Source organism: Syngnathoides biaculeatus, chromosome 12 (genome assembly GCF_019802595.1).
Source record: "Syngnathoides biaculeatus isolate LvHL_M chromosome 12, ASM1980259v1, whole genome shotgun sequence".
In the NCBI taxonomy this organism is placed as follows: Eukaryota; Metazoa; Chordata; class Actinopteri; order Syngnathiformes; family Syngnathidae; genus Syngnathoides; species Syngnathoides biaculeatus.
The window spans coordinates 18,230,182-18,362,168 of NC_084651.1; the positions used below are offsets into that span (position 1 = coordinate 18,230,182).

The 131,987-nt window shown below is 40.6% G+C and overlaps 1 protein-coding gene and 2 pseudogenes across 2 annotated transcripts; all 3 read left to right on the plus strand.

Annotated features, from left to right (window-relative positions):
- The first annotated feature begins 280 nt into the window (after nucleotides 1-280).
- Nucleotides 281-71,300, plus strand: wdr11 (WD repeat domain 11). 2 transcript variants are annotated; one of them, XM_061837124.1, is made up of 30 exons: nucleotides 281-478; nucleotides 4,426-4,537; nucleotides 19,300-19,453; nucleotides 19,742-19,915; nucleotides 20,035-20,236; nucleotides 26,641-26,806; nucleotides 29,322-29,433; nucleotides 30,030-30,228; nucleotides 31,099-31,199; nucleotides 31,317-31,367; nucleotides 31,782-31,958; nucleotides 37,485-37,569; nucleotides 41,353-41,459; nucleotides 42,411-42,486; nucleotides 49,591-49,699; nucleotides 52,444-52,565; nucleotides 52,675-52,822; nucleotides 54,877-54,983; nucleotides 55,491-55,605; nucleotides 56,557-56,728; nucleotides 56,869-56,977; nucleotides 57,830-57,892; nucleotides 58,053-58,118; nucleotides 59,886-60,075; nucleotides 62,776-62,871; nucleotides 65,093-65,258; nucleotides 65,632-65,729; nucleotides 67,726-67,871; nucleotides 68,134-68,213; nucleotides 68,671-71,300. In XM_061837124.1, the coding sequence occupies exons 1-30, from the start codon at nucleotides 393-395 to the stop codon at nucleotides 68,865-68,867; spliced, it is 3,786 nt and encodes a 1,261-aa protein (XP_061693108.1). In that variant the 5' UTR covers nucleotides 281-392; the 3' UTR covers nucleotides 68,868-71,300. The 2 variants fall into 2 exon arrangements, with proteins under 2 accessions (XP_061693108.1, XP_061693109.1); XM_061837125.1 differs by lacking the exon at nucleotides 31,317-31,367 and having other exon boundaries at nucleotides 282-478; nucleotides 68,671-71,299.
- LOC133510315 (5S ribosomal RNA) lies at nucleotides 20,946-21,064 on the plus strand (annotated as a pseudogene).
- A 1,623-nt stretch (nucleotides 71,301-72,923) lies between the features above and the next one.
- On the plus strand, nucleotides 72,924-73,042 carry LOC133510323 (5S ribosomal RNA; annotated as a pseudogene).
- The last annotated feature ends 58,945 nt before the right edge of the window (nucleotides 73,043-131,987 follow it).

Here is a 131,987-nt window from a genome sequence, read left to right on the forward strand (position 1 = left end):
GGGAAGTCTGGGTATCCCTTATGAAGCTACTTCCCCCGGGACCCGACCTGGAAAAGTGGTAGATAATGGATGGATGCATGGATATATGTTCCAAGCTATCCGCTGGCTATAAACCATTCATTGATGTATTACGCTGCAAAATTCTCATGAATTCATTGCTATTATTTTCCCCTTGAAACAGCATTTTTTTTAATATTCAAAAATCCAATTTAGTTTGTAGTTTCACTAGGAACCTTAGCCAAAGTGGGATTTGTTCCCGCACGACGCTGTTTTCAACAACACCCTTTCACTTCCTGTTATCGTCCAAAATAATAACTCAGGCAGGAAGCTCATTTATTGTCACAGCTTTCGACCAACAAGCTTGAATGAAGCGCAAGCAGTGATCTGTAATTATGATTCCATACACTGTCAATATCAAACTCGCGGCTCGGACGTTGACAGGCACTCTCAATTTGCAGAACAAAACGGCAGTAGATTGGTGAGTATTGAAGCTGTTTCATTAGCATGCACATAGTAACCGACAGTGTTTCCAGTTTTCTCCACGTCGCATTGCTTTTAGGAATCGGTACATTTTATTCTTTATTAGCTGGGGTAGGCTCCAGCACTCCTTCGACCATACGTGCACTAGTGCGTCTGTTATTAGTTGTTGAGATATAGGTATTATGTCAAGGATGTTGGCTAAAATGTGTAAGACATCTCGTGTCATATGATAAGCAATTTGCTGGGCCTGTTGGATTTATGAAGCCTTGTCCATGTTTAGAAATGTAACTAGAGACGTGAGGGTAGGAAACCAGACGTTATTGCGCGAATAGTGTCTTCGTTATAAAACATGTGCATATAGGTAAATTACATCAATGACATCATGTCAGTGGTTCTACTGATCCAAATTCATAAATACGTGGTACCTGATATATTGACATATGTGGTAGTATATGAATTAAAACTCCTTGGTTGTTTCTCTAATAGAAGAAAATTTGGGGAAAATAGTTACAATTCAATAGAGAATCACACAGACATTATATAATTAACAGGTTCTTTGAGTGCACATTCCCTTAGTTGATGTGTGGTTGTGATAAGTAGGCCTTTGTTCTCAGTGTTACAGGCAAAACAGTATGAGCATTTTATGTCATGATTAAAGTGACCAGAATGATCCCGGTTGTCAGCCTTATTACAGTGTCGCTTTAAAAAATGCACTTAAAAATGACATGCACCTAAAGCATTTTAACACATTTCTTTTAGGGGAAAACAAGTATAAAATCAGCAAACCGAGCCAATTTTTACACATTAGAAATTCTAATCCAGCTGAACGGACAAGTGAATGATCCGCAAATAGGCATGCAAACTAGTGTGTTGATCAATGTTCAGGCTGTCCTGGTCACATTTTTTTTACACCCAAATTCGAGTCACAGCAAATTGATTCTGAGTATATGCCGATACAGAGTCGTGATCATGAAGAAGAAGAAGAAGAAGAAGAAAAAAAAAGAGTGCATCGAATGCTTCTCATTTGTCTTGATTATTATTAGTATTAATAATAAATTTATCCCAACATGATGGATTTTTATTTTATGCCTTTTGCAGCAGTTGTCTGGCATGGTGGACAACTGTTTTTTGCCCCCCCCCCACCCCCGTTAAGTTATGAATTATGGTTCATCATAGAGCTCAGATTTTTCACATAATCTGTAAAAATGTCAATGTTACTTATTTTTGTCCAATTTCGACGTATGGGTTCAGCCTCCATCCTTACAGACAGGCAGATGGTCAATTAGAAAATAGACAAGTTGAACCACCAAATAATGCTCCACTGCTGCTTGTTCTGGATGTATATCTTGTCAGTTACCTTTATGATATTTAGTTTAATTTAAATGATACAACAGTTAAAGATATTTGGGTTTCTGAATGTCAGCCTTTATTTGATGGTATTTACCTCGTACATCTAAATATGTTAGAAATCTTAGTACATAGCATCTTATATTTGAACCCACCTTGTTTTCAAATGAGCAAATGTGTTGGAACAGACATTATTATGTGATCGTGAGTGCGAATGGTTTCTTTTTTTATGTGCCCTGTGATTGGCTGGCAACCTGTTCTGGGTGTACCACCCCTTCTGCCCAAAGATAGTTGGTATAGGCTCGGGTACTCCCGCGGCCCTTGAGGATAAGCAGTTCAGATGATGGATAGTTGGAGGAATGAATAACGTCTGTTCCAATATCTTTGCTCACTTGAAAAGTGGGTGGTTTCAAACAAAAGGTGCTCTGTCCTGAGTTGTTTAACACATCTAGATGTAAATACCATGGAATAAAACCTGGAATTCTTCAGTTTTGTCTCACATCTCTCTTTTGATATGAAACCCAAATGTCTTCAGGATACAACAAAGACAAAGCAATTGACCTTGCTGCTACAATATTTTTGGAGGGGACTATATGGTCAGTGATACCATAGAATTTGTTATGGCCGGTCCCCACACTTCTTTGCTATTGCATTATATTGTACAATGGGTACAGAAAGTATTTAAATACCCTTATAGTTTGCACTTTAGTTTAAATTTTGCCTAAATCCTCAACCGTAATTTCTCGAGTATAATGCATCCTGAACTATAATCGCGCCCCCAAAGTTGACCTAAAAAAAAAATCAGGAAAACCCTTCTACCAATGTACAATGCGCACCACCAATTTGCTGCTATCCATATGCTCAAAACATTAGGAATTATCTGTATTTCTATTATGCTAGGTTTGTACTTCTATTGTTTGTAATTGTATTGTTTTCAAAAAAATGTCTGTACAACAACCATTAATATAATCTTTTTGCATGTACTAATGCAGCGGTAATATATCTCTTGGGACAGGTCACAGGACACGCTTGTCCTGGTCCCTGCAATTGTCAGAACAAAATCCCTCTACCCACTCAAATATATGCTCAATGATGGCATAACATTTTATTAATACACACTTTATAGTCTTAAATAAATAAACTATTTACCTCTGATTAACGTAAACATTTTTTGCATTAAATATTTGTGCATGAAACGTTTGTGCATTGTGCAGTTTATCCACTACATTAGACATCGTTGGCCAAGACGTCAAAAGAAGCATCTGATTTAGCTCCAATCTGAAAAATATCCATTGTAGCTACCTTCGGTGCATCACTGTCAAACTCATCATTGATGAATTGGTTAAATTTTGGTGCCTCCTGCATTCATGAACAGTGATCCCATCTTGCTCCCACAGCATGTCATCCTCTGTGCCATCCATGGCGTTTATGAGGAAACATTTTTTTAATCCCAAGAGTCTTGGTTCCCTTTTTTTTGTCATTATTGTCAGCGCTTTGAGGGGAAGGTCCAACGTGCTAATATCGCAGGATCTTGACCCCGTTCAGCTACAATGTGTAGCAGCTCTTCATAGAGTCAGCTCGCGACCAAAACGAAAGCTCAAACTCTGCAGAAATCAGCGTAATGGGCACTTTAAAAAAAAAAGCGAGCATTTCAATTGTATCCACTACGATCGAACCAAAAAGTTCTATCCTGGTTTCACCAGACCAGAGAATCTTATTTGTAGTCCTGTAGGTGTTATTTATTTATTTATTTTAGCAAACTCCATGCGAGCTTTCATATTTCTTGCTTTGAGGAGAGGCTTCCATCTGGCCGCTCTGCCATAAAGCCCTAAGTGATATAGGGCTGCAGCGATGATTGACTTTCTAGAACGTTTGCTCATCTCCTGATTGGATCTCTGGAGCTCAGCTACAGTGATCTTTGGGTTCTTATTTAACTCTTTCACAAAGGCTCTTCTCCCCTAATTGCCCAGTTTGACCATACCGCCAACTCTAGAAAGGGTTCTGATCGTCCCAAACGTCTTACATTTAAGGGTTATGGAGGACACTCTACTTTTACATTTTCTTTTTGGAATCTGGCCCAGATATGTGTCATGCCACAATTCTGCCTCTGATTTCTTCAGGCAGTGCAATTGACCTCATGATTCTCATTTGCTCTGACATGCACCGTGAGCGAGAAGGTTTTATATAGACAGGGGTGTGATTTTCATAATCTCATCCAATCAGTATAATCAAACACAGCTAGACTCTAATAGAGGTGTAGAACCTTCTCAAGGATGATCAAAAGATATAGACAGCACCCGAGTTGAATATATGTGTGTCACAGCAAAGGTTCTGGATACTTAGGGCTGTGTGATATTTCAGTTTTTCTCTTTTTAATAAATTAGAAAAAAAACTTTTTTTTCTGTCAGTATGGGGAGCTGTGTGTACACTAATGAGGAAAAATGGACTTAAATGATTTTAATAAATGTCTGGATTATAGCGAAATGAAAAATTTAAGGGCCTTTGAAAACTTTCCCTACCCACTGGATATCTCAGCTTTTTCCTCAACATGTTATTCCTTACAAACATCCTCTCCATTCTCCATTTTTGTTTTTGTAGGGGCTGGCAGGGGCTGATAGCTCAGGGATGCCACTCTAGCATTCTCATTATCGATCCAAAGACATCACAGACGATCCAAGTGCTGGAAAGACACAAAGCCAATGTGGTCAAGGTAAGCGGTTGCTCAATTACCTGGCTGCAAACATCCTCATACGCCTATTGTTATTTAAAGGAAGCATGACGTCGTATAATAGGTTCATTTACATTTAGCTGGATGTTTAATCAAGACATTATTGTTTTCTGCATTCATTCCCACGAGCATTCAAAGAAAAATACAAAATACTTTAAGTAGAGTACAGCTGTGTGATGTAACGATATATTGTAGTGCCATATAATTATGTCTGTTCTGTATCATTTTGTTATGTGGGGTATTGTATTTGGTCTGTTGCTACACTAATGTAGCGAAAGAGACTGTCATGCCACTAAAGTTGCCTTTCTATTGCGTCATTCTTGTGCATCACTCTTCAGGCATTGAAAATCATCCCATGATTAATCTAGCTGTATTCATATAATGTTTGGATTGAGCGTAAATCAGTTATTCATGCATGGAGACTGGGGTTAGTGTCGCTATTATTACTGTTATTTATATTATCATCTTCTTATTCTACTATTACTGACTATTTATTCCCACAACTGTATAATTTACTATTATATGTACAGTATTGTCACTCCTATGCTGACCACTTGTAAGATAAATTCAATAAATGGAGTCTATGCAGTGAAAATGTGTAATAGATAGCAGTTTATACTGTGCAAGATTACATTGGTAAAACTTCACTCCGGAAGAAATTTAAGAATGGCGCTGGCCACTGGGCTAGCAGCTGGACTCTCAATCTGGGGGATAATGATCGTGTAAGTTGTAGCCTGTGGCAGGACCGCACCAGATAACCACTGTCGCATATTGAGTCCAAATTAGAAGGCATTCGTGCACGTTTGTGTGACAAGAGTGACGTTGGACACCTTAAATCTTACATGCTACACTATTAGTTTACATTAAAAAATAAATTTATAATAAGTGTTGTATGAATGAAATGATATGCAAACCCAATTCCAATGAAGTTGGGATGTTGTGTTAAACATACATAAAAACAGAATACAATGATTTGCAAATCATGTTTGACCTATATTTAATTGAATAGACTGCAAAGACAAGATTGTAATAGTTAAACTGATAAACTTTGTTTTTAGCAAAAAATCATTGACTTAGAATTTTATGGCTGCAACACATTCCAAAAAAGCTGGGACAGGGTCATGTTAACCACTGTGCGACATCATCTTTTCTTTTAACAACATTCAATAAAATGTTTGGGAACTGAGGACACTAATTCCTGAAGCTTTGTAGGTGGAATTCTTTCCCATTCTTGATTGATATAGAGCTTCAGCTCTTCAACTGTCCGTGGTCTCTATTGTCATATTTTATGCTTCATAATGCGACACACATTTTCAATAGCAGACAGGGCTGGACTGCCGGCAGGCCAGTCTATTATCCGCATTCTTTTACTATGAACCCACACTGTTGTAACACGTGGACAATGTGGTTTGGCATTGGCCTGCTGAAATAAGCAGGAGCATCCATGAAAAAGACGTTGCTGAGAACGCAGCAAATGTTTCTTCAAAATCTTTATGTACCTTTCAGTATTAATGTTTCCCAATTAGCCTGTTCACATGTAGGATGTTCCAAGGTGTTTGATAAGCATTCCTAAACTTTCTCATTTTTTGCCACCTATCTCAGCTTTTTTGGAATTTGTTGCAGCCATGAAATTCCAAGTTAACGATTATTTGGTAAAAAATAAAAGTTTGAACATTAAATATCTTGTCTTTGTAATGTATTCAATTAAATACATACAGTTTGGACATGATTTGCAAATCATTTTATCTTTTTAGCTGTTTAACACAATGTCCCAACTTCATTGGAATTGGGTTTGTATTTTTAGAGGGAATTCTCATTATGTCATTGTAAGGAAAAATACTTTATCAGATTATCATCGGGATAAAACATTTTTTACAAATTTCTCAGCAGTAGGGTACTCATAATGGTGTTTGTAAAAAGAGCCCAAAGGGGGTTCATCAGGAGATTTCATTCACTGGTGCTTTTTGGGTTGTATATTTGTCAGATAAGATCCACTGTATACACAGCTGCTGGTAGTGAACCTTCTAAAAGTAAAGCATCATTTTACCATTGTTAGCTTTGTTTGACCTTGAGCTAAGTCGTTTTTGTCAGACACCTTTCATCCTGTGTAAGGATGCCTCTTTGCAGTGACTGTGTGTGTGTGTATGTGTGTGTGTGTGTGTGTGTGTGTGTGTGTGTTTTGAAGAAGACTAATAATAGGTTGTAAATTCAATAGTGGTTATCAGAGGCTAGACTCTGCCCAAGGGTTCCATTCTTTTCTCCAAGATGCACTCAATCTTGGACACACTGTAGCAATTGGCCATCTCTCACCCCATAGCCACAACAACAGGCATTTTGGTGGGTCATAAAAATAGTAGGTAGTAAAAGAAATAAGCACAATTGAGAAGGAAATAAATTAGACAAACCTGATTACTTAATGGTGTCCTTTGAGCAATTTTGCAAACGCAAAAGTTTTCTCGCAATGTCTTTATGTCTGAAAAGTATTCACAGATTGTCTGTTGTCCTACGAGAGCGGCTCCAACTACCCGAGGGAAATACCTTGTGTGGTGTTGATGTACATATTAAAAAAGATGATTCTGACTCTGATTTGTCTTTTACGTTCAACATGTTCTTTTTCAGAGGAACTCACTATATGTGAACCATTCAGGGCCAGGCTCCTTTCTAATTCAAGGGAAATAGGTGTTATTCTTTTGACAAAACCCGGTAATTAACAAATGCATTCTCAATTATGGTAATCTTTATTACTCTTGGAACAACTCTCTGGAATATGTGCTGATCATTTCAATAACAAATGTATGCACAAAGTAAATGCATAGAGCCCTTGTTAACCTGCCATTCAAAAATAAAATATACAGTATATGCAACAACTAATGAACTTTTATGTATGTCATGTCAACTCACAACTGCACATTAGCACACCACAAACCTCAGCATGGAGTTGTTCCACAGTACTAAAACATTCAATGTGTACGCTTGAACACTTGCAGTAATCCTTCAAAAGAGACCTTTAGTGATTAATTCTATCTCGAGATCCTGACATTCTATTTTATTTAAAAGGTCAAGGTCATATGCTCACATTTAAGTGAGGTAGTTTAAGTTAACCCCCTACTAAATTGGTAGCTCAAAAATGACCTGTGTAGGTGAGGTGAAAGCTTGAGGGTGCATCTTTTTGAATTTAATTGGTAGGCGGTAACAGGTTCCCACAAAAAGGCTACAAGTTTAAGAACCACTAAAGCCAAAAATACAGAAATATAGAAAAGTGGTCACTTGTGGTGGTGGTGGTGGGGGGTTGATACAGTAGTTACAGAAATGTATGGTCTTCTGTTAGGTTGCAGTAAGTAAATACACCAAATTATCTACTTTTTGTGACATTTTTGTTTGTTGGTGTGCTGTGAGATTTTTTCATTGTATGTGCCTTTGCTCCAAAAATGTCATATAATGTGTTCAATAGAACAACGGCATCATGTTTACACAAAACTACCAATGTTGGATCTAGCTTGCTTGGCTACATAATGTTTTGTTGATTGGTTGCGGGCTGTATTGTATGAAAAGTACGTGAACACACTTCAAGGAATCCTAACATGAATGTCTTCCCTTGTCCTGAGCACTGGTAACCACCAACACACGTCAAGGACTGCAGCTGACAATATTTACTCTGGAAATGAAAATCCACCATATGGAAGTGTTATGTTTATGTAAAAGGACACCTGGGGAATAAAAGCACTCTACCAATGTCTCAAAATGGTGAGCAGAAGTGTGTGAACAGACAGCTACTTAGCTCAACAATGAGCTCAAATGTAGGCTGTGGAAACGGTCATGAATCATCCAGCAGTTCCCTCTGGAATTTACTGTGAGCAAACCAGTTCTCTTTGGAATTTACTGTGGGCAAAGCCCAAAGATATGGGACAACATCTATAAGGGAGGACACAATGCCAGCAGATTACAGAGGAATCTGGCCTGCGTTCTGTGCTGTATCCATCTCAGACTGAGCAGCAGGGAATGGTTGCTCCAATGGATGACAAGAAAAAGGGCTATTAGTCAATGCAAAACATTGACTTCAGACTAACAAATAGATTTGAACAACTTTTACAAGACCCTGGCCAAAAATTGAAATCCCCCCACCACCACTGAAAGATATTAATTAATTGTCAAGAATCAACAACAAGTGGGACATAATCGTGAAGTGGAATGAAATTTATTGGCTATTTTAAACCTTTTTTAACAAATAAAAACCTGGAAAGTGTGGCCCCCTTGCACTAGTCCTTTATAACGCCACCCTTTGCTGCAGTTTCGGCTGCAAGTCACTTGGGGTAAATCTCTATCAGTTTTGCATATTGAGAGACTGAAAATCTTGCCCAGTCATCCTTGCAAAACAGCTCAACCTCACTGAGGTTGGATGGAGAGTGTTTGTGAACAGCAGTCTTCAGCTCAGCCCACAGATTCTGGATTGGATTGGAGGTTTGGACTTTGACTTGGCCATTCTAACACCTAGATATGTTTATTTGTGAACCCTTCCATTGTAGATTTGGCTTTATATCTTTGATCATTGTCCTGTTGGAAGATAAATCTCTGTCCCAGTCTCAGGAATATTGCAGACGCCAATAGGTTTTCTTCCAGAATGGTCCTGTATTTGGCTCCTTTCATCTTCCCATCATCTTCCCAGTCCCTGCTAATGAAAACCATGCCCAAACCATAAGGCTGCCACAACCATTTGTGAACCATTCCATTGTAGATTTGGCTTTATGTTTTGGATCATTGACCTGTTGGAAGATAATTCTCCGTCCCAGTCTCAGGTCACTGACAGACTCCAACAGGTTTTCTTCAAGAATTATCCTGTATTTGGCTCCATTCATCTTCCCATCAATTTTAACCATCTTCCCTGTCCCTGCTGAAGAAGAGCAGGCCTAAACCATGAGGCTGCCACCACCATGTTTGACAGTGGAGATGGTGTGTTCAGGATAATGAGCTGTGTTGCTTTTACACTAAACATATTGTGTTGTTGTGGCCAAAAAGTTGGATTTTTGTTTCATCTGACCCAAGGACCTTCTTCCACATCTTTGATGTGTCTCCCAGGTGGCTTGTCGCAAACTTTAAACAAGACTTTTTATGAATATCTTTGAGAAATGGCTTTCTTCTTGCCACTCCTCCATAAGGGCCAGATTTGTGCAGTGTATGACTGATTGTTGTCCTGTGGACAAACTCTCCCACCTCAGCTGTAGATCTCTGCAGTTCATCCAGAGTGATCATGGGCCTCTTGGCTGCATCTCTGATCACTCCTCTCCTTGTTTGAGGTGAAAGTTTAGAGGGATGGCCGGGTCTTGTTAGATTTGCAGTGGTCTGGTACGCCTTCCATTTCCGTATGATTGCTTTCACAGTTCTCCTTGAGTTGTTTAAAGCTTGAGAAATCTTTTTATATCCAAATTCAGCTTTAAACTTCTCCACAACAGTATCTCGGACCTGACAACAATATCTCAGACCTACCTGGTATGTTCCTTGGTCTTCATGATGGTCTCTGCACTTTAAACAGAACCCTAAGACTATCACAGAGCAGGTGCATTTATACAGCGACTTGATTACACACAGGTGGATGCTCGTTATCATCATCAGTCAACATTGGATCATTCAGAGATACTCAATGAACTTCTGGAGTGAGTTTGCTGGACTGAAAGTAAAGGGGCCGAATAATATTTCAGGCCCCACTTTTCAGTTTTTTTATTTATCAAAAAAGTATAAAATATCCAATAAATTGTGTTCCACTTCACGATTGTGTCCCACTTGTTGTTTCTTGACCAAAAAAAAATATATCTTTATGTTTGAAGCCTGAAATAAGGCAAAAGATTGAAAAGTTCAAGGTGGCGGAATACTTTCACAAGGCACTGTAGATTAATACCTTTCAGTGGTGGTTGGGGGGACTTCCATTTTTGGCAAGGGTCTTATAAAAGTTGTTCAAATCTATTTGTAAGTCTGAAGTGAATGTTTTGCATTGACTCATAGCCCTTTTTCTTGTCATTCTTTGGAGCAACTATTCCCTGCCGCTCAGTCACTGTAAGTCATACAAGAAAAAAATGTGACCCCAATGTTAATTGTTGATGATGTAGCTGTCAAGAGTGTGTAACATTTTGGCAGTAAGAAGGGACACCTAAGTACTGTGTTTTACCTACCAATGACTTGGTGTCTGATATCTAAAGATCACTAATCAGCACCTAACTGTCAAATCTGTCATGAAACACACAGGGGCCCTGGATGTTGTCAAGCAGTAATAATAGATACTGAATGGAGATTTTATCTATCTCCTAATCAAATTGCAATGTTTGGGCGCTTAGGTTTTCATAAGTGGATCTGTCTCAACTTTACGAACTGGAGATGAATGTTTCAGTAGGTTCAGTCAGTTAACTAAGTGGCTCAAAGATGGATGTACTGTGAATTTCATTGACCACTTCGAGTTTTTTGGGGAGCGCAGACAGTTTCTGTCTTAATATACAATGGGTTAAGTTGTTAGATGCCAATTTTTTTTTTTTTTTTTTTTAAACTGTGTACGTCATCCAGCGGCCTACAAGGAAAATGTTGGCTTTGACACGCGGAAGGACAAAAAGATCCAGTTGTTCTCAATCAAATGAACAAGAGATAAGGCCACACAAGGCACAGATGGGTTTATAACCATCACTCAACCAGTTGGAAGAACGAAATGAAATGATGCAGCACTTTCAATCTCCCACCAACCTCCATGCCCCATTAGAGCAGAGCCCAATGCAAAACTCACTCTCTACTAGCCTAAATGCCATGTTAGGGCTGACTTTTTGACAGCTATTGTCAATATTGGAGCTAAGCCCACACCGTTCCAAGATCTTCCTCCAATCCCCCCTCGCCTGAAAACCACTGTCCACTAAGATGCGTTCAAATTAAGGTGCTGTGTCACTGTCGAAAAAAAAAAAAGTGAAATAACTGGATGACCCAACTTTTTCTTCAATGAAACCACAACACATCTGAGAATTGTTTTTGGCAATAAAGAAAAGAGGATTGTGGTTAGTAAATACCTGGAGTCTGAAACATTTCAACAGTCGTATCAAATGAATTACTGAAACTCCTACCATCTCAAGAACATATCCCAAGTGAAGGCTTGGATCTGTCAAGCAGACCAGGAGAAGCTTATCCATGCTTTTATCTCAAGTAGACTTGACTATTGTAATGGTCTTTTTTCTCAAAAGAGTATTGAACAGCTGTTGCTCATTCAGAATAATGCAGGTCAGGTTCTGACCAGAGCAAAGAGATCAGAGTATATTAAAGATTCTTCTTCTTCTTTTCCTTTCGGCTTGTCCCGTTAGGGGTCGCCACAGTGTGTCATCTTTTGCCATCTTAGCCTATCTTCTGCATCTTCCTCTCTAACCCCAACTGCCCTCATGTCTTCCCTCACCACATCCATAAACCTTCTCTATGGTCTTCCTCTCGCTCTTTTGCCTGGCAGCTCCATCCTCAGCACCCTTCCACCAATATACTCACCCTCTCTTCTCTGAACATGTCCAAACCATTGAAGTCTGCTCTCTCGAATCTTGTCTCCAAAACATCCAACTTTGGCTGTCTCTCTAATGAGCTCATTTCTAATCCTATCCAACCTGCTCACTCCGAGCGAGAACCTCAACATCTTCATTTCTGCTACCTCCAGTTCTTCTTCCTGTTGTTTCTTCAGTGCATGCACCATCTCTAATCCGTACATTATGGCTGGCCTCACCACTGTTTTGTAAACTTTAGCCTTCATCCTAGCTGAGACTCTTCTGTCACATAACACACGAGACACCTTTCGCCAGCTGTTCCAACCTGCTCAGACCCGTTTCTTCACTTCCTTACCACACCCACCATTGTTCTGGATTGTTGACCCTAAATATTTGAAGTCCTCCACCCTCGCTATCTCTTCTCCGTGTAGCCTCACTCTTCCCCCTCCACCTTTCTCATTCACGCACATATATTCTGTTTTACTTTGGCTAATCTTCATTCCTCTCCTTTCCAGTGCATGTCTCCATCTTTCTAATTGTTCCTCTGCATGCTCCCTGCTTTCATTGCATATCACAATATCATCTGCGAACATCATGGTCCAAGGGGATTCCAGTCTAACCTCATCTGTCAGCCTATCCATTACCACTGCAAACGGGAAGGGGCTCAGAGCTGATCCCTGATGCAGTCCCACCTCCACCTTAAATTTTTCTGTCACACCGAAGGCACACCTCACCATTGTTCTGCTGCCATCATACATGTCCTGTACTATTTTAACATACTTCTCTGCCACACCAGACTTACGCATGCAGTACCACAGTTACTCTCTTGGTACTCTGTCATAGGCTTTCTCTAGATCCACAAAGACACAATGTAGCTCCTTCTGACCTTCCACTAGCATCCTCAAGCCAAATAATGGATCTGTAGAACTCTTTCTAGGCATGAAACCATACTGTTGCTTGCAGATACTTACTTCTGTACTGAGTCTAGCCTCCACTACTCTTTCCCATAACTTCGTTGTGTGCCTCATCAACTTTATTCCTGTATCATTCCCACAGCTGTGAACATCGCCTTTGTTCTTAAAAATGGGAACTAGAACACTTTTCCTCCATTCTTCAGGCATCTTTTCGCCCGCTAGTATTCTGTTGAATAAGTTGGTCAAAAACTCCACAGCCATCTCTCCAAATTGCTTCCATACCTCTACCGGTATGTCATCAGGACCAACTGCCTTTCCATTTTTCATCCTTTGTAGTGCCTTTCTGACTAACTTTTACTAATCATTGCTACTTCCTGGTCCTTCACACTTGCCTCTTCAACTCTTCCTTCTCTCTCATTTTCTTCATTCATTAACTTCTCAAAGTATTCTTTCTATCTATTTACCACACTACTGGCACCAGTCAACACATTTCCATCTCTATCCTTAATCACCCTTCCCTGCTGCACATACTTCCCATCTCTATCCCTCTGTCTGGCCAACCTGTAGAGATCCTTTTCTCCTTCTTTCGTGTCCAACCTGGTGTACATGTCTTCATATACTTCTTGTTTAGCCTTTGCCACCTCTACCTTTGCCCTACGTCGCATCTTGGTGTATTCCTTTCGCCTCTCCTCAGTCCTCTCAGTGTCCCACTTCTTCTTCGCTAATCTCTTTCCTTGTATGTCTCCCTGTATTTTGGGGTTCCACACCAAGTCATCTTCTCCCCTTTCCTCCTAAAAGACACACCAAGTACTCTCCTCCCTGTCTCTCTGATTACCTTGGGTGTCGTAGTCCAGTCCTCCGGGAGATTTGGCTGTCCATCGAGAGCCTGTCTCACCTCTTTCCGAAAGGCCGCACAACTTTCTTCCTTTGTCAGCTCCACCACATGGTTCTCTGCTCTACCTTTGTCTTCTTAATCTTCCTACACACCACCATCTTATGCTGTCGAGCTGCACTCACCCCTACCACTGCTTTACAGTCAGTAATCTCCTTCAGATTACATCGTCTGCACAAAATATAATCCACCTGCATGCTTCGACCTCCGCTCTTGTAGGACATTACATGTTCCTCCCTCTTCTGGAAATAAGTGTTCACTACAGCCATCTCCATCCTTTTTGCAAAGTCCACCACCACCTGTCCCTCAAAGTTCCTTTCCTGGATGCCATACTTCACTTCTTCATCGCCCCTGTTTCCTTTACCAATATGTCCATTACAATCTGCACCAATCACAACTCTGTCTGGGATGCTCAGAACTACTTCATCTAGTTCCTTCCAGAATTTATCTTTCAACTCTAGTTCACATCCTACCTGTGGGGCATAGCCGCTAACCACATTATTATTATACAACACCCTCTATTTCAAATTTTAGTCTCATCACTCGATCTGATACTCTTTTCACCTCCAAGACATTCTTAGCCAGCTCTTCCTTTAAAATAACCCCTACTCCATTTCTCTTCCCATCTACTCCGTGGTAGAATAATTTAAACCCCGCTCCTAAACTTCTAGCCTTACTACCTTTCCACCTGCTCTCTTGGATGCACAGAATATCAACCTTTCTCCTAATCATCATGTCAACCAACTCCTGAGCTTTTCCTGTCATAGTCCCAACATTCAACGTCCCTACACTCAGTTGTTGGCTCTGTGCATTCCTCTTTTTCTTCTGACGATGGATCTGGTTTCCTCCTCTTCTTTGTCTTCGACCCACAGTTGCTGAATTTCCACCGACGCCCTGCAGGCTAGCAGTGCCGGGGGCGGGCGTTGTTAACCCGGGCCACGACCGATCCGGTATGGGATTCTTTAGATGAACGCTCATATTTGTTTGGCACAGGTTTTACGCCGGATGCCCTTCCTGAGGCAACCCTCTGCATTTATCCGGGCTTGGGACCGGCCTACAGATTGCACTGGTTTGTGCCCCCAAAGGGCTGCATTTATATATATATATATTACAGATTACTTATTTTAAAGTGGTGCTACTAGTCTATAAATCACTAATGGATGAGGTCCTTAATACATGAAATAAATGCTAAATGAAACCCATAAACCCAGAAGGGCTCTGTGATCGACAGACTCTGGTCAAATAATGGAGCACAGTGTCCAAAGCAAAGATGGTGAAGCAGCATTTAGTTGTTATGCTGCACACAATGGAATACATTACCAACAAAATTGACAACAGCCCAAAGTGTGAATAATGAAGTCCAGGTTAAAAACTCTTCCTTTTTTGCCATGCCTTTTAAAGCTTTTCCACTCTGAAATATTTCTTGCACTGTTCATTGTTTTAATTGGTCTTTTTTGAAATTTGAAATGTTTTTCTTTTTTTTTAAGTGGTTCTAATGATGTGAAGCCCATTTAATTGCCTTGTGTATGAAATGTGATATTTGAATAAATTTGCTTTGCTTTGTTAAAATGGTAACTGCCCACAGTTTATCACGTTGGCAAAGCCTCCTAACATTTGCATGTTGCATTCTCCGTGTAGGCCAATTAAGGGAGCAAATGTATTATTAGTTTACCTAGAGGAGACATATCACACACAGATTCACACATGAAACAGTTCCTAGGTGTCTTCATAACATGCCTGGAACATGTTTTCATCAAAATATCTAAGAATTATAGTACACTTTACAGACCCTATTTCTTGTTTGAATCAGATTAACCCATTTGGGAGGGCTACCTTGCTTGTTGCAAGTGACCGAGCTGTCATCCCGCCCCACATACTGCTTGGCTAATGATGACGAAAGGTCTCTTTGTACGCCTGCTTGGGCAACAACAGCCGTATTACATCACGTGACCGTCACATTGGGCTGTGCAGCCCCTACGGCTCAGTTGACATGCATACGACAAATTGTCGCTGCACGCAGAAAGCTGTGGATCCCGATCTCTTGTGATTTGTCTGCTTTAGTCATAGTTTGGTTCAGTTTGAATAGTTCATTAGTTTAGTTTGAATAAGATTAAGCCGTTCGAGTAGGGCTACCTTTCCTATTGCAAGGGACCTAGCTATCATCCTGCCCGACATACTGCTTCGCTAATAATGACTAAAGGCCTCTTTATACTCCCACGGGCAACAGAAGCCTTCTTCCATCACGTGATCGTCACATTGAGCCGTGCAGCCTCTGCGGGTCATTTGATGTGCACGTAACACAGACACAAATTGTCAGTGTGCACAGAATGCTGCGGAGATCAGCTCTTATGATTTGTCCGTTTTAGTCACATGCTGTGATTATGTACTTGGCTTTCCTCTTGGTTCCTCAATACTGCCATGCCGACTTTTATTTCAGGGTCAAACATTCCACCTATTCCACTGCCTTCTTGATCGATTTTTCAGTATAATGAAATGCATCATCTGGTCATCTAGGTCCATTTATTCTGGCTGGCACTATTCCATGGTCACCATTGTTGTTGCTTTGTTCCTTGTCCCAGAAACTAATATTTGGTGACGGAATTTGACATAAAATTCAAAGGAAGCTCCACCTTGTGGTGTTATGAACTTTTTTGCTGTGTCTCGTGACTTTTCCCACCAGTGTTGCAACTTTTTCAAACAAGCAATTAGCGACAATGCCAACAGTTGTCCTCATTTTAGGAGCATTCTTATTTTCGGTCCACCAGAAAGTAGAGCGAGATTTACCCTATTGATTTGGGAATCCCAGGAAGGAACAGCTAAAATGATTTGGTGGTTTGTGGTCATAATACAGTATCAATGCATTCAAAATAATGTAAAGCTAAAGATAACATTTACATGATGTCTTAGAATTTCTAACTAATATTTGTGTTTTCCAATCATAACAAGATATATCTAACTAAAATTTCTATATACCAATCATAAAATATACTATTTTCAAGAGAAGCATCTTATTGAAACAATATAACGGTAATTTATCTACCCTCCAAGTGCTTGCAAGCAGGAGAGTGGGTGTTTTGTCCAGAAAGCTAGGTTAGAGTAGACATGTATTTGATAGACAGCTGAAGTTTCCGCAAGGCTTGTTTTCAGCACTTTCAGTAAAGACACCCACTGTGTCTGAGAGCAAAGAGAGTCTCTTCCTTCTCCACCATTTTGAAGCCTAATTTCGTGTACCGTGGTGGCTCAAGATAACAGCGACATCACTTAGTTTTTTGAGATACAAGCTGTTGATTGGCTGAGTTTCTGCTTTGACCTGCACGCCCAAATTAGAGAAATGAGTGCTATAGCGCAACTATGGGATTCAACTTACTTGAGAACAGGCACGGTTTTGATTGATATAATTAGTAAAGATTATTTCAAAAGGAGGCTCCAAGCTGTACATTGTCACCACCAGTTGGAATTATTACGTAAAGAGAATAATGACAAGTTGTGTACATGATTTAACTATATGATGGAAAACACCAAAGCCACATTGGCTAACAGTTAACATAACACAAATACAAAATACAATATTGCCAGATGGGTTTTCAAAACAAATTGAAGGGACTTAAAGAAACATTAATTTCAAATAATACTGTGCCCTCCATAATTATTGGCACCCCTGGTTAAGATGTGTTTTTTAGTTTCTAATTTTTTTTCCTAAATAATATGGGACCTTAATGGAAAAAAAAGAGAAAAATCCAACCTTCAATACAAATGCAATTTATTCAGTGGGGAAAAGTCCCACATAAAGAAATAATTATTTGCCATCAAATAATGTGTGTCACAATTATTAGCACCCCTGGTGTTAATACTTTGTACAACCCCCTTTTGCCAACAAAACAGCACGTAATCTTATCCTATAATGTTTCACAAAATGGGAAAAGACAGAAAGAGGGATCTTCAGCCATTCCTCTTTGCAGAATCTCTCTAAATTATCCAGAGACCTGGGTCCTCTCCTCTGTACTCTCCTCTTCAGCTCACCCCACAGGTTTTCCATGGGGTTTAGGTCTGGGGACTGAGATGGCCATGGGAGGAGCTTAATTTAGTGTCTGGTGAACCATTTCTGTGTAGATTTGGCCATATGTTTAGGGTCATTGTCTTGCTGAAAGACCCAGTGACGACCCATCTTCAGCTTTCTGGCAGAGGGCAAGAGATTTTGATTTAAAATGTCCTGGTATTTCAAAGCATTCATGATGCCATGCACCCTAACAAGGTTCCCAGGGCCTTTGGAAGCGAAACAGCATCACTGACCCACCCCCATACTTCACAGTGGGTATGAGATGCTTTTCGGCATGCACATCTTTCGTGGCACGCCAGACCCACTTAGTGTTTGTTGCCAAAAAGCTCAATCTTGGTCTCATCTGACAAAAGCACTCAGTCCCAGTTGAAGCCCCAATACCGCTTGGCGAACTCCAGATGTTTGCGTTATGATTGTGAGCGAGGAAAGGTTTTCTCCGTGCATGCCTCCCAAACAGCTTGTTGGTGTGTAGACAGTGCCTGATGGTTGATTTGGAGACTTTGTGACCCCAGGATGTTACCATTTATTGTAATTCTGTAGCAGTGAGCTTTGGAGATTTTTTATTTCTCTTACCATCCTCCTTGCTGTGCGTGGTGGCAAAATAAAGGCTTCCGTCCAGGCTTGTTTACCACCGTTCCAGTTGTTTTGAACTTCTTAATTATTCCTCCCACAGTGGATATGGGCAGCTGCAGTTGAGTGACAATCTTCTTGTAGCCTCTGCCTGACCTGTGAAGGTCGATGCACATCTGCCTCACTTGTATGCTGTGTTCCTTTGTCTTTCCCATGTTTAAGAGTGAATAAGACAAATGGCCACTGTGTCACGTCATATTTGTACCCCAGGGGAACAGGAGGTGATGAATTATTAATTAAATGTGCCTACATACTCTGGTAAACGTTGTAAACTACTGTAGAAATGACAGAAATGCTTCAATTATATTTATTTCCTGGGAATTGTTAAGGGTGCCAATAATTGTGGAACAGGTGATTTAATGAAAAATAATTATTTTTTAGTCAGGGATTTTTTTCATTTCATTACAATTCATTTGAGTTGAAGGTTAGATTTTCCTAAAATTTTCAGTGTGACAGTATTATTCTGCAATAAACACTGAATTTATTGTAAGGCTTTTAACACATCTTAACCGGGGGTGCCAATAATTATGGAGGGCACTGTAGCTGTTAGTTTCTCCTGTTGAAATCTGTCCTGCAGATAACAAAATGTAATGTGTGTTTGCACCTGCTTTTTAAATAAAATATGAGATGGCAAAATCTTGCTCTACACAACAACGCATACTAGAAGAAGCGTTTTTTTGTGCCTGATAACTCACAACTAATTACACTCTCGTGTCTGGTACTTTAACTAATACAAATAATTGTATTGTTATGTCTTCCTCCAGGTGAAGTGGTCGAGAGAAAATTACTACCATAACTTGAGCTCGCCCTACTGTTTGCGACTGGCCTCCGGAGATGCTTCTGGAAAAATAATAGTGTGGGACGTCGTTAGTGGCACTGCGCATTGTGAGATCCAAGAGCACTCCAAACCCATCCAGGGTAAGAGATTATTGAGGACCCCCCCCTGACACCCCCCCCCCCACACACACACACGCACACGCACACACTTTTTTAAATAGGAGCCGAAATGGATTCTTTATCTTGGGGCAGGACATTACCCGAGCAAGACCTGCCAAGAAAACTATACTGTCAAGTAAATCTAAAAGTTGTGTGCGAGGTGTTTTCATTACAATGCTATTGCCATCACTCTATATGCCCTGCTGCAAACACCTTGCATTCATCTTCATTTCTGCCTGTTTTTTCTGGCTTCCTCTAACTTTCTAACAGATTTGGAGTGGCTGTGGAATCAAGATGTGTCCCGTGATCTGTTGTTAGCTGTGCATCCACCTAACTACATCGTTCTATGGAATGGAGACACAGGAACCAAGTTGTGGAAGAAAAGCTATGCTGAAAACATCCTCTCTTTTTCTTTTGACCCATTTGACCCATCTAACATGGCCTGTATGTACGAAATGTTTTATTGAAGCTGTTATTACTGTTAAAACTGTACTTGATTTTTTTATCATGAAAAAAAAAATCTAGGAATATACATCATATATTTTTAAAAACTTTCTTTACAGTGCTGACGAGCGAAGGAATTGTCTTCATCACAGACTTTTCCCACTCAAAAGCACCAGGAAGTGCAGGCAAAAAGGTTTACATTGCCAGCCCTCATGCAAGCCCTGCCCACACCAAGCCTGCCCCCACCGCTGCTCCGGCTTCTACTGGTGCCAAGAAGGCTCTGAACAAGGTCAAAGTGCTAATCACCAATGAAAAGCCTACGTAAGATCCACACATCCTTTCACTGAACTTCACAACTTTATTTGAAGATTAGATTAGATTAACCTATCTGATTTAACAAGCATTTAGAGAAGCACATTTTTGATGGCCACTCCACTAAAACAATTTAGTATATATTAGGGTTAGGCAATTAATTTTTACAAGGGGCCACGTGAGAAAAAGGAATTTTGTCAGAGGCCTGCACCATTGATAACTTGAATTTAATTCTCAATTTATTCCCATTGTAAAATCCATTTTATATTTTAAATACCTGGTACTAATAATAGGAAGAAAAGTATTCTGTAAATATTTATATAAGATTGAAGCAAGAGGTTTTCTTTGCTGAGTGCAGGGTTTTTTTTTTTTGTCTGGGAACCAACCCTCCCATCGATACCGCTTTTGGGAAGTATCTATCTTATGGTAGAATCATGAACAGGGACCTTAAAGGAAGCCGAGGCCTGCAGGTCTTTATATGTTGTTGGAGGTTCTTTTGTGACCTCCTGGATGAATTGTCACCTCTTTCTTGGAGTAACTTTGTTTGGTCATCCACTCCTGGGAAGGTTTGCCACTGTTCCCAGTTTGCTCCATTTGTGGATAATGGCTCTGATAGTAGTTCGCTGGAGCCTCAAAGCCTTAGAAATGGCTTTGTAACCTTTTCCAGACTGATGGATTTTAAACACTTTTTTTCTCTTTGGTTCTTTAATTTCTTTGGGTTTACGCCCATGCTACCCTGAGAACGCCCGATCTCATCAGATCTCGGAAGCTAAGCGGGTTTGGCCCTGGTTAGCACGTGGATGAGAGACCGCCTGAGAATACCAGGTGCTGTAAGCTTCTATCCCCGGCAAAATGCTGAGGGGTTGCGTTAGGAAGGGCATCTGGCGTAAAACTGCCAAACAAATATGCGTTCATCTAATATGACACATTGTGCCAACCCCTAACGGGACAAGCCGAAAGGGAAAAAAAGATGTTCTTGAATTTCTTTGGATCGTAGCATGTTGCATTGGTTCTTGAGCTGTAGTCTACTTCACGTTCTCTGACAGATTCTATATAAGTGAGTTCTTGATTCATCTATTATGGTGGTAATCAGGTTTGGGTGTTGATTGTGAAATTTCATTCACCTTTCCCAAATTTGTGGTTAGTCACAGTGACTTTGTGATTTAACAAGAGAAATAAAGAGGGAAGCAAATACTTCTTCACAGCACTGTAAGAGAAAATATAGTGTGGCCCATGCATTATTTTTCAACAGCCACTCTGCTTGAAACTTTATGCCTCTTACACTGGGTTATTCAAAACCTAGCTTTCTTTCTACACACCAAGCAGAAAGGTTTATAACACACACGCACATGCACGCTGCATCCGTTATGCGTCTTCCTTTCTATCATTTTGTCAATTTCATGTTTGTGTCATTTCAAAATCTATTGTCAAAAATGTTTCTTTGGCTTCTCTCACAGTTCTCTTCATATGTTTGAGATTTAAAGAGGAGTAAGACATTTTAGGCATGCTAACTTAATTACCATAAATATACACACGAATGTCTCATCAGGAAGCTATTAATCTGGCAGTTAACATGAAAACTTTTCTCAATCACAATTGCAGGATCAGAATCTCAGTTCCAAGCTCTCTCTACAATTATCACACATGGTCAAATGTTAAACACTATATTAATGTTTGCTATAATAATAGTTTTGTATCTGAGATATGAATAAGAAGAGCAAACGGTTTCCCTGACAACACAAAAATACCTTTTAGAAATTGGGGAAATGATTCCGAAAAACCAATCTGGATCAAGATATAATTAATAATCACCTGTCAATATAATGCTGCAGAGTTTTACAGTTTTGACAGCTCATCCATGATAATAACCATATTGTTAAATTAATGCTTCTTTGACAGTGCCTGATTCTAATATAGCCCTTGTTTCAGATCTCTTAAAACTGGGTATGAGTAACAAAGTAAATGTGAACAGTATGCGATATTATTGGAATTGGACAACTGAATATTTTGCCTGCATCTCCCTCTTTTCTTTTTTTCTTCTTAATACTGCCCTCTGAAAATCTGTTCCTTTCACTATTGTATCTAGGACGTAGAAGTCTTTAATAGTTTCTTTTTTTTGCTGACTTTGTTTACCTCGACATTTATGGTTTCATCAAATTTCTTGGTGCCTCATCATTGAGCTGCTAATCGTGTCGAGCTTATCAACTCCAAAAGCTTTCTTTTTTTTCCTGTAGTCATTTTTATCTTCCATGAATTAGCCATATGAATATGATCCTATTAGTATTTGTCTGGCGTTTCTATTGTATCTGATTCTACCTTAATTAGCTAATTGCTGATATTTTTTCCCCACTGAGTATTTATGCCTGCCTTTGATTTAGGAAATTTTGCTAACATCAATAGAATAGCCAATTGATCAAAAAAACACAAAGTAATAAATATTTTTTCTAGGAATCTGGAATGTGAATTTGGTATAGTGACAATACTTGCTTCATTCATAAATGCCCTATCATTGTTCCCAGTTTGCCAGGTGTTCCCTTTGTTAAGGAATATTTTAACGATCATTCACTCCATCCTCCTTAAAGACCAACGTAAATGAGGTCCAAGTTGCTCTCACATTTTAGTTCTGTTGTTACGAAAGGAATAATCTGATGATTTAGTCAATAACATTTCCAATTTTCACATTTATGTGCCCCCCTCCTCGAGCCGTCACCTTATCATGGGGGAGGGGTTTGTATGTCCCAATGATCCTAGGAGCTAAGTTGTCTGGGGCTTCATGCCCCTGGTCGGGTCACGCAAGGTAAGGGACCAGACAAAACCTCTATGATGACAACAAAAATTGGATCTTAGTTTCCCTTGCCCGGATCTCGGTCACTGGGTCCCCCTCTGGAACCAGGCCTGGAGGTGGGGCTCGAAGGCGAGCGCCTGGTGACCGGGCCTGCACCCATGGGGCTCGGCCGGGCACATTCCGAAAGAGTAATATGGGTCCCCCTTACCATGGGCTCACCTCCTGTGAGAGGGACCATAGGGGTCGGGTGCAATGTGAGCTGTGCGGTGGACAAAGGCGTGGACCTCGGCGATCCGATCCCCGGCTACAGAAACTTGCTCTAGGGACATGGAATGTTGCCTCTTTGGCAGGGAAGGAGCCCGAGTTGGTGTGTGAGGTCGAGAAGTTACGACTAGTTATAGTCAGACTCGCCTCTACACACCGCTTGGGCTATGGCACCAATCCTCTTGAGAGGGGTTGGACTCTGTTCCAGTCTGGAGTTGCCCACGGGGAGAGACCCCCGGGCAGGTGTGGGTATACTTATTGCCCCCGGCTCAGGGCCTGTATGTTGGGGTTTACCCTGGTGAATGAGAGGGTAGCCTCCCTCCGCCTGCAGGTAGGGGGACGGGTCCTGACTGATGTTTGTGCTTATGCACCAAACAGCAGTGCAGTGTACCTACCCTTTTTGGAGTCCTTAGAAGGGAGTGCTGTAGAGCGCCCCGTCTGGCGACTCCCATTCTGCTGGGGGACTTCAATGTCCACGTGGGCAATGACAATGAGACCTGGAAGGGCATGATTGGGAAGAATGGGCCCCCCCGATCAGAACTCGAGTGGTGTTCTGTTACTGGACTTCTGTGGTCACCACAGATTGTCCATAACAAACACAATGTCACGGGCCAGAACATGGGGTTGGACCCAAATGCACGACTTGGCAGAGGCAGTTCGGGAAAAGTGTTTATTTCGTCCAGTGTCGGGGATCGGACAGGCAGTCAACGGGAGCGGCAGTAACAAGAACGTCAGACCTAGGAGCCAGGTCAGTGGGCAGGCAGGAGTCGGTACACAGGAGATCAGGAACGGGATGATGAGAGTGCAGTAACGAGGCATGAAGTAGCGATCTGGCAAAGGCCAGGCCGTACGTGTGGTTCTATATAACTGGGACGTAATTACTAGAGACAAGGCGCAGGTGTGTGCTTCCGCCGATTGCGGCAGGTGCGTGCCGCCTCAGGGACCTGTACGGCCAGGACAGGGACCGGCAGGGCCATGACACACAATGTTCAGGCATAAGGGTGTTCACATGTCCACCTGGCACCAGGACACCATAGGTCGCAGTTCGACTTTGTGGTCGTGTCATCGGACTTGCGACCGCATGTCTTGGACACTCTGGTGAAGAGAGGGGCGGAGCTGTCAACTGATCACCACCTGGTGGTGAGTTGGCTCTGATGGTGGGGGAAGATGCCAGTCCGACGTGGCAGGCCCAAACATATTGTGAGGGTCTGCTGGGAAGAGCTGGCAGATTCCCCTGTCAGAAGGAATTTTAACTCCCATCTCCAAAAGAACTTGCCTTATGTCCTGGAGGAGGCGGGGACATTGAGTCCGAGTGGATGATGTTCCGTGCCTCCATTGCTGAGGCGGCTGACCAGAGCTGTGGCTGTAAAGTGGCTGGTGCCTGTCATGGCAGCAACCCACGAACACGTTGGTGGACACCAACAGTGAGGGATGCTGTCAAGATGAAGGAGTCCTATCCGATGAAGAAAATAAGTATTTGAACACCCTGCTATATTGCAAGTCCTCCCACTTAGAAATCATTGAGGGATCTGAAATTTTCATCGTAGGTGCATGTCCATTGTGAGAGATAATCTAAAAAGAAAAAGCTAGAAATCACAACGTATGATTTTTTTTTTTTTAACAATTTGTGTGAAACAGCTGCAAATAAGTATTTGAACGCCTGTCTATCAGATAGAATTCTGACCCTCAAAGACCTGTTAATCCGCCTTTAATCCTGAATCAGATGCACCTCAATAAGGTTGTGAGCTGCATAAAGACACCTGTCCACCCCATACAGTCAGTAAGACTCAAACTTGTAACATGGCCAAGACCAAAGAGCTGTCCCAAAGACACCAGAGACAAAATTGTACAATTCCACATGGCTGGAAAGGGCTACGGAGAAATTGCCAACCATCTTGGCGAAAGAAGGTACTCTTTGAGTTTGGGATTCAGGAGGAGCAATGTGGTTAGTGTAGATAATGGACCAGCTCTACACCCTCGGCAGGATCCTCGGGGGTGCGTGGGAGTTCGCCCAACCAGTCTACATGTGTTTTGTGGACTTGGAGAAGGCATTCGACTGTGTCCCTTGGGGAGTCCTGTGGGGGGTTCTTCGGGAGAATGGGGTTCCTACCACCTGATAGTAGTTGTTCGGTCCCTGTACGACCGCGGGCAGAGTTTGGCATGTTGCCGGCAATAAATTAGACTCATTTTCGGTGAGAGTTGGACTCCACCAAGGCTGCCCTTTGCCATTGATTTTGTTCATAACTTTTATGGAGAGAATTTGTAGCCGCAGCCGAGGCGTAGAGGGTGTTCGGTTTGGTGGCCTCAGCATCACATCTCTGCTCTTTGCAGATGGAGCGGTTCTGTTGGCTTCATCAAGCCGTGATCTCGATTCAGAGCTGAGTGTGAGTGAGTGTGAAGTGGCTGGGATGAGTATCACCACCTCCAAATCCGAGGCTATGGTCCTCATTCGGAAAAGCGTGGCGTGCCCTCGGGGATGAGATCCTTCCCCAAGTGGAGGAGTTGAAGTATCTTGGGGTCTTGCTCACCAGTGAGGGAAGAATGGAGCGGGAGATCGACAGATGGATCGGTGCAGTGTCTGCAGTGATCCGGACTTTGTATCGGTCCTTTGTGGTAAAGAGGAATCTAAGTCGAAAGGCGTAGCTCTCAACTTTGTTTCTACCCTCACCTATGGGCATAAGCTGTGGGTTGTGACCGAAAGAACAAGATTCCAGTTACAAGCGGCCGAAATGAGTTTCCTCCGCAAGGTGTCTGGGGTCTGCCTTAGAGAGAGGGTGAGAAGATCGGTCATTCGGGAGGGGCTCAGTGTCGAACCACTAATCCTCCACATTGAGAGGAGCCAGATGAGGTGGCTGGGGTATCTGATTCAGATGCCTCCCGGTCACCTCCCTGATGACGTGATCTGGACATGTCCCACCAGAAAGAGACCATGAGGACGACCCAGGACACGCTGGAGAGAATATATCTCTCGGCTGGTTTGGGAATGGCTCGGGATCCCTCCGGAAGAGCTGAAAGAAGTGGCTGGGGAAAAGGAAGTCTGGGTATCCCTGCTGAAGCTACTTCCCCCGCGACACGATCCGAAAAAGCAGGAGATAATGGATGGATGTACATTTATGTGCCTTTGGTAGTCTTAATTGCTCACAAAAATGAGTTTTGCAGCATCAGTGAGATCATTTCACACCATTTTGGGGTATTCTGTACCTTTCACCCTGAAGTTATCTTGGCTAGATCCAGCTCTACGTGCCCCTGAACAGAATATACAATCCAGGTATACTATAGGTATAGAATGTGAAAGAATGAGCTTTTGAGAAATTGCGTTCCTCACGCTTCTTCCTTTACCCTTTTTTGACTTTGTGATCCACAGCGCAGAGGTAGTGACGTTGAACGACTGCCTGCAGTTGTCTTACCTGCCATCCAAACGAAACCACATGTTGCTACTTTATCCCAGAGAGATCCTCATCCTGGACTTGGAGCTCAGTCAAACTGTGGGAGTTGTAGCCATTGAGCGTTCCGGAGTGCCCTTCATCCAGGTGATTCTCTCCAAACATACAGTAAACAGCTGTAAAACATGTATCAGTAAAGTTTTATGCATTTAAACCTCCAGGTAATTGTAAAAAATATTTAAATTACTAACTACTTTGATTATTCAAGGTCTACATTCTCTTAGCGCTCAACCTTTTTTAATTAACAAGAAACTTGTATGAATTTTTGAGTTTTGAAACCTGTTATTCCCCCTGATGGTTCAGTTTGCTAAGGTGTCCGTTGAGCTTTCTTTTACATACATCTTTCCCTGACCTCAATTCTTCCTCTTTAAGCATTTATTCAATTTATTATCAGGCCTCATAAAATTCATTTTATATAGTAGAAATTAATCTTACAAGAGGATGACACCTGCAGCACAAATGAGCATTTTTTTACTTTTCTTTCTCTATCTCAGTGCTAAACTCATCAGAGTGCATTGAGAAGCTAACAGAGCATAGCTGTACAGTTCACAGCAAAATAATCCTAACATCAGACTTGATGTCTGATGTGATGATTTTTTTTCTTTGTTTGATTCAGTAGCACCAGTGACCTTTGGGAACCAATTTTGTTTCAACTAGGGACCTCTTATTGAAAGTAGATTCAAACTAAGGTAGAAGTTTTTCATAATGTAGTAGAAACTGTTTTCAATCCCCACCAATCGGTGTAACGGAACAGACAATGTAGTTCATTCAATCGTTTTTTTTTTGTCTACTGTGTTTATTCCATATTTAACTTATCCACTTTACAGTTTGGAGGTATGGATTTGGAATCTGCGCTCTGGCCTTCTTGTGTTGAATTTGCATGTTCTCTCTGTGATTATGCTGGTTCTCTCGGAGTGCTCCGGTTTCCTATGACTGTCATTAGTCACGTGAGCATTGAAGTCCCCCAGGAGGACGATAGAGTCCCCAGCGGCAGCGCTCTCCAATATTCCTTCTAAGGACTTCATAAAGGTTGGGTACTCCAAACTGTTGCTTTTTGCGCAGGCACAAACAAAAGTCAGGACCCATCCCGTCACCCGAAGGCAGAGGGAGGCTACCCTCTTGTCCCCCGGGATGAACCCCAACATACAGGCACTGGGCCGCAGGGCAATAAGCCCTCACCGTGTTTATCTCCAGTGTGTAAGAGAATCCGACTACTCTCAAGAGGACTGGTACCAGAGCCTAAGCTGTCTGTGGAGCCCGACTATTTTTTTGTCGGAACTTCTCGAGCTCACACACCAGCTTGGGCTCCTTCCATGCCAGAGAGGTGATATTCCACATCCCTAGAGCCACTTTCTGTAACTGGGGATCAGATCACCAAGGTCCCTGCTTTTGACCACTACCCCACTCACATTTCACCTGACCCTTATGGCCCCACCCACAGGTGTCGTGCCCATGGGAAGAGGGATCCATGTTACCCTTTTGGACTGTGCCTGGCCGAGCCCCACTAGTGCAGGCCCAGCTATCAGTTGCTTGCCTTTGAGCCCCACCTCCAGGTCTGGCTCCAGAGAGGGGACCCAGTGACCCACGTTCACAAACCCTTGGAAATTGCTTTGTAACCCTTTCCAGGCTGATGGATTTCAATTCCTTTTTCCCACATTTTTCTTGAATGTCTTTGTATCGTGGCATGTTGCATTGGTCCTTGAGATCTTCTAGCCTACTTCCATATTCACTTACAAATTCTATTTAAGTATTTTCTTGATTCAGGTAGAATGGATTGGGTGTGGCTTGTGAAATTGAACTCACTTTTTCCAAATTTGTGGTTAGTTACAGTGAGTTTGTGATTTTTGTGATTCACAGAGGGTCAGTTTTTTGTGCCTTCATTCATTTGTCATTTGAAAACATCATTTGTAGTTCCTTGAGTTGTCTCAGAGTGATATTAAATTTGGTTTGATTTGAAACCTTTGTGTGTGATGGATATGGAACAAAATAGAACTCAGGAAAGCGAGAATACTTTTTCATGCCACTGTAACTTACATGACTGATGGTAAAACTGTGTGTGTGTTAATTTAGGGGGTAAAAGCTTTGAAAGAGAAAACACAAGAACTAGATAATTGAACACCATAGTTCCTTAAATTTCTCATATACAGATGGGGTATTGGGAACTTTTGTACTTAAGATTAAAAAAAATTTCCTGCTTTCATTGCCATTTTACATTTACTGTAACTTTTTGCCCTCCCTCCCCACAAGCTAATTAGACTTGATTCATTAGGTGATTTACATGCCCCCACACAATAGTGGTCATCAAACTCAGATCACGTCATGTCTCCCGTTTGATATTGGGCTTTTTTTCTTTTGTGCTTCATGTCACATTTTTGTATTGACTTTTCATTTTGAAATCTTGTTCTACTATGTGCCTATATCTTATTTTTTTACCATTATCAGAATCTCGCTATAGTGCAAAAGAACCAGTTGTGCTAAGAATTTGGCAACATTTGTAAAGTTGCTGAACCCGTGAACATGAGCACATTTATTTGAGATGAACTAGGTGACAGAATGATCATTCATCACATCCTTCATTCTTTTCCTCTACTTTGTGTCTCAGGTAATCCCTTGTGCCCAGAGGGATGCCCTGTTCTGCCTCCATGAAAACGGCTGCATCACTCTTCGCGTATGCCGTTCCACTCCAACTCTTGAAGAAGGATCTGGAGTGGCAGGTATGTATCATCTTGTATGTGCAGTAGGTGCCATTTGTACTATGCTCGCTGACAAACCTAACACGTTCCAATGCTGTCCTCCCCTCTTCATTTATTCAGCCGACCTATAATGCAGTCAGAGCTTGGAGCCTTTCTCCATGCTCCAGTGGGCATTTAGACTCTATCTCATTTATCTTTGGCTTAGTGTTACAGGGCAATGGGAGTCTATTGTCTCAGCAAATGTCTCTCTCTTCCTCATTTATTTCTTCCTTGCTGATCTGCTGAGCTTCTTTAGCTGCTTCCCTGACATTTTCTTTTATGAGTCGCTCACACCCTCATTTAAACACTTATTTCTGTTGCTGGTACTTATCTCTTTAAATCCTCTTGCTTTATTGTCCTACTCTCATTTCCCCTCACGCTTACCTTTTCTAAGATCTACTCCCATTTGTCTTCTCAACTTTTTTTTTTTTTTAATTTAAGAACTAATCCATGCCTTATCCCAGACTTGTGATTCACTTTATTCACATGCCCTGTCATTATGCTCCCTTTTCTCCCAGCCTTTTTCAGGCACTCTGTCCACATTTAAGTCACACTTACATCATTTTTTTTTTTCTCAGACCCAGAACAGAATGCCCAGGAGCTTGTGTATGACCTCCGCTCTCAGTGTGATGCTATCCGTGTTACCAAAACTGTCCGGCCATATCGCCTGGTTATCTGCCCTGTTAACGAAAACAATGCTGCTCTCATGGTCAGCGATGGTAGAGTCATGCTATGGGAGCTTAAAGCCTTAACAGGAAGAGCTTCTGTCAATCCAAGGTACACAAGGGCACACCCACATCACTATTTCTGGAGTACCACTCATTTGCAGACACGGGCTTGAAAAGAATAGTGAGTTAGCAGCAAGAGTCACACGACTTTTTTATTCACCTTAAATAAACTTTCATAAAATCTGCATAATACTCTGACCCAAATTTAGACTTCTTAGCAACTGTCGCAGGTAGGACATCCAGAGACTTAAGCTATCTCACTTTCCTTTGATAGGTGAATCCCAAGCTCCTCTTGGGAGACCTGACTGTATTTCTCATTTTTAGTGTGTTTCCTGTGTGCCTACTATCAAATTAATATAGGTAAATAAGTCCCAGCAGCAGCATTGAATAAAAATGTGTGACATTTTTGTCTCTAAGCTTCATTTTGTGATAGCGCATCCTGGTTTCAATAAATCTGCTTAAAATTTCTTGGGTTCAACGTACTGAAAATAGAGGCAGTTCATCTGAAACTAAATGATGGGCCAATTTTTGGTTTCCGTGTAATCCAGAACATTCTGGTGATTGGTTTACCCACCTGACAATCATACCTTATCCTAAAAGTGGTTTAGGCCATAACTTGACGATAATTAAGATGTTTTAGTGATTTAATACTAGACTGAAAATATTAAGTTGAGCTTTTACTTTGCCATACACTGTACAGGCTAAAGCCTGGTGTTATTTAAATACTTCAGATTGATGATTATTTGTTTTTATGAGCAATGTTAAATCAATACAAAACAAATGATCGGGTCCATTAAGAAAATACAATCATTCATCCTCGCAATTGAATTATCGGTAGCACTTTGGTTGAAGTAGTTAATGCATGCCATCCTTTCATGATATATTGGATTAATATTTTATCTCACCCATTCTGTTGCAGTTCAGGTCTGTCCCCGCTTTACTCCCTGATGTCTTTTTGTGGATCACCGCTGGCTCCAAACCAGAAACATATTCAGAATCTCTCTCTCAACAGCATGATAGGTACGACTGCATGCCATCAATCTACAACATTATTTCTCAACATAGTATATATCCATCCATCCATCCATCCATCCATCCATCCATCCATCCATTTTCTTTGTTGCTTATCCTCACAAGGGTTGCGGGAGTGCTGGAGCCTATCCCAGGTGTCAACAGGCAGGAGGCATGGTACACCCTGAACTGGTTGCCAGCCAATCGCAGGCCACATAGAGACAGACAACAGCCACACTCACAATCACACCTAGGGGCAATTTAGAATATCCAATTAATGTTGCATGTTTTTTGGATCTGGGAGGAAACCGGAGTACTCGGAGAAAACCCACGCAGGCATGGGGAGAACAATCAAACTTCACACAGGGAAGGCCAGGATTGAACCCAGGTCCTCAGAACTGTGAGGCCAACTCTTTCCCGCTGAAGCACTGTTCCGCCCTAGTACATATACATTTGTCTGTAACATATATTTATAAACACTTCAATTAGTGTAGCATAAGACTACAACATAAGAAGGAATATAAGAAAAAGATCAATGCAGTCTAAACATTATCATGGCAAATTTACAGTTAAGAATTATTTCATTTGCAGGTCAAACTTTGATAGCTGGTGAGGTGCCACTTCCATCCTTCAATCAGCAAGAAGTCCAGCTGAAGTTCCTATTGACTGGACTCCTCTCTGGTTTGCCACTGCCACCGTTTGCCATCCGCATGTGTCCACCTCTTACAACCAAAAATATCAACCACTACCACCCGATGCTGGCTGTTGGTAGGTTGTCTTGCAAACGCATACAAATCCATACAGACTTTTTTTCACACTGATGTTTTGCTCCCTCTGGTCTGAACCAACTGAATCATTTGGAAACTGGTTTTGCCTCCTTTTGGTTTGATTTCTTTTACTGTAAAAAAATAAATCCCAAGTAATAAACTACACAGTCATTTTCACCTTTATTTAGTTTCCATTGGCAGGAAGAATGTAAGTTTAAAAAGTGTTAAGCGATATAGTAAATTGTTAAATGGATAATAATTACATACTATAGATATTAAACTGAAAACTGCTAGTTAACTCTCATTTATTTATATGCAACGGTCACATCACCAATATTCTCTCTTGGGTATTTTCTACTTGGGTAAATTTTTTGTTGGATACAATCAATCAAAACCAATCAAAAGCCTTTAATGTCATTATATTCTGTGCACATAACGCAATGATGAGTGCTTCCCATAAGGTGCAAGGTGCAATAAAATAGAATAAAAATCCAATACCATCTTGGGTAAAAAAAACAATAGAAAAAACATCAAGGCACAGTTACTGCTAAAATAAATTAATAAATGCAATGATTGTCTCAAGGACAGAAAACATTATATATAACATTATACTGTATAGCATTTTCCCAGTTGTACTGTTGAGATTTATTTTCAAGCAATTTACTTACCGGTACTTTCACTAGATATGATGGCTTCAAAACCACAAATTCCCCAGAATGAGTGTTAAAGTTGCCATTCATTCCTAATGATGTTTAGGTTTTACCCTTTAATTGTTAGGTATGTATGATGGCATTGCAATCAAGCCTGCACTTCTATTACTAATGTACTCCAAAGTTAACATTGTTTTTTTTTTTTTTTCTAAAGATGTTGACAACCCATTGAGAGTACTTCACAAGTGCTTGTACTGGTGATTCATTCATCCAATAATTTTCCAACCAGTTTATCCACACAAGGTTCACGGGAGTGCTGAAGCCCATCTCAGTTTTCTTCGGGCAGGAGGCAGGGTACACCCTCAACTGGTTGCCAGCCAATCGCAGGGCACATAGAAACGAAGAACCATTTGCTCTCACAATCACAGCTAAGGGAAATTCAGAGTCTCTAATTAATGCATGTTTTTGGGATGTGGGAGGAAAGCAGAGTGCCTGGAGAAAACCCACGCAGGCACGGAGAAAACAGGCAAACTCCACACAGGCAGGGCCGGGCTTTGAACCCCGGTCTTCAAAACTGTGAGGCGAATGCCCTAACAAGACAAACTGACAATTCAATTCATTTTGAATCACAGACCAGTGAGTACACTGCGCGACAGTTAACTTGCTTTAAGTTGCATTGCATGGTATGTAGCGGACCTAAAGAAGAGCAGTTTAGTTGTTCTCCCCCTCCAAAAGTGTTTTAAGTGTGGACAATTTCTTTATTGTCACTTAAGATTGAAAATATTTAGATTTGAATATGAAACAAGAAATCAACTTTTTTTTGTAGTATAAACTGGATCTGGCACATAACAGAAAAGAGTACCTTTTTGTTTGAAGCTACCAATCTTTGTGAGCAAAAATATTAAAATATGTAACTGACAGGTGCTTCTCCCCACTACCATCACTTAACTAAATTATGTTGGCTACAAAAAATGAATAAACACATTAAGCCTACACCCACCTTCCGATGTGTTTGTTAAAACTGCAGTTATACTATTTAAACAGGTAATCCACAAAAAAGCAGAGGGCTGTCTCTATGATAAAGAAACAACTGTGAAGATGAGAGAATATTGAAAATCGGAGGTGGAGCGTTTGGTTTAGAGAAAATGCACTACTGTATCCTACTGCACTCATTGTCGAAATGCCTTAAATAACTTGAACCTTTTGAAGTCTATGAACAAACTTGCACCAGGGAAAAGCCTCACTTCTTTTGTGATGAGTGTGGGAGTAGTTTTCATCAAGGAACATATATTTTTATTTAATATCACTCATTCTATTTACACAGGGGGAAATTAATGGTACTAATTGTGGAGAAGCATGATAGTTTATTTTCTGACAATTATTAGCTTTATCCCATTATTAAATATAATTCTGTGACCATCCAACAGAGGTACTGTGTTCTTTCGCACTATTATGGTGCACCAATTGGAGATTCAGAGCATTGATGCATTTTTTTGTGTATTTACACTAAACTTAGTTGCCATATCGCGAGGTTCTGAGTGTACGCTGTCATTTTTGTGTGTAAAATAAATGCTTTACAGCCTAAAAAAATAAAACATTAAGAATATAGTCGTGGTTATCAGGAGTGTGAGGAAGATTATTAAGAATCTGAGGAGATTCATAGAGGCATAAAATATCTATAAATAATTTTTAAAAATATCTGTTTGCAGCTTTGCAGATTTCACAGATTGCAGGGGTGGTCCAAAACCTAACCTCTGCCATATACGGGGGTTTACTTTATTATACCTCATGCGTTTTATGAGACAAGTGAAGGTATTACGGGTTGTTTGTATGGATTATGTAACAAAATATACAGGACAGTGTAAACTGAACTTCCCCGTGAACAATATATTTAATTCCTGAACAGCAAAAAAACATATTGAAGTTCTATGTGTGATCGTGTAGTAAGCTGGTTGAAATTAGGTACTTTCATTTTCAAAATTCCTGTTCAAAATGTCAAAATCTAAGCGCTCACTATAAATGAAGGTCTGTGAAAAAAGTACTTCTTGATGCTGTATCATGTCGGTAATGTACAGTCATATTAAAAAACTGACAGTTACATGTTGCTGTTGCTTATTAGTATATGGCAACTATATTTAGTTAAATAGTTTCTTTCGGCTTGTCCCGTTAGGTAACTAATGTCTAATATTATGCTAGAGTACTATTTATACAGTTAGAAATTTTAGTTATAATCAGTGATGAAAGTCCTCGGGATTTTCCCGGAATTCCGGATTTTTAAATTTTCATGAAAATTGCTCTGTAAAATTGAGGAAAAATTGCCTCAAATTAATCCGGATATTAGTTGACAACATTGAACGAACATGCGTTTCAGTTTGTTGTTTTGCTTTCACGAGCGTAGCCATGTTGAGGCACTAACACTAGTAACAGTATCACCGCTCCCCTCGCATTCTCTCAAGACGTCGCATATTATGTGTGGTCTTGACATTAATTTCTGTGTTTATTTCATAAACGTTGTTAACTAAACAAGGCTGCTCCAAAACAACCGGTATTTACCCGGGAACATGCAAGTTAACCGTACTGAGCGGGCACGAAAGCGCATGTTCAGAACTAGTTCACGTAATACGAGCGCATTTATCTCAAAAGTCATTAACATCATGAGCCATGTCAAAGGAAATTCAGTTACACCAGGGGTGCTCATTGCGTCGATCGCGAGGCAGTGTGACGGCGTAAAAAAAAAAAAACATTAGACTGTCATCTACCTTGTCACTTGATTCAAGCCTGGCCAATACGTCGAGTCAAGTAGAGCAGCGGAAGTCAGGACGTCGGGCGTAGAGAGCAAGTCCGCGGGCAGGCAGTGGTCGGTACACGGGAGATCGATCAGAGAAGGCAGGAGTATAAAAAATGTCAAGCTTTCGGGGTTAGTCGGAGGACAGCCGGAGGTCGGTACACCAGGGTTCACAATCAAGAATACGGGAGTGCAGGAACGGGGCATGAGTTGCGACGATCTGGCAAAGACCAGTCGTCCCCTGCTTCCTATAAATACAGGGGTTAATCAATGAGGATGAGGCGCAGATGTGTGCCTCCTAATCAGCGCCAGTGTGCTTGGACCCGCCCAGCAAGGGCTGGACCGGCAGGAACATGACAATATGTGTGTGTGTGTGTGTGTGTGTGTGTGTATGTATATATATATATATATATATATATATATATATATTATATATATATATATATGTATATATCTCTAAATATTAAAGGCAACTCATTATACTATTCGTATTACTCGATCTATATGTAAGATAGTGAGCAATGTGGTCGAGTGTATCAGTACAACGTGACGTAACAAGTTTGAGACTTAAACGTTAATAGTCATTACTACAGATCAACTTCTTTAACATATTTTGCTGTACGGTGTAGAAATTCTAGGATATATTTTCTTTGATATTCTTTTATAATATGTATAATTTGGAGAAAAGGACAATTTTAGTTGTCTTTTTACTGAATAGTTCACTTAATTCGTTTGTCTTGAGATAAGATGGCATTTTTTAAGCATTTTTTAATGACAAATGTGATTTTGACCTATCCAGTGATAGGAGTATGGGGGGCAAAAAAATCTGGTCTTGGCCCTTGGGAAACTTTTGCCTAATTTTTTCTTGGTTCAGGATTTAGAAATTTTACTTTCAATTTTTGTCTGAATTTTGTTCACAGATATCGCCAGAATCCACCACAGCCATCCATTTTTTCAAAAATTTCCCGGGACCTGGACCCACCTAGTGCTCACATTTGTATTTTCAGGAATTTTCAAGAAAGTCCACTTTCACCTCTATATAATGTTGTAACATTGATATAATGATAGAATAGAGAGTGGGTGGAATAATTATTGGTGCCATGCTAACTTAATTTTCTAATTTCCAAAGAATGAAAATTCATTTTTTTTCTAGGGCCGTGAATTATCATCGTACACAGAATATCATTCATAAGGTATACACCAATTCCACTCAAGTTGGAAAGTTGTGTAAAACGAAAATAAAAATGGGACAATGGTTTGGAAAACCTTTTTAACTTATATTTAATTAATTTTGCCACAAAAAAAAGATAGGCGTCATGATGAAACACCTGGAAAGTGTTGGCCTCACAGTTCTGAGCTCCCAGGTTCAATCCCAGACTCTCCTGTGTGGAGTTTTCATGTTCTCCCAATGCCTGCGTGGGTTTCTCCGGGCACTCTGGTTTCTTCTGACATCTCATAAGCATGCAACATTAATTGGACACTCTAAATTACCCCGAGGTGTGATTGTGAGTGCGGCTCTTTGTCTCAATGTGGCCTGGGATTGGCTGGCAGCCAGTTCAGGGTGTACCCCGCCTCCTGCCCTTTGACAGCTGGGATAGGCTCCAGCAATTCCCGCGACCCTTGTGACGATAAGCAGCTAAGATAATGGATGGATGGGTGGAAAAAAAGATATTTGTTGAAACTGAGGAACATTAGTTTTTTTTCTTGCATTTTTTATGTAAACATCCCAACTTCATTTTAATTCGGGATTTTTTTTGTGCACCAAAACTTATTAAAGTTGTGAAACATTGTGCATTAGCAGAATTACCTTGGTTTTCGGTATTTATTTTTTGGGATGTTGTTAGTGTACGCAAAGTGGCACAACCCCTCCTGTTGTTAGTGCAAGAAGTCACTTGACAAAAAGTAAGCTCTTTTGGGAATTTTTCTGGGAATGCCTCTTAGTAGAACAAGTATAAGTATATGGATTCTACTGTACTAATTTTTACTTACAGAGATGCTGCTTAAATACCATTTTGGCAGAGAAGTGTTTCTTGTTCATATTTAGCCTGTTATGTATTCACCTTGCTTTGCTATTTCTTTTTTTAATTCTCAGGAACCAGTACTGGGTCTATACTGGTCTACAACCTTACCAGTGGACTTCTCCACAAGGAGCTCAGTGTCCATTCTTGTGAAGTCAGGTAAGATGTGGAGTCACTGTGAAAATTGGCATTAAGGGGGCATTGTATGATTGATGATTTGCAACTTTTCAACACAACAAAATTACTCAGTGCTGGCAGGTAATTATTAATTGATCTTTTTCTTATATTAAATAAACTACAAATGTGACTTTTGAAAGATTCATGCTCCCATGTCCAGAAGTGTCTATCTGAAATAAAAACATTGGGTGTTGGACAAGGGACAATATTTCACAGAAACAGCATCATGGCATGAAATGGGGGTTTAATATTGGAAGGACAGGTGGTTTCGCTGCATCCGTGTGTGAATGGACTTATTGAAATCGACCAAATTTGAAGTAATTCATATGAAGCCCAGCAGCAAATAGTTATCTCTCCTATGATGGTCCTGAGACCCCTTCAGCAATTTCCTTTAAACATCTCAAGGAGCACTCTGCAAGCAATCACATTGAAATGGAAGGAGTATCAGACCACTGCAGATCTACCAAGATTTGGTCTTCCCTCTGAACTTTCACCTTGAATATGGAAAAGAGTAATCAGAGATGCAGCCAAGAGGCCCATGATCAATGTTCCCTCAATTTTTTTGTGTGTCTGACCAAACACTGAGGCTGTGAGTGTTCCTTTTGACCAATGTGAGCAACATCAGACGTATGCACTGTGGTCAATCAGTGTCATCCATTGAAGTTACATGGCTCATTAAAAGCTTCAGATTACATTCCCATCATTTTTATGAACAATTTTGTTTTTGCTAACTCACACTGAAAATGTCAACAAACAAAAAAAACCCATTACAATCCAAATACATACCAATCCAACTATTAAATATAAATTTGAAATGTCGCTTCCAACTTTGTTTAATTTTTTTTTTTAACCCACAATGATATCCCCGTCTGTTTATCTTGGTGTAAAACTGAATTATTGCTTGCAGAATATCTTTCGCAATGCATATTGAAAGCTGAATGATGCTCCCGAACAGTTTTAGGGTAAATGTTATGTTGGCTCCTATATTTAAAATACAGAACTAGCTTTTTGTGCACTGTATCATCTGTGCTTTCATCCTTGAGCAGGCTGTGCCAAGGTGGAATTTTAACATTATACACCATCTCATCCTGTACTTTCTACTATGGCTTCAGACCAGACGTTTTTTACTCAAAAAAGAGAAAATCTCATCCAGTTTCACCACTTTTTCTTCTCTTATTCACATACCCCGGTGTTTGTAATTATGAATGTACCCCTTTAAAATGGAGGGGCGGTGTCAGGTAAAGAAGGAAGTAGCATGTGTGGCCAAGCAGCAGCTCTTTGTAAGAGGCAGTGTTCTGCTGTGTTTAAAAAAAAAAAAAAAAAAGCACGTCAGGGTGTAGTTCACTGCGCGGGATCTGTTTTCCTCTACGCTGAGAGTGTGCACAAATGTGCATTTGTGCAGCTTAGAGGGAACATTGGCCATGATCACTGAATGAACTGCAGAGATCTACAGCTGAGGTGGGAGAGTCTGTCCATAGGACAAAAATCAGTCGTACACTGCACAAATCTGGCCTTTATGGAAGAGTGGGAAGAAGAAAGCCAAGATATCCATTAAAAGTCTTGTTTAAAGTTTGTCACAAGCCAGCTGAAGACACACCAAACATGTGGAAGAAGGTGCTATGGTCAGATGAAACCAAAATCCAACTTTTGGCCACAATGCAAAACGATATGTTTGGCGTAAGAGCAACACATCTCATCACCCTGAACACACCATCCCCACTGTCAAACATGGTTGTGGCAGCCTTATGGTTTGGGCATGGTTTTCATTATCAGGGATTGGGAAGATGATGGGAAGATGAAAGGAGCCAAATACAGGACCATTCTGGAAGAAAACCTATTGGCGTCTGCAATATTCCTGAGACTGGGACAGAGATTTATCTTCCAACAGGACAATGATCAAAGATATAAAGCCAAATCTACAATGGAAGGGTTCACAAATAAACATATCCAGGTGTTAGAATGGTCAAGTCTAAATCAAGACCTGAATCCAATTGAGAATCGGTTGGCAGAGCTGCAGACTGCTGCTCACAAACTCTCCATCCAACCTCACTGAGCTCGAGCTGTTTTGCAAGGAAAAATGGGCAAGAATTTCAGTCTTGTCGATGTGCAAAACTGATAGAGACATACCCCAAGCGACTTGCAGCTGTATTTGCAACAAAAGGTGGCGCTACAAAGTATTAATGCAAGCGGACTGAATAATATTGCATGCCCCACTTTTCAGGTTTTTATTTGTTAAAAACATTTAAAATATCCAATAAATTTCGTTCCACTTCACAATTGTTGCTGATTCTTGGTAAAAAAAAAAAAGAATTTTATAATTTTATGTTTGAAGCCTGAAATGTGGCGATAGGTTGAAAAGTTTAAGGGGGCTGAATACTTTCACAATGCACTGTGTACATACATATATTAAAAAAATACTAATATATATATATATATAATATATATATATATATATATATAAACCAAGCTAATTTGAATGATGTGGCGCAATGGAAAAAATTCACCTAGGGAATTTTTACAGTTAAACTTGTCAACTGTCATTGGTTCATTTAGTTGGTCTTGATTTGACAGAACCATGAAGACAGCAGAGTAGAAATGTTCAGCTGTAAAAATTTTCTTTTATGAAAAAAGGCCAAAACCTGTTTTGAAATTCGCCAACAAATTTTATAAACTACAAGAAAATGATGAGGGTATAGCAAAAAAGAACTTAAGCGCCCACACATCTGAGAGCAATTTGTCACAAATTAATTGTAATTATAATTAAATCCCGTCACTTTTGTGTTTTGGTGTGTGTTCCTTTAATTCCCTTTCAGACACATTCAGAAAATGTACGAGGAATGAAATCAGTAAATACAACATTATTTTTCATTTTTCACTAATTTACAATATGTCCTTGTTAACTCTGTGCAGTATTAATAATGTAGAAACAAAATGAGTAGGTTGTTACTGAAATATTTTAATGACCTTTTACATCAGATTTCACCTTTTCTCAATCTTCTTTTAATTAACAACACAAGCGTGTAGTTGCAACAAAAGATTGAGCAGTCACTCTGATTACCAACCTGTTTTTTTTTGTTTTTTTTTTTTTCAAATTGAATTACTGAAATTAAAGACAGGATATTTTGATTTAGGAATGAAATTATCTTCAGGCTGATTGTGAACATGCATTGCCCATTCAAGCACACTGATGTTTCCATTGTGAAATGTTTTCTGATTTGCCATATGGAGTCAGATAGTACGTTACACATCAGCTTCTTCATTAAAATGTCCCAGGTTTAATACTTTAGCTAGGACGTGTTTTCTCTGTGCTTATGTTAGATGGATGGATTGATGGATGGAGGCAAAGCTTTCTTTGGACTAGCTAAACATATGTGCATCAACACATAAATGCACTTATTGTGATCTTAGCAGTTGAATGAATTTGTGTATGACATTGTTTTTCCGCAGAGCATTTTCCCTCATGTACATTATTGTTGCTGGTTCTCGTGTTATAACATGTGGCAGTTCAAAATTAGTGAGGGTAGGAAGATGCCTTTATGCAAATGAGCCGAGCAGCCGATGGCCCATCACAGACAAGGAGGCCAAACTATTTAGCATTCCATTTTTATTTCCAGGGAAAATTGACTAATTAATCATGTGGGTCCTTACCATCTCATTATGGTGCAGTTTCTTTTCCCAGAGTTCTTAAAAAAATATTCATTTTGCACACTTGGCTGATTTGATTTATTGAGCAATTTCGACACTGTATGTGTGTTCATTCCACAGGGGTATTGAGTGGGTGAGTCTCACCAGCTTTCTATCTTTTGCCACTTCTTCGCCAAACAACATGGGCCTGGTTCGAAATGAGCTGCAGCACGTCGACATGCCTACTGGTGAGAAACACACAAACCACACTGGGGGTTTAGATGTTCAGAAAAACAGCGCAAACTAGATTGCTCATACAAACATCTACTAATTGGCACAACCAGGATTGTGTAAGCAAAACGGTCTACATTGCCAGTCCGATCATTTTAAGCTTTATGGGGGGAGTATGTCTAAGTAAATGAATCCATCCCACATGCTGTGATTCACCATACCTAAGATGAATTGCCCTGCCTGATGTTGCATCTTTTGTCTGAAAGGTAAGTGCAAACTTGTATGTGTTGCGGTGTCAGCATAGGGAAATAGGGAATGAGTAAAAGCGAGGAGAACCTTTCCGCCTCTCTAAACATTTTTAAAATGCCAGAAACAAAAATGTTCATGACATATCGTCTATTAAACAATGGAATTTTGGACCTTCTGAAAGATCTTAGCACTCATATTGAGCCAGTCACACAACGAAGACATGCTATATCACACATGACAAAATTCCTTTAAACTCTGGATGTTCTTGCATCTAGGTCATTTAATTTTTCTGCTCATTGTGACAATAGGTGCTGACCTCTGATACTGAAAGAAAGCCTCAAGCCAAACCGCTCTGCACTGTTACTTTTTTTTCTAAACTAGTTGACTAAATGGCCTTCACCAAATCAGATCAACACCTCTTTTAGCATGCGCGATGTAGTACACCTAAAGGGCCTTCTTGTTTTGATGCCTCATCTTGGCACACTACATATCTCATTCAGTGGGTGCAGTTCTGACAAAAGTGTTATTATTATTATTATTATAGCACAGGTAAGATAGAGTTTTCAGTTGTTTCCTCCCCCATCTCACTAAAAAGTGGGTTAATAACCCGAGGAACCAGCACCACAATGAAATTGAAAGAATCAGTCTTTTCAAAATCGCATTGCAAATATCAACCTGATTCAAAATCACAACTTTTCTCATCCGTTTATATCTTTCAGGACGATGTTTTGCTTTCAGAGGTGAGCGAGGAAATGATGAGCCACCCATTGAGATGATTAAAGTTTCACATTTAAAGTGAGTTGCTTGTTTTTACCCACAGAAACGAAATCACATCATGCAATTGTTATCATTTTTTCCGGTGTGACACCTGTAAGCAAAAACGTTATACACTACTTGCTGTCCTTATTCAGTGCTTATACAGTGCTACATATAGTGGTAAAATAAAGTGTTTGACCTATTCCTGTTTTAGGTTTAATTGAATATTTGTCACATTTAAATATTCCAGATCATCACACTAATTTTATTGTATCACAAAGACAAAGTTAATGCAAGATGCAGTTTCTCAGTGATAATTTCTTTTATTCAGATGGAAAAGAGCATTTGACCCAACGTGAAAATTAATTGCTGTTTTTCAGTGCTCATTCGGCACCTCTCCACATTGGCTAATTGAAACAGGATTTGGAGAAGCGAATATTGCCCCCATTCACCCCATTGATGTATCAAAATTGTCTGCATCAAACTGCAAAAGCCCTTCCTGACAAAAATTAGAGTGAGCACGATCATTTTATCACGTGTGAACAGTGTCAGTGGTTTAGCTTTTTTTACCCCACTTCGTAAAATACTTTAATTCGCCATCCAGCTGCTGCAGGCTAAGGAGTAAGGACTTTTCCATCTTTGCACTGTGCATCGGGGAAGACGACTCATTGGTGCTTGGCGTCAATTTAAAGCGTACATATTTACTACTGCAACGTACATTTGAAGTGTTGATGGTCATTGTGCTATTCACAGTAGTTCATGCAGCGTGCTAGCTGGTGTCTTTATCAATGTACAGGTCACTAATCCTACTTTGGCTGTGAAGCTGAGTGTTGGCGTCGCTGGCTTGAAGCAGGGCCGTACATACCCAGATAGTCATTTCAGGGCCCAAGGCAAACAGTCATGCAGCGACCCCCCCCCCCCCCAAAAAAAAAATATGACTGCTAAATTTTGTCTATTAATATAGTATATACCAACACTATTGATGTTCAGATGTAAAAATTAGATTTGAGAAAATTATATGCAGTCTTTAAAATCTTTATCAAATAAGTGAATTGTCAACCCTTTTACAGAAATTTTATAGAACATGTATTAACATTTAATATGGTTTACTATTTGAATGACTTTTAAACACACATCTCAGTGATGAAAAGCATCACTTGTGTCTTCTTCTTCTTTTCTTTTCAGCTTGTCCCGTTAGGGGTCGCCACAGCGTGTCATCTTTTTTCATCTAAGCCTATCTCGTGCATCTTCCTCTCTAACACCCACTGTTCTCATGTCCTCCCTCACAACATCTATCAACCTTTTCTTTGGTCTTCCTCTCACTCTTCTTTCCTGGCAGCTCCATCCTCACACTCCTACTACCTATGTACTCACTTTTCTTGCCTCTGAACATGTCCAAACTATCTAAGTCTGCTCTCTCTAACCTTGTCTCCAAAACATCTAACTTTTGCTGTCCCTCTAATGAGCTCAATTCTAATCCTAGCCAACTTATTCACTCCAAGCGAGAACTTCAGCATCTTCATTCTTAAGGGATAGATATGGGAAGGATGTGCAGCAAGTATAGGTGATTAAGGATAGCGATGGAAATATGTTGACTGGTGCAGTAATGTGCTAAGTAGATGGAAAGAGTACTTTAAGAAGTTAACAAATGAATAAAATGGGAGAGAAGGTAGACTAGAAGAGGCAAGTGTGAAGACCAGGAAGTGGCAATGATTAGTAAGAAGGAAGTTAAAAAGGCAGTGAACAGAATGAAAAATGGAAAGACAGTTGGTCCTGATGACATACCAGTGGAGGTATGGAAGGAATTTGGAGAGGTGGTTGTGGAGTTTTTGACCAACTTATTCAATAGAATACTAGCGGGCGAGAAGAAGCCAGAAGAATGGAGGAAAGGTTTGCTAGTCCCCATTTTTAAGAACAAAGGAGATGTTCAGAGCTGTGGAAACTATAGAATAAAGATGATGAGCCACACAATGAAGTTTAGGGAAAGAGAGGCCAGACTCAGGACAGAAGTATCTGCGAGCAACAGTATGGTTTCATGCTTAGAAAGAGTACCACAGATGCATTATTTGCCTTGGGGAAGCTCGTGGAAAAGTACAGAGAAGGTCAGAAGGAGCTACATTGTGTCTTTGTAGACCTAGAGAAACCCCATCACAGAGTACCAAGGGAGGAACTGTGGTACTGCATGCACAAGTCTGTTGTGGTGGAGAAATATGTTAGAATAGTACAGGACATGTATGAGGGCAGCAAAACAGCGGTGAGTTGTGCCGTAGGTTTGTCAGAAGAATTTAAGGTGGAGGTGGGACTGCATCAGGGATCAGCGCCGAGCCCCTTCCTGTTTGCGGTAGTAATGGATAAGCTGACAGATGAGGTTAAACTGGAATTCCCTTGGACTATGATGTTAGCAGATGATATTCTAATCTGCAGTGAAAGCAAGGAGCAGGTGGAGGAACAATTAGAAACATTAGAAAGAAGAGGCACACACTGGAAAGGAGAGGAATGAAGATTAGCGAAGTAAAACCAAATATATGTGCTTGAATATGAGGGGCAGAGGAGGAAGAATGAAGCTCCAGGGAGATTAGTTAGCGAGGGTGGACGACTTCCAATACTTGGGGTCAACAATACAGAGCAATGGAGAGTGTGGTAAGGAAGTGTAGAAACGCGTCCAAGTGGGGTGGAACAGTTGGCGGAAGGAGTCTGGTGTTCTATCTGACAGAAGAGTCTCTACTAGGATGAAGAGCAAAGTTTACAAAACAGTGTTGAGGCTGGCCATGATTTACGGAGATATATATATAAAAGCATCACCCTTTCCATTTTATCTCTGCACTGACCGGAGTGATACTGCAATGGACTAGCGCATCATTATTCAAGGCATGAAGGGGCTAAAGAAAAGAGTTTGTTGGCTATATCCAATGTTCTACTGGTCATACGATATAATAATTAATTTCTTGTGAAGGGAACAATGCTGAAGAGAAACTTATTTGATGCTAAATTGCAGCTGCAATACTTGTTTAAAAAAAAAAAAGGCAATTCAAAGTAATTTTCCAAATCACTAAGACCTACTCCTGATTGATGACTATGGAATTTTAATTGGGCCCATATTTTAAAAGTTTAGCGACTTATTTCTCAGTGATGAGGACTGGCTAACTGTGGATAAAGTTACTTTTTCACATCAACCAAGATGAAATTTTTTCCCCCCCTAGTAAATAAAAAGGAAGGAGGCAGACACTTATTTACGATTAATAATTAAACGAAATGGTCCTCAAAAAAGGAACTAAATACAAACAAATTGAACAAGACATGAGTGGCTGGAGGGGCTATCTGGTTGACACAAGGTAGAGAATGAGGCAGGACCAGGTGAACACAATAATAAAATGAGCACACAAAACATGAACAACATGGTACACAGGAAAACATTAAACAAAGGTAGATCGAAGTGAACCGAAAACATAGACCAAGACACCCGGTAATCATTGATAGTGATTGATAGTCAATTTTGTGGTGGTTAGCCGTCTTAAAATGGTGAATGGAGTGCACTTATAAAACATGACCGTGTTTTCTATCACGGTGCCAAAAGCGCATTACAGAGGTTCACACACCTTTTCATAGACACCTTCATACACTAATGGGCAGATGCTGCCAAGCAAGGTTAAATGGAAGCAAATTAAAATGTCATCAAGACACATCAACAGCTGGATGACAGATCTGGGATTCGAACTGCCAACCCTTTGGTTACTGGACAATTGTCTTTACCAAATCACCAAAAACCATGTGTGTAGCTAATCACTTTGCATTTGTGGGTCTTCACTTAACGTAATCTCCATGCTTTTGGTCAGTAAGTGCAAAAATTCACATCGAATGCAAGGAAACTTGGAAACTGCCCTGGAATCGACAACATTTAGAAGTGTCAAAAAACGAAAACATTTTTTGATGCAAATGAACCCGTGAAATCAACTAAAATCCATCCAAAACCATGAAAGGTATTTAAAAGTCCTTTGTTTTTTTTTTTGTTTAAACATACATACAATGACTTTAACACCGACTTTGTATAAAAGTGTCAAGTTTGTTTTAAAAAAATAAAATAAAATCCTGCTTTTTGTCATACCAGTGTCAGGAAAGTCCCACTTCTGTTTGGCCCATTTGAAACTGCTTTGTGCAGGACCACTTCCTTTTCCTCTGATTGGTTGTCTGTCTAGAAAACCCAACCTTTACTATTTGTGAGAGCACACGTGTTTATTTTGACAATGCTGGCTCAAGAGCAGAGAAAAAGGCGATCTTCACTTTTGACATAGATAAGCTTGAGAATGACCTGAATTTGTTTGACCTGATTTCACGCCTCTTAGCGCAAAAACGTCTCGAACTCGGGAATGCGTGGGTGATTTTAATTAATATTTCACGTTTACGAGGCATCATATAGTCAATATAGTCCCCTCCAAAAGTATTGTAATAGCAAGGTACATTCCTTTAGTGAGACAGAAGTTCAAGACTCAGGCTTTTATTTGCTTTTATTAAGAACTAGACAATCAACATAGGACAGAGGACCTTTTGTTTGAAGCCATCCACTTTGATTGAACAAAAGTATTGGAACATGTGCCTGTTGGGTGTTTCTAGTTGCTCAGGTGGTGCATTTTTGATTGATTGCTTACACATGAGACAGTGCTTGTTTTTGGTGTCGCGTTTCACCAATGAAAACTCTTATTTGCTGTTAAGCAGACATGAATAAAAGAGCTTTCTATGATTGAAAACCAAATCAATTTGAAGAAGCTGAGATCACAAAGATCATCAGCATTTGATGACAAAAACATTGTAAGAGCTTTGAAGCACCACCCCAATACAACAGTTAGTGACATCACTGCCAACATCCACAGGGCTGCAGTGACGGTATCACAATCCACTGGTCGAAGAACATTTGAGAGAAGAAAATATACAGGCAATATGACAAGATGCAAACCGCTCATCTGAATGAAGAATCAGAAGGGCAGATTGGATTTTGCAAATGGGTACACAGATGAGCTGCAAAACCTTTCAAAGAAAGTTTTATGGACTGATGAAACCAAGCTTTACTTGTACCAAAGTGTGGAGAAAGAAAGGATCTGCTTATGATCCAAAACACAAGATTATCTGTGAAGCATGGAGGAGGTAATTTCATGTCTTGGCCTTGCATGACTGCTTCTAAAATGTGCTCATTTGTCTTTATTGATGATGTAACTCATGATGGTAGCAGCAGAATGAATTCTGAAGTTCATAAAACCATTTTGTCTGGCAATGTACATAAAAAGCCATCAAGACTAATCGTAAGAAGCTTCACCATGCATCACACAATGACCCAAAACACATTACCAACACAAAAAAGGAATCCATCAGGGAAAAAAGCAGAAAATCTTACACTGGCCATGTCAGTCACCAGACTTTAACCAAATAGAGCATCCATTGTACCTCCTGAAGAGAAGACTGAAGGAAGAAACCACCAAACTCAAACAACAACTGAAAGAGCCATGGACAAGCATTTCAAATGAAGAATTCTGGTGAAATCAATGGGTCGTAAGCTTGATCTTGTTCTTTTTCTTTCGCCTTGTCCCGTTAGGGGTCACCACAGCGTGTCATCTTTTTCCATTTAAGCCTATCTCGTTCATCTTCCTCTCTAACACCCACTGTCCTCATGTCCTCCCTCACAACATCCATCAACCTTTTATTTGGTCTTCCTCTCGCTCTTTTGCCTTTGGTCGTAGGCTTGATGTTATTGTTAATTATAGCAAGTAAGGTTTATGCCACAAAATATTACATGTAATTTAAGTTCATTTTATGTCTCTTCCAATCATTTTGCTCTCTTCAAAGTATGGCTTCAAATAAAAGGTGCTCAGTCCTCAGTTGTTTAACACATCTCGATCAGGGGTGCTCAATGCATCTAGTCGATCGCGAGGCTGTTTCGGTCGATCGCGAGGGTGTGCCAAGAAAAAAAAAAGACGTAAAGCTATATATTTTTTTTCAACTTTAGCTCACCACGCATGTGCAAACAAAGACACGACAGGAAAACACGCTGTCAGTGAGTTCGCACCTATTTTAAACTCTCGCTTAAGAAATCTTAACAAACATGAGTATGGATGCTGGAGTAAAGAAGACAAAACGTATCACTTTCATACGGAATGGGAGGCGGACTTTTTTTTCACAATTTCATTTTCGAAGTGTGTTTGCCTCATCTGCCAGTCTCGTGAAATGTGGAACGGCATTTTCAAACTGTTTATGGAAAATCCGACAGCGACATTCTGCTGAAAAGCAAGCTGAGAATGAGTGAAGTGAACAAAATAAATTCCGCGCACACACACACACACACAACACACATCTCAGATTGTGAGTGTTTCTCACTGCAGTTGGACGAATCCACTGACGTGAGTGACACAGCCCAGGTCTGCATTTTCATTCGTATGGTGTTAAGTGATCATCATCGTGAACTCAGATATTTACAAAAAATGTCAGTTAATCATGTTGTGTAATATTGGCTCTTGTGGTTATGCAAGGCACACAAACACACATTTACACGGAATCCTAAATATACTTTAAAATAAATATGTTTTGCATTTTGGTGGGTAGATCTTTGTGACATTCTAAAAAAAAAAAAAAAGACAACCCCCCCCACCCATCAATCACGAGAGTCTGGATGCTTGAGAAGTAGCGCTTTGGTTAAAAAAGGCTGGGCACCCCTGATCTAGATCTAAATACCTTCATTTGAAACCCAAATGTCTTAAGTATTCAACAAAAACAGGAATTTAATTTTCCATTCTAATACGTTTGGAGCGGACTGTATCCCAAGTACTAGAAAATATTGATTTGGTAAAATACAAGACTTGTAAAGCTAAAAAGCCAGACTAGAAACCCATTACTGACAAATGTCAGTGCTTATGAAAGTGAACGTCTGACATGAGATAAAGATTGTAACAGTGGCAAAATAACAGCAAAGAATGCACAAGCGTTTTGGCATTTTTATAAGACTGTGCAAATGTACTTTTCTGCTTGGACTCCTACAAGAAACATTGTTATGAGTTTATTTTGAAATGATGTTACACATGATCCCATTCACTGATGGAAACCAAAGTCAAAAATAAAAAGTTTTTTTATCATGTCTTTCTCCTTTACCACATTCATCCTCAGGCAGTACTTGGTGGTGGTGTTCAGAGACAAACCGCTGGAGTTGTGGGACATCAGGACAGGGACACTTCTTCGAGAGATGGCGAAGAACTTTCCGACTGTTACAGCTCTGGTACAAAGATAAACCACCTGTGAAAGTTTTGCTTTTTAATTGTACTGTTACAAATAATATGAATTGCCTCATCTACAGTCACTATAATGAAAGAGTACGTAAAGTTTGCAGTCTCTAGCTTTTGTATCTATGTTGTGTCCACAAAGATACTGTCAAGTGCCACAGGACTCTTTAAGAGTGTGATGAATTTTGTCACACATGCCCTAATTTCTCAAAGGTGTGCCTAGAAAAATGAGATTGCACTTGGATGTCTAGCCATTTGAGGAAGATAAATAAATATCTCTGATTTTGAAACCACACATACAGAGTGGCGGCAGAGGGGGAATTGTCACCCAAAAACTGCAAGTTCTCGCAATTAAAAAGAAGAGGTAATTTTCATCATTGGTATACTTCACCTGTGAGATACAAAAGGAGAAAAGGAAAATCACAGATTTTTTTTTAAAAAATGTATTAGCAACCTTTGGTGGAAAATACATATTTGGCCAATAACAAAAGTTTTTTCTCAGTATTTTGTTGTATACCCTGAGTTGGTAATGACAGGTCAAATGTTTTCTGTAAGTCCTCACAAGGTTTTGAAAACCTTTTGCTGGTATTTTGTCCCATTCCTCCATGTAGATCTCCACTCCATCATTCTGTAAATGTTTTAGGGGTGTCGCTAGAAAACACAGACTTTCAACTACCTCCAAAGATTTTCTATGGGGTTGAGATCTGGGGACTAGCTAGGCCACTCCAAGACCTCCTTGCGAACCCATTCCTTCGTTGTTTGGGATTCTTGTAATGCTGAAAGACCCAGCCATGTTTCATTTTCTTGTTGATGGAAGGAGGTCTTCATTCAAAATTTCACGATACATGGCCCAATTTATTCTTTCCTCTACGTGGATCAATGGTCTTGGACCCTTTGCTGAAAACCATTCCAAAAGCATGATGTTTCCATCCCCATGGCATTCTTTGGATGCAACTGTGCATTATTTCTCCTCCAAATATGACAAGTTGTGTTTTTGCCAAAAAGGTCTTTTTTGGTTTCATCTAACCGTATGACATTTCCCAAAAATCCCTTCTGGATCATTCAATTTCTCTCTAGTAAATTTCAGATGTTCCTGGAGATGCACTGGCTTGAGGAGGGGGACATATCTGCCACTACAGGATTTGAGTCCCTGGCGGCTTAGTGTTACGTTTTCCAGGGTTTGTGACTTTGGACCCAGCTCTCTCAATGTCATTCAGTAGGTACCCCTGTGTGGTTTGTGGACTTTTGCTGACCGTTCTTGTGATCATTTTGACCCCACAGGGTGAGATCTTGCAAATATTCCCAGATCGAGGGAAGTTTTCCGCGGTCATGTATCTCTTCCTTTTTTTTAATACTTGCTCTCACAGTTGGTTTCTTACCTACTGCATATTATCTTTTGAGCGTGGTGCAGGACTCTGATTTTTTTCCAGTGTCCTTTGACAGCTCTTTGCTCTTAACCGTAGTGGAGTTTAGAGTGTGACTGTTTGAGAATGTGGGCAGGTGTCTTTTATACAAATAGGTTCAAAGGGTGCCATTAAAACAGGTAACAAGTGGAGGGCCTCTTTAAGAAGAGGTTAGAGGTCTGTGAGAGCCGGAAATCTTGCTTATTTGTAGGTGATCAAATATTTTAGGGTTAACCCTAACCCTAGTAATTTACCAATTATGTCATTAAAAATCAATCTGACAATGTGATCTCAGTAGTGTTTTTCTAGTTTTGTCTCTCTTAGGTGAGGTATACCTATGATAATAATTACAGGTCTCTCACCTTGTTAAGGGGGAGAAATTGCAAAATTGGTGGGTAACTAAATACTTTTTCCCCCATAAATCCCATTGTGGTCAATTTCCTGTATATATCAAGCTCGAAAAACAATAACAATACTATCATTCTGGGAAAATATACCCTTCTAAACAGTGCATTATAGTGACAAACCTACCTGAGTGTCCTAGGAACCTCAGATTTAGAGTGAAATATCTGCAATGATAAAATGAAAGGAATGATTGACAACATTGTTTTAAAGAATTTGAGGCCTAATTCATCCAAAATTCCTAATCAGTGCTCTCAAATGGACCACTAAAAACACAGACACTTTTTCAGTCAGTTATGTCTTGTGGAATTGTGCTTCATATAAGGTACTTTTTTTTTTTATTTTACCAGATTTTTTGTTAATCCTTGGCCAAAAAGACAGGCAGCTATATATTTTGTTCAATTGAATCAGTAAAACTGTGGTTGCCAATGGAACAAGTGCAAGTCCAGACCCTGTGCCAACCTAAAACGTTGACGTACCCTTCCAGTAATTTTCTCTTACTTTTTGTCTTCTACACCTCTCTGAGCTCATGTGGCTAATTGGAATGATTTCTCTCACAAAATATTCATGCTCAGCAAGGCACTGTGGTGTCTTTAGGGCAGTTATGCTCATAAAAGAAGAATTATGTGGGACAAACTTTACAGTGGGGCTGTAAAATCCGCTACAGCGCGAATAAAACTGACAGCGGGCTTAATAATACATGCTGGCCTTCCTTAGTACCATATTGCTGTCTTTTTTTCCATATTGATTGCAAACCTGAGATCCAAGACCAACGCTACAGTGCTCCAGCAGTAACTTCTTGGGAATAAGGTTCGGGAGTAATGCTTGTGTGCTTTACTTTTATGTGTGCATCAAAATAAATCCATTTCTTTGGATGTGTTCTGGTTTTAACTGTTTCAGTTTTCTCCTCTAATCTTATTTTTGTATATGTTAAGGAGTGGTCCCCATCGCACAACTTGAAGAGTCTAAAGAAGAAGCAGATGGCAGCAAGGGAGGCCATGGCTCGGCAGACAGTGTCAGATGCTGAGCAAAATATTGTTGAATCCTCTGTTATCAGGTCAGCACTCTGAATCCTAAATTACAAGCTGTTATTTCAGACGAGCAGTATACAAGTATAAAAAGTTTATATCTGAGAAGATTGTGTATCTATTTGATTCCTGTACTAGTCTGCTTCAGGATGCAGAGAGCAAGTCACAGACCAACCAGCCCATATCTGCCAGGGAACATTTTGTGTTTACTGATACAGATGGGCAGGTCTACCATATCACTGTAGAGGGCAACACTGTTAAAGATGGTGCCCGTATCCCTCCTGATGTAAGTCCACACTATGATTCCTTGATTTGTTTTGTCATGTCGGAATTATGAAGAGTATGCATAACAGTAACAAGTAGTTGCCCAAGTGATAATTACAACACACTAGTGCATAATATTGACCCAAATTTAAATCCCAGTGTGCATGAAGCCATAACTCATTGGACAGTATAATAGGTTGATTTAAAAAAAAAAAAAAAAAAAGTACAAACCCCAATTTCAATGAAGTTGGGATGTACAAAGCATAAATGAAAAATCTATATTCAGTTGAACACTACCAAGACAAGATATTTGATGTTCAAACTGATAACCATTTTTGCAAATATTCACTCATTTTCAATTTGATGCCTCTAACATTTCCCCCCAAAAATGGGACAGGGCCTGTTATACAAAGTGTTGCATCCACTTTCCCTTAAAATAAAACTCAGTCCTTTTGGGGACTAAGAATAATACTTTTTAAAGCTTTCTAGGTGGACTTTACCATTCTTGCTTGATTAATAACTTAAAGCCCAAGTGTCATCCCTATAAACTTTGCCTATAAACAAGGCCGGCGGCCGGCTAGGCTTTGTCGACAAGGTCAGTGGCGATTCACAAGGCCGGCTCGCCCTTGTCGACAAGGCCAATGGGGATTCACAAGGCCTGCGGAGGCCGTCCTTCAGCGGCTGCTGCACGGAAGCCTTCCGATGTGCACATCGACACATTTTGCACCCCTGATTTACAGATTACGCCCCTGCACTCCCAACTATTGTTTTTTTTAGTAGCTGTATACACACCTACCTGTCATTTGGAACCCATGAAGTTCTCGTCCTTTGCACCAGTGTAATCCATTTTTCACAACAAACCGGATCTTTTGGAAAACTATGAAGAGCGAATCCATCCTCCCAAGTGTTCGAGCAATATCCAGCAATACAACAAGTCGGCATTTTGGCTAACAGGAGGGAACAACAAGCTACCTTCCAGCTGGTAAAACTAGTATAAACAGTCGAGACTGCTTGAGTGCACTACTGCCCTTTACGTCACAGCCATATACGTCAAAATCATTTTTTGTGAAAGAACGGCTGGGTCCATACCGGCTGACGTTTTTTCATTAATAACATACTAAAAATCATGCATTTCATGACAGTGGACCTTTACGTTGCTCAACAGTCGACGTTCTCCATTGTCACATTTTGCTCTTTATGATGTGATTACAGTTGAATTACACAAGCGGGTAGTATTTTACATTTTTGTCCATGAGTGACATTGATAAAGCAATAAAACTGTGGCGCTCCGGTATTTGCAGGCAATAAGGATTGGGCTGGAGGGAAAATTTGTGTACATTTGGCATTGACTTAATAGCCTAGAAAAAGAGAATGCGAATAATGTTTTGGGGGGTTGGCTTCCTTACCAAAAAAAGAAAAACTAAAAATTAAAAAAACATACAGGTAAAAAGGTAGATGGGTGAATCTGCGGGTGACAAACTATGCAGGATTCTCTAATTGTAACTGTCTCCTCATTTAACTGTTTAAGAGGAACTTCAGGCTTCTGTGTTGTTTGTCTTCTCTGCTCATTTTTTGTAATGGGAAGTCACGTATCCTATTATGTTTTTAAACAGCAAATTGGATTCTTAAGCAGTGTTTATTTTCCAAGTCTCTCAGTACCCTACCTGCATCTTTTCACAATACAGTTGTAGAGACCAGAGGGATGCGCAAGGATTTTAAGTCCTTCATAACTTCTTTATGACTGATGCAGATTCATTTCACCAAGATTTGCATACCCCACAGGCTTTGCAGACTTCATATCTGTGTCAGCACACTGATAGAAAGTCTCCCTAAAATTTTTTATCCTGTCAGCAACACCATATAAACTCAAGGTGATAGGAATGCAGCAACTCCACAACGCCACTCTCTCCAAGTGACAATCTAACTTAACTCATTCTTGTGTTTAGCACCTGGCTGTCATGAATATTAATCAACCCTCTCTGGTTATGATTTGCATCCCAAACACAAATGCCAGCGAAGGTGTTATGCAGGTTTTGTGCAGGTTACAGTTGTCATTTTCTCCCACTTGTTTTGCAGGGCAGTATGGGTAGTATTGCTTGCATTGCTTGGAAAGGTGACACCCTGGTGCTTGGTGATGTGGATGGAAATCTTAACTTCTGGGACCTTAAAGCACGTTTGTCCAGGCAATTTGTTTTTTCTTTTTACTCCTCTCCCATACTATTTTATGCTATATAACTACATTCATTTTTAAATCTCAGAAAGGCTTTGGCATTAGTTCTGAAGTCTACAATTTGAAATGAAAAATATAGTAATTAGTCTTAAATCCACTTCAGTTGCAGCCAATCGGCTTTAGACAAGTATAATCTTGTACTGGTAGTTCGATGTTAGACATAACCTGAATATGGCATTAAATTTTGATGCATTTGCCTTGCATTCTTTATTTTTGCCAAGAATATTTTTCTTAAATTTAATTCAAAAGGTTTTAAAAAGCGTTGGATTTGGTGAGCTCTGACAACACTTTGGGAACCTAACCATTATTTTTAGACAGAACTGCTTGTTACATGAGTCCGGTTTTTCTTCCACTCCAAAATGAATATGAAAAAAATATTTTAGAAATTTCAATTGCAGTTTCATCTGATGGGTGATAACGCATTAAGATAACTGATTCCCCCAATCCCATTGGTATTTAGAGGAATACCAACTCACCGTGGCTGGGTGAAGAAAATCCGTTTTGCACCAGGAAAAGGAAACCAGAAACTCCTGGTTATGTACACCGATGGCGCAGAGGTCTGGGACACAAAAGAGGTAGGGCTTAGTGTGAGCTTGTGTGACTAAATAATGAGAACTGAAAAATGTTTGTTGTTGTGCTTCCTAACCTTCTTGCAAAGATTGGTATATGTGTCATGGCTGTTTTTTACTGACTTACTGTTCTAAGACTACAAGCCCGTTTGCCATATAGCTGTTAGGACATTGTCTGTGGTCTTAAATATTAATGCTGAATGGAACATTGCGCTTTAAAATTACACAGTCAAGGTTTATAAACATAAGCTTTGCATTGATGACTAGAAGCTCAAACATAGCAATGTGGATTTTCCTTATTGCTTAAAGCCGCTTGAGTATCACCTTAGTCTTTAACATGTAGTTCTGTCTGGTTACTGTCTTATCAAAGAACTATTTTTAGCTCAACTTCATCCTTTCAAGTACTTTACAGACTTTGTCTTTGTATGTACACCACACTAGCTTCTAGCTTTTCCAGCAAGAATGAGTATATACACAGCAAAGGTGGACACAGCGTCCTTCTCTAGGGTATTTAGCAGTGTAAGCTGTTGGAAAAAGGGTGGATGCTTTATGGGAAACTAGAGAAGATGGATTACTCAGTCCCCAATCGTAAAAGGCAGACAGCAGATGGATCAAGTAGTACAGGGAAGTAGTCATAAAAGCAAGGGAGGAGCAAGAGAAATCTCCCAAATGCTTTCCCACTTTCCTGACAACTGGCTTATACACTCACTTCTGCGCATTCCTATAAAAAGCCAGAAAGCAGTTTGCACTCCTTGACAGGGCTGTTTGCTGCTAACTGTCTTCCCCTCGGTATCCTGGGTTTATTTATTCATCATTCATCAGTTTAAGGATTTTGTTGAAGCTAATTCTTATATATGACATCTGTTTTTCAGGTTGCTCTTTCTGCAGCATCCAAACGTTACTTTCCACTAACTGTAATAGTTTATGTTGATCTTCATTGTTTGCATCCTCTTGTAGGTCCAAATGGTTAGCAGCATGCGAATTGGTCGAAACGTAAACTACCGCGTCTTGGACATTGACTGGTGCACTTCGGACAAAGTCGTGCTGGCTTCAGACGACGGCTGTATTCGAGTGTTGGAGATGGCAATGAAGTCCGCGAGTTATCGTATGGATGAACAAGATCTCACGGGTAAGCCACAAACTGAAAAACAAGAATGAAAAAGACAGATGAAAATAAAATGCATGCTACTTTTCAATTTAAATTCACGAGTTGTAGATCTGCTCTGCCTAAACATTTCTTTGTCTGCTATATGTGACCAATATGTCCAGATTCAGTCTGGTGCCCCTATCTGCTGCTACCTCGAGCCGCCCTCACTCTTAAGGCTTTTCTCCTACTGCAGCCCTGGTCGGGGACCTTCACGATGGACATTACACAAGTGTAGGTTTAAGCAGGCCCAGTTTTTATTGCATACATATATCAAGCTTAATATTCCCCCGAATCTGACATTTGACTACTGTATATGTTTGAAGTGTGGCATCCAGAAGACACTCACAAATGATTAGTTTTAATAAAACTGGAATGTTCTTCAAAACAACTGTGAGGCAACTCTTCAAATCACATCTTATAACTTAGATTATGCGATGAAACAAATAACTATTTTCTGCTTTTGTGTCTGGCTTACTCTTGAGTCAGTATATCAAGTCAGTAATATCACTGCTAAGTGATGTGAAAATTCCATCTCAGGATGGAACAATATCATCACAACTTTCGGTATTTCCACAGTGTTATGAAAAGAAATGGGGGCAAAAATGACACCAAAAAACATTGCAACATTTTTTATATTTATTTAGAAAAAAATATAAAATGAGAAATGCATTGTACTTTTTGACTTTAGAAATTTGAAGCAGCAACACCAAAATGAATTACATTTTCACGTGTGGTGAAAGTGTAGGTGAGAGTAGGAGGAAATGGTGTTGGGGGGATGCTAACTTTATGAATTTTAATAGCAGCCTGCCAGACCAGGTTTTAATGTGATCTTCTTGATTGCCTGCTTCTAGCTAACATTAGTTAATCTTACCATAACGCAAAACCAAAAAGGCTGCAACAGTTTTCCATTGAAATAAATCTTATTTAAATACTTAGTTGCTGAAATGTTGTGTTTGTCTCCATTGATTTTGTCTATACTTGACTTTACAGTATCAGCAATAAACATTATGCACAAGAAATAATGTCATTTGCAAGGTCAAGTTGTGTTTTAGGTAAGTACCAAATTGATGTTTGTCTTTTCAGAGACTACAATGAGAAAGATGAGATAAAAGGTCTGATACAGGAGCAGCTAAATTCTTTGTCAAAGTAGGTTTTTACTTTTCTCTGTTTTTGAATATATAGATTGTATATGACTCTTATAATAAATTTGACAACAGTCATGTTGAAGATGCATGTGCATCCCGACGTGTACAAACGTGAGGTGACTGGCTGTGTTATTTATTTGTATCTTTGACTGACTCCTAAGTGACATGAAGAGTGTGCTGCAGGACCCAGAGCTCAGCCTGCTGCAGCGCTGCCTCTTGGTCTCACGGTGAGTTGCTAACAGTACACATCGTCCTCTCTTCTTGAGGCATTTCCAACTTTTTGTGCTCTCAAACAGTTCATAGCAGTATTTGCAGTTTTAGTAGACTTCATAAAACAACATAATAGTGTCACTCATTCCAATTATTTTGTTGTTTCTAATACTGTAAAGTATGTTGAACAGGGCATACTGCAAATTAACGTTACAGTAGCAGCAACAGCCAAGAGAGGGCTGAAATAGATTATTTCTATAAAGGGAAGTGTTACTAGAATATTTCTTAATCGTACATTTACAAAGACAAAATTGTTGCTACACTTCTGTTAATGAAAGAAAAACCTGCAGTAATCAAATATAACTTGAATCTGATGAAAGTAATGAATTAAATAAAATAATGCAAATGAACCAATGAAAGTCAGACATTCAGAATTTGAATTGTGGTTCTAAAGAATTATTGTTATTAAAAACAGCATCCTTAAAGGGTTGGACAAAAATTATGGTACATTTAATATTGTGTAACCTTTTGAGAAAATCACTGCTATTGAATGATTTCTGTATCTTTCAGTGAGACTCTCAGCGGGTATTTTGGCCCATTCTTCATAATTGAACTGCTTCAGTTATCTCAGATTTAAAGTCAAGGAGAGGTTTAGTCAGTTTTACTTCAGACTGTGAGATAAAAAAAAATGAAAAAATGAAACCTGTATTTTTGCACAGTGTATGTAAACTTCTGGCTTCAACACAATTAATTTAGCTCATTCAATGCAGCCAAGACCTCCCCCCACCCCCCCCCCACACACACACGGACATTTTGTTCAAATTAGTTGTTTTTTTTATCTTGAATACCTGCAACTGTATTTGTTGTAAAATTTACTCTTATGTCAAAATTATTGTTGTGAAAATAATCATGAAATCAACTAGGTGTTGGACAAGCATTTTGCGCAGTTCGATCAATTAATGACAAAATAGTCATGGAGCAAAAAAGTACATTTTTCCATGTACTGTGGCAATTCTCCTTTCCATTTTTTTCTTTACAATTGTAACTTGGTGTTACTTTGTAACAGTATTCTCTTCAGGCAACCCACTTGTTCACATAATCAGCAGCTGTTCTCCTGATTGCAGCCCAATACTACACTCCATTTTGCATGAACTGCTTCAAGAAACAATGAACAATTAATTACACAAAATCATTAGACTTCTAAACAATCATACATTTAACAAAATTATTATTGTGCCTCTCATGAGTCATCAGAGGATGACACTTATTCGTTGTAATACTCTAAAATGTATTTCATCAAGTTGCATAACATTGTATTGCAGCGTGCCAAAAAAAACGATGATAAGCATCTTCATTTTTGCTGTCATCTCTGCTCCAGTTCTTTTTTTTTCCTACACATCGAGAACAATCTGTCTTGAGTGCAATTTACTTGGCGCCTAAGAAGGAAACTTCTGGGTTGCAAATAAAGAGAATGCTTTCATAGATTTTATGAATCTCTAATGTCTCAACATTTGACCATTCTAAGTTATTGTGCCTTTGTTAATGTGGATTGGTAACCTAGCAACAGTGTGTGTAAGTGCAGAATGGCTAAAGGAGGCTGAGAGTGGTAAATGACAAGAAAAATAACCGTATGATGTGGTTGTGCAGGGTATTGGTGGGAGTGTGTGTGGAGGAGGGCGGGGTATGCTGCAAGAACCAGAAAATGTGATCATTACATGGTTGCAATTACAAAATGAGTCCTTATGATTTTAGCTGGACTAAAGTGATGTTGTGGTAAACCGTAGGCTCTTCGGGGATGAGTCTGACCTTCACTTTTGGACAGTGGCTTCACACTACCTCCAGTCATTTGCACAGGCTCGTCAGCTCAGTGTGGCCTCAGCAGACGGTCAGGTTCAAAGTGAATTAGCCCAGCAGTCTCCTCAGAATCACCTGGACATCTGCCATGACATGTTGTGTGAGAGCTCCTATTTTCAGGTCAGTGAAATGAGAGAAGAATCTCCTTTTATTAGACTACAGATTAATATCAGTGAGTAATATCAGCCGTCCCTTGTTCTGTGTCCTAATGTTGGATGTGAGCAACATTTGCTATGGCCACGTTTGGCAATACACTATTACGATCCAATATCTCATTGGTTTAGTCACAATGTTGTGAGATTATGTACACTGTGTGAGCATGGGTAAACTATTGACCACTTGTAAGCAAAATATGCTTTTGAATGCTGAAATTTTTTATTTATATTTTACCCTGAAAGAAGCGTGCATTTCCAATATTGTCCTCACCCACATTATGTACAGGTGCATAATCCAATGAAGTCTCCAGTAGGACTTTTGTATGAAGGCATTACTAAGTTAATATTGCTCAGCATTTATTTACCTAATTCATCTTCATGAAAGTATCAAAGCCCTGGGATATAATGTGATCAGGAATATCTACTTGTTCTGTAGTTTGACACACGTTAAGTCTCAAACCTAACTCCAGGTGGTCTTGGAACCTGATAGATCCTCACAGATGGCACCTTTTATGCATTAACAAACTTTCAGCTCCACTCAAATAGTAAGTAAGTTTCTTTCGGCTTGTCCTGTTAGGGGTCGCCACAGCGTAACATCTCAGATGAACATTATATATATATATATATATATATATATATATATATATTATATTATATTTGTTTGACACAGTTTTTACGCCGGATGCCCTTCCTGACGCAACCCCTCTTAGGGAGTAGAGGCCCCAGTGAGATATGAACTCACGACCCCTGGTTTACCAAACCGATGCTCTAACCACTGAGCTATGGGGCCACTCGCATACGTATTGTATATAATTGAAAGAAAATAATGAAAAATCCATTTATGAGGACCAATGAGTCAAGCCCAGACATATTGTTGGGAACATGGTCTGCAATTTCTAAATTGATGCTTCTTGACGCTTTCCAGTCTGAATCACTCAGTGAACAATATATATTTTTTTTAATTGTTCACCATTTTCGTTCTGAGGTGCCTGGAAAAAAAAAGTTCCATTATGGGATGACAATTTGTTTCTGGTTAGCATGGCAACCACAAAACTAACCGAGAAGGCTTTTGCTGCTATTTTGTTTTTAATATTAATGGAAAGATTCTACAGTTAACGTTCCAATGTTTTAAGAATTTTACTCCCCTGACATGTAAAATACCAGCTGTTAAAAAAAAAAAAAAATTAATAAAAAAAAAAATTAATAAAAAAAAAAAAACCCACTATTTTAGTACAGACAAATAACAGAAGGTCCAGTTGATGGCAGGCAACTTTTCCTCCCACATATATAGAATAGATAACTCATGAAGATGAAAAATAAAACAAGAAAATGCATGATCTTTTCATTAAACAAGATCAACATTCATCCATGCATCTTCCGTACCACTTGTTCTCATTATTGCAGTTGAGCTGAAGTGTATCCCAGCTGTTTTCCCACTCGTGGGTTATTTAGATTGTTTAATAAATGTTTCTAATATACGTTTTTGGGCTGTTTGATCCCACACAAACATTGACATTCAAACTCCACACTGGAAGACCAAAGCTGAGAATGGAACCCAGAACTCTTCAACTGTAAGACATGTGCAAACAACTCATCTAACATTCCGTCAAGATTAACAAATTAAGAGAATTACCTTTTAGATGAGGTCACTGATGGTCTAGTGGTACAGTCACCTGACTTTGATGCAGGCAGCATGGGTTCTGTTCCTACTCGGGAACTGTGTCGCCATGTGCCCTATGACTGACTGGCAGCCAGTTTAGGGTGTAGACTGCTTATCGCCCAAACTTGAATGTGATAGGCTCTCGCAGCCCTTGTGAGGATAAGCGACTCGGAAAATAGATGGCCCTTTTAGATGGCGTTGAATAGTAGAAATATACAGTGTGACTTATAATTTCAGCTGCTAAGTGTCCTTCTGTGCCTCCATCATCACCAACATGAGATGTATTTTTCTAAAATGATTATGCCATATTTTGTTTTCATGGACGTTCTGGTCCATCCTAATAAGGGGCCACACAAGTGAGGATAACTAGATAGTCTGTCACTGCAATTGGCTTCTTATAAAACAGCTGCAGTGGTAGGAGCCTGGATATAATTACTAATATCTAAGACTCCCAACAGAAAACACACAGCTCTGAAGATTCTTAACACTTTTTATGTATGCATTTTGCTGTGACTCAGTGAAGAATTAAGCATAACAGCATGCAAAAAAAAAGTTAAAAGGAGCTTCTGTATTCCATATACAGTAGATGCACATTTTGTATTTGGACTTTGCCACACACACACACACAAATTTTGCATCTATCTCTGTGTTCTATTTTTCCTCGAGTTCTCCCAATCTGTTTGCTGACTTTGAAATCTCTGTTTTGTTTCATTTTAATAATATCTATATCCCAAAATTAGATATGCTGCAAAATAATAAGGAATAGTTTACACAATTTTAAAGGACTGCAGGACTAGAAACATGAGCAACTCCTGAATATTTTTCAAGCTTTTATAATTAAGATGAAATTTGGTGTAATCTGTATTGCTATCTTTATAAATGCCCTCCATATTTTAATGTTGTCTTTTCCTAAACATTGTTGATGTCTTGTAATAAAAGATCGGTTTTCGAATCGTGTAATGATACTGAAAAACTCATCTCTTAATAAACTTTGTTGTGCCACAGAAATTCCAGTTGGACCGTGTTCACCTCCAGGAAGTGAAGCGCTCCAATTATGAGCACACTAAGAAATGTGCTGACCAACTCCTTCTTCTGGGTCAGGTAAGTACTAAAGCACTTAGTCTTACTTAACATTCCCTTTCTGGCTTTCCTTCCTGGTACACGCTCAGTTTGGTGTCGTATCGGCGCAATTAGTTGTGAGTTTTCTCTTTATACTCCACCACAGTCAAATACTCTATCAAGAGGTTTCACAATACTATTTAAGATGTACAGCTAGTGCAATTTTCAGGGTTTGAAACGTATTTCGACAATTGACTCAGAGTTATTAATGATTGGCCTCATGCAGTTTATTCCTTTTTAGTTAAAGACACGCTGACCGACTGGTTAGCACATCTGCTTCTCAGTTCTGAGGATCCGTGTTCAAATTTGGCCGTTGCATATTCTACCTGTGCCTGCTCATGTTTCCTCCGGGTATTCAGGTTTGCTTCCACGTCCCCAAAACATGCTTGGTAGGTTTATTGAAGACTCTAAATTCTCTGTAGGTTTGAATGTGAGTGCAAATGTCTATCTTTATCTGCCCTGCGATTGGTTCGTGACCAGTTCAGCGTTTACTCTGTCACTGGCCCAATGATCACTGGGATAGGCTCCAGCATGCCCTCGACAGTAGTGAGGATAAGCAGTACAGACAATGGATGGATGGAGTTAAAGATAAATTAAACACAAAGCCTGGGGAGTTAAAGATAAATTAAACACAAAGCCTGGATTTGCATTTGCCAAATGCGCACGATCACTGTGGTTGAAATTATTTTGTGGGAGCTCATGTAAATTCCCGAATACTCATCCGTTATGATGTACTGCTGAAGCAATGTCAAATCTACATCTCGGGGGCAGTGCTCGTAGGATGAGGCGCAAGCTTCTGATACTCACCCAGAGTGAGACGTACAAAGCTTTCGTATTTCACCATTCTATCTTCACCGACTACGTCATCAAACATTTGAGTACCTCACCAGAACTCAATTGTAATAAGGATGTCAGCTGCTCCCAATTGTTGCCAACACTACAGCTCTGCTTACCTTTTGGCATTGATGTGTCTGATCATTGTTTGAAAAGGATCTTTGACTAAATTAGCTACCAATTCACAGGCGGAGATACTCTGTGGTTCTTGTATTATATAAATCTCCTGCACTGTTACATCAAAATTAATTTTTGATCATCGATTAATCATTTAGAGACCTTTTTTACCTTAAAATTGTCTAAGTAAACAGAATTTCATTCTCTTAACAGTTAATATGAATAATTATAATAAAGCAGTACATATTAATTCTTTATAGTTGTAAAGTAGTTTCAATGTACATACAATACAAAATTCAACATTTTTCCCAATTTCATGAAATGTTAGACCCAACTAATAAATGTCAATTAAAAATATTGACATTTTTTTAAAAATGAGATTAAAATTAAAAGAAGAAATGAATTAAATAAAATAAATGAAAACTTATTCATTGATTTACAAAATCGTCAACAGATTTTTTGATTATTAAAATAATTGTGTGTTGCAGGCACCCCTGGAGATGCTACAAGAACTGTAAAAAAGCTTTAGTGGTCACCTCACACTGAAATTGAACTTTATTATTGTGGTTGTAATTTTAAGTCAGGTAAATCTGTAAAATAACTGTTTGTTGCAGGCACCCCTAGAGATGCTACAAGAACTGTAAAAAAGCTTTCGTGGTCACCTAACATTGAAATTGAACTTTATTATTGTGGTTGTAATTTGGAGTCATGTAAATCTGTAAATTGTGTCAATCTTGCATAATACTGGCAGATGTTCAGAATATTTTGGTGCTGTATCTAAAATATCTAAAATATTAGATAGTGTACTGGGCTACTTAATATTGTAGTTAGACTAATGAAGTTATTTTTCCCAGGTTAGTGTGGCTGTCCATTTGTGACAGCATGTTTTGTTACTCAGATAAGTCACTTTTGCTTTACGTCGTAGGCCAAATGAAGCAAGATGGTAGATAACTACTCCCTCATTCTTCTGTAGGATCTCTGCCTCTGGAGATCGTAATCACCTCCCAAGCCTTCACGGGCTGAAATCAGAAAGTTTTGTATGGGATATGTCATGCCTATCTAGGCAGAAAGAAAGGGGTCAGTCAGCTCTGACAGTAGCACAAACCATTTGTCGCCACCATCTGAAAAGCGTGACGAATAAATATTTAATCCCCTTATAGTTCAGTCATTACTCTCTGCCTTTCACAGGTCGCTGCTGCCTTCGTTCATACCTCGGTCATTATCTTTTGTTGCACTTTGGTCTCGCTTTCAGACGGATCGTGCTGTACAGTTACTGTTGGAGACGAGTGCAGACAATCCCAGCTACTACTGCGATTCCCTCAAGGCCTGTTTGGTGACCACCATCACTTCATCTGGACCCTCCCAGTCCACCATCAAACTTGTGGCCACTAACATGATTGCCAATGGCAAGTTAGCAGGTACAGTTGGACATCTCATAACAAACCTTTGTACTTTGAAGCTGTACGTAAAGCCGCCAAGGTTTCCTTTCTTGGTGGTAATATTGCTTCAGTTGAATCAGGAATACTACAGGCTTGAAATTCAATTGAATCAAGAATACTCCAGGCTTGAAATTGAATGAGATGCAGATTTAATTTGATTCATCACAGTTGTGTTGCCTCACCCACCCACGCATCCACCCTGTCAGCCACACGTAAAAAAAAAAAAAAAAATCTGTCTTGGATCTCATCCAAATATTGCAATGAGAGTATGGCAAATTTTTAGTGTTAAAATGTTATTTGAACCATTGTCGCTCATTATCACATTGCAATTTTTCAACTTGCTGTTTTCCAGAGGGGGTCCAGCTGCTGTGTTTAATTGACAAGGCTGTGGATGCTTGCCGCTACCTGCAGACTTATGGAGAATGGAATCGTGCCGCTTGGCTAGCTAAGGTAAGTCAACAGAAATATTGTCAACAAAAAGAATCATCAGATACTTGTGTGTGTGTGTGTGTGTGTGTGTGTGTGTGTGTGTGTGTGGTGTGTGTGTGTGTGTGTGTGTGTGTGTGTGTGTGTGTGTGTGTGTGTGTGTGTGTGTGTGTGTGTGTGTGTGTGTGTGTGCGTGCGGGTGTGCGCGTGCGTGTGTGGGTGGTGGGTGTGCGGACAGGAGTGAGAGGGTTATTTGTATTTGTGATATGATCTGATGGGATATAGAATGGGCTGAATGTTGATAGTACCTCAGCAATCACAACAGGTCAATCTAACAGATGTATGATACATGTGAATGTTTTATTTTTGTGTTTTCTGTGTGTAGGTGAGGTGAGCAAACTAGTACCACGCGGAAATGTTAAAAGTTAGGGCATGTAAAAAAAAAACATAAAAGCTTTCTGTGTCAGTTTAATAGTAATGCCTTACAATAAATAGTGGATGAAAGAACTTACTCATAGATAGAGGCAAGCAAAATGAGTCCATGTTGCAGTGCTTGAGTTGATGCATCTTTGTGGTGCACTGTGTAGACCACCCCCAACACTCAATGTTAGTTGTCATAACTCTTTTGTTTCTGTAACCATATCTAACTGGCACTGACATAAGGAAGACTTCCTGAATCTAATGAGATCTTATACAGAGCTACTTTACAATGCACACTTGAAGAGAGATATAAATATTTCAGAGGCACAGAGACAAGCTCTACTGCAAATACTATTTATTTGTTCATACATTTTCCATCCCATGTCATGCACTCACATTCACACCTATTGACAATTTCGATTTTTCAATGGACCCATTATGCATGTTTTTGGGTTGTGGGAGAAAGCCTGAATACCCAGAAAAAATCTATGTAGGCGCAGGGACAACACTCAAACGCCACACATGCAATACCGGATTTTAACCCCGGTCCACGGAATTTAGAGGTAGACGTGCTAACCAGTTGGCTGCCATCCCGGTGGCAAATATCACTACTTTTCTATTCAACATTATGGCCTGTCCAAATTAAGCTTCTCTCACTTCAGCATAGTTCCATGGCATCAGGACGGCAGAAGATGGCACCAAAGCAATACTTTTATATTAGACAGGACTTTGCCCTGACAATAAAAATAACAAATAGTTGTCATTTAGAGAATAACAGAGCACAGGTTCTTCCCCCCCACTCCAAAAAAAAAATAAATCTGGCAATAGATGATTTCACAAGTAACGAATATGCAGAGAACACAGCTGTGGTAACTTATGGTTCACTCCCCTGACTTCTGAGTAAGCAGTATTGGTCGAATTCCAGCTCAGTGACAATGTGAATGTTGGTGTGAAATTTTTTGTCTCTATATTTGCCTTGTGATTGACTCACGACCAATCCAGGGTGTAGTCAGCCTCTCCCCCAAAGTCAGCGGGGATAGGCTTCACTTGCCCGGTACCTTTTTATTTTTATTGTTGCACCTGTTTTCATTCAAATTTTACCAAATACTCTTCACATACATTAGATGCAAAGTTTACGCAAAGTGCTCCTGGTAAATCTGTATCAGTTTGCTATCTTGGCTCACCATTTCCACGTGAGTGATAAAAGACAGTTTGCTTCTTTTTGTATTTTTTAATGATTTCATCGCCTTTTGATGGCAGAGTTACACAAAAACAAAACAGCCTTTCTGAATTCCTCAAAACCTTTTGAAGGGGTGAGTTTTGGGGCAAAAGAGAACTCATTAAAATTGTGCAGTGTGTGCATCTTTGGAATTGTGCCTTAACTCGTCACTGAATAATGCATGCATCGTAATGCAGGAAGCGGGTATCTATCAAGGTGTACAATTTTGTGCTCACCTAGATTTGATCACAAACATTGTATGTACATCTGGGGTACACAGCGGCTTTCATCATCATGGGAGCTGACACGTTCCACAATATTATCTGTCACAGTGCTGCACCATTTGAGTTGGTCCACTTTAATATGTTGCTCTTGTGTCAGGTGCGTCTCAGCCCAACGGAGAGTTCAGACGTGCTGAAGCGATGGGCGGAGTATCTGTGCTCCCCACAGGTCAACCAGAAATCCAAAGCCATGTTGGTGCTACTTTCCTTGGGCTCTTTTTACAAAGTGGGGGAGATGCTGCACAGGTATAACATTTTGGCTTCATCTTGCGCTTATTATGATGTCACTGTCTGGTCTTATTTTGATGATTTGACATACAGTGAAATAAATAAGTATTAGTTTTGTTTACATATTGTATGTCATAGTATGTCCGTATTTCTTTAGCCTCACTATTGATAACCATTTTCAAATACCTTCAGGAGGTGCATGATGTCAATTCAAGTCAAGCATCGTGCTGTTTTCTGACAATTGCATGTCTTTTCCCTCTTCCCTCCATCTCACGGCCAGTATGAGACACTTTGACTGCGCTGCTCTGTTTATTGAAGCATGCCTGAAATACGGTGTCATGGAGGCCAACGACTCATCTAATATCCTTTTTGAGAGTCCATTACACTGCTCTAGAGCCATTGATGGATGCACTGTTGCTGCAATTTTAACTCTCGACCATCACGGTTGCTGACATGTGGACAAAGCTCAACAAATGTCATTTGAGAACAAAAACTGCTAACAAAGGAAGTTAAACAGATTTTGAGAATAACCATCCAATAAATAATTAGTTTGTATTGTTTTTTGTCAAATGTCATTTGACTTCTAAAATGCATCAACAAACATTGTCCTCCTCTTATTTTTTGGGGGGTGAATTTGAATTCACGTAGTCTTTAATGTCCACATTATGCTGAATGCTAAATTTGGACTACCCAGTACACTTTAAAAACCCGATAAAAACAATTGCTTAAAAATTTGCGATATAGAGGGTACGCTATGGATGTTCACTGTATGGGGTTTGGTGGTCACGTATCATTTTTCTTGACCTAAGATTTCCACATAAACTCATAGAGACCGCGTTTTTGGACTACGCACGGCTTCTGCGCTCGCTCGGCCTGCGAGAGGGAGCCGCTCTGTGGGCATCCCGGGCCGGCACTGCAGGCGAGCAGCTGATGGAAGAGCTCTTCAAGGGGGAGGGAGGAGGGCCTGAGGTCGTGCTTGACGACAGTAAGCCCAAGGTGGGGACTGACTCTTGAAGATGAACAGACTTAACTACTAAGAATTCACATCAACCAGACAACTATGGTTATAATCTCTTCATCGTGAGAACAGAGAGACAAAGAGGTCCCATGTGTCATTTGTCAGTTCATTCATGGTCTTGCCGTGTCTGTGGCTATGGTGAGTTTGACATTTTGTAATGTTTTTGTTATGGTGGGATCTTCCTTTGTTGGCAGCTGTGTTGGCATGTAGCTGCGTCAAAAGAATCTCTTTTATTCACCCAACAAGTGAATTAGTGCACATTGTTGTTGACTTGTTGTCTTTTGAATTGACCTTTTAATCTGGTGGTTCTGAGTTATGTGTGCCTCCATTGAATACATTGGAGGAAACATTTTAATTTGTTGCTCTACTGCTGTGACGAAATGTGGCAAAAAGTTGCCATATTCATGCTGCCTATTCACTGCCTTGTTAGGTTACTGTCAGCATGAACCTACTCCATCATTGAATTCCAAAATCTTGCACATGTAATTTACCTTTAACCAGTAATCATTTGGAGGAGCCTTTCCAGTAGTTGAGAGCCTAAGTACAACTCCACAAAGGAGGCTTGGCATTAAGTGACCAAATCCTTGATATGCACAATCCATTCCTGTTAGATACTTATATGTAGCACAATAATATCCCCAATTTAGCCCAATTTTGAGTTTAAAGTATTGGATGAATTGATATCCTTTCCTAGAAAGGTTAAAAAAACAAAGACTAAGATATTTATGTACATTCTAGTTTCACAATCTTTATACAGGCATATCCAGTGTTCTGCATTGATAGTGAATTAGAGTGGTCCAGAAGTTGCTAGGATTTTTTTAAATGGTGCAACATATTGTTGCCTCAAAATCAGAAGCATATGAATAATTTATAAAATTGGTCTGTTAATATATTAATCATCCATCCAGTTTCCATTATGCTTATGATGACTAGGAACATAATACCACCCCTCCCCCTGCCCCTCATCATTTCCACATAGAAAAATCACATTTAACAAATAATTCACTTGAAGTCTAAATGTGCCCTGGTTAAGATATATTTTAGGGATTTAACTGTATATTCAGACGGACCATAAGAGGCTCCGTGTTTGGGTTGGTTTTTGCAGACTATTTGATGGGTGCTTTCAACATGATCTCGGCATTTCTTGGCTCGATCGTTTTCACGCACATAATCTGTCTTGCACACTTAGGAGGGTTGTAACTTGTCACCATACCTGCTCTGCACTCCCCCCGCTCTCCTTTCTACTACCAACTCTGCTCATCAAATATTTCTCATGACAATTTATTGACAGCCCTTTTGTGTTTATCCGCCTTGTGTTGTGTCAACCTGTCCTACAGTGAGACAGGAACACCTTCAGTATGTTACTGTGTTTCATAAACACGTCAGTGCTGTTGCCTCTTGTGTAACCAAGCCATGTCAATCTACAGCTACATGTATCTATTTCACAAATTTCACTTCTTTCGTGGGTATAAAAAGTACACAACCCACTTCGTGTCAGGTTATGTCACACGAGAGTTTAAATGTGATTCATAAATGCTAAACTCAGCCACACACCCCCTATAAAACGGTGTCCCACTTGTGCAAACACAGTATTTCACTTATTTTTATTTCTAATTGATAAGATTGTTTTTCCCCCATTGAGTTACACAGATTGCTGCGCCCATTAATTGTGCAACGTTTTTTTTTTTTTTTTTTTTGTTCTCTTATATATCAAAACCCTGGCATTTGAACAGGGGTGTGTGGACTTGTTATATCCATTATATAATGAAGAGCTGGTATAAAGTCACAGCACCACTTCTGTTTTCTTGTGGCTGTGAATTTTGTTAGACAGTATTGTGATGGTAGACACACATACAGCGCACACAGTACTATCATTAGTTTTAGCCTCTAGCTACCTGATGCTTTTGTTTCCTATTTTTTAAAAAATATGTGCAAAGTTGAAGCGTGTAGCTGAAGAACATATACCTTTTTTTGCAATGGATAATTGTAAACATTTTCCCATTGTTGTCAGTTGATGGTTATAGTTATACTTTAAGATATACATAAAAAATATTAAAAGAGGAAAATGATACCGGTGTATGAATGGCAATAAAATGAATACAGTATTTACATTTTTGTATTCATCACTGTACTTGAAAATATGGACACTAGAGGGCGCACTTTAGCATTCCTTCAGGATTTTACACTTCAAGGGTACGCAGTTAGCCAAAAAGACTTTTTATATTGAGTCTGGTCTGCAGTAACTTTATTTAATTACCAGCTCATTTATAGTTGAAATATTCATCAATTCGTAAAAGTGTCTTGAAGTGACTCATTTGTTGCAGAAAGCGCTTCCGCCATTCATTACTTCTCTTCTCCAAAGGAAGGCCAACAGCTGGCCTCCACTTTGCCTCTTTTATACTTTATTCATTCAGCAACATGTTTTGTGATCTCTCTTCCTCCAAGCCCAAAGAGAATAAAAGCAGTGTGAAACGGGGCACACAAATGATTCACTTCTCTGTTATAACAGTCCGATGAAAAGGTACTGGAGAGTCGTTCTAGCCCCAACAAACAAGTCATCAGTATGCAGTGTGCCACATTGCATTTCTGTTCTGTTTTTGCACAAAGTTGCCTACCACCCACCTAGCTGGCCCCAAGAGCAGTTCCCAAACAGCTGTTTTGGTGGAGTAATTAAGTGTGATTTTATTCGAAGGTGAAGAGCAGCTCTGTGCATCATGAAAGCCAATGCATGAACAACAATACTCGAGGGTGTTCGATGGAAATATCTACCTCCATGAGGTACATTGAGCTTATCCGATGGTGTTGGTGTACCTAATTATTTGAATGGTAAGTATATTAAGCGGCCCTTTGTGTGCAGCATCATGCGGTGGGGGACACGGGCAGCAGGTCACTCTGTTCCCATGGGCATTTTATCCTGTGGTGCTGACAGACAAATGGCTTTATGTCGTTAAAATGTGGGCAGGTGTGAGCTTGCTTACTGACAGCCTCTATGCTGAGGGTTACCCCTGAGCTCATTCCTCATTTTCTTCTGACCATTAGATGCAGAGAGGCCCCTGATAGTGAAATATGGTCAACTGTTGACTGACTTGATGAGGATAATTATTGTCATCTTCACTGCACTTCCACCCATTTGCCTGTTTTCTTGTATTTGACTAACTGTTTTTCAGTATTTTTTTTTTTATGTTTTGTCCACCACTGCAACAAAGCTGATCTGCAAGTGTGAGTGTCCATCACGCAAACTTCACCTGTCATCACCTGCAAAACGGAAGCAGGCCCAATCTCATCTGATGTCAGCTGACCTCAACTGGTTTCCCTCCCTCTTTTTGGGCTTACGGCTTTATCTCCCTTTCCCTCCTCATATTTGCCTTTTAAGTGCGAGACCAGGCAGGCAAGGACCCTTCTGGGGCATTTGGCAGATGATGTTTTGCATCAAAATGTATTCAGGCCCTCAGCTTTATCTGATTCCATTTAGGTGAATGCCAGTAGAGCATGGCGCCACCTTAGCACAACAGCACACAGCTCTGATTTAAGGAAGTCTTGAGAGAGAGAGAGAGAGAGAGAGAGAGAGAGAGAGAGAGAGAGAAAGGTGTGGGACCTAAGTCTAGACTATGGCTGCATAGGGGCACAACAGGAACTACGGAACATTACCATTCCATGCCAAACTCTTAAGTAATGAGTTGAGCCCAGAGTAATCTTTTGAGGAGATTGGGATCTACTGGTTTGTGGCTTCCACGTGTGCAAGTTGCGGTGGAGAGTTTTCATGAAAAGGAGCTCAGATGAAAATCAGGGGCGCTTTGTGTCAGGACGATCAGTTACTGCATCACTATGTTATGAGAGAGAAGGCAGAAGTTGTGTACTTTGGGATGTGCTGACTGTTAATGTACTGACACATTTTGATTTGCCATTGTGTATGTGATTCTCTGTCAACAAGTCAATTGGAATTCTAACAAGGCCTAAACCACAGTTAGACAATGTTCCTAAAAAGAGAGACGAGGAGGAGGAGAGAAAATTCATAATAAAAGAAAAAAAATTGGTTTTCCAGGTTTGAGGAGGCTTACAGCCATGCTACCGTCAGAACGCCCGATCTCGTCAGATCTTGGAAGCTAAACTGGTTTGGCCCTGGTTAGTACTTGGATGAGAGACCGCCTGGGAATACCATGTGCTGTAAGCTTCTCTCCCCGGCTAAAATGCAGAGGGGCCGCGTAAGGAAGGGCATCCGGCGTAAAAAGTGTGCAAAACAAATATGCATTCATCTGATTTGATGCGCTGTGGCGACCCCTAACGCGACAAGCCGAAAGAAAAAGAAGGATACGTAGGTTTGAGGTACATATGAGAAGGAGGCTTGGATCACAATCTGTTATAATTCATATTCCATAATACCAGCATTCTTTCTTGTTCTGTAGTCATCAGAATGAAAAGGCCTGCTCCAAACTGTTCCCATAGCCAAATTTACATTGTAAACTGAATACATACCAAGGTTGTTTTGCCTAACCCCAGAGTGATTAATTATTAAATTGTAGATTAGTTGTCTGTAAATGTGTTCAGCATTATTCAGCCGGCCTTCTGTCTGCTAGCAACATGTAAGCTATTGAAGTGACTTTCTTGGTTACCAAATTGTTTGAGCATATCCATAACCTAACCATGCACGCCGCACATTCCTGAGCTACATTAGGCCTCTTCCTGGTGGACTGTCAGCATGCTTTGCAATATTTGAGCAGGGGAAATCAGAGATGATTTTGAACAAAATGGCCTATTACAGCTTTGAATAACTTCCGGCGGGGGGCAGTTCAACAGAGACCATATACAGGTATTCCCTTTCACTGATGGACAGTGGAGGAAGTAAGTGATACCTGCTACAGCTGATCCATTTCCTGTGGAGATGATTTTACAAATGTGCATGTGTGCTTGTCAAAGGTCTTATACCTGCCCACTCGTTGAAAACGCGCTCAGTGCACTGTATGTAAGTCTTCACACATGGACCCACTCTGACTGGCTCGACCTCTTTCCTGCTGTGTCTGTCGTGGACATTTGTGTTATTGTTTCTAGTCGAGCGAAGCATATGTGTTTCCTCTATGCCGGGTCCAACCGGACTCATTGGGGTTGTGTTTGTGAATAGGCGGGCGGGGGTCTCTTTTGCAAGTGGCCCGTGCTTGCATGCACTCCTGAGGATAAGCACGTGCTGCACTGCCAAAATAAAAGCCACGCCAGGACCTGCTCCTCTGTTCAATCAAGTAAGCCCTCCGCCGCTGTAAACATTTCACTTTGGAAAAACAAGACTGAAAGAAACTCATACAATGAAACAAACAGACACACACAAAACAGTTACTGGAACGTTGTTAAAATTGCCGATAAACAACCGCAAAGGTTGTAGTAACAAAATTAACAGGTACAACTTTTTAAAATTGATTTGAGTTTTATATTGGAAGGGTTCGAGGGTAAGATTACTATAGTAATACGCTTAAGAGTCGTACATTGTAGTAATGGTACATCCCTCCGTATAAGATAATCCACTGGGGGGCAGCAGAGGACCGAGAAATAAAAGTTTGTGTTGTGGAACAGCTCAATACATGGGCTGCTCCTACTTTGAATCATAATTATAATACAACGGCTACGTTTTCAAGAATTGTTTGAAAATGTACAAAATCAAGGCTTGATAATATATATATAACTACTTTTACATCGATGGCGACGGGCATAAACTTCGCACCTTCAAAACCACGTTTTGGATAAGCGGGGGGAATGTTTATTGAGCCATTAAAACAAAGCAAGCAAGCAAACAAAATTAAACCAACCCATTTTCATCGCTTTTTATTTAAAATAACTTTCTCCCATGGTTGAATCGCGTGTAGTATCGATTCGTGAGAAGAAGAAAAAAATAAACCATTAGACCACATTTCGACATAAAGGGTTTCAACCGGAGCGATATCATGATATAGTCTAAAGCATATTTGTCATGTGATTATTTGATATTCTTTTCGGGGTGAACTTTTCTTTCACCCCCCCCCCCCCCAGTCAACACTGCGTTCATGCATCCTCCAGAAGTGCACGCTTAACCACAGGATCTGTAGCTGATTTCTTTGAAAAGCTCCACATTCCAGCGTGTCTGCATGCTATGTGAGTTCTGCCTCAGCCGAAATTTTCGCTGAGTTGCCTGCGAGACTCGCGCGGCGCTTTCAGGCCCATTTCATAACACGTCGCTGCATTTGTGCGCGTCGACGCCAAGAAAACGCATCGAGGTGACAATCTGACACCACTCCGCGTTCCGAATCACTGTTGACACCCGACACCGCACGAAGACTCATTTTTTAGGGCACTTGGCTTGATATAGCATGGCCCTTCACTCCGTGAATGGTGACTATCTGGAAAGATATGTGAGGACGTGAAGGATGGAAAGGGAAGCCGCGCGTGGAGGTGAATACGTGAGGAGCAGGTAGACAAACCAGGATGGGAGAGCAGATGAGTTAGAGGCCGCTGACAGTTTTAAAACAATCAAGATGTAATCCTTTCTGGTGAGCAGGTCATCGCACCTCAGATCCTGCAAGCAATAGAGACGTCAGATGTGGCAAAAAAAAAAAAAAAAAAAAAACACTCAAGTAATGGTACTGCTTTCACTTTACGTTGACAAAAGTTATTCAATCTCGACTCTGAAACGTACTTAAGTGCAAAAGTAAAGATTTCTTTTCTGTCAGTTGTCATACACTACACACTTGGTGGCAATGACAGCGCTGAAGGGTAACATGACATCATTCCTGTTTTTTTATTCATCCCTCCATTTTATAAGCCGCTTATCCTCACGAGGGTCACAAGAGTGCTGGACCCAATCCCAGCTGTCAGTGGGCAGGCGGCAGGATACACCCTGGACTGGTTGCCAGCCAATCGCAGGGCACATGGAGACAGACAACAGTCGCACTCAAAAGCACACCTATGGCCAATTTAGAATCTCCAATTAGTGTTGCATATTTTTGGGATGTAGCAGGAAACCGCAGTGCCCGGAGAAAACCCATGCAGGCACGGTCCTCGGAACTGTGAGGCCAACGCTCTACTGCTGCACCACCATGCTACCCTGTTATTTAACTGAAATAAAATCGATAGCATGCTTTTATGCTTTCAAAATAGTGTTGCCAAAGCTTTGGTAATGTTGTTAACTAAATAATGGGAAACTGCAGAGCAAAAAAAAAAAAAAAATACACTTTACCTGTATGTGAGTTTTTCATTTGAGAAACTGTTGAAAACCAAAAGCTTGTAGTTTTAAGGCTCTGAATCAGTTGTGTCGTCACTCTTTCTCTATGTTGTATCTTAGAAGTCAAGTTTGTACCTTGTTTTTTCAGTATGAGGAGTAGAAAGTAAAGCTATCTGCTTTCAAATCCATCCATCCATCCATTAGATTTTCTGTGTCGCTTATCCTCACAAGGGTCACGGGGAGTGCTGGAGCCTCTCCCCGCTGTTACCGGGCAAAAGGCGGGGTAAAATTCCCAAAAGAGCTTACTTTTTGTCAAGTGACTTCTTGCACTAACAAGAGGAGGGATTGTGCCACTTTGTGTACACTGCCAACATCCCAAAAAATAAATACTGGTAACCAAGGTCATTCTGCTAATGCATAATGTTTCACAACTTTAATAAGTTTTTATGCAATTAAAATGAAGTTGGGATGTTTACAAAAAAATGCAAGAAAAAAACTTAATGTTCCTTAGTTTCAACAAATATCTTTTTTTCCACCCATCCATCCATTATTTTAGCCGCTTATCGTCACAAAGGTCACGGGGAGTGCTGGAGCCTATCCCAGGTGTCAACAGGCAGGAGGCAGGGTACACCCTGATCTGGTTGCCAGCCAATCCCAGGGCAGATAGAGACAAACAGCCGCACTCACAATCACACCTAGGGGCAATTTAGAGTGTCCATTTAATGTGGTGTTGCATGTTTTTGGGATGTGGGGGGAAACCAAAGTGAGAAAACCCACACAAGCACGGGGAGAACATACAAACTCCACACAGGCGGGTCCGGGATTGAACCTAGGACCTCAGAACTGTGAGGCCAGTGCTTTCCAGCTGAGCTACCGTACCACCTTCTGCTTTCAAATATAGGGAGTTAATGGGTACTTAAGTACAGTGACAAAGTACTTTGTTACTTCTGACTACTGCATTCTGTGTGTCGATGCAGGTCTTAGTATATCTGCACAGCTTCTGCAAAGGGTCACAAACTGGGCCCCCCCAAAAAAAGAGTTCATCCCGAACCCCAGCCCCCACCCCCCCAAACGAGAGTCGACCAGCAGAGGGAAGGGACGGATCTTCTCCAAATGCCACAGTTAATGATACCCTAATGATGTTCTGCCTCAGTAAGGTAAACAATCACATAATGGCAGGCTAGTATTAAAAAGATTTGCAAATCATCCATGAGACAACTTTGGCAAGTGTGCACTCCCTCGGGGTCTCAGTCAGTCCATCAAGTAAAAACCGAAGAGATATGCAGTGATGTTCACTCCACTGGGACCATCTTTTGACTTTTTGGGGGAAAAATTTCCCCCCTGTTTTATCCCAGGGTCCCCCCTGCACAGCCTATAATCCCGGCTGGACCGGAATGGCTTCGGCCTCAAATCACTTGCTTTGCTCATTACGAGACATAATGAATTACATGGGCATGTATGTAAGGAAAACACAGCAACAGGCAAAAATGGCAGTGATAAATCGAAAATAATGAAATGGTCCTCTCAAAGTGGAACCAGAAGCGCTTCACTGACCCAAAATTTAAGTAACCCGAGAGCCCTGCTCGCTTTAGTAAAGCCCAGCTGGACTTGAGGGTATCAAAACCTCAGAGAAACCTAGAGCACGTTGGAGACCTGGGAGAATTGTTGGTGGGTCACATTCCTGGCCTGTGAGGCGACCCTCGGAGAAAGTGAGCGACACCGGAGACCCTGTTCAGAATATGGCCCTTTTTAGCCAAACTAAAATATCTTTTTTTTTTTACAATTTACATGAAACTTTTGTGGCTGGACGGCACACGTGCAAAGTGACAAACTGCTACTTTTGGTGCACAATGGTACAAAAGACAATGGAGTGGATATTGCTTATTTCATAAATCTCCAGCTATATTGCCAGTCCCCCCCTTCCCACTTAACTACTATTAGGACATACTTTCATAATATAATTTCAGAGTGATGTTTGCCAGTAGTTCATTGTGTTTATATACAACCACATTCTTTCCACCTTGGAGGAGGTCTGCGCTCTACTGACTTCCTTTATTGTTATTATTGTTCAGCATTCCAAAGAAGAAAGAAAGAAGCCAAAACAAGGCTAGCAACTAGCCCTTGCGCTCAAGACATTCGCCTCACAGTTCTGTGGTTTTAACTTCGAATCTCAGCTCTTGCCTACTGTTTGGAGTTTTCACCGTCCTTGCGCTGACTTTCTCCAGGTACTCCAACTTCCTCCCATATTCCCAAACAAAATCAGCCGAAATATGCCGCAGCTAACCTGCAGATGAAGGCAGGTGCTTTAGAAAAGAGATGGGCGACAAGATAGCAAGTAGAAAGCACTAAATAATGGCACAGCAGTACAGTACTACATCACTTTTGTGATGCCCTTAAACATTACACGGAACAGGTACAAGAAGTCACTTTGGAGTCCAATAATTACTGGGAGTAGTATACATGTAGATTCTATCCATCCCTGCACTGTCTCACTATGAATAAATGATTCCTCTTGATTGATTCCTTGCTGTTTCCCCCATCTGCTCATCAATAAGCTCGACTCCGTGTTCAGATGAGCTCAGTGTCATGAGTGATGTATGCTCGCTTTTCAACCCGGGAATGAGAAATACATTCCCAGCCAGTAATATAACATGTCTGACTTTGCTGCAGTGTGACAAGGAAGGAGGCTAGTGCATATGTGTCACCGAGAGGCAAACTAATAAACTAGGTAGCCGGACGAAAAGAATGTGTGTCATTTTTCAGCCCTCGCTGTGGGTCATCATCGAGGGGGAATCACTTTTATGCTGTGGTGAGTGCGAGTAATAAACCCTGCCCACCCCAGCTCCCCCTCCTTGCCTGCCGGTGCAAATTGCTTTGGCCATGGTTTAAGAGGTGCATGTGGCTCCAGTTTCAACACGTTTGAAGTCTTCATCATCAATAAATACCTACATCAAGTAGATTAGTTGAGTGTATTTTGGCTTCTTTTCAGAGCCTGGCCAACATTTACAGTCAGTGTGCAAGTGTGTTTGTGTATGTATGCATGTGTATGCAAAGTGTAAATGATGTACACCTACAGTGAAGAAAATAAGTATTTGAACACCCTGCTGTATTCCAGGTTCTCCCACTTAGAAATCATGGAGGGGTCTGAAATTTTTATCGTAGGTGGATGTCCACTGTGAGTGAGATAATCTAAAAAGAAAAATCCAGAAATCACAATGTAGGATTTTTTCAATGATTTATTTATGTGATACAGCTGCAAATAAGTATTTCCACACCTGTCTATCAGATAGAATTCTGACCCTCAAAGACCTGTTAGTCCGCCTTTAAAAATCCACCTCCACTCCATTATCATCCTGAATGCACCCGTGTGAGGTTGTTAGCTGCATAAAGACACCTGTCCACCCCATACAATCAGTAAGACTCAAACTTGTAATATGGCAAAGACCAAAGAGCTGTCCAAAGAAACCAGAGACAAAATTGTACAACTCCACATGGCTGGAAAGGGCTACCGAGAAATTGCCAAGCAGCTTGGTGAAAAAAGGTCCACTGTTGGAACAATCATTTGAAAATGGAAGAAGCTAAACATGACAGTCAATCTCAATCGGAGTGGAGCCCCATGCAAGATATCAGCTCGTGGCGTCTCAATGATGCTTAGAAAGGTGAGGAATCAACCCAGGACTACACGACAGGACTTGGTTAACGACCTGAAAAGAGGTGGGACCACCGTTTTCAAGGTGACCGTTGGTAATAGACTAAGACGTCATGGTATGAAATCATGCATGGCATGGAACATTTCCCTGCTTAAACAAGTACATGTCAAGGCCCGTCTTAAGTTTGCCAATGACCATTTGGATGATACAGAGGAGTCAGGGGAGAAGGTTTGTGGTCAGATCCAAAATGTGGTCCAAAATGGAGCTTTTTGGAGTTTGAAGGAAGACGAATGATAAGTTTCATCCCAAGAACACCATCCCTACTGTGAAGCATGGGGGTGGTAGCATCATGCTTTGGGGTGTTTTTCTGCACATGGGACAGGACGATTGCACTGTATTAAGGAGACGATGACTGCGGCCATGTATTGTGAGATTTTGGGGAACAACCTATTTCCCTCAGACACAGCATTGAAGATGGGTCGTGGCTGGGTCTTTCAACATGACAATGACCCAAAGCACACAGCCAGGAAAACCAAGGAGTGGCTCCCTAAGAAGTATATCAAGGTTCTGGCGTGGTCTAGCCAGTCTTCAGACCTAAACGCAAAAGAAAATCTTTGGAGAGAGCTCAAACTCCATGTTTCTCAGCGACAGCCTAGAAACCTGTCTGATCTAGAGAAGATCTGCGTGGAGAAGTGGGCCAAAATTGCTCCTGCAGTGTGTGCAAACCTAGTGAACAACTACAGGAAATGTTTGACCTCTGTAATTGCAAACAAAGGCTACAGTACCAAATATTAACATTGATTTTCTCAGGTGTTCAAATACTTATTTGCAGCTGTGTCACATACATACATTAAAAAAATCATACATTGTGATTTCTTGATTTTTCATTTTAGATTATCTCTCTCACAGTGGACATGCACCTATAATGAAAATTTCAGACCCCTCCAATGTTTTCTAAGTGGGAGAACTTGCAATACAGCAGGGTGTCCAAATACTTATTTTCTTCACTGCACTTTTATCCAGTGAACAGTATTAGAAACTGTACTACATACATGAACATATTTTACAGTCATAGTGACTTTTTACCTGTAGTGTTTAGTTGTACTATTACGATACATCCTTAAATCGATTATTGACATAAAACATCATCACATCATTATCATTAGCAAGTATGTGGCTGGCTGACGTCCATGTTCTTCATAGTTTAACCAACATTCTCCATTATGTGTAATTGTGACTCTTGCTAAGAGCCTTTTGGAATGTGAAAACACAATCATCTGAAAAATGTTTCAAAGTGTACAATTGGGTGTGGGGCGGGGTGGGTAATGTTGAAGGGAGTTGTGAGTAGGATGAAATGTGCCCGACCATAGCTGTTTTTAGAGCAACTGACCATATTTGGTTTAGATGGGTGACAAATGGCTCACTACGAGCCAGTACACCCATGTGACATTTACCAGTGAAGAAAAGTAATCATATCAAGGAACAATATTTGTCTTTTCAATTCATAAAACGTGAAGCAAACATTTTGGAATTAAGTATTTCTGAGAGTATATTTATGCTGTTGTTTCTTGCCCCCCCAAAAATGCCTTATTTCTCTTGGTAAATTTTACCCCCGTACAATTGGGTCCAAAATGTACCAAATCTTCATTGCCTTTGGCAAACATTTTATTCTATTCTAACTTTTTTCAACTTCTAATGAATGACTGAATCGGTCCTCCCTCTAAACTGAAAATTTTCACTCCAAGACAACACCTCAAGAACACAGATGTCAGCCCCTATCATCACAGTTTTGATTTGTCAGAAACATTTGTGTAGTCTCAGGCACACACGAAAAAAAAACACACGCCACCAGAAAAACTGAGAACACCACTCATATTTTGTTTATCATTTCATATTTTTACCATTGTATTCTTTTCACAGAACAGTTTTGAGCGAGAGTGGAATCATATTGCTTCCATTATTCATTAGTCAAGCTCTTAACAAGCAGATACAAAATGGCCTAATTACTGGTTTGTCATAAAAGCTATTTTAGAGGTCTTTGTCAATCAGGATCATTTTCAAACCGCCATCTGTTGATAATACCTTTGAAAATGTTATACAAACACTTGTACTATACTGATCTTGAGTAAAGAATCTTAAATGTTCACACTATTCCCTCTACCATCTACATGGGCTCCTCTCCTTTCCCAGGCATTTTTTTATTTTTTTTTGGGAGGGTGAGGGGGAGGTGTTAGAGGTGATAACCCCTCTACATCACCCCGACACTGGCGGCGGTATCGCAGCAGGGCCTCTGGATGAAGTGGTGGTCTCTCCAGCCAGGCAAAGTTGAGGAGGGGGCAGCGGGAGGAGTGTAGTGTGTGGGTGGGGGAGAGTCCATTAAAAGGAAAGCAAGTTTTATCTTCTTGTCGGACTGCCTTTCTCCCAGAATCACTCGCTGCTGCGTGATATAACCTGCGGCGCCATCTTGTTATCACAGGGATGGAGCCCAATTGGCTTGTTGCGTTTGGCTTATCATAAATGAGTACGATCACACGTCTACTAGAACTCTACCTTGGTCTTAGCGGATAAGGTTTTTCCTGTATGCTGGTGTCATCTTAACATGTTTGATCAGGTTTTTGTTAACATTATATGTTGTTGTATATTATGTACAATACTGTCATGGAAATGGATGGCTGGGAATAGGGATCACTGAGTGATAGATTGCTGTAAAAATGTACATTTGTTGCTCACTTGGTCACAATAGGGAGTTAAGCTCCACTGTAATGTGGAGCAGCCACGTGTGATGGCAAATTGACAATACATATACACATTTGGAACTACACTCTCGGCTGCCAACATTAGGTACACCTGCAAAACTTATTGAGATCCAAATTAGGGCCCTTTACAAATACAATAATGTTCAGTCTTCATTGCCAATAAACAATATCTTTATTGTTGCAGTTGTACTTGGCACTTATGTACAACTGGACTGCAAATACAGAGATATGTTGGAATATTTTGCAGTGCAATTTTACACCACTTGAAACTAAGCACTTAAAATCTTTGGATTGTTTTTAAGATAGATCTTTTATTGTATCGTATTCAATTCCACCTCTGTATCCTTTAGGGTGTCAGTACTCACTTGGGCTTTGCACTGGGAGGGTAATGGTTCAAGTCCTGCTGTGGGTATAATCCTTGTTGAATACACTGGAGATATTACGGGATTCAAATGTCCTCTTTTGTTGTGATTTTTCATAAAATGATTGACATAAGACTTGACTAGTATGCACTCTTTTACTTCCCGAAGAGAAACTGGATATGTAGCTTACCGGTCAGTAGAACCTGGGCCCCTATTTATGATGTCGGCAGTGATCCACATGAACTTGCGATCAATGCAAGTTAAAACTAGCAGACATCCAACCAGTTTTTTTCCCTCTTGCAATTAAGTCATTAAATTCTTTATTAGCAATTACCGAACCTAGTACTTTCTGTCTTGTGCCGTTGTTGGGACATAACCTCACACCCAGCTGGTTCAATCAGTGTTAGTATTTGTAATATACTGTAGACTATCGCACGAGACGTCACTTTAAACTACACCCTTTGCGCAAGTGTCATTTCACTGCTCTATAACAGTGAACCGCGGACAGGTAAGGGCCCTCTGTATTAGCTTAACATAATGTGGGGATTTGACGCATTCTAACTGCACTGAATGCTAGAATACTCTGCATCTTTGCACAACTGTGACTCTTATAAGAAATTGTTCCCTATTAATTGAATGTCTGTTGTTCTTCGTTCTTCTTGTTTGTTTGTTCTTCTTCTCCATACTCAACATGAATGTCATAGCAGGGAGGCACCGACTGCCGGAGACAAATTCCTTCTGTAACATACTTGGCCATTAAAGCTGATTCGGATTCTGGTGAACAATGCTCCGAACTCATCTGGGTAGTGAAAAATGTGAACTGGGCGCATTTGTCACACCCTCATGTACTTACAGCCACCCCAGGAGATAGACAGCGCTGTTTATCATATTAAACCATTTGAAAGAGTGGAATCACCTGAGTAGCAGACCATGTAACAGAATTTACATTTTTAACTAGGAGTTAGCGAAATGCTTTTCTGTTTTCTGACTACTGTTGATACCTTGAGAAAGGGGCTGTTTGTTAATTTACTTACTGTATAGGGATACTATTTAGCATAATTATTTAATGAATTAACACGATGCAAGACTGCAATCTTAGTGTATTACGCAGTGTATTATGCACAACACACCCATCAACAGCGCTGGCTAGCTGCAAGAGGAGAAACACAATTTAGTGCCCACTATTTGGTATATTAATAAATGAAGCCCATTTTATCGAATTAATGCATTTCTGGCAGCGTCAGTCAAAGATGCAGATGATCGTAAACGTGGGAAGAAAATACTGTCTCTTGCTTTAGAAAATTTTGGATGAATGGAAAGTATTGGACAAGCATCCCAGACTTAATACAGCAGAACTTCTACTTACGAACATCTTTAGTCACAAAGAATACAGGTTGCAAAACACCTCCTTACCATTGTCATGGGCAAGGGGAATGGGGCTGGACCCAAATGCAGGACTCTGAACTGAGGGCATGATATTAAGCATGGGTTTTATTCAAAACTGAATTCGAATATGAACAAGCAGTCTAAAACAGGCGGAAGCACAAAAACGTTAGGCTACAGGCAAGATCCAAAAAGATACAATGAGGCAACACCTGACACGTGAACACATGCTTAAGACTATATGATGGCACAGGATAACTGTGACGCAGGGAAGCACTACCAAAACGGTTGCGTACTCACGCACGATACACCAGTGTTCAACATACCCAAACACAACGCAATGAACTGGCAAATGCCGATGACACATTCAAAACTTTAAATGCCTGGTCTAATCAAAATCCAATGCAAAGCAGCTGCGTGACAGCTGTCAGAGGCGTTACTGCCCAAGGCAGTGGTTTGACCATTCCCCTCGCAGGCAGCACCCACCAGTGTCATGTCCCATCGGAACGGGAGTAGGACCCAAATACAGGACTCGGACGATGCAAGGTAGTTCAGGGAGAAATGTTTATTGTATGCCAAGGTTGGGGATCCAGCAGGCAGTCAGATGCAGCAGCGGTAGTTGGGACGTCGGGCGAAGAGAGCAGGTGAGCGGGCAGGCAGGAGTCGGTACACAGGAGAACGATCAAAGCAGGCAGATGTATCAAAGGAGTCAGGCTTACAAGGTTGGTCGGAGAACAGGTGAAGGTCTGTACACACGGGTTGTCGATCAGGGATACCGGAGCACTCGAACGGGACATGAAGCTCAGCGAACTGGCGAGGACCAGTCGTTATCGGGGTCATATAAATATGCCGGATAATCAGCCTGCATGAGGCACAGGTGTGCGCCTCCCAAACAGCGCAACCGCACTGGCACCCGCACAACACGGGCTGGAGCGGCAGGATCATGACAGTACCCCCCCTCAAAGGCACGGTTCCCAGACGTGCCTAAACGAAAGAAACAGACAATAATTAACACAGGCAGGGGTGGGTGGAAGGAGGGTCCGGAGGAAGGCGATCACGGTTAGGGTTAGGGCATCCCCGTCCGATCCACTTCCATGGCGGAGATGAGCCATCGCGGCTCATCGCAGCCGGCCGGTGTGGCTTATGACAGAGCCGAGCCGTATTGCTTCAGGGGGGTGTTCATAGACACCGCAGTACGATGAACAACACAGTCAGCCGGGGCACTTTATTGCACGCGCGCGGCTGAGTGACGCATTCTTGGCTGGGTTCTTCAGAGCCGCCCCCGTCCGCAAAGCCTGAGACGCAGCCTTCGCAGAAGCTGTGACTACTGAACGCAGCGCCTCAGCCGGTCTGGCTGATTTTCGGCACCTCGGTGGCGTATAATGGAGCCGAGGCGTGCTGCTTTTAGAGGGTTGTTCAATGCCACCGCAGTACGCGATGAACACTATCGAGCCGGGGCGCATTACTGCGTGCACGAGGCTGAGTGAGACATTGTTGGGTGGGTTCTTCAGATGCCCCGGCGTCCGCGCAGCAGCCCGACGCAGTCCAATGCGCACATCGACACATTTCATACACGGTTCTTTTGTTACGTTATGAGAGAGACCGACTACGTGGTCCGCCCCAAACTATTATTTTTTTTAGTAGCTGAATACACACCTACCTGTGATCTGGAACCCACGAAGTTCTCGTACTCCGCACCCGTGCAATCCATTTTTCACAACGAACAGGGTCTCTTTCAAACTTATTAAGGGTAATTCCGTTCTCCCGAGTGTTCAAGCAATGTCCAGCAATGCAATGAGCCGGCATTTTGGCTAACACGAAGGAACAACGAGCTACCTTCCCGGAGGTAAAACTAATGGAAACAAACAAGTCCACTTGGGGGCACCGCTGTCCTTTACGTCACTTCCTGCTTCTTCTTGAAAATAAATCCCTCGAGAGGATTTTCATAGCGGGAGTTACAAAAAGCTGTATATGTCAAAATCATGTTTTGTGGTGAAAATCTGCATGGGCCCATATGGGCTGATGTTTTTTCATTAATAACATACTAAAAATCATCCATTTCATGACACTTGACCTTTAAATAGAAAACGTAATTCTTTTTACGTTTTGTTTGACAGTAACCTTTAGCTGAGAGTGGCAATAAGCAACTTGAAGCCTCTTTGTTGAAAACCATCTTCCAATGTCTGCCACAATACCGCCTGTTGTGGATTTGAGTCACATGCCATCATGCATCGATAGTATTTCAAGTTCGCATGAAAAATACGGCCAATCTACAGCTCGTATTTTGGAAAATCAAGGCACCCATTCTATATTGAAATCATGAAATGAAATCTTGTCTGAATTTCATCACAAAGTTACATAGTCACTGTGAAATCTGAGCTTGTTTAATTAAACATAAATGCATTATTGTTCTATTGTATGAATGTAAAAAGGTGGCTACTCAGGTTAGTTGTATAGATTTGCATTCTGGTGGAAGAGCATTTCACAGTTCTGCTTGTCACCACATGTCGTTGGCATAGCTGGATTGATAAAGATTTATTATTTGAAGTAAATTTGAAGTAAATACTATTTTCTGGGAACAAGGGAAATTGATTATGAGCTCTAATGGTACACAAATGTGCTGTGGCACAGTGGTTATGAATTACTGTAATAGAGTTTGGAAGGTAATCCAAAATTCCGAGAACAGGTGTGCTTTATACACACAATGAGAAGAGATCAAGTATTGGTAATTGGTTGAATCATTGGAATTCTGACTGTAGTGGAGTTGTAGGGGTGTAATTACTTGTTTTTCTCAATAAAATGCACAAGATTTTAAAGTTGTAGATGTAATATTCTTATGGACTAATATATTGTCAATTGGCATAATATACATTAATAAACAAAGATTGTTAATTGCTTTTTCATTGAGAAAACCTGCAAATTCATCTGGGAAACAAATAATTATTCGGCTGCACATCGGATTAGGGTTTACACTTTCCAAAGTCTACTGTAACATCACAGGCAGTATGGATGCTTCTACATTGCACTATGGAAGAAAGAAGGGCGGAATTGTTGGTCAGATGAGTCAGAAGACACTCCAAGACACCCGAAGAGGTGCATGTGGATCGCAAGGCATGTGTTGGATACCCCTTGTTTAACTCAGGGGTATGGTTGGGAGGGTTTTCTGATCCTCAGCTAGTATGCTGATACATGATTTACCCATAAACACTAATGAATTTGTTTGCATCACAAACTGGATGCATAGTAACACTATATTGGTTCATTCCATACGGCAACTGCAATGCCTGTTCAAAGCGTGGCGCTGTATTTCCTGATGAATGCATACTTCAGCAAAACTCAAGTTGGGACAGGTGAGCTCACTCAGCCCTGAGCAGCAAAATGTTCTGGTGACATGAAGGGATTCGCTATCACAGGCTGCTTAGCAGATGCCACAGAAGACACAGAAGCAATGCATCATAACACAAACAAACCTGAAGTGTTTATAATAACCATATGTCACTGTTTGCTCTAGTTACGGAGAAATTGTTAGGAAAAGCAGCTCTGATATTGCGTCTGCTATCTAATTCCAAAAACATATGAACACAGACAAGAGTTTTCACCGCAATTTTAAGAGCTACACTCCCTGAGCTGGTTGAGTGTGTTTACAGATGTAATATTTCATTTCTAGGCCTCTTCCCCTCTTCGTACGGCACACAACTGGAACATTAAAAAGAAAACTGTGGGAATGTGATAAATATTTTAATGAACCAAATCTCATGGTTTTGTTTTTCCTTTTGTGTAGTGTATTCAAGCACAGGTGGTGTCTACGAATCAAAATATACAATCCGATATCAGGGTCATAATGTGAAATCTTCCCGGCATTTTTTTTTTTATTTACGCCCCATGTTGGTGTTGCTCGCTTCTACTTTGTGCCATTCAAAATCCCCATTGTGTCAAGCCCGTGCTGACATACAAAGATGGATGTGTTTTTACACTGATTCCGCCCCCACATCCTCCCTTAAAAATGTTTTTTTTAGAAATAAACTTGTCGGCATGTGTATTTTTGAAACCCACACCACTGAGAAAAGATGGAGCAATGTGTTCCAAGGATTGGGTAAATATTTGATATTCCACAGTCGGGGCCACACGATCACAGCGGACCAGAAAATCCACACAAAGTGTATATAAAGAAGGGAGGGAAAAAAAAGACAAATTCATAGCGTTACAGTTAGGCATTTCCCGTCATGTTGTTTTCGTTTGTCCTGATTCGACAGCTTCAAAGGTTTGGCAGCATAGAAAACCACTTGGAGAACAATACAATATCTCTGTAGGGATTCCTTTGGATGGCTTACATTTGAAATATCTGTTGTATGAGCGTATTCTATGTTTTCTCTCATAGGAACTTAACATACCTTTTTCCTCCCAGATCTTTTCATCAGTTATGCTTCCATTTGTTCCCCTTTTTCCAGTTTGCTTCACAAATGTCACACGCACACAGAAACTCATATTTTATCTCTCAAGAGTGTGTTTATTTTCACTAACAACTCATCCAAACAGGAGGTTCTGTGTCCGCCATGACCGCCAGCATCTATAAAAGAACAGCACGGAGGTCGGAATCTCTCTAAGTCATCTAGCTGCATTGTTATGTGGAATTTTCCAGCCGGTGCCAACAGTAGTAACCTCATGGATGGAGGTATGAAAACTTCCTCACTCGAGTATGCCCAGCTCCCACTTCCCACCAGCACCTTTAATACTTCCATGTGTTTTGGCAAGCTTGCAAAATTACAAGCGCCAAAATGAAACATACTAAATGTGTGCTTTACCTGCTCTTCTGAATTAGTACGACACAACATTATATTTTATAATCCAGACAATTAAATTACTGCTCATACTTTGCTGTTTTTATGTAAAGTTCCCACTGTGGGACTACTAAAATTGTAACATTTTCACACGTATATCTTTTGTTTGTGGATGTTCATTTGAGGAAGTCTTTGTTCGTGTTTGTGTGCCTGCTTCAGTCTTCCTGTCATCGTATGAAAGTGGGGCTCTGCACGTGCTTTTAATCAGGCAATCTGTGGACTGGCCAGACAACTGTACACCCCGCTCCCACAACCCCCTTTTCTTTCCACCTTATTCCATCGTTCACTCCACTTCTCGATTATAAAAAATTTTCTTTTTGTCTGCTGGTGGAGACTGGCTCTCTCTGTCTCCGTAAAGAGCTAAAAAGCCATGTTCAGCAAATAATGAGCCACTCACATTCACCGAAGGAAGTCGTTAATTACAGGTCTCTGATACACCAAACTCACCAAGAAATTAAACAAATGACAATTCTAGACAATGCAGTCTTGATTTTATTGAAGGTTTGCGCATACATGGACTCAAACTTTGACTGCACAGCCAAACAGATGTGGAAGCTGATAATTGAACCATGCGCAACTACGGTTCCAACTGCCAAATCCACTTAATTGCAGCATAGTTATTTTAGCCTGTTAGGAGAGGAGTATATTTTTAAATGGTTTAATTTAGCAGACAGCATGTGATTTATCAATCCTCAGACAAATTGTGCCGGCCGCTTTTGTATTTTTAAATTGTGAAATTCATGCTGGAGCCTTTCCCACCTGACTCTGGGCAAGAGGCGGGGTATACCCGGTCGACAGCCAATTGCAAGCCACTTAGAAACAAACAACCGTTTGCGCTCACATTGACATTTACGGACAATTTAGAGTATTCAATTAATCTGCTTTGGGATGTGGGACGAAACTGGATTACCCAGAGAAAGCCCATGGATATGCAGGGAGAAAATGCTAACTCCACACCAGGGAGGCCAGATTCTAACCCTGGTCCTCAAAAATTTGAGGCAGACTTGCTAACCAAGCCAAATTTAAACAGGATGAGAAGAGAACTTTTCCACTCAGATCAATATTTTTGAAATGCCGACAAAATTGTGTCATATCATCTATTCAGCTATTCGGCAGTGCAATTTTGGAGCTCCTGAATGTTTCAAGGCAAGGGTTACAAGTGTGGTGCTCACGAGCCTCCGTGCCACCCGGACAATCAAGGTCAGCAAAAAGTGTGTTTCCTAAAGATTATCCTGAGTGATTTGTTGCAAGTTTTAAATGCAAGTTGTGCAGGATGGGCATATTCCTCAACAATATTCATCCAATTGCCACACACCTGGGATGCGTTAAATCAAACACACATGGCTTTTAAGGATTTTGTGGTTTCCCTAAATTATTGGCCCTATAGATTTCAGAAATATGATTTTCCGTCTTCCACTCACACTTCCAATTCTATCACTTCAAATGTCCTTTTGTTTGTGCATTGCTCTTAATGTTCCAGGATGAAAACTGTCAAGACTCACTCTTTTAAATAACATTGTCTCCACTACTTTTACACCTGTTGCCGACAGCATGCGGAATCTATTCGGGTAAACGCACAATTTATTTCCCCTATTTGGGATCCTGGTAAATCAGGCCATTGGACTTTTGGAATCACACTTTTACTTATTATTTGACTTGGAAATCATCCAATGACCACTAAGATTTATGTTAAATGGTCAACTCAACCAATAGACTAACGTGTATTACCCACTGCTTGTTTCAACTCATGGTTTAAATTAACAACATTCTGGGAAAGTAAAGTTCCAGCGAAGTAAAGTCAGAGAAAAATTAGCACCTTTATCCAGAATAAAATGATGAAATTAGCAGATATTTGACCACAGATTATTATTTAGATGAAGATTGCTGCCATCTTGTGATAAATCACAGTTTGTGCTCCCGATAAAAAGTTGGAAAAAATACCTTGAAGACTGTAAATAGCAGCCTGATCATTTAATTCAATTGGTCCATCTTTAATTGTTATACATACCAGTATACTATCGTTGTTTTTAAATGTTAAAATTGGTATAGTAAAACCATCGGTTGACTCATCTGGCCCGTGCTTATCTTTACATTTAGTTATTTACTTTCGTAATATTCTCTGTAAGGTCTTCTGGACTCAGTGGTGCGCCCTGTATTTCTTGGTTTCAAACGTGTGACAGATGGATTGACAGGCTGCTAATTAAGGGTTCATTACACGGGTGCTTGAACATTTGAGGAAAGGGGAGAGGCTGAGCAGCAGCAGCAGCAAGACAGGCTTGCTGGACAACTTGATCAGCACTGGAGACTCCATTTGTTTTCCTGAGGTAGGAAAGCACACCTGGGCCCTGTGACATTCACCATGAAAACGGCTCTTGAGGCGAGGGTGGATTTCTTATATTTTACACTCGGCCTCAGAGCTAGACTAAAGGTTCTATGCACACAGACACGCAGACTGTCTGCCTGGGGTGTTACAGCCACTTTGGAGCTGTTCATAAACTCTACTCAACTAAAAGCAATTAGAATGAACAGTAAAATTAGTTTTGGATGCCAGATTAAAATGAATCATGACATGAGCTCTTTACATTAGGCACTTTAGGCTGCATGTAGTGCACATCTGAGTCCTAGCTGACAAGTCGACAGGTCCTGAAAAACTGCTTTGGGTTTAACGTTTAACAGCTGCAAACAAATGGCAGTCATGGGTTTGTTTTCTTGGCCTATTAGGTAGTTCAGCAGCTATTAAGTAGTTACATGAAATGGTTAAATAGAAACCAGGCTGTTTCTGAACGATACGTGTGAGTGACAAGATCTTCAGTCAGAAGTTCAAGAAATGCTCACTTGCACTTCACAATGTTTATGGTATTTTACATCAGGTGAACACAAGCATGTTCTAAGTTCATCCATTTCTTGCAGGGTACTTATACTTCTGTGCAGCATTATTACTTCCAAAGACACAGTGGAGACTTCAAGCACCTTACTGATGGTATTTTATGTCAAAATATGTCTTCGAGGAGGTTTCAGCTGTTATCCCATCCTCCTTGCACTTTCATAATTGTGATAAAATGATCCAGGAGTTTCTTATTGGAACAGGATGGCTCCAAGAACTCATTGCCGGTCAGCTGTACAGTATTAATGGAGGAAATGTGGCTTCACCAAGACTAAGCAGAGAGTTTGGGGATAGTTTGAGGTAAATGTAGTGTGAAAATGCTTTGAAATGGAATAGGATTGCAGGGAAATTGTTAGATTTTGTTTTAATGTGCAATCACGATAGAGTACTCCTCAACATTGAGGCCAAATCAGACTAAGTCTCCAGCCACAATTAACATCCTAAACTTGGTAGAATGTAAACTCATTTGTGAATTATACATTTAGGCAACAGCCGTTGGTCTGTACACTGTTAAAACAGGTAAGAACTTTGATTTGATATGGTGCACTAAAGCAACAAAAAACACAGGCAATAATTTGTCCCTGCAACACCTTAAATTTGTTGTCAATGTCCAATAAAAATCATTTACTCTATCCCCAAGTTGCTTTTAGCGTGAATAGAGCACAACATTTGGAGGGATCTTTGACTGACCTACATTGATGATATTATGAACTGTAGCGTATTGGTACTGTGAATATATGCAGGCTCATACGAACAAACCCACCTGCATTCATTATTTATTTTTACTCCAATAAGACATCACAAATGGGGAAATATGTGTGTGCTCACATATTATGATACTGTATTCATATTTTGTACTACTGTGCATACAGTAGATCATTTTTTGCTTTTTTGTTGTTTTTGAATATACCGTACACATTTCCTGTGTGTTTTAATTTGTATGTTGTAAATGTACTGATTAATGACACTAAGTTGATGAAAAATAGTATACAGTATAATATCATATGCATGCAGTTTTCATAACAGGAAAAATACTCTAAGACTAACATTCATTTATAGTTTTAAATTAAAAAAGTGTTTTGACCAGAAACACATAAAGATTAGATTCGTACACATTTCACTAAATGCTTATAACTCAAGATTGGATATTGGAGATTTGTGTCTTTATTATACTGTACTAATAAATGGTAAATAAGGTGAGCTATTAACAACATTAGACTTCAAGTAAGTGTTAGTCTTCGGTGGCTCTAATTCTAGTTTCTCTGGATGCCAGCAATCACTGTATTACGTCTTCCCGCGACCGAATGAAGAAAGTGAAATTAAAGACAGAGACTACAGAATCAAAACACATCACACGAACCCAGCTGACATCCCAAAGCCGCAGCAGCCACTTGGTTTAATCGCTCCGTGTGGTGAAATGATAATGATGATAACTGATCTGTGAACCGTGGGATGCCATGTGGGAGTTAGAAGTGGATCTCCGCACAAGCAGGAACCTCTGTGATGTGTGTGGTGCCAAGCCAAAACCACAGCGCTTATACAGCCCTGAAGACGACGAGAGTGCAACGACTGAGGAAGGCTCACATGAAACGAAGAACCAACCCCATAAAGACTTTCAGATGCACTGTGCCCTGCATGTTTGATTTTTAGCGGTCGCAGCATGGCTTGGCTGCCCCTCAATGCAATCCATGAGCAAGTTTTTTGGAGCGGAGAAAAAGAAAAAAAATAATCATCATAGTACAACATAAAACATATGTAAGTCATTGATTCTATTTTTCACTTCTTCCTTGTTTCACAGATAGGTATGTTACGGAATGATTGCTGGGCTTAAATGCCTGTGTGAAAGTCTGGAGTCTCAGCAGGCAGACATGAGCCTAATCACACACTTCGGTAGATGTTTCAGATAGTGTTAGTGTGTGTGTGTCTGTCATGCATATGCGTTGGTATCCAAACTTTGCCAGGCGTATTTCAAACTCCAGCGTGCTTTCTCGGCGTTAATGGTCAGGCTGTGAATCATCACCACCTCAAGGGTCAAGCTTTGCAGTCTGCTGACGTAAACCAATGAGTTCATCCAAAGGAAATGGCAAAATGTGTGTTCTTATGTATTTTTGTGCTCTCACTGGGCCTCTTTTTGCTTTGGATTGTAAAAGGCACGCAAAGGTGTGAATAAAGTGAAATTTAAAGGGGACACATTATTGAAAATTGACATTTTAATTGCAAATATAGAAATTGTGAGATCTCCAGTGTAGCGTTGGACATCATTTAAATTTGAGGTTCCGCACGATTCACAGAGAAGCGTCTCACTGGAAAAATGTGATGATGACCTTTGAACCAGAAATAGAATGCATTTTTACAATGCACTAGACTTAATGGAGAGTGCACTATTGTTTTTACATTCACCAATAAACAAGAAACATAATGTTCAAACTTAGATGTTCAACTGTGTTGCAGCGTAGGTCAAACACTGAATTCAAAAGCAGTTTAATATCAAAGAGTAACTCGCCTCCTGCACACTTACATGAATCTGTGGATCTCAATCAGTTAAGACAAGAGGCTGATTCCTTTTTGCCTCTCCCTGATGTAAAGCTGACAAACCATATAAGAAATACAGTGGTACCTCTACTTACGAACATCCATAGCAACGAAAAATTCAGATTACGAAAGGCCTCCTCGGAAAAAAATTGTCTAGCTACGAAGGAAAACTCAGGATACGAAAGGCAAAACTAGGCGCTGGATTCGCAGTCCCCAAATTCCACCGAACGTAAACATCCTATATATTTGTGTGGCGCGAAAGAACTGCAATTGCCTTAGCATCATCCTGGCATCTCATTGCCTAGGACGGACGGCAATCTTTACCCAGGATGCTTTTAGTTTCCCTTCCCCTTCCCTAGACTGTCACTGATTCACTCTAGTGTTGTCACACGTTGTCACAATGCACATTGGAATCGTGCAACATTTTAGTTTTTTGCAAGTTCGTTCATCTTTCTTCACCGTGGGCCCCAAGAAACTTTAGTGGGATTAAGTTGCATGTGTACGTACATACATACATTCATACATACAGTATGTTTTCTCTCAGCATTTAAATGTTTGCCTCCTCCTCCGTCCCCCACGATGCCTTTTGCTTGTCGCTAACCCTTCTCTTCGCATAGTCACCCAATGCCAAAGCTAAATGAACAGAATTTTTATTATTATTTACATTATGTACTTTGAATGCTTATTTTTGGCGGGGGATCAGTGGCTTGGAACGGATTAAGGTATTTACATGTAAAATGCCCTTCTATTTGTGAAAAATTCACGTTACAAAATGACCTTTGGAATGGATTAATTTTGCAAGTAGAGGGCCCACTGTACTCCATTTTGCTGAATGGATTTGATAAAATTTACAGGTCATAAGAGCCGCTGCCCCACCTTCTTATTCCTCTGTGCAAACACATCTGTACATGTGCATTTATGTCCCGTGATGTTTGTTTAAAACTTTAATTCCCGCTTGGTTCATCCTGTTCCAGGAACTGCAGCAGCCGTCCAACGGGAGAACTCAGTCACAACACGAGGGTGAACTTCTAATTGGCTTCAATGGCTGCTTTGGGAGCCAATAAGTGATAAGTGCTGTGTTGCTCTCCAGATCGTCGGTGATATCATTGCACCGTATGACCGTGCCATGATTGCACCGTTGTCCAAACACAGAACAGGTGTGCAAGCTCTCTAGAGATCAGGTGGCCTTCCTGGAAACCAAAAGCAAGCTGTAGCTTGGCGGGCCTCACACCCACCCTGAGCAAATATACTCAACTTGGGGATTGTTCTGCAGTGCATGAAAAAAATGTTATGTGGTGATACAACACACTTTGGCACCCATCCATTCATTTTCTTCGCCGCTTATCCTCACGAGGGTCACGGGTGTGCTGGAGCCTATCCCAGCTGTCAACGGGGAGGAGGGGGGGTACACACTGAACTGGTTGCCAGCCAATCGCAGGGCACATAGAGACAAAACAGCCACACTCGCAATCACGCCTAAGGGCAATTTAGAGTGTCCAGTTAATGTTGTATGTTTTTGGGATGTGGGAGGAGGATTGCCCAGAGAAAACCTACGCAGGCACGGGGGGAATATGCAAACTCCACACAAGTGGGTTCAGGATTGAACCCAGGACCTCAGAACTGTGAGTCCAACACTTTCCGGCTGTTCCACCATGCCACCTCACTTAGGCATTGATAAAAGAAAAAAAAAAAAGTAAACCTCGTGAAACCTCAGTTGAACAAATGAGTTATGACTATTTCAATGTTCCTGTATTGACTTTGAAGGGAACATCAACTAGCCCAACATGGCTGCCACGAAGCCATGTCGGTTAGTTACATTTAAATTGAAATAGGGAGACAAACGTTTTGCCAGGGGAGTTGTCATGGTTGTCCACTGCAGTTCCCATTTTTAGCGCTGGGGCTTTGCCTCCCGACATTTCTCTCTCCCCAGCAATCAGGACCACCTTGGCCACAGACGTGTCCCCTATCAGCACTCATCACTGCATGACGCCCAATCCAGGAAACCATCACCAAGAGTATTCACAGGTTATTGTGGTACACAAGCTGACTCTCGTACGTCAGTTACTCAACTTCCCGAAATCATACTTAGGCCATTTTGGGATGGCTGATGTTCCCACTCAAAAGGCAATGCATGGACATTGGAATTAAGTCATAACTCATTTCTCAACAAATTTTCAAAAGGTTTTTTTTCATTGTCAAAGTGTGTGGCATGACCATGTAACATTCCTTCTAAAAATAAAATAAAAAAAAAAAAAAAAAAATTTTCTCAAAATAAATTTGAAGATGCAATCCTAGTGGGGGCTAAGGCAATTTTTGGGTGGGGTTCAGCTACTGCTTCAGACAATAAGGTTTTGTGTTTTAGTAATTGAGAAATAGAGTAGAAACTCAGATTTCGAACATAAGCTGTTCGTGTGAAGTGTTGAAAGTCCGATTTATTCAACCTCTGAAACATTTTTTTTTCCACAGGAAATAATGTAAATGAGTTTAATCCATTACCAACCTTCAAAAAGGAAATTCTTATTTTGATTCCTATTTTTCTAAAAACGTATTTAAACATTAAAACATGCATACATTTAAAGCAACATAAATGTCTATCATTTACCTTTTTGGTCACGGTGCAATGGCATCAGAGGGACTCAAGAGGGAAGGGGGAAGTGTTACGCCAAAGTCACTGCATGATTTGTCTGGGTAATTCTCCAGTAGCTTCTCAATTTCTTCCATTATCTGTGGCCTTTGCTTTGTAATGGTAGTCACTCTTTTAACAACAGTAGCTGCCTGTTATTACATTTTTATTTTCAAGGATAGTCAAAATAGTCGATTTAGTCATTCGATATGAGTCAGCAAGTACTATAACAAGCATGCAGTCCATTTTTGTACTTAGTGATTATTTCCTTCCTTAAATCCACTGTGGTTTGAACAACTCTTGCTTTTTCTTTGCTGCTGGTAGCACTACTGTCTTTATGTGGGCCCATGTCAAAGAAATGACTAGAAAAATACAAATATTGAGAAGCACTCGCCAATATGCCCTGACTTGGCGACGTAATCCACATCGGTTCAGGTTTGCTTGGTCGGTTGTTTGGACTCTGAGAATTGGGTCAAACACCGAGGCATTTTTGACGCAGATTTTTTTGGGGGGGTCGAAATCCAATTCGTACGACCCCTGAGTATTATCCAATATACAGTATTATACTTCAAATACTTGGGGTCAACAATACTGAGCATTGGTGAGTGTTGTAAGGAAGTGAAGAAACGTGTCCAAGCAGGATGGAACAGTTGACGGAAGGTGTTTGGTGTTCTATGTGACAGAAGAGTCTCGGCTAGGATGAAGGTCAAAGTTTATAAAACAGTGGTGAGGCCGGCCATAATGTACGGATTACAGACGGTGGCACTGAAGAAACAACAGGAAGCAGAACTGGAGGTAGCAGAAATGAAGATGTTGAGGTTCTCGCTTGGAGTGAACAGGTTGGGTAGGATTAGAAATGAGCTCACTAGAGGGACAGCCAAAGTTGGATGTTTTGGAAACAAGGTGAGAGAGAGCAGACTTCGATGGTTTGGAGATGTTCAGAGGCGAGAGAGTGAGTACATTGGCAGAAGGGTGCTGAGGATGGAGCTGCCAGGCAAAAGAGTGAGAGGAAGACCAAAGAAAAGGTTGATGGATGTTGTGAGGGAAGACATGAGGACAGTGGGTGCTAGAGAGGAGGAGGCATGAAATAGGCATAGATGGAAAAAGATGGGACAAGCCGAAAGAAAAAGAAGAAGACAGTATTCTACTGCCACCCAATGTAAGATTTATGCCACAGCAGTCTAAAATTAACAACATTGTAATTACCATAATAGTTTTGTTTCTGTAATGGTTAATTATACAAGCTGTTTCAGCTTCCTTTTGTTTCTTTTCACTGACATCTTCCAAAGTAGCGGTCAGTGAACTGGGATAATGGTAGGCGTCAGTGTCAGTGAAAATATTTGGGGAGAAGTTATGGTTAATGGCAAGGAAGCATCAGGCAGTTTGGATCCGCATGGGTCCTTTTGGCACATCAACCGGAATCTGTGTGAACGAATGATATCCTTAACATCGTTTGACATTTGGAGGCTAGAGACTGTCCCTGAACTACCTTGCATCGTCCAAGTCCTGCATTTGGGTCCTACTCCCGTTCAGATGGGACGTGACAGAGACTAGAATCTGTCTGTCTATCCTCTTGATGGCTTTGGTTACCCTGCATCCTATTTTGCTCTTGGCTTTTAGGGAAAACCCAGGTCGCTGTGGGTTGGAACAAAGTCATTTTGGTTACACTGTGGGTGCTGGAACAATATTCTTTCATGTCTTTTGAGAACATTTCCATATCGATCCCTAGCATGAATGGACCAAAGCTAATTTTGCAGGGGAAATATTGGTTTCATTTTGAATGGTAAATTATATGTAATGTATGATTATGGCTTTTCCCATTGTTGTTGAGATCTATGTGATGGTTCTCATTAGAGTTGGAAGCCTGATGATATGAACTTCTATTGTTGGATGAACAGTGATAAACGTGGAAGTTATAAATGAGAGTGGCAGTGCCAATTTCTGCACTCTATTTGAGGATAAAAGTGAGAGAAGTAGGAATGCAGTACAAGATGGAATGCGTTTTGCAAAATACCAGGAATTATTTTGGCCCTGGGATTTTTCCTGCTTTCCGTGCAATCGTGACTCTCATATTCAAGGAACATCTGCAATCACCTTGAGAGCAATCCAGTCTTTGGTCTGCGGATTGTGAAGGACCAGACACCCTTCCATCTTTTTGGCTGCTAAGCTAATCAAGCATTAGGCAGTCGAGCTGTGCGTGTCTGGAGGGTCTTAGGCTTGCCTTTTTTCAACCTTTCTGCAGCCAAAGTCAACACCCCTCCAGGGTATGATGACAGAGACTTTTACCTCCACCCTCTTCTCCTCTTTTTCTCTGGTAGGCCCCTTTTATGGAAAGTATCTAAGACACAAGGCACCAAAATCCTCTGTTATTCGTCTCTCTCTTTACCTTCTGACCCTTTACTCCTTTACTTTTCTCCTTCACGCGAGATTTGTTTGCAGTGTCAGAGTGCACAGCGTAGTGCAGCCGCAGCCGTCTGTAGGGCCATAGTTAGACCGGCCGGGCCTCCGATAAACGCTGCTGTGTGGCCAGTGAGTGCACAAACATTGCGCCACTGAGTAAACGGACTCAGGGGCCCACGTCTGAACACCTTTGTTATTATGGCTCATATAAACTAGGTCAGTCCAGACAGAGAAGGCTGCTTATATGGCCACTTCATCATAAAAACTTAGCCCGGATGTTGTGACACAGCCCATTTTTTTTACATTGCGACATTAACTCATTGGTTGTGTTTGTTTGTTATTTTTTTTCTTCTCTTCGTGTTTTAGGGTTTTTAATATATTCATTTTTCATACCACTTTTCCTCACTAGGGTCACAGCCATGCTAGAGCCCATTCCAGCTTTCTTTGTGCAAGAGGCGGGGGACACCGTGAACTGGTCATCAGCCAATCGCAGGGCACATAGAAACAATCATTCACACTTACTTTAACACCGATTGGCAATTTGGAGTCTTCGGTTAACCTGCCTTGAATGTTTTTGTCGGACATGGGAGGAAACCCGGAGTACGCAGAGAAAACCCACACAGACATGGGGAGAACATCCAAACCTCACACAAGTGAGGCCATATTCGAACCTGGCTCCTCAGAACTGTGAGGCAGACGTGCTAAACAGTTGTCCACCGTGCTGATGGATTTTTTTCAAATTATGTATTGTAAAAAAAATGTTAATAATAAGAATAAAACAAAACTCTGCGTTGCTTCAGATTTTAGTGACATTTAATTAACAGTCCAGCAAATTATCGCTAACATTTCTCTCAGTTGGGATGATTTTTATTCATGTGTCATCTTTCCTGATTCTGATTTCTTGGCCCTCACAATTCTAGTGGCAGATGATCAGCATCTGTAAATCTGTAACAATTTTATATGTTTACTTCTTTTTCTCTGTCTCCATCATCCTCTCTTCCAGTTCCGCGAGCTGCAGGAAGAAGGAGACGACTCGCAGAGTTATAGCGGGAAAAATACTTAAGTGGTTGTCTAAACAGTGTCGGCAATGTTCCCAGCCCTCAGACAAATATCAGGCCCTCTTGCTGCGTATTCTCTCTGAGGTGACACACCGGAGACGGTACTTCCTGTTCTGGATCAACACTCATCCCGTCCTCCTGTCCCAAAGGTAGTGTGACATTTTGAAATCTATATATGTCGTTGTCATCGTGGGAGATAAAACTTTTTTCCTTGGGCTTGTCATCTTTGTAGACCAACTTCATCCACCATCCCCCGAGCAATATATCAATCAGAGTAAGAGTGTTTTTATATTCTTCCAAATGATGTTTTTTCCAGGATTGCCCTTAAAGAAGACATGGCCAGCAACTTCATCCGTACCATGCGGACACAAGAATCTTGTCACCAACTAAATTAAGGGACGCTGATGAAATGGAGTCAGTCTAGAAAGACTCAGCCACTAACCCAGTTATTCCCAACAAGTGCCCAGTCTGCCCAATTTCAAATCCTAAGGCCCAGCAAAACCTTAAATCTAAACAACAAATGTTCCCAAAGCAGAACGTGTCTCTATTTAATCCCTTCAAATAGCCAGCAAGCAAGCTAATATTTCATCAGGACTTCAATTTGACTTAATGACACACTGTGTGTCAAAATGGTAACTTTTGATTTAAAAAGTTTGGACTGGACTGGATTGGAGTGGAACACTGAGTCACACAGACATCTCCTTGCCGGTGGACTTTTCAGTCACCGAGGCATTCCACCTTATCCCTCATAAAGTTAACATGACCTGTTAATTTGTCATACGTTGTCTTCATTTACATGAAACATTGGAGCGATTAACATTAACATTAGAGCTACACAATTTACATGTCCAACATTTGATCAGCCTGATTGTATGTGTGTCAGACAAAGACATCAAAGGGCAAAATGCAGTTGAACGGCCACTTAAAGCCTCCCGCCGCCCCCCTGCTCCGCCCTCCACCCCATCATCTGATGCATCAATCAGAGTTCTTGGAGGAGATGTTCCTTGCAGCTGTGGGTGCAGTTTTAAAGTGCCAAAAGTGAGACTGCATGCTGCAAATATATTTGTGTGAAGGCTGCTCCAGACAGCAGCAATATTATTCAACATTTCTTTCTTCTAAGAAGAGGAGAATAACATGTTCAACAATATCCACTTGTCTTCATTCAATTTTCTGCAACAGCATCTCGGTAGTAGACCTTGATATCGTGTATGATAGTGTCCAATTTCTAGTATTATGTCGCTGGTCCATATGGCATGTGAAGGACGAGATAAAATATTTGTCAAATCGTCTTTTCTGTTTGGAAATACCAATGTCCATTACAATGGCTCATTATTAGTTGGTTTTGGAGCACAAGCAAATGATGTGTAGGCTGAACAAGTCATGAAATGAGAAATACACTTTAGGAGAGCTGATCTTTGACAACACACATAAGTACGGAATTCAATTCCTTGAGACTTCAAAAGAGCAAATCACGAGAACAACTGCATCTTTTGTCTAATTTATTCTCAAAACACACTTGTTTTAGTTTGTAGTGCACTCTAGCGCTACTGAGTTCTTCTAGGCAATCAAATTCTATTTCCAGAGACACTCTGAACCTCAACCTCGGTTCTACATAAACATGATAAACTCCAAGCAGTGAGAAACATGAATGTCTGAATTGGGAAAATACAGATTACAACAACGCTTTCGAGTCAAATATGAAAAGCCAGTGGTCTTTGTAGCCCACACCGAAAAAAAATTTATACATCTCCATGATCTCTTGTTGGTTTATTTTTATTCCCAGCAACTCCTTCGGACTCATTAAAATGAATAATGGATAGTTGAGTGGCTGGCTGAAAAGGCACTCGTTCTGAGCGTCACACTTTTGAGCTTCTCATCCCTCATTGCGGCTGACACATAAACTGCGATGACTGAAACGCTACATGAGGGTGAAAAAAGTGTTTGTTTTGTTTCTCCACGGAAACCTTTCAGATTTTTTGGGCGAACGGGAAATACAGTACACTTAACAATAAGCGTGTTGATACATCTGTATTCTCTCACGTCTGGGAACACAACATGACCGTACATGTTCACGTGTCATTTTTATTCAAAGTGTAACTAACATTATCTCCTCCCACTTGTTGCTCTTCTTAATGAGGGATTTCTTTTGCTGTGGAAGTGAGACGTTTCGTCTGAGAATAAATTGCAGATAATTGAGCCATTTGGACAACGGACAGCGAGGCTGGGTGAAAATGGATGCCTGGGAGTTCACGCTTGGCTGAAGCAAAACTCACACACACACACACACTCACACACACACACGTTTATATTTGGATGTGTGAACGAAGATTCATACATATAGCATGTTTCACAGACTCACAAAGTACTTCACATACATATAGTCACACACATAAAATGAAAAAGAAGATTAAGCAAATCATAATTTAAAAAATCCTTAAATCGTCTTACTTAAATGCAAGCATCAACAAATGTTTTCACTACTTTTTTGTTGTTGGTGATGATGGTTTTTAAATGTCTACTGAAGAGGCAGCACTTAGCAATTTGGGATCAATGGCGTGCCAGGCTCGATTAACTTCTGTTCTTAATCTTGTGTGAGGCACATCAGAAAAAGTCAGCCAACAGAACTCAACGACCCGACAGAATAATAATGTGTCAGCAAATCCACCAAGTAAGCAGGAGCCCGTCCTTTAAGAGCTCTGTAAGTGAAGTTAAAAGTTGTATTGAGTCCTAAAATGAAGAGTGTGTGCATGTGTGGCGCCGTGTCTTGAGAGTAAGCTCCTCCCAACGTTTGTTCTTCTGTTCGCAGTGTGTTTTAAAGACATGCCTTTCTGCAACTGAATGTACAGTAATTGTTCTCTGCAATAACACCCGACATATTTGTCCTGGCACGGAACAACGCGTGAAACAGGGCCGCACTTTATTTTCTTATGGTATCTCGCTTCACCGTGGACTGCCAAGAACATTAGGGGCAGAGGGAGTGTATGGAAATATGTGTGAGGCATTGCTCCATTGAAGCCGTTTCCCACACACATCAATTCTTTGTGACGAGCCGTGGTCAGCACATGCTGCATACTGACCCGCTGCCTTTTCAACCTCAGGATGCGGTGACGCCCCATCGCGAGTTCTCTTGTTGTTTTGGGGGTTAAGCGGCGCCTTGAGCAAAGCATACAGGAGCTTGAACTTTTGATTGACTTACATTTAATACGGGGCCCCAGTGGTGGTCCAGGTGGGAGAAGGAGGTTCAAATCCAGCAAGCAGGACCAAATAAGGAGTTTCTTGGGCCGAATCAGGACCACTGACATGACTTGTTAGATATGATCGTGTTACCAGGAGTGGGTCGCAAGCTTTGCCAACCTAGTGGGGTTAGCTCCACCAACACGTTGGCAGTGTGTTTGGACACTTTTTACAGATAAAATAGTATTAAATCTGATCTAATATTTTACAGAGGATGGGCAATATTACAGATTTCTTTTATTGATTTCTAATTCCAAAATCAACAATCACTTTATCCTAACACAATACTGGCTTCGTAATTCTCATTAGTTTTGCTGGCAATAACAAAGATATTGAATAACATTGGGCTTAAAGACTTGTCTGGTTAGTCAGTGTGTGTGTGTGTGTGTGTGTGTGTGTGTGTGTGTGTGTGTGTGTGTGCGCGTGCGTGTGTGTGCGTGTGTGTGCGCGTGTGTGTGCGTGTGTGTGTGTGTGTGGTGTGTGTGTGTGTGTGTGTGTGTGTGTGTGCGTGTGTCGAGGGAATCAGCCATCATTACCCCACTTTCTAAATATGTCATCTATGTGTAAAAAAAATCAACATACATATTTTTTTTTAAATTTCAGACAGAACTTGTTGGATAATATCTCATAAAAAATGTAGTCATACAAACAAAATGATGAAGTTCAACCAACTTCAGTAACTAGCAAAGAAGACCTCAGCATTTCTTGACTGATTAACCTCCATTCATTTTTGTGACTGCAATTTCGACTTGAACCTGAAAGCTTCAATGTCGCTTAAGATGAGAAAGTTTTGCAGTCATTGAGTGAGTTTAAGATGTTCAATATTTATTACATTTGAAACTGGTTATGGCCGAGTTGTTTTTGGAAATGTGGTTTATCAACAAATAAAGCAGCAGCCCAAAATGCTGAAATTCAAACCATTTTCTTGATGTGTCCCTAAAGGTCAAGTATCATCCCCATAAACATTCTAGAATAGATTACATTATTCACTTCAATGTCCATACGAAAAAATAAATATGAGCAGAGAGCAGCATGTCATCCATGCGCAAAGTTGCGAAAGTGTCATTTGTCATCCAGGTGGTCGCCATATTGGCTGCATCTACTGACCGTGATGTCACCCCTGACATTCGCCACTGAAAACACGCCGTGGCCCCTACTAGAGAGATGAACATGCCCATTCTGACACGGAAGCTCTTTTCTTAGAAGAGAACATCTCACAACCAAGTGAAATGACCGGGGCAATATTACCCTTTCGTTTTGAGCCATATTCAGATGATATGCGATCACGGCCAAACCGCCTCCCCGTCCGATCCACTTCCGCGGCAGAGATGAGCCATCACGGCCTGATGCCAGGACGAGCCACCTCAGCCAACATGGCCGGTGGCCGGCTCGGTCTTGTCGACAAGGCTGGAGGCCGAGCCGGCGGATGGCGGCCGGCCTTGTCGGGAAAGAGGAGCCAGCCACCAGCCTTGTCGGCAGGGGTGGCTCATTTTCACCTCCGAGGTGGCTTATCACGGCGCCGAACCGGGCCGCTTTACGGCATTGTCGTAGCACACGGCTGAGTGCACCACTGCCATCCGCGAGCCCAACGCAGCAGCTGTCCGACGCGCACATAGAGACATTTAGCACCCCTGTCATACGTACGCAGATCTTTTGTTACGTTATGAGACATGGATTACGTGGTCCGCCCCAAACTATTATTTTTTTTTAGTAGCTGTTTACACACCTACCTGTCGTTTGGGATCCACAAAGCTCTCGTACTTTGCACCCGTGCAATCAATTTTTCACGACGAACCCGGTCTCTTGGAAACTTATGAAGGGTAAATCCATGCTCCCGAGTGTTCGAGCAATGTCCAGCAATGCCATGAGACAGCATTTTGGCTAACACGAAGGAACCAGCTATCTTTCCTCAGGTAAAACTAATAGAAACAAACGAGTCCACTGGAGGGTGCTCCTGCCCCATACGTCACTTCCTGCTTCTTCTCGAAAACAAATCCCTCGAGAAGATTTTTATGGCGGGAATTACAAAAAGCCATATATGTCAAAATCATGTTTTATTGTAAAAAAATTGATTGGTCCATGTCGCCCGCCATTTTTTCATTAATAACATACAAAAAATCCTCCATTTCATGACACTTGACCTTTAATATGTACAGGTATTTTATGTATTTATTTTTCAATTCATTTTTCCGATTCCCCCCCCCACACACACACACACACCTTTTTTGTTTCTTATAGGCAGCTTCATAGATTCGTTTTAGGCACATCTGCGTCACAGTCACAAGGTTCTGTCTCAGCCCAAAATTGCTGGGCTAGGCTCCAGTTACCAGTGCCCATAATGACGATGAATCGCATGAAAATTGGATGCAAGGATAGATGCATTGCAGAAAATAACATTTCTGAATCCATCCAGTTTGCTGTGAATAGCAACAACAAATAATGTTGGGAAACTGAAGAATTTGGTATTTTAAATTTTTAGTCGACAGTCATTTGGTGTGATATGGTATGCAGTACTGTCATAAATGAAACTTTTCATGACGACCAAAATATTGCGGACTCAATTCCACATTCTAAAAATCTCCAAACTGAGACCTCGTCAACATCTTCGCTTTCTCGGGACGTCAACACCCCGTCGCCAAAAGTAAATGATTGTTGGCACTTCAACTCGACCAGCCGGCTTCCGAAGTACCACTCCACAATGTCGAAACGTTCCCCAAGAGCCCGACGATATTCTCTGTCTCCTCTGCTCACATCAACCCCAGGGAGCCCATCTGTTGCATTGCTCATACAAAGCAAATCACACACATTGGACTTGTTGTTTGATTATTTATCGATATTATATGCAGTTTAGTGTATGTATTCATCTTCTCCACCATATATTTAAAAGTTGTTGAGATACAAATGTTTAAGGCCATCATTCAATGTAAGCTCTATGCCACAGCTGCACTAAATTCAAAGCTTTGATAATTTTCAGTCACTGTAATGGTTAAGAAACCAGTCTGGCGAAGGTCTAAGACAAACAATTCTCTTTTAATGCTAAGATATTTCAACTATTTTTGCAATTAATTTCAAGTAAAGAATATTGTATTTTACTGGTTAATTTAAAGGTCAAGTGTCATGCCTATAAACATTCTAAAATAGATATTGTAATGAAAAATACACATTACATTATTCACTTCAATGGCCATACAAAAAAATAAATATGAGTGGAGAGCACGTCATCCATATGCAAAGTTGCGGATGTCTCATTCGATATCCAAGTGGTAGCCATATTGCCTGCATCCTATGTTCATTACGTCACACCGCGGCATTCGCCATTGAAAACACGCTGTGCCTCCTACTATGGGACACGGAAGCTCTTTTCAAAGATGAGAACATCTCAAAATCGATTGAAGTGACCAGGGCAATATTAACCTATCCTTTAGAGCCATATTTAGATGATATGCGGATCACTTCTACCTGTCATTTGTAACGCACAAAGCTCTCGTCCTTTGCACCAGTGCAATCCATTTTTCACGACGAACCGGGTCTTTTTGAAAAGTATGAAGAATCAATCCATTCTCCCAAGTGTTCGAACATATCCAGCAATACAACGAGCCGGGATTTTGGCTAACACGAAGGAACAAAGAGTTACTTTCCAGCAGGTAAAACTAGTATAAACATGCGACAGCTTGTGTGGGCATCTGCTACTTATGTCACTTCCTGCTTCTTCTCAAAAATAAATCCCTTAAGAGGATTTTCATGGCGGGAGTGACAAAAAGCCAACTACGTCAAAATCATGTTATGTGGTGAAAAAACGGATGGGTCCATTCCGGCTGCCTTTTTTTTTTTTTTTTTTTTTTCATTAAAAACATGTTAAAAATCATGCATTTCATGACAGTGGCATGTTAAGACAATTTAAAGTCAACGGAAAAAAAAAGTTTAATCGGTGGAATGTTACTTTTGGTGAAGCCAAAGGTGGTGTTTGGGTACAAAAAGGTGAATTCTGAGTTTTTCTTCCCTGTTCAAAGTGGTCAAATGTCGAGAGCACAATGAACTTGAAGCTCAGTAAAATGTTAAAAGATTTCAAGAACATTTCTCTAAATCTGGGACAAAATCTTTTAAGGTTGGTTGTTTTAAGTTTCTGTGAGAACTGGTAAATGTGCTTCTTAGCCCCACCCACATGTTCCTGCAAGTTTTAGGAGCAGCCATCCAGAAAACAAAACTTATTAAAGTTACCTGAGGAATTTACATCTGGAGCCACTTACTACTATACCAATTAAAATAGTCCGACTCACAAACAATTGGGATGACGGAAGCAAGTTTACGCCTCACATATTGTAACAGCGGTCTTTATTTGAATATCTGGATCAGCATCTGTATCAGAAGCAGTGGCGGCGAAGGAGCCATTGAACGGCGCTCTGGCGTCCTACACGTAGTCCGGTTTGGATCGCGGCAGTCTTCGGATAATGTTCCTCTACTATCACAACTCGTATGTTTCCCATCACTGTGCGGATTCTCATGATAGGCTGGGATAGTTCATCTTTATTTATGGGTTAGCGGAGCTTCATATGGAAAATTTTCTTCACAAAAGGCTTAGCAAGACCTGACAAGCAGATTTAGAGGACATATTTACTTAATGGTTGCTTCCCACTCTCATCTGGTTTAGGGTTGTTTTTTTTTTTTTTTTTCCAGTGTTTGGGACTGAGGATATGCCTGATGAACATAAATACACCAAAAGTATGCAGTAAATGTACACTTGGCTGCAAAAACCTTAGACACTCAAGAGCACTGAGTCCACCGTTACTTTATTTTGGCTGGTCAGTTGGTCAGTTTTTAAAAACTTCCACTTTGAGACCCCTTTTCAAATCTTTGCCTTTTTCAGTGTCCAAAATGCTGTTGTCGTGTAAATGAACAAGCAAGAGGACAACTTCTATGATGTGCTTTCAGTTGAAAACACCCCCACGGTGTCTGTTGTGTCTGTTGGGAGGAGATGTCATAAATGCAACACCCGCCAATGAAAATCACTGTTATGTTTATGTACGTGAGCGCAACTATTATTACAAAGGGCTGTTTTTTTTTTAAAGTACAAACTGAGGGTATGAAGTGGACTCACACATTCCCCAATTCCTGCGGTTTCCACCATCTCAGCCTCTGAAAAACAATGAAACATTGTTGCAGCAGAAAAGAAATGTCTACACAATAAGCTTATGTTGTCCTTCTTTGCTGCTCTATATTTTTACTTTTTTTGTTTGTTGTATTGTTTAGGTGAGTTCCCAAAAGGGAACTTTAAGTTGGGTTGAGTCCTGTGTGTGAGTGTTGAGAGCAAGTGACTAACATATAGGGTGCCCCTACATAGAAGGTCTTTTGTGCATATGCCTGGATCATAACACACTTCTTGACTCCACTCTCCCTTTCTCCCATTCTGTCCACTGGCACGTTTGTGCGTGCGCGCACACACACACACACACACGCACGCACGTTCCACGTATTTACACACATCACTCCACTGCCCGTTTTTTTACTGTGGTTTTTAGTGCAGTCATTCTTTCCAGGGAGGGAAGCGTGTCGTGAACTCTGCGGCTCTAAGCCCAGGGCTCTGGCAGTGGCAGCTCGTGATGCAGCCGCAAATTCAAACCAGACCCCCCAGCCCTCCCCGTTCCCTCCCCACCATTCCGAGACATCCTGCCGCTGTGTCTTTTTGCTTGGACGGGAATAGCACCCAGATGTTCAGCTATATTATAGAGCTTTAGTGTACTTGCAAGTCGTCGTATCGATTTTCTGCTTTTTCCTGCTGGTATAGTCATCTCAAAAATAAAGCTCATGCCCCTAACCAAGCATGACTTAATTTACTTTTCTACGACTTGATTTGTCACAAACATGTTACACCAATGAAAAATGATACTTTATACTCAATATTTTATTATTTCCCCCCACATTCAAATTGATTTTCTTCCAAAGGCTCAAAGTTCACAAGTTCAAATGACTGTGACCAACGTCTTTCAAATATTTATTTAGATATCTTATTATCCTTTTTATGCTATTTTCATTACGAATCCTTCTGGTAGTGCGGCACATTCCATTATAATATATACTGTGACAAAACATTTGTTCATATGCAAGTCGGGACATGAAGTTTCTTCCCAATTTAATGAGTTCTTATTTGATTTCATGGGAAAATCTTACTTTCGTCTTCTCAGAATGCATTCAAATCAAGCTAAATGCAAAGGTGCATTTTTTTTTTAATTCTGGAACAACATTCTGCAGCATATATCAGGAATGCTTATAACCTAGTTGGGGAGAAAAAAGATTTATGAAGCCCCCCCTCCAAAAGCCAATATGGGTTTCGGGTTACATCTATGGTGCAGCGGAGATTTATGTTTAATAAGCTTCAGGTGTTGGCTGGCTCGGGGTGCTGCTTGAAGAGAGTCCAGCAGCGCTCTCTCTCTCTCTCTCTCTCTCTCTCTCTCTCCCACACCCTCTTGCTCTCTCTCTCCCTCTCGCTCTCTCTCTCTCTCTCTCTCTCTCTCTCTCTCTCTCTCTCTCCTCTCTCTCTCACACACACTCACTCTCTCACACACAGACACATATACAATACGCACACATAACTAGTTTAATCCATTTTGGCTGTCACAGGCCGAACTGACACTTCAGTTTGCATGGCTGCCTTGCGTCTGGAAAAACAGAGTTACCTTTGTGCCTGCCTCTCGGATGGTTTCATGCAGGTCTCCATACCGACCATATAACAACACACAGCCCGTTGGGGGTCAATAGCAGAGACAAATGGAAAAGCTAATATATAACTAATAAGCAGAGAAGGGGAGGAATGTCCAGGAGAGGTCAAAGGTGAGATTGGCAGCAGCTATTAACACTGCCCCCCTACACACCCTTCTGCCTCATTCTTTTTCTTTCTGTTGTGTCTTTAGGTGGTTGACAGCCACTTGAACCAGGAGGAGGCGTGAATCAAAGGTCATTATAGTTAGAAAGTCCCACCCTCACCAAAAGTAAAGAGAATATTTAGCACTGATCTGTTATGAGCTGGGACAGTATTTTCTTCAATATGGTATTTTATGTTTTCAAAGCTAAACACTGAAGAAATTATACTTTTCTACATGTAAAAATAGTGCATTTACAGACTATTCATTCATTCAATTTCTGTATGGCTTATCCTCAATAGGATTGCGGGGGGGTGCTGTCCCAGTTATCTTTGGGCGAGAGGCAAGTTACATCCTGAATTGGTCGCCAGCCAACTGCAAAGGACATTCACAGCTACGGCTGATTTAGAGTCTTCAATTGACCTACCATGCATGTTTTATGAATGTGGGAGGAAACCAGAGCATTGGCAGAAAAGCCAAACTCTACACAAGCAACGCCAGATTGAAACCTCAAAACTGGTGGAAGTTGGAGACATTGTGCTCCTCCACATTCCATTTGAAGAACCCCCACGATGCTCGATAAAGTTCAGGTCTGTTGACATGCCTGGCCAGTCCATCACCTTCACCCTTTGCTTCTTAAGCAAGGGATTGGCCATCTTGGAGGTGTGTTAGGATTGTTATAAAAAGATAACATCAACACACTTTTTAATGTGTTTGCGAGATAGTGTTTTGGCAAGTACATCAAGACGTATTTAATTTTATCCTGACTGAGCTCCACCTGCAGGCGCATGTGTCTGGTTCTGCCCTCCCCACGTCCCCCTATACCCCCTCACTCTTTTCCAAAATCCCTCAAAGGCCCTACCTGTCATGTGTCATCATTAATCCTCGCACCAAGCATTTCTGCTGAAAGTGTCTCAACAAGACAAACCACAGATGTGAGTGTGGCGTTTTCTGAAATGAACAAATGTGGTACGGCAATGCAAGCCCTGCAGCCACAACATTACTGGTAAGTGTGCTTGCACAATCTAATGAACAGTAACAAAATGCCTTCTGTAATTGTACAAACATGTTCATTCTCCGCTTGAATTGAAACTGTAGATATTTTATCTAACAATACTGTCCTGCATATTTAATAGGGGGGTTGTTGTGTACATAGCTCTCAGGTTTGTGCAGTGCAGTGTACACGACAAGCACAAGAATCAACATTGAAAAATGTATTGGTTACTGTAGTGCCTGGTTCGATCACAGGTGTCAAACTCACGGCCAGGGGGCCAGATCTGGCAGGCCGTATCATTTCTTATGACCTGTGAAAGTAAATCATTTGCATCCAATTCAGGTCTCTTGCTACCATCTCAAAAATGCAGACTGGGAAATTGTAAGCATTTCTTTGCTTTTCTTTTTTTGTTGTTTAATCAATCCTCCCTTAAAATAAAAAGAATAAGTAAAAATGTTTAAAATACTTTTTACTGACTTCTGATTTTTTTTTAAACGTTTTTTCAGGGATGCATGGATCCATCAGGTGAGGCTGGTTTGGGAAGTGATAATTGCTGGTATTGGTACACAAGGTCAGAGCACCATGCAATGAATAGCCCACTCATCCAATTGGTTCACCCATGTGCTGGATTAATTGTGTGCAGTGCAAAATGGCACAAGTGGCTCTTATTCAGCAGGCACACGCAGGAGGGCCCTGCCTTTCTCCTCAGCACAAAGATCCACAATTCCCTGGGCTGTTCTCAGGTGGATCGAGTTTCCTGTTCTGCCCCAGTAGCTCACATATAAGGACAGGGCAAAAGATTTAACCTGCTCCAGTCGCGCACACACAGTTACAGTTACATCGTGCAATCACAGCGGGTATACACAGATGCTCATTGAAAAAAATAAAAATAAAGCATAAGCATGAGCACCAAGGTGTATGCTCACAAAAACACCTTACATTGACTTACAATGACTTCTAAGTGCTGTTTTCAAATGGAAACCCCATTGTAGGATACACGCGTACACATGCTTGCAATTATGGGACATTTCCAATACGCAGTCACTGAATGGAAGCAGACCATTGAACTGTGTCAAAGCAGAACTGTACACTGCCACCTGAGCTACTGCTGCGGGATTCCTTTACACAACAGGCCAATGGCAGATTTTCCCTCGCAGCTAACCGTCCTTGTGCTCACTAAGATCAACTCTCAGATTCCTACTGTTGATTAAGGAGCAAGATTTTCCCTAAAGAGCAACTCAACACTACACACTCCTCATGTTATAAAGTTACAACACTGTGTTTTCTTGGGTGTATTTACCAAACTATTAAATACAATATAATATACTATTGCAGGATTGTGTTTAAGGTGCTAGAAAGCCTACTCATCATTATATATTTCTGTTTAACAATTTAAAATTATTCAACAGTAAAAGGCCTTTCCATTTGGCTCTACCAGATTTGAAGCACATTATATTGACTTACTCAGCAATTTTTGCATTTTTCGATTGTGAAAAAAATATTCCCTATTCAGCAACCCATTTAGATATTTGGTGCTTGTTTGTGACATCCATCAGTACTGTTCATGCTCACTGCAATGGTGGCTAAACCATAGCCTATTCTAGGTAACTTGGACGAGAAGAGCAAGTAAACAAAAAGAGAAAGCAATACATGGTCAAATAAAGAAATGTATTGTACAGGTGTGTGCCTCCCAATCAGCGCAGCCGCACAGCTCGTGCTGAAGCGGCAGGATCATGACAACACCTTTACATAACAGACGTTAGGTGATATTTTGGAGACACCATTTGCCATAGAAGCATCGCCTGAGGATGATGAAATACAACTTGGATCGATTACTGGGGATGGTCCAATGGTATACAGGTATAGTTTAGAATTAAGTAATAACACTGTTAAAAACAACAACAACATTTGTTACATATAAGGCTGTAAAAAAGTATTGGCCTTCTTTTTAAATTCTTTTAGTTTTGCATTGTTTCCCCACCTTAATGTTTAAGATCATCAAACAAATAGAAATATCACATAAATGTGACCAAAATGAATTTAAAATGCTATTTTTAAATGGCTATTTAATCTATTAAAGGGGAAAAAAAACACTTTGAAAATGTGTGAAAAAAAATTTATCTTTCACAAACAGTATCTGCTGAGATATTTTGGCCCACTCTTCTTTCCAGAATTGTCTTGTTCCAACACAAATTTAGTCTTTTTTTTTTTTTTTTTTTTTTTTTACCATGAATGGGCTTTTCTTGGTCATGCCGCTGCATTTCGATCGGATTCAAGATGGACTTTGACTTGGCCTCTCCCAAACCTTCATTTTGTTTTTTGAAGGAATTCAGAAATGGACTGTTGGTGTGTTTTGGATCGTTATCTTGCGACAGAACCCAAGTGCGCTTCACCTTGAAGTCACAAACTGATGGCTGAAAATTGACCTTGAGGATTTTCTGGCAAAGAGCAGAATTTATGGTTCCATCAATCACAGCTAGTTGCCCAAGTCCTGAAGGAGCAAAGAAGCCCTAGACCTACTTTTTTTTAATTTGATGCTACATATACACCAGCTGTAACCTGGCATACACATTTCAAAAAGTTCAACTTTCATCTCGTCAGTCCACATAATGTTTATACCAAAGTCTTGAGAATCATTTTGATTTTTGTTTTGTTTTGTTACTAACCAAGGGCTTTATGTTATTTTGGGTCAGCAGTGGTTTTTACCTTCAAACGCTACCATGGATGCCATTGTTGCAGTCTCTTATTGTCGGCATTAAAGGAGGACTTTGTCCAAAATTCATATGTACAATAAACCCTCCTATTTGAAGTAATATTATTATTAGATGTATTTTGGACAGTAATTGGAAAAAATAAAGAACATTATTGAAATCCAAGCAAAATCTGGATATGTGCCAGCTTTCACAGCGAGACCTGGAAGAAACGTCCTTAACCCCGCACCTGACGTCGCTGGTGCTTAGCATTATAGACCATTTGTTCTAGCCAGGCCAAGATGGCGACGTGTTGTACACCAAACAGCAACCAAACTAAGAAAACACACCCAAATTTGTCCTTCTTTAACCTCCCTTGGGCTCAACGTGACAGGATTAAGCTGTGGCTGTCACAGAGGAGGCTCGTTCATCAGCCGGGGAAATTTGCACACATCTGGAGTGATTACTTTGAAGGACGAATTCTACAACATGACCCTAAATTTTCCGTCGCACCACATCTTTACAGCAAACAGAAGAAAGCACTAACAGAGGACGCCTATCCTACTAATTTTGAACATAAAAAAAGTCAGCAGCGAGAGAAGATAAACAGACAAAAGAAACGCCGAAGAAAAGAGATAAGTTGTATTTGTGCGCGTGTTATGTGGGATAAAATAGAAGCTAACATCACCATTACTGGTTATTTACCCCCTAGCTAAAGCTTCTCGTGGTGGTCCTGCATAAGCAGCAACTTACTTTATGAGGCGGCATGGTTAAAAATGTGCACTCACCGAATTTCCACTGGATGTACAAGTCGTCCTTTCGTCAAACTGTCATGGATCATTAGTAAATGTGATATGTAACACATCGCCATCCAAACAAACAACTTCGTGTGTATCTGAGGAAGTTATGCTGACATGTTGATTGAGATCCAAGTTCATTCCGATATGCTCCATTTTTTTTTGTTCGACCTTTTCAACCCAACAACAATACCATTCTGCCAGTTAGCATTAGGTCACAAAGGGAACACAAACACTAGTCTTTCAAAAGGAGCATGTCTGGAAGATCTCCGAGGTCCATATTTTGTGATTGTTTTGCTCCTTCGTCAGCCCCATGCCCCCTCTCCAATACATCAAGTTCCACCTGTGTGTATTTTGGCTCAAACGCATAGGCTTGAACATTTTACATTATGTTATTATTTTGTTTTGTTTGTTTGTAATTATTTTTCACAAAAATCAGCCAAATTGGACGTTCTCTGTTCGGTGAAACGTATCCACGAGCAATGGAGGGTCAGAACAGGAAGCACTGAAGACGTGGCAAACGCCGATTGGCTGTCGGTTTTCTCGACCAGGCTCATTGGAATGTCTGAGCGAGAGAAGAATTTCGATAATACTTTTCCAATTTAGAGACGTTTCTTGGTGAAATCTGTGGATAACTCTGGCATTAAAAGAAACACTGAACCCTCATCTAGTAACTTTAAATGTGTGCTCCCATTCCTATTATTTTTGACGAAGTCCTCCTTTAACACTGACCTTAACTGAGGCTTTAGAAGTTGTCTTAAAGTTTCTTTGTGGCCTCCTCAATTAATCATTGCTGTTCTCTTGGGGTAATCTTTGTAGGCCGACCACTCCTGGTAGGGTTCACCAGTGTTCCATGTTTCCATCAAAAAGCACTTCAAGGCAACATTGATGAAACTGCTAAGGAAGAACTTCTCAACATCCAAGAATGTGCTCACACTGCTTGCCTTCTCAAGACAACTTAAGAGCTGCCACTCTAAAAATTGGACACTAAGAGATTCTTCAAGAGCTAAAGTTCAAAATTTATTCTTTTCATTCCAGTATTAACAATTGTGTACCATCAATGATAGCCAAAGACAAATAACGAAGTTTTATGAGTCCAACCTCATATCATGAGCTTGCTTTGGCATTTTCCAAAAGCAAACAGCTAATTTCTTGATTTTTGTGTGTTTGTTTGTTTTTAACAAATTTGTGTTTTTTTTTTTATTGTTAATCACATGTGGTGTAGTATGCGTCACCACAATAATTGACTATTTGCTCCAGTGCAAAAGGCAGTGAAAGCCTTTCAGAAAGAGATGTTCGCTTTTTTCAAGCACCATTTGCACGTTTTGCTTTTTTTTTTTTTTTTTTTTTTTTTTTTTTTTTTGGATAATGGGGTAATTGGCTACATTATACAGTAGGTAGTAGGTAAACAACTTGTTGTTCATGATCTGTGGGTCATTTTGGTTATGAGTTGTGTAGTTAATTGGTAAGTAATTTTAAAGTGTGCTGTCTTTTATTATGTAGAAGAAAAAAATCCCATGAAATAGTGTCCAAGAAGAGAGAATTGGATGTCTAACTTTTGATGTGCTAGCACCATGAACAGTTCCAGACCTGACATGAAAAAGGACAAGTGTTGTGCTCCAAATACCTTGCCGGCCGAGCCAATCCATTTAGCTCATAATGTGTCAAACTCTGGACTCTTGGGCCACATCCGATCCAGTCTAGAGAATGGACCCATTTGATAACAACCTAAACTCAGCCAAGTATTCAACTCACAACTCAACTCTTCAGTGAATAAAGGCTTTCTTTCTCTGCTAGAAATCAGTCAGTCATCACTAACATTGCAACTCAAGGGGATCCACAACCCCCCAAAAAGTAACAATGACTTAAATGCCCATGTCTGAAAACAAAGACAAACAATTACATCGTAGCTACAAACATAACATTTTAAAGAGGAATGCTAAAAGGTCATGATTAAACTGTCAAATGTGGTAATTGTAACAGCAAGGGCGCTTGAGAAACACATCCTCCTTAGATTCCATAAACACGCCACCATTTTTTGAATTACAGCCTGAGAAACACTCCATATCCCATGATGCAGAGCAGCAGCTGTAGCTTCGGCTACCTGCAGCTTCAATGTTGTGTATCTTTGTTAGCGCAGAGTAAAACTGCGTGAGCGACTTCAAAGTCACTGACTCAGTCATAAACACCTGCACTCAAATCTTAGAATGGAAGAAAAAATTTATAGGTATCGTAGGAATAATTGTGATCATAATTATCATACATTTACTTCCAATAAAGAAATGCTTTGCTCTGCGCTAGATAACGTCGCAGCCTCCTAGCAGGAGATAGCAAGAACAAAAACATCTAGTCATCAGAACTGTTAGAACTGCTGCCTGTTTAAGAAATGATGACCACACATGTATTCAACAATCTTCCACACATGCAAACGCACATGAACAAACATGTACACCTTGTTTCAAACTGTTTTGGTTGTCGTCTCCTTTTTGTAACATCCATGTAAATAAGGGGCGTCTTAAAACTAAATAAATAGAGGTGCTGAGGAGAGGATAATCACAGAGTGCATTGGTGAATTGTACCAGACACTTCCTCTCCTCTCTCCTCGCGAGACTTGAACTGGTGTCTTTGCTTCCGTTTTTGTCCTGTTTAATGAATGTCTGATTGGTGCACCTGACAGGTATCCACCTTTTTTTTTTTGTTTTTTGTTTTTTGGAGGAATTCATATAACTTCGATATATTGTGATGTATGTGTGTATTTCTTTCGGCTTGTCCTGTTCGGGGTTGCCACAGGACGTCATCTCAGATGATCACTCATATTTGTTTGGCACAGTTTTTACACCGGATGCCCTTCCTGAAATACCAAAAAATATTTTCAAGTTATTTTGAGTTCCAGATGATTTATTTTGCAATTATATTATATTCTGCCTGTTTAGATTCACTAAGATTATAAATTTGAGTTTCACTTCAATGGGCATAAGGTGCTCTTTGAGTTTTGGCCCCATGTGCGATAAAGTTTGACATCCCTGATTCCAGCTGATCTCTCGTCAGTAGTCAATAAACGAGTACGCAGTCTCCTGAGTGCACCGGTGAGTGACAATGATCTACTGAGCAGGTCAGCAAAATGTTTTTTGTCTTTCTTCCTCACAAATTTTCATTCACAAACTGCCCCATTCCCCTTCCTGTGCTCTGCTAATGTCATCATCCCAGTACCCCTAACTCATACTGTCATACGTTCAAGGGGAGGCCCACTGTGTTGAGTCACGTTGCAAGGTCTGCATCTCACATACTCTATATGGACTCCTGTTTTTGCCACGTGGTGCAGTAGCATATATCAGGCTTGGGTCATTTGGTGTCAATTCGCAACACAGGACAGCGACTCAGGCAGAAGCTTTAAGCTTTCATAGCACAATATCACTGTGCTACCATGAAGTTAAAAACATGTCACAACCTTTATACAATACATTTTGATAAGAGAAAATCAAATCAATTAAGACATCTCTCCTGCAATACAAACAAGTCATATTGTAATTAAAGTGCTTCAGTTAGGAAGTTAGGCCACCCCTCAGGTGTCAAACTTACTAATGAGAACAAACCATTGCTCTTATACATGGAAGAAAATAAGTATTTGAACACCCTGCTGTATTGTATTGTCTCCCACTTGGAAATCATGGAAGGGTCTGAAATTTTCATCGTAGGTGCATGTCCACTGTGAGAGAGATAATCTAAAAAGAAAAATCCAGAAATCACAATGTAGGATTTTTTTTAATTATTTATTTATGTGATACAACTGCAAATGAGTATTTCAACACCTGTCTATCAGATAGAATTCTGACCCTCAAAGACCTGTTAGTCCGCCTTTAAAAGTTCACCTCCACTCCATTATCATCCTGAATCAGATGCACCCGTGTGAGGCTGCATAAAGACACCTGTCCAACCCATACAATGAGTAAGACTCAAACTTGTAATATGGCCAAGACCAAAGAGCTGTCCAAAGACTCATGACTCATGGTAGAAAGTTCCGTGGTCTTATGAGACCAAAATGGAACGTTTTGGTCATAACTCCACTAACCGTGTTTGGAGCAAGACAAATGATGAGTTCCATCTCAAGAACACCATCCCTACTGTGAAGCACGGGGGTGGTAGCATCATGCTTTGGGGGTGTTTTTCTGTACATGGGACAAGACGACTGCACTGTATTAAGGAGAGGATGACCGCGGCCATGTATTGTGAGATTTTGGGGAACAACCTCTTTCCCTCAGTCAGAGCATTGAAAATGGGTCGTGGCTGGGTCTTTCAACATGACATTGACCCAAAGAACACAGCCAGGAAAACCAAGGAGTGGGTCCATAAGATGAATATTAAAATTCTGGCGTGGCCTAACCAGTCTCCAGACCTAAACCCAATAGAAAATCTTTGGAAGGAGCTGAAACTCCATGTTTCTCAGCGACAGCCCAGAAACCTGTCTGATCTCGAGAAGATCTGTGTGGAGGAGTGGACCAAAATCCCTCCTGCAGTGTGTGCAAACCTGGTGAACAACTACAGGAAACGTTTGACCTCTGTAATTGCAAACACAGGCTACTGTACCAAATATTAACATTGGTTTTCTCAGGTGTTCAAATACTTATTTGCAGCTGTATCACACAGATAAATCATTAAAAAAATCATACATTGTGATTTCTGGATTTTTCTTTTTAGATGACCTCTTTCACAGCGGACATGCACCTACAATGAAAATTTCAGGCCCCTCTATGGTTTCTACGTTGGAGAACTTGCAATATACCAATGCATATATATATATATATATATATATATATATATATGCATACAGAAGATTATAGAAGGTGCATTGTAGGCTCATTATGAAAGTTCACCCAAAATTTGAATATCCGTAACTTTTCATGAGTAGTATATATTCTTTGTGAATGCTCAAAGTGATGTATAGTGAACAAAAATTTCAAGAATGATAGTTTGTTCAGTGAAGCAGTTCTGGGTTTTTTTTTTTCGGAATTTCTAATGCTGGCGAAGTAGCAAAAAAAAAAAAAACAATTTCCTCCAATCTGGTCTGTTGATTTTCTTTAACGCTTTCCAGCCGACAGGCTTTTATCAAGAGTCTAGCTCAAATGTCTATGTTTACTGGCACTTTACACTCTTTGTCTTCATTAGCGCTTCTTCCCTTTCTGACCTCTCACATATGGTCACCATCTCTTCGACAGTGTGAGTTCACCCGTCCGTCACGAGAGGGTACAAAATTTCAAGTTCACGTGTTAGCGCACGCTGAGACATAGTGGGATATGTTTTTGTCAGCAAGAGCTGAGCTATAGTTGCCTTAGGCCAGAGAGGACGTAATACAAAGGAATGCAAAGGGAGGCCCCAGCACAGCATCAACGTCTTCTGGCAAGTCTACAGAGGCACGGTGTTACACACCTTCACGCCCCAACATAACCCGGTATATTTATTATTAACCATCAATTTAAATGCAAAGCATGTAGGAAAATGGAGTGTATTCATTCTGAAAAGTAGATGATTTGTGTCAGTCTTATTTTAAAATGCTCTTTATACAAGCAATGGGTTTGATCTTAAAGCATGATGTAATGGCCGCCAAGATGTCAAAAAGTGAAATGAGTTAACATTTATTAAAATATACATGTCTGTCATTACCACAGACATAATAGCAGCAGTACATTTGGAAATCCTATAAACACACAAACCCGCATGCACTCACACACACACACATTTTTAACCGGAGGAGACTTTAAGATGACTTTAGCCGATATTCACGGAAAGAGCTGTTTCAAGGAACAGTCTATCAGAAAGTATTCTAGTACCTGAGATCAAATCTCAACTGCTCAATGCACAACAGGCGAGCAGAGTTTGCTATGGTCAGAGAAAGTAGGCTATATGCATGAAGTGGAGGGGGGGGGGGGTCTTTGTTGAAGCTGCGGTCCCCTTTCCCTCCCTTTTACGCCATACTAAAAAAAAAAATTAACCAATTTTACGTTTTCACATCAGACTGCTAACACTACTACTACTACTACTACTACTACAAATGTACTGTAGGACTTCATCACTCAAATAATTGTACAACACGAGATGGTCAAAATACATTTAAAAGACTTGTAAAAGTACATTATACATTTCATGATTTCATTTTATCAGCGGGCTAAATTACAAACTTCCGCTCCTACATGTTCATAATTTGCAAACATAGCTGTTGCTTGGAAATTATCTTAGCATGCTCTGTGCAATGAATATCTTGTACAAAAACAGTCATTGCAATATTATCAAGACACATGGGTAATTTTCATAAAGTGATTGTGATATGGTGTGTGATATGTATTTTTCCTATCCTGCATTGGCGGGTGATGATTTGTGTTCTTCCAGAACTACACATGGAGCAGTAATCACAGCAGGTGTTGAATCTCACATGCACGTTCCTGCCTGCCTGCAATCTGTAAACGATTATCCTGTCATCCACCAACAATACTGCCAAACAATGTCTGTGTTTCCCTCCAAATGCAACGCTTGTGTCTCGACAATCGCGCTTCACATCGGCCCACAGGGCTCAATATCACACAATCTCTTTATGTTAATGACATAGTATTGCCACCGTCGTCCGACTGACCTGTGCCCAACTGGTCCGCTCCCCTCACAAGCCCTGATTGTCTTTTCGTCATCCAATGCCACTGGGTCACTCCAAGGCCGCTTTGTTTACATTGGAGCCATGTCAGGGGATCTCCCCAGCCACCAAGAAAGCTGCTTATCTGATGCAATGGACCATTGATCACCTTTTACCCCCACAATGAATCAACCTGCTGTTAGCTGCGTGGCGATTCAGCCACTTGGTAACTTTACTCGAACCACATACATGGGCAGCTCCGGCTTCATCAGACCTCCACTTGTTGCTATAATGCTGAAAACAATATGACGTGCACTCAGCTATCAGCCGAGAAATGAAACGGGATCTCGTGTTTCAGTTTGAGTCTGAAAATGTTTGGGTAATACTTCTTCCACCCACGGAAAGCAACAGGATACAATTACATCAGCATAAAATAAGCACCTATCATGAAGCGTATTGTTTAAGAAATTGCACCAACAATTGCAGCTCTCCTTTTCCTGAGATCGCTCATTAATCTCACTCGTTTATCTGGGTGGTAAATATTTACGCACTGCACAAATCCCGATTCCATTAGGGGAGTCAACAGAGCCATATCCCTTTCTTAAGAAGGCCTATATGAAATTAAACAATAAAATGCTGACAAAGACATGAGTGAAGTGCCACCATATGGCCAGTGTATTGTTATTTGTGTCCATCCTGTTTCGGAGACCACTTGGCTCTTATTTGTCTTCTACACCTCCTGACACACTACAGAGATCGTTTGTAATTCATCATGACGCTGTCACAAATGAACTGACTTGTTTGGGGTTGTGGAACAACACCCATCCACCGGTAGGGGGGAGATTTTAAAACAATTGTTGCATCAACGCTTGAAAATCTAAATACAGTCAATTTTGCATTTCTGCATCCATTTTTTGGAGCAGTCACACGCTCTAGAAGTAGCCATTTGGTTTCTTTCAATTTATTTATTGCACAATCAAGATTAGGTGATGCAAAACACTTGTGAAGAAATGTAGCCCTTTTGCACTTTCATTTGTTGAAAAACAAAAGAATTATAGGCCCTGACATATTTAAGTACTGTTTCCAAGTGATTCAAAAATGATCCCAAACTATTCTGTGCCACAGCAAATCATTTTATATTAAAGAGCTCACTATTCTCTAATCAGTCCATTACTGGTTTCGGACAAAATGGCACCAACAAGTCTGCCTCCAGAGATTGAAAAAGACTGGGGGGGGTGTTGAAGGCTAAATGTTTCACTGAGCTCCCGTGAACCCGAGCAGATAGAATCTCGCCAAGAGCAGCAGCAGTTCGACCCTGAATCCAAAGCACCCCTACACCCCTTCGACCCCCAACTTAATTACCCCATAATTTTACTGTATGCCACATTGTGAAGACTTTGGTTATGTGAGGAGAGGGAGGTGTGCTGCACCGCAGTTTAACAACGATTCCAAAATGCCCATTAAAACATTTAAGTGGCCTTCTTGTGCTCACATTTAACCAAATACTGCAAATTATTTCAGTGCACGTCGGCATTCCTGCATGCTTTCCGAGCCGTAGCCGCAAACCAGTAACTATTCTGCTCAAGTAGAATGGATTACATTGCTAGTTACCACAAAGTCTACAGCTGTGCCAACAGGTAAATTAAACTGTTTCAGGATTCTGAAGATGCATTCGTTCATTTGCAGTGGACCACATCCACTTGATCGAGCACAGAGAGGAACAGAGTTTGCATTGTTTAGCAACAAAAGCTTTACGTCTTCTAAACTTCAGGGAAACAAGGAGAGAGCTTGTTTGCGTGCACATCCACTGTTTGAAACATACACACTTGAAAAAACACAAACCCAAGCTTTTACACATTCTGGGACATTTTAGTGGCAATGAAACTATATATATACAGCAAATCAGGCAAAACACAAATGAGCATACGCGGTATTATTAATAACCCCAAATTCGGATTTATGCACTATTTGTCATGCCAACTCTACGATATTACATTTAATACAGCCCGGATGGTAAGCATGTTTCCCTTGCAGTTCTGAGGTTCGGATTTTGACCCTCATCAGTGGTCTCTCTGTATGCACTTTGTATATTCCTCCTCTGCTTGCATGGGTGCCACATTCCATAAACAGGTTTTTATTGAAGGCTCCAAATTGTTTATAGCTGTGAACATGAGCGTGCTTGTCTCCAGTATACAGTACAGTACTGTTGTATATGTGCCCTAGCATGGACTGGCAACAAGAACAGGGTTAAAGTCAGCTAAGATAGGCTCAAACTCACTTGCGATCCGAATGAGGAAAAGCCCTATAAAATATGGATGGACCGATATTTAAAAAATGCACCTGTGTAAAATATAACACACTGAACTTTTTTTTCCTTTTTTTTAAAATACATGTTCCACTGCCACGTGGAATGACTTGTTTGCACATCTGTCTCACAGTTCTGAAGACCCAGGTTCAAATCCAGCCACCCCTGTGTGGAGTTTGCATGTTGAACAATTGCATGAATGCAACAGCAAAAATTACATTTATGTGAGTTAGGCATCAATCAAACACACACAAACACACTCGGGATCCAATGACCCGGTGAAATACTAAAATAAAAACAGTCTTCAGACAACCATAGATTAGATATACCAGATGTGTTTTTAGATGTGTTGTTGATGAGTCATCCAAAATAATTCACAAACTATAAAGCTAAATAACAGCATCATGAAGAGTATATCAATCAGAGGCTGATGGGAAAGTGACTTCTTTGTTCTTGGCCGAATGCGTAATAGTTTCTGAGGGGTTGGGTGGGTGGGGGTCATTAGCTTAATGTACAACTGACTTGATCAAACCGATTCCATCAATCAGATATGGAAAACCCAAAGCGACATTCACCTTTGCTGTGATTGATGAGATCATTATAGTAATTCAATTGTGTCAAATTGTGTTACTTGAAGTTGCATTTGTCTCCGCATAAGATTTCTATCCATAGGGAATCTGCACAGCAAATTGAGTCATACGAGTTCATGCCTGAGAATCAGAATGGCATAATAAATGTACAGTATAATGCATACTGTGGTGCCTTCGATACATTGCAGTTTGATTATTCATATTTTATAATTTAAAGATATTCCACAAGTTACATGCGCTGAAGAAATTTGCATGATTCAAATCAGATGCAGGCAAAAATGAGTTGACTCTTTTATTTCTTTGTACATTTAATGATATTTGAATATTTCAAATTCGACTGAAGGAGTTAAATTCTTAGTTCAGTTCACTTCGATGGCCTAATTTTTTTTAATGGTATTTGTTTATGTTCCTAATACATTTCAAGTATTTGCTATTTCTATGTTACTGTTACCTTCAGTCTTGTTACTCAAGTGAATGTCTCTACATTAAAAAAAAATACATATTTCAGTGAGATGGGTGTATTCACATTCAAAGTTGTTCATTGTGTTGTTTATTGGATTTAGAGTTTTTAAAAAATAAGCGCATTTTGGAGGGCAACAATGCAAATGGAACCAATTTTGTGGAATGACCCATATAAAGCTTTGCGTCATCAGCACTGCACGTGTATAATTATTTCCTTTTGTGGAATTATTTTATTAGAATTGCTGATACAAAGATCCTTTGTGTGAGGGTTAGTGTGTACGGCTAAAATATCAAATCAATTTTTCAAGAAAACGAGTGCTTATTATGTCTTTTGCATATAACTCTAAATATTGTTTTTAGGAAAGCTCCTCAGTAATTCATCCAAGCATGGGTGTTTTTATACATGTACATGCAAATAGTAGACGTGGAAAAGTCAGGAATGATTTCAGTAAAATATCTTCCTTACTTTCGGGTGAATATACTCAACCATTAGCATATGGAAACTGTATGGGGGTGTTTTTACTGTTGCAGTCCTCTTATAGGGTTACTGCCGTGAGGCCCTATATAAAGGGAAGACTTAACCCATGCTAGTATATGTACAGTGTAAATCCTCAGCTTCATCAATAATTGCACAGTTTAAAGGATCGCTGGTTGAACACCTCAGGCAGGCCCACACTTGCAGCTTTTTGGAGGCATCATCGAATGCAAATTGCCACACTGAGCTGATAAAGTCACCGACAAGCCAGTTGGAGGAAAAGATGAAGGAAAAATGAAAGTTGATAAAAAGAGACTGAAGTGCTTTCTGATTAAATTAACATGACCAAAGCCCTCTCCTCTCAAAAAGGCAATCTGCAGCAATGTTTTCCAACCAGACGTAGCCGTGTCCCAAGACAGAATGGATGTAGTGAAAGAGTGTACTGAGTACAATGAAAAATAAAATAAAATTCAATTATACAATTGAAAAAATACCATTAATAAATACAGTTATGCAGTGTTGACAAAAAAATGTGTTCATGTGCACGCGTGCATATGTTTGTTCTCTTCTGACAAAAACCCTGGCAGACGCCTGGACACGAGTAAGAGCATTAATTTTAATCCCAAAAATAAAAGAGCCCAATTTAGAGTCCTGAACTCAGCATCCTCGTAGGAAGGCATGAGGAGGAGGTCTTCAAAGTATTCTCCCCTCTGGTTCACAATGTCCCGAGTGGAGGTCAGCAGGACCCCATCCCCACTGTGTTGATGGGGCACCGTTTCCCCCTCCATAGATGCTGGACCGGAATTTCAGGCCAATTTCAGAAAAACAAAAAAGTAGGTGAAAAGTATACCTCACCTCTTTATTCTTTGTTGGAACTTCACAGGCTGTCACTGACAAATGTTACAAAATCATGAATAATATATATATTTTTTTTTGGTTGTTTTTTTTTTAACAGGGACACGGTCATTCACTAAACCAGCACATGTTCGGAAATGGTTACTCAATAGTCGTCTCCAATGGGTTCTGAACCGCTCTCAAACCCCTTCATTGCGTCGGCAGCCGAGAGGCCTGGGAAGATCGTAAAGGCTTTACAAGGTGACATGACATAAAAAAGAGAGAAAGGGCCAAGTCATTTTAAGAAGAAACTTCAAGTCACAATGCAGGCAAACACCTTTCTTCTGGAGCAGTAAAAAAACAACTTTTCAGCATCATAGATTTGTGTTGCGTGAAAAATACTTTCCCCAAATTCTCAATAAATGAGTATAGTCATTAGCAATGTAACGCCCTCGTGATTTGTAGTGCGGGAGTGGGTATACAAGCAGGTGTTGTGTGTTTGAGGCCGTGCGGCTGAGATGGCCGGGTGGGCCGGTGAGCCGTTCCCTGTCTGCCATCACCCATGTCCACTTACGCACACTCTGGGTCTCAGTGGGGATGAAGAGGGGATTATGGCTCTGACCGATCCTGGAGGGGAAGGCACTTAACACTACTGTAAACAACAGGGCCATTTGAGTGGTTCACACCAAGTTGAACCACTCAAAATCACCAGGTGAAAGGTGGGGGGGTGTAGTCACTGAGGGTGGTCTCTTGAAGACTTGTGATAGTGGCGACCAGCCGAACGCTTACGTGATATGTCTCGCGCATGAAGCATTTTAATCAACCACGCTAGCATCCGGCGTAAAAATTGTGTGAAACGTATATATGCGTTCATCTGAGATGACACGCTGTGGCGACCCCGAAAGGGACAAGACGAAAGAAACACACACACACGTTAGAAAGTTAGCACGATGAGACTACATTTAGGTTATTAGAAATGTAACAATCTGAAGGATTAGCGAAATGTGTCTTTCTTTAGCATTGTCTGTTTTGGAGAGCAGATGACTAAGGCTAGTATCGTCTTGAGTTTCACTGGTTAAGATCAGAAGAATAAACTGTTTCCAAAAGGATGGAACAAAACAAAAACAGAACAAAAAAAACATGTTTTTCGACACAAACTCAGTCAATCACATTGCATTATAGCCCAATCGCAAAAGGTGGTCATAATATAAACTAAGTACATAGTAATGCACTGTTTAGAGAGGCATAACAATATCAAGATATCCAGGTTGTCTGACTGGTCGCAGTAGCAGTACAGTACAGTACAGTAGATACAATAGCTGACATTTCTGTCTCTTGAAATAATGCTAATTGTTCTCTGTGAGTTGTACTTTGATTCAGATGACCTCAAGAATGCAACATAAAGGCAAAAATTACAGAAATTAGTTTTGGAAATGTTTTTTTGTGTGACAGAGGTTCATGTAAAATGATTTCAAACCATATTTTGTTTGGGCAAGCTCTGGAGAGGCAAAGGAGGAAAGGAGAAAACACAGGACAAAATGGTAAAAATATTTTACCTTCACACAATAAATGTACTCAAATTTGTTTGGTTACCAGTCACAGGAGAGAACTTTAGATGTAAAACTTAGTGAAAAAGTGGAAAAAAAGTAGTGCAATCCAGAAACACTTCCTGTGGAAGACAAAATATATGCCATTCTCTTTCATTTAGTTTGTTTTATGGTGTTGGTTGCCATAACTGAACATTGAGTAGAATCGGTTCTTCTTATACTCAACAAGCTCACCATTCAAGCTAACCATCACACATTATTATGATTGTAGTTGTTGGAAATATACTACACTATTGAATTAGAATTCCCCCCTCCTCCATTAATTCTGCCTTTAATCCAGTGGTTTTCAAACTTTTTTGGGGACATCCCCCTTTTTGGAGATTAACTTTTTCTGCACCACATTCTTGAAAAATCTGACGGTGGAGCAAGTTGTGTAGACCGCCAACAATTGTAAAAATAGCCCCCTGTCATGACGCTGCGCCCCACCAGTTTGAAAACCTCTTCTCTAATCAGAGAATTGGCCTTTTGTGGTGGAGGTGATGTCACAAAAGATATGTTTCACACACATCCTTGAGGGTCACTCGGGTGAAGAAAGAGGTGGGGGATTAAATTAAACTGTGGATGAGACATTAGCTACACTAGTAGCCCTTGGTGATAATATTTTCTGTATTTCTGGCCAATTCAGGGTATGATTTGTTAAAACACTTCAAGCATATGGTCTCAAGTCATTGAAATCACTTTGTTTCTGTAGATACGATATCAGGGCCTGCTGTATCATTCTTGTTGGGTATGTGGGGTCCGATGAGTGAAGCAAGATAAATGAGGTGTATCAGGAAGAGCTGTAGTGTCTTTAGGTCAGATACTGTACTAACAAAATCTTCCTTGCCTCTTCAAGAGAGATAGGGGATTGACTTCTCTAAACATATTTACTCTAATCATATTTAATGAGTGTAAATCATCTTGTCCCATTTTTTTCTTCGTTTCCTTTGCTAACAAACCAAACAGCACTGTCATGTAAGCTTCTGCTCATATTTCTCAAAACCCCCAGGCAATTAATAATACTGCAGTTTTGCCGGTAGTAGTAGTCTCAACCTAGGGTGTGGCTTTGTTCTCCTCCCTTTGGGAATAAAAACCCAGACTAAAGGCTCCAAAGCATAGGAATTAGAGCAAAGAACCCGAGGTTTGTTTTCGCAACCCTCCGGTGCGTCTCAGCCTGGCTTCTCCACTGTGGGCCTGCCCGTTTGTGTGCAGCTCATGGAGACGTGCAGGAAGAAGCCGTCACTCCAGATGGTGCAATTCAGTTCCTGCCAGCAAGAACGTCTGAAGGCCTGGCTACCGGCCTAGAACCGCAACTTTTGACAGACGAAAGCCTTCGGGCCTTCGGAACCAGCACAAAGCACCTTTTCAGGGGCCCATTGCTGCTTTGCCTCCCTCTCACTGCACAGCGTGGGGCGAAGCACCTCATGGAGACTGGGATGGAAAGTATTCACCAAAGAAGTGGGATTTGGTTCGACCTCTGCATTCCACAGTTGCTAAGTGAATCGGATAAAAAACAGACATTTGCACCTACTTTTACATTGCTTATCTGTATGTACATGTGCGCTAAACTGCAAGTGAACCTAATACTACCAGAGTACCTGAATTTGCACTAAAGCACACTTGAACTGTTATCCTCACTGTGCATCTACAAATCACATCAACCTCAGAACTCTGTACACTCCCTCCTTTGTCTCGGAAGGGAAAAATACTTTATAATGGTGCAACATTTAATATGGCAAGTGGTAGCAACCAGAGATGTTGAGGTGTTTAGTAGAACTCAAAAATGCATTTGAAGTCAGTGATGAAGTGCTATAATTATCCCTTCTTGCCCGGGCAGGACAGACAAGGCTATTTTTGTTCTGCAGCAGGGAAACAGCTATGAAAGTAATTAAACTTAAAAACACTTTTATTTAATTTATTTCTTACCAGTGACAATTGGTAAAAAAAAAAAAAAAAAATGGGAACGAGTATTCTTTTACCTGGTTGCAACATGTCGTCTACACACAGGAAAACAAAGCACTAGATACAAAAAAGTAAAGCAAAAAGTCTTGAAAAAAAAGAACCAAGTAGTTGAAGGCCCATTTTAAGATGGCAAAATGAACTTGAAATGAGAGAGAGACCGTAGAATTCTTGTATACTGTAAAGGGTGATGCAGGTGAAAAGGCAGGCCCTGTCCTATTTAACATCCCATCTATTCCCAAGATATTGTCATGGGACCATTTGTCATTTGGATTCTGAAAACTGTCTGTCTGACACAAAGGTAGCCATTCATATCTTGAATGAGACTGTGCCCCCAAAAATCATGCTTTGACCCGAAACAGTATCCAGTCGTGACAATATCAGTCTTAATGTCTTGAACTTTGATCTCAGTCTGCCTTCTGTCTTTGAGGCGACATGATTCATAACTGGTTCGTTCTAGTCATTGTCGTCGTGTGCGTTGCAGCACCCTGAGCAAGTCACACAATTTGCCGCAGCACGCACTCTGTTCATCTTCTGTGCTTAGCGTCGTCGCTCTACCACAACGTCATATTTAGCCAATGCAGCAGTCACATCCACGTCCCCCAGACCAGGTTGTCCCATGCCAGAGTCTGCAGTGGTGAAACAAAGTGAGCCATACTGCTTTGTAGATGCGTTGCGTGACACATCTTTCTGTTCACTCCACCTGCCGCCCATGACCCCCTCCCTTCTCTTCTCCTGGGAGCATCACTGACAAACTGCTCTCCTGCACATTTTCAATTAACATCGTTTATGAGACGTTTTTGCCTTTACAGTTTTTTTTTAAATTGCCCAGCTCTGTGTTTAATCATGATAGGAGGAGTGCAGCAGGTGTGGCTGGGTCCAATCCGTGACAGACTCTTTACTGTCTATATTTTAGTGTGCAAAACAATCTTTCTGTCATCAAGCAGTCAGATTGTTGAGGACGAAGAGTTTTCCAATCTTTGGCTTGCATGTTTTCTCTCACTGCCAACCAATCTATTCAATAAATTGTACTCTATAAATGCTATAATAGGTTTGCTCCTAAGATTTGGCAAATCCTACTTGATTGTTATCTTATAAAACAAACCATTTGGTAAGATTTTATACAGCTGGAATAATACTGCTGCTCTAAAAGAGGGTTAATGTACTTCAGCTATTATTGTTATTAGCTTTACCCTGGTAAAACAGTTGTGGTTCTGGTACCAACTCTGAATGTGGAAAACGTTTTTTGGGAGTCATCTGGCCTTCATTTATTAAAAAAAAAAAAAAAAAAACAGCAACATTTTTTTTTTTTTATTATTTTAAAAAACTCAACCCCATTTGAGTCACAGGTTTGATAATTTAGCCAAATCATGAACTATGATTTTTGTTTTTGCATATGATTTAAAAAAACAAAACAAAACATGAAATTCACATTTGACACATTGGCTAGACATCACTCATGCATGGCTGTCACTGATGACATCATCACTACAGGACTACCCAAAGGGGACTGGGGCTCAAGTTGTTGTCATTGGCATTGAAGTGCAGGGAACATTATGAGTAAGCTCACTTTATAGGCCCCACCCAGACCTGTTCAACATGCTTTGAAATTGAAAGTACATCGGGTAATGGACCAGCATTCAGAACGCCTGTTGTAAACACTGTTAAAAAAAAGAGGCACATTATTCTACACTGACTGAATCAGCACACAAGTAGACTTGACAATGTTTTTTGTTGAATTCTACCAAGGCTCGCTAGATTGTTAGTTTTCCCTCTTCTTTTCCCGATGATCACCCACCAAGTCCTCTTACCTCAGACGTAGTACAGTCATTTTGTAAATGAGCTCACGGTAGGCCGTGTTAGTCACAACTGCAAATGTTTAGAAGATCCCAAAAGCCAGCAAAGCTTTTTCACCCTTAGTCACACATGCACAGCAGTCCCAAACAAAAACATCCACACGACTTGGTAATCCTTCCATCCAGAACCAGACGTGGTGCCTTCCCAGTCCATAGTCAAACCACGGCACAGCCGTCCCTCACACACTGACCTTGTTT

Excerpts from the sequence above, each read along its gene's own strand:
- wdr11 (XM_061837124.1), top strand. The coding sequence starts at position 393 with ATGATTCCATACACTGTCAATATCAAACTCGCGGCTCGGACGTTGACA. Across the intron at positions 56,978-57,829 it reads ACGATGGACATTACACAAGT|AGACTACAATGAGAAAGATG; the intron begins GTAGGTTTAAGC and ends TTGTCTTTTCAG. Across the intron at positions 58,119-59,885 it reads CGCTGCCTCTTGGTCTCACG|GCTCTTCGGGGATGAGTCTG; the intron begins GTGAGTTGCTAA and ends GGTAAACCGTAG.